Source organism: Neolamprologus brichardi, chromosome 9 (genome assembly GCF_056152115.1).
Source record: "Neolamprologus brichardi isolate AB-2024 chromosome 9, ASM5615211v1, whole genome shotgun sequence".
Lineage (NCBI taxonomy): Eukaryota > Metazoa > Chordata > Actinopteri > Cichliformes > Cichlidae > Neolamprologus > Neolamprologus brichardi.
The window spans coordinates 34,111,875-34,239,783 of record NC_142112.1 but is presented as its reverse complement, the minus strand read 5'-3'; the positions used below and the strand labels follow the sequence as shown (position 1 = coordinate 34,239,783).

The 127,909-nt window shown below is 40.7% G+C and overlaps 4 protein-coding genes, 1 long non-coding RNA gene and 2 pseudogenes across 8 annotated transcripts; 1 reads left to right on the top strand and 6 right to left on the bottom strand.

Moving 5' to 3' along the window:
• Positions 1–765: 765 nt before the first annotated feature.
• LOC148101525 (uncharacterized) lies at positions 766–8,955 on the bottom strand (annotated as a pseudogene). Its single transcript, XR_015719653.1, has 4 exons — positions 8,848–8,955; positions 8,053–8,155; positions 2,047–2,643; positions 766–1,726 (listed from the first exon to the last, which is right to left on the bottom strand). The product of XR_015719653.1 is annotated as an uncharacterized LOC148101525 (transcript).
• A 1,142-nt stretch (positions 8,956–10,097) lies between these two features.
• LOC148101524 (uncharacterized) lies at positions 10,098–22,054 on the bottom strand. The gene is made up of 4 exons (XM_087846350.1): positions 21,963–22,054; positions 18,124–18,229; positions 14,689–15,285; positions 10,098–13,603 (listed from the first exon to the last, which is right to left on the bottom strand). Exons 2-4 carry the CDS (start codon positions 18,139–18,141, stop codon positions 12,911–12,913), a joined length of 1,308 nt encoding a protein of 435 aa, XP_087702476.1. The 5' UTR covers positions 18,142–18,229; positions 21,963–22,054; the 3' UTR covers positions 10,098–12,910.
• Positions 22,055–34,187: 12,133 nt separating this feature from the next.
• On the bottom strand, positions 34,188–44,940 carry LOC148101523 (uncharacterized). The gene is made up of 3 exons (XM_087846328.1): positions 44,893–44,940; positions 41,315–41,420; positions 34,188–39,181 (listed from the first exon to the last, which is right to left on the bottom strand). The coding sequence occupies exons 2-3, from the start codon at positions 41,330–41,332 to the stop codon at positions 37,271–37,273; spliced, it is 1,929 nt and encodes a 642-aa protein (XP_087702454.1). The 5' UTR covers positions 41,333–41,420; positions 44,893–44,940; the 3' UTR covers positions 34,188–37,270.
• Positions 44,941–55,274: 10,334 nt separating this feature from the next.
• Positions 55,275–68,969, bottom strand: LOC148101522 (uncharacterized). Its single transcript, XM_087846346.1, has 4 exons — positions 68,898–68,969; positions 61,336–61,441; positions 58,109–58,960; positions 55,275–57,063 (listed from the first exon to the last, which is right to left on the bottom strand). Exons 2-4 carry the CDS (start codon positions 61,351–61,353, stop codon positions 56,371–56,373), a joined length of 1,563 nt encoding a protein of 520 aa, XP_087702472.1. The 5' UTR covers positions 61,354–61,441; positions 68,898–68,969; the 3' UTR covers positions 55,275–56,370.
• Positions 68,970–83,895: 14,926 nt separating this feature from the next.
• Positions 83,896–90,724, bottom strand: LOC148101521 (uncharacterized; annotated as a pseudogene). Its single transcript, XR_015719655.1, has 2 exons — positions 90,508–90,724; positions 83,896–84,743 (listed from the first exon to the last, which is right to left on the bottom strand). The product of XR_015719655.1 is annotated as an uncharacterized LOC148101521 (transcript).
• A 4,860-nt stretch (positions 90,725–95,584) lies between these two features.
• On the top strand, positions 95,585–96,643 carry LOC148101520 (uncharacterized). The gene is made up of 3 exons (XR_015719662.1): positions 95,585–95,687; positions 95,822–95,995; positions 96,422–96,643. It is a non-coding gene; the product is annotated as an uncharacterized LOC148101520 (long non-coding RNA).
• A 14,095-nt stretch (positions 96,644–110,738) lies between these two features.
• On the bottom strand, positions 110,739–123,892 carry LOC148101519 (uncharacterized). Of its 2 annotated transcripts, XM_087846341.1 has the most exons (4): positions 123,816–123,877; positions 122,653–122,781; positions 116,994–117,099; positions 110,739–113,517 (listed from the first exon to the last, which is right to left on the bottom strand). In XM_087846341.1, exons 3-4 carry the CDS (start codon positions 117,009–117,011, stop codon positions 111,856–111,858), a joined length of 1,680 nt encoding a protein of 559 aa, XP_087702467.1. In that variant the 5' UTR covers positions 117,012–117,099; positions 122,653–122,781; positions 123,816–123,877; the 3' UTR covers positions 110,739–111,855. The 2 variants fall into 2 exon arrangements, with proteins under 2 accessions (XP_087702467.1, XP_087702468.1); XM_087846342.1 differs by lacking the exon at positions 122,653–122,781 and having other exon boundaries at positions 123,816–123,892.
• Positions 123,893–127,909: the final 4,017 nt, after the last annotated feature.

The window sequence follows — 127,909 nt, the reverse complement described above, 5'->3', positions numbered from 1 at the left end:
TTCTCTCGCTCTCGTGCGCTCTCTCTCATTCTGTCTCTCTCTTGCCGGGGTGGAACTCATTGCGGGTTCACGCCCTCGGCCCACGCCACTCAGAGGAACAAACGTCTGAGACTCATTAGTGTGCCAGCATTTAAGCCAGGGAGTGACTGCTGTTCTTTGTTGGATCGTTATGTATGATTCATGTTAGTGCCGTCAAGTTACCTGCAAGTTTTCCCTTGTGTTCCTGAGCTTTGAACTAACAAATGTTTCCCTGTGGTGAGTGTCAGAGAGAGAGAGCCTGACCTTGTGCATGGATTGTTTGATGAGGAGCAAGTGTCTTTTCCCTGGATTTCCCTGGAGCTCTGTACCCCCACTTTTGTACATAGCACTATCTCTGCACCTTTTTATATAAACCCAATGAACTGTGTAAATATATTCCTTGTGAGCTTCCTTAAACACTTCAAGCTGTAAGCTAATAATAGTTAAATAAGAGCAGATGCATGCTGGTGCAATAAACTATACGTTTTACGTCGAATGGCTGCATGATCTGATTAGTCGATTAATTGCAAAAATAATCCGTGACTAATCGACTATCAAAATAATCCTTTGTGGCAGTCCTTCTTACAAACCATCCCACTGTGTAAACCTGACATCTGTGGAACAGCTGAGCTGTATGATGTGTACAAGGACACAAAACATTATTTACCATCAGATCCCAAGCCCTCCATGTGTTAATCAAGAAACTGCTGCTGTGCTACATCCATAAATAACGAATAAATTAAGAGCTAAAGCTAAAAGGACAGTTTATTTGTACCATCTTCATGTGAACACATTCAAGAACCTCACAGATGAAAGAAACATTAAAAACTTCCACACTACATAAAGCAAGAAAAATAGTTTTTCTTTCAGAAAAAACAAAAACATCAAACATCAAATTATTTACAGACGAGCAAAACCAGGACAGAGAAAAAAGGACAAAACTGACTCAGTAAAACAACAGAAAATAAGATCCCATGTAAATCTGTATTATGTAGAAGTTCAGCCCAGCAACCAGTTCAGTTCAACACAAGTTTAAATGATTCTATCTGAACTCTGTGGAGCCTGATCTCAAGCTTTTTGAGTCTGACACTGAAACCAGAGGATCTTTCTGTCTCTTCAGATTCACTGTGATTCAGTGATGGGAGTGATTTCAGCCTGAGTGATCACGCTGATGTTTGCACAGAGCAGACAATGAAGTGAATGTTTTGGCACATTGGTAACAGTGAAACAGTTTATTAGTAACGTGGGATCGTTTGTGATCAGAGTATGAACTGAGATTCCTGAAGCTCTTGTCACACTGGTCACAGCTGTAGTTTCCTTTCATGTGTGTACCTTGATGCTTGTTACGATTACCTGAATGTGAGAAGCTTTTGTCACAGTGTCTGCACTTGTATGGTTTCTCTCCTGTGTGGACTCGTTTGTGTGATTTAAGCTTACTTGCAGAGGTGAAGGATGACCCACACTGATCACAGAGGTGCTTTTTAACCCCACTGTGAATCAGTTCATGTCGTTTTAACTCAGTTGATGTGGTGAAGCTTCTCCCACATTCTTTGCAGTATTGCAGTTTGTCTTCAGTGTGTCTACGTTGATGTCTTTTTAGGGTCTTTTGCTGACTGAAAGTTTTTCCACAGAGGTCACAACGAAAGTTTTTTCCACCACCACGGTGATGACAGGGTTGAGAACTGGATCCATCTGTGTCGCTCTGCTTCTAAACAAAGACACAAAGACAGTGTAAGTCAGTCCTTCAACATTTTTATTCTGAACGTTGCCTGAAATAAAGAGCATCTCTGCAGACATCCAATTACATTTTACTGTTTAACACACTCAGTTTACTGGGCTGCAATAACTACAATACTACCACCATAATACTACAGTAATACTAAAATTATAACTGAAATGAAAATTTGAATAATCACTCAGAGCTGCTTTTCCATGCAGTAGAATTGCTAACATGCTAACACAGTTTAATGAGCAGAGTTGTTTCAAACAGTCAGGCTAAAATGACAAGATAAAAATATAAATACATACCTCACAGTAACTGCACTTGTAGAGTCTCTTTCTGGTGTGGATCTGTTGGTGTCGTCTCTGGTAATCTGGAACTTTAAAAGACTTCTCACTCAGGTCACATTTATAAGGTCTCTCCTCAGTGTGGGTAAACATGTGTTGTTGTAACTGTGTGTCTGTAGCAAAGTATTTGCCACACTGTTCACAGCTGTACACATTATGTCTGGTGTGAATGCGTAGGTGTTTATTTCTGTGCTCTAGCCGGCTGAAAGCTTTTCCACAAATGTCACAGGTGTATGCCTTAATTCCAGAGTGGGTAACTAGATGATTCTGTAAGCTGCTTCTTTGAGTAAAGGCTCTGCCACACTGATCACAGCTGTACGCTTTAACTCCACTGTGGATGAGTTGGTGTTGTTTTAGGGAACCCTTTGTGGAAAAAGTCTTTCCACACAAGTTACAGCTGAACGGTCTCTCTCCAGTGTGGATGACCTGATGCTGTTTTAGTGAACCCTTCAAAGTAAAATCCTTCCCACACTCGTCACAGGTGTATGTCTTCTCTCTCTTTCTTCTGTGAGGTTTGTCGGCCTCCTGAGAGCGCTGACTTCTTGCTCCATGTTGGTCCTGCAGTGACAGAGATACAAACAGAGCCAGTGAGTGAAATGCAGTCGTGGAACAAACTGAACCTTCAAACTCCCTCCATTAACACTAGTTTTAAACCTGAAGGTGGAGTGTGGCACCAAACACCTTAAAGGTCTCTTATCACCACCTACTGGGCGATCGTGGCTCAAGAGTTGGGAGTTCGCCTTGTAATCGGAAGGTTGCCGGTTCGAGGCTTGGACAGTCTCGGCTGTTGTGTCTTTGGGCAAGACACTTCACCTACCGCCTACTGGTGTTGGCCAGAAGGGCCGGTGGCGCAATATGGCAGCCTCGCTTCTGTCAGTCTGCCCCAGGGCAGCTGTGGCTACAACTGTAGCCTCCACCAGTGTGTGAATGTGTGTGTGGATGACTGGGTGTGTAAAGCGCTTTGGGGTCCCTAGAGGGACTAGTAAAATCGCTATACAAATACAGGCCATTTACCATTTTTACCATTTACTGGTAGTTCTAACACATTACATCCAACCCAGTGTTTAAAATAATTTTATGACTGTTCAAACACTAAAATCATGCCCATCCCTCCTGATTGTACACAGATATATAAAAATGTATACATATATAATATATAAATATTTACCAGGTCTATACTTTTTTATATTTCCTATTGTTGTTCCCTGATATATATTTCTGTAATTTTCTAATTTATTCAATGATAATAAATCAAAAGTAACAGTTACCAGCCTGGTTCAGTAAAGGAAAATGTCAGAGTCTGATTGTAGCCTCAGGGTTTCTTTTAAACTTTTACTCCCTACACCAGGGGTCAGCAACATTTAACACCCAAAGAGCCACTTGGACCCGGTTTCCACGCAAAAAAACAACAACACTGGGAGCCGCAAATACTTTTTGACATCTAAAATGAAGATAGCACTGTGTATGTTGTTGTTTTTTTTACCTTTATGCTTTGTGTGAACAACTAAAGTAAGTAAGTAAAGTTTATATATTAAGCCTTTTTCACAGACAGGCAGTCACAAAATAAATGTAAATAATGTAAATAATATCAAATACATAGATCAACAAAAGGCTTGTTTGAACAGAAAAGTTTTTAACTGCTTTTTAAAAGAATCCACAGAGCAACTAAAGTGTGTTGCTTATGAAATCCATGAAGTGCTACAGAGAAAATTTAATTGTATTTATGTAATTAACACATTTTGAACTTTTAAAGACATATAACAAAAGGAAAGACACCCAGCTTAAGTAAACCATGTGAGCCATCCATCCATTCGCTTCTTCTTATCCTTTTGTGGGGTCGCAGGGCCAACACACAGGGACAGACAACCATTCGCACTCACATTCCCTCGCATATTCACTATGGGCAATTTGGATTAACCTATCCCCACAAGCTGCATGGGGGAAGCCGGAGTACCTGGAGGAACCCCCCCACGGGGAGAACATGCAAATTCCACACAGAAAGACCCCGGCCTGATGGTGGAATTGAACTCAGGACCTTCTTGCAGTGCGGCAACAGTGGTAAATGGTAAATGGACTGTTTTTTATATAGCGCTTTTCTACTCTCCCAGAGTACTCAAAGCACTGTATACAACATGCCTCATTCACCCATTCGCACCCACTCATACAAGCACTTCTAAACACAAGTGCAAACTAAACTACATTCACACCCACTCATACTCCGATGCACGCATCGGAGGGCAACTTGGGGTTAGTATCTTGCCCAAGGATGTTTGGCATGCAGACTGGAGGAAGCCATGAATCGAACCACCAACCTTCTGATCAGTAGCTGATCTGCTCTCCCACCTGAGCCACAGCCACCCCAACAGTGCTAACCACCGTGCCACTGTGCTGCCAATACGGTTGTGAGCCGCCAACCTTATATCGCCTTTGGGCTTTTAGAGCCTTGACCTGACTTTTAAAAAGTAATTGGGAAAAAAAGCACTATGCTGCTAAAATAAATAAATAAATAAAAAATAGATATTTGCAAAATTCTGTCTAAATATGTATTTTACCTGGTTAATGTGTGTGGCGGGGCGTGGTCTGCAGTGACGCTGCATGGGAGTTGGACGCACCTGAGCGGCACCTGCAATCACGCCTCGCCGCCTTAACGTCTGTGCTCTGTCTGCTGTTGTGTTGGTGTGTGTCGGGCTGTGAGCTGAACAGCTACAGCCGGCTGTATGTGTACAGCAACCGTGTGTGAAAAGTGGTCAATAAAGAGATGCTGAAGAGCATGTTAATAGAAAGATTGTCGGGTCTGCCGTGGTATGTTTACAGTGGGACTTCTGCTCCTGAACCTCTGCGCACAGCACCTGCAAATCGGGGCTGTACGAAGTGACTTTCATCTTTACGCAGTTCTGTAACTTGTCATCTGTCAGGCGTGAACAGTGTTTGTTTTTAACATAGTTCACGGTGGAGAATAGCTGCCAACATAATGTGGATCCGAAGATCCATAACTGGCCTACCTGGAGTTGAAAGTCTCGATAGATAAATGCACGGCGTTTCGACAGGTTTACCGGCCTCCTGCGAGTGCGATGCTTATTTTGAGCGATGAAAAATAATAAAATACAATTCTATTTAATATTTCAATATCACAATAATCTTCCAATTTAGAACTACAAGTTTAAAAAAAAAAAAGAAAAAAAAAAAAGAACTAAACACAAATAAATTATGCTTCAGCCAAATACTTCTAATTTATTCTCCCAAACCACCCAGAGCCGCGGTATAAGGACAAAAGAGCCGCATGCGGCTCCGGAGCCACAGGTTGCCGACCCCTGATCTAACCAAACACAACGCTGAAATAGCCAAAAAAAAAAGCGCGACACCTTAAGAAGCTGGGAAAAATTCAAAGCACTTGGACGACGAACTGAAAAATATTCATTAAACTAAACGGATCACCAGATGAAGCCAAAGTTCTGACCATTAAAAACATGGCAGATGTCGAAAAATATCAGTGAGCAACACGATCTGGACGACAAACAAGGTAACAGACAACCACACACTCACTTATGACACACACTGGAAGGAAGAACTCAAACATCTGGAAGAAACAGCTGCATCAGTCAGACAGTTGCAGAATATGATCAATTGAAACTGAAAACATTTAACTATATGGATCACAATACACAGGACTTGGAATATAAAATAGATCCAGACAACAACTTCTTGTCATCTAACAATAACAATGCTGCTACTATACAAATAAAGACTACAATCTGAGGATTAAAACTAAGAATAAATTCTCAATTATCCACTTTAACTGTAGAAGTCTCTATGCTAATTTTAATCATATCAAAGAATATCTTAACCAGTTTTCACATCCATTTACTGTCATTGCCTTATCAGAAACTTGGATCAATATGGAAAAGGAACAGACTTTGAACTGGAGGGTTATGATGTCACATTTATAACTAGGCGAAACAAAGGAGGAGGAGGAGCGGCCTTGTATGTGGACAAATCCTTGAAATTTAATGTGGTGGAAAAGATGACGATGGTGATTGATAATGTACTAGAATGTATTACAGTTGAAGTTTGTAGTCCCATTGTAAACATATCACGGCAGAGCCGACGATGTTTGCATTAGCATGCTCTTCAGCATCTCTTTATTGACCACTTTTCACACAAACACACAGCCGGCTGTAGCTTTCCAGCTCACAGCCCGATACATACAAACAACAGACTTAAGTCGGCGAGGCGTGATTGTGGATGCCGCTCAGGTGCGTGTGCCTCTCCTGCAGGCCACACCCTGCGACACACATTAACCAGGTAAAATAAATATTATGCAGATATTTTGCAAATATTTATTTTGAATTTTTTAGGAGCATAGTGCTGTTTTCCAATTATTTTCTAAATTCAGGTCAAGGCTCCCCTATGCTCCGAAAGCCCAAAGGCGATATAAGGATGACAGCTGACAACAGTTTTTGTTTGCGACATGATTAAGTTTAGCTTTTTAATTCATTTAAAAGAGACCTTCAACTGGTTGTCTTTCTTTTTTGTTATTATTTTTTAAGAGTTGAAAATGTATTCATTACATAAATAAAATTACATTTTCTCTTTAGCACTTCATGGATTTCATAAGCAACACACTATAGTTGTTTATACAAAGCATAAAGGTTAAAAAAAACAATATACACAGTGTTATCTTCATTTTAGATGTTAAAAAGTATTTACGGCTCCCAGTGTTTTCTTTTCCTTAGAAACTGGGTCCAAATGGCTCTTTGGGTGTTAAAGGTTGTTGACGCTTGTGCTAGATGACAAATCTTCAGTATGTTACGCTTTCCGCCACCCAACACGTCACTATATTACGAGTTCAGAAAAATTACGAAACATGAGAACCGTTTGGAATGAATCTACACATGTACGTTTATACGTTTACTGTAATCGTTTTGGAAAACACTATCTAACATGATTAAGGTGGTGCTTGTGTTAGGGATCAGGTTATGGTCAGAGCTGGAATACACATTGGTACGTGTATTACTGCCGGCAGCGCCAATCTATTGCTTTCCATCCACAACCCGGTGCATATCATAGGAATGCAGAAGGTTAACTTTCGCGTGCCTGAGGAACGCCTCGGGATGTGACAAATCGTCGGTATGTTACGCTGTCGAATGAGAACAAGGTCGACACACAGGACAGGAGAGGAAGAGGAGAGGTTAGATTTAAAGGTAAGGACTGCTTAGTGGGATTTGATTAATATACATGTCTGTACATGTGACATTGTGTTTTTTCAGGTTGTAAAACAATCTGAGGCAGATTAACTGTGTTATTTAAAGACTGCATGAAGATCCTCTGCAGGTTAGTGCAAGATAAACAGGTTCGTTTGCTGAACTGTGATGGATTTAAAGTAAAGAACAGTGTGTGACTGGTGCACAGTGACTGTGGTGCTCATGTAACAGTTAGATTACATCAAGTGTAGCAGAGATTCATTTAAACTGAAGCTCATGATGCTGACATTCATTCACTGAGTTCCACCTTCATACCGACAGTATAGTGTCTAATATAAAGACAGTGTACTGTCAGTGTAGAGGATGGAAATCAGCCAGGACAGCTCATGAAACATCTGCTGACATCTGGTTGAATTCAGTTGTGTACATCCACAGAGAGCAGCAGGTCAGCTGATCACAGCCTGTACTTTAAGAAAATCTACTGGAGCTCTCAATAGAAATTATTGTGAGCTGTGATTCTTTTCCCCACGCTGAGCCACTACAGCTGATTTTAGGGTTCCCACCTGCTCAATCCCACTTTAACCTCTTCCCTGCTCATGTTCCTGTTTAGAGGCAAAGTCACCCTCTACAATGTAGCCATTGTATTATTACATTATTAAAACATTACATTACATTAATATAGCACATGGATCAATAAGTTTTGCGTAAAATATATATCAGTACTTCAGCTTTTAATGGAGTATTAGTTATCACTAGTATCTGTCACCTGTGTTGAGCTCATTGTTTCCTCTGTAGTGCCTCAGCTGAGTCCAGATGGCTGAAAATGTTCCTCTGCTGCTCCGTCAGACTCTTCTCCTCCTGCTGATCAGCTGGGACACAAAACAGATCTTTGTTAGGCTCCACACTGCACTGAAGAGTCAAAGTGTCTCATATGTTCATCTGACAGCACAAAGAACAAATTTTAGCTTCCCCAAGTGGGCAACTTGTTTGAAACAAACACAAAAGGTTTCAGCACCGATACCAAATTTAGCAGTATGGCACAGCAGTACCAGGTGAGACTGAGGCCTGTTATTAGAATCAGATGCCCAGTGGGCAGCCACAACTTTGCGCCAATAAGATAAAGGCAGCTGTGTTTTAATATAAATAAATGTATTTCATTATAGGACTTTTCCGCCAACATACGGTGTTTTCCTCTTTCTGGGGCAAAGTGGGCGATAAACAAATAAATGCTCGGTATGTCCGATGGCCAGTCCAGCTGAATTGTATAATACTGATACTTGAGAGTGCGCGTGTGTGATGCAAGCACGTGTAGAGTGTGTGTTGAGCGCGTGATCAGTAGTGACAAAAACAATTCACAAAACGTGACCATACTATACTCCTGGCTCACTTCCACTTCTAATCTATTGTTTTGCACACTTATACACATACCCGGCTGTTTTGCTACACTCTAGAGAGCCTCGCCTTTAACGGTCTTCTCCCACCCGCTCTCACAGAGAGCAACAGAAAACTTCATTAGACTCAAGATTGACTAAACTCAGATCAAACTTACATTGGCACTTACTTTTAGATGGGAAAGGGAAAAACAAACAAACAGCAATGAAACGGGAACTCTGTGGCTTCTTCTTCGTCGTTGTCCCGTTCGTCGTCTTCTTCTTCTTTTTGGATTCTTCTTCTTTGTATTTAACGGCGGTTGGCAACCAACGTAAAGGAGCATTACCGCCTCCTACTGTTCCGGAGTATGGGTTCTTTTTGGATTTTTGGGCGGTTAACGCTTTAAGGTACATTACCACCACCTGCTGGACTGGATGGTCATCCATTGTCCACAGACCCTTGGAAGTTTCTGTTCAGATTAAAAATGGAATTCAAGGATCTCGTGATTTGGGTTTGTGGCAAGTGTAGCATACCCCACAGCTCAAATCAATGAAGAATTTAGTATTTTTAAGATGTTCTTTGCAGCATTGCTGCAAACAACATACATAGCTGCAACCAGCAGCTATGTAGGCCTAAAATTTGGTCCAAACATGTGAAACAGGTTTACCACCAGAAGAAACAGACTGTAAATAAAAGACTGCGAAACTGGAAAAAATCTTAGTCTGACTTTGGATTGCAACCACATTCCCATTTGTCTCTTTAGTCTTTTATTTATGGCTCCAATTATTTGGAACAATGTAACATGTAACAGTCCTGAACTCTGTAATTAACAAATGTGGCATTTTATCTTGAACGACTAAAATGGCTCCTTCAACTTGTAGCTTGAGATTTTTCACAAGCCTCCTTCTGATCAGAAAGTTTGTGTGGTCAGTTGTTTTTGTGTGTGGATCATACTGTAGGCATTTGTCACTCTTTTGAGACAGATTTCTCTCCACATAAGTTCCCTGAATGCCTCACATACAGCTGCAGGACATTTAGCTAGCATCGGCTTTCAAGATATTCTTTCGTACATTCTTCTGTCGTGTTTCATGTATTTGCTCCAACATTGCTAAAACTGCATTGTTTCTGTGGCTTGTTGGTCTGGGTAATGATTAGGTGTGCAAGCTCCCGGGTTCAGCTCCTGGACAAGCCCATGTGGTGTTATATGAACTCTATAAAGACATTTGGTAGAGATATGATAACAACTTTCCAAAAATTTCAGCCAATTAATTCTCTCTATGAATATAATTAACTAATAAATTCTGCTGATGTGTTAATCCACAGAAGCTGGATAATAAAGTTTACTGTGTGTGTCACTTCATGATGAAGATGTCACTTCATCTTAATTCCACCTTACAGGAAGCGTCTGCAACTGTTTTTTTAATGCACCTATTTATTTTATTTTATTATGAAAATTAAAACTCATCAGATTAAAAAACCTCAAGCAAAACAATCAATAAAGCTGCATAAACTGGTAACATATACACAAACAAACAAATATATACATTAAGTACATTAAATACAGGCCAAAAAATTAGAAACTAAAACGACCAAAACTTCAGAATCTATTAAGAATGAAAACTTGAACATTATGAAAAGTGATGAAAAGTGTCTAATGACAGAAAAAAAACATAATAATATTCAGGTCAAACATTTGCAGGCTGAAGTAGCTGCATCCAAGTCAGTCAAGTTGAAAAATCTCCTTAAAATCTATTAAGTGAGATCAGCTCATTACGTTTTTGTTGATTTCCGCTGATTTCAAGAGGAAGGAGCTGCAAATCTGAACACTCTTTTTTCCCAACATAACTCTTTCGACACTGAGTTGGTAGTGGGGTATGTTCCTACACCTTTCATGGCAACTATCCTCAGCCACATATTCCTGGATATATATAATGACACCATCAGCTTCCCATTTCACCATCATTGGCTTCTTTGATGTGACTCAGTGCCTCTGTGTACCTGTAAAACTCCATGACATTGGGTAAGAGGGGTTTTTCATGTTATATGTGAGAGAATTTGGAGTAACAGTAGTCGAACATGCCAAATCAATCCACAACATACTGCCATCCCCTGGCTGTAACCTGCATATGCATCACATTAAACCTAAATCCTGTACCATAGCCACATGATGGGCATGAAGATGAGGTTCAAAGGGCTGTGTCATGTTACCAGATAGCTTCATCGCCACAAACATAAACATTCTTCAAAAATCAAAGGTTGTAAATATTTGCTGTATTTACAAGCATGTGCAAACAAACAAGACAATAATAAAAGAAAAAAAATGTCAACATTTTACAAATGATACACTGAATATAAAAACCAAATATGAGCACAACTCCACATGTACAATTGTCACTGCATATAAACAAGACAGATGACATATTAAAAGAAGTAGAAACATATAATATACAATATGATCTGAAGCTGGTATTGGTGTATTTAAATTCCTTTTCTTTAGGCTCACATACACATTACTGCTTACCCTAATCATCTCATACAAGATGCTACTTACTTTACGTGCAGTATTTACCTTAACGTGCATTATGGTATAATAGCCCACTCACTTCTATAGTGGTGGAGATGTAGACAATAATGTCAGTTGATATGTAAAACTATGAGAAGTAGACCACAAATGGGAGATATCGAGTGCTGGGAACACATTCTGTCAGATATTATTAATCTATCAGATTCTTGAATGTTTTATGTACTTAAGCCACAGTTAGAGAGTGAAACAGAGACTGACACTGGCTGAAATGTGTAGTAAATATTTTATCTTGAACTTTTATGATGAAATACAAACTGTGAACTTTGAACTCTGGACTGGTTTACTGTGTGTAAAATTGCAAAGCACATTTTCCCTTTGTCAGGAAAGCAAAACAACAACAACAACAACAACAACAACAACAACCACCACACACACACACACACACACAAACTCACAAACGTATAAAAAAGGACACACAAAGAGGGACACACAGGAAGGAGACACAAGAGGAACCTAATGGACAAGGACCCAGAAAGGGAAAATCTACCACCATTCGCAAACGTCGGTGTCGATTATTATACAGCAATAAAAAAGTTAATCCAGATACAGACTTCAAATGTGAATTTGCGTTTCATCTCGTTTTTCCATTTACAACACTAGTGCTGTAATATCAATTCAAATTAGAATAAAAAATAAATAAAATAAAGAGACGTACGAAACACTGTGAATGTGCTTTAATGTACTAGAAATACTACTCACCATCAGTTACAAATTAAAGAAATGAAGAAAGCTCGTTTTTGTCACGGGCTGGTATTTTGAGTTTTATGCCCGTTTGTATTATGTTCCAGTTTGTATAGTAGAGACTTTAACCTTCAGTTAGTTCTATGGTTGTGTTCTCAGAGGACTAGAGAGGCACGGCTTCACTTGCGACACGTGGAAGGTGTTATGGATTTTCATATTCCGGGGCAGTTTAAGACGGACAGAGACGGGTTAATCACAGAGTCGACTTCAAAGGGACCAATGAAAGTGGGAGACAGTTTCTTGGATTCAGACCTGAGTGGGACGAATCTGGTAGACAGCCAAACCTTTTGTCCAGGTGTGTAGGTGGGAGCAGGAGTCCGGTGGTGATCCGCCACCGGACTCCAGAATTCTGGACCTTGGCCGAAGAAACTGCCAAGGAAGAAAGAAAAAAAATCTGATTATTTACCATCAGATCCCGAGCCCTCCATGTGTTAATCAACAAACTGCTGCTGTGCTACATCCATAAATAATGAATAAATAAGGAGCTAAAGCTAAAAGGACAGTTTATTTGTACCATCTTCATGTGAACACATTCAAGAACATCACAGATGAAAGAAACATTAAAAACTTCCACACTACATGAAGCAAGAAAAATAGTTTTGCTTTCAGGTGGTTTCAGAAAAAACAAAAACATCAAACACCTCCAAGCCTCTTTGAAAGAACTAAAAACCTTTATTCTCATGGTCCAATCACGAGTGAACTCCCCGATGAAGCCTTGTGTGCTAAAACATGTCAGAATTTTAAAGGTTAAACATGAGTTTCCAAAACGTTTTGCTGGAGAACAATGAACTATTTGACTGAGTTTCAATTATTTACAGACGAGCAAAACCAGGACAGAGAAAAAAGGACAAAACTGACTCAGTAAAACGACAGAAAATAAGATCCCATGTAAATCTGTATTATGTAGAAGTTCAGCCCAGCAACCAGTTCAGTTCAACACAAGTTTAAATGATTCTATCTGAACTCTGTGGAGCCTGATCTCAAGCTTTTTGAGTCTGACACAGAAACCAGAGGATCTTTCTGTCTCTTCAGATTCACTGTGATCCAGTGATGGGAGAGATTTCAGCCCTGAGTGATCACGCTGATGTTTGCACAGAGCAGACAATGAGGTGAATGTTTGGGCACATTGGTAACAGTGAAACAGTTTATTAGTAACGTGGGATTGTTTGTGTTTGGAGTATGAACTGAGATTCCTGAAGCTCTTGCCACACTGGTCACAGCTGTAGTTTCCTTCCATGTGTGTACGTTCATGATAGTTACGACCATTTGAGTGTGAGAAGCTTTTGTCACAGTGTCTGCACTTGTAAGGTTTCTCTCCTGTGTGGACTCGTTTGTGTGTTTTAAGCCCCCATGCAGAGGTGAAGGATGACCCACACTGATCACAGGCGTGCTTTTCAACCCCACTGTGAATCAGTTCATGTCGTTTTAAGTTATGTGATGTGGTGAAGCTTCTCCCACATTCTTTGCAGTATTTCAGTTTGTTTCCAGTGTGTCTACTTTGATGTATTTTTAGGGAGGCTTGCCAACTGAAAGTTTTTCCACAGAGGTCACAACAAAAGTCTTTCCCACCACCACAGTGATGACAGGGTTGAGAACTGGATCCATCTGTGTCGCTCTGCTTCTAAACAAAGACACAAAGACAGTGTAAGTCAGTCCTTCAACATTTTTATCCTGAACGCCGCCTGAAATAAAGAGCATCTCTGCAGACGTCCAATTACATTTTACTGTTTCAGTTAACACACTCAGTTTACTGGGCTGCAATAACTACAATACTACCACCATAATACTACAGTAATACTAAAATCATAACTGACATGAAAATCTGAATGATCACTAAGGCTACGTTCACAATGCAGGCGAAAGCGCATCAAATCAATCAATCAAATTTTTGACCCTATGCGACCCATATCTGATCATTGTATGACAGTGTGAACGGCACAAATCCGATATTTTCAAATCCGATCTGGGTCACTTTTATATGTGGTACTGAATCCGATACATATCCGATGTTTTAGAAAGCGTCTGCTGTTTGAATGGTCATGCTGCATTAAATCCGTCTTTTACGTAACTGATACAAGACAGACGGCAATTATCAGCGCCGGAGAAGCGCCCGAGAAGACATCGCGAACGCTTCCTGGCCATCCAGTGTAGATGTCAGTGAAACTGTTGGGAAGACAACGTTGGAGAAACGTGAACATTTTATTTGTACTGTATAATCTGCACATTCTGACAGAAATCTGCAACTATCCTTTGAAACACCGCTCCTCTCTAAAACAGCAATAAGGATCATTATTAGGTTATTTACATTATTATGTAAATAACAAAGTAACTTAAAGCAAAAATTGGGAAACGTAAAGTCCGAAGTCTTTATATTAAGGGCCATCAGTCAAACAATACTGTTTGGTCTGGGTCTAAACAGAGCGTGTTGTGTGTGACGTCTTCTTTTGCGCATGCGGGCCGCTTTGAGCGTTCACACTAGAGCGCGTTTGCTGTCACATGTTATTTGTAGTGTGAACAAGCAGACAAAAAAAAAAAATCGGATTTGATCAAAAAAATCGGAATTGAGCATTAAGACCTGCAGTGTGAACGTAGCCAAAGAGCTGCTTTTCCATGCAGTAGAATTGCTAACATGCTAACACAGTTTAATGAGCAGAGTTGTTCCAAACAGTCAGGATAAAATGACAAGATAAAAATATAAATACATACCTCACAGTAGCTGCACTTGTAGAGTCTCTTTCTGGTGTGGATCTGTTGGTGTTGTCTCAGGTAATGTGGAGATTTAAAAGTCTTCTCACACAGGTCACATTTATAAGGTCTCTCCTCAGTGTGGGTAAACATGTGTTGTTGTAATTGTGCGTCTGTAGCAAAGTATTTGCCACACTGTTCACAGCAGTACACATCATGTCTGGTGTGAATGCGTAGGTGTATATTTCGGTGCCTTCTCCGGCTGAAAGTTTTTCCACAGATGTCACAGCTGTATGCCTTAATTCCAGAGTGGGTAACTAGATGACTCTGTAAGTGGCTACTGCGAGTAAAAGCTCTGCCACACTCATCACAGCTGTACGCTTTAACTCCACTGTGGATGAGTTGGTGTTGTTTTAGGGAGACCTTCAAGGAAAAAGACTTTCCACACAAGTCACAGCTGAACGGTCTCTCTCCAGTGTGGATGACCTGATGAAGTTTTAGTGAAGCCCTCACTGTAAAATCCTTCCCACACTCATCACAGGTGTATGTTTTCTCTCTCTTTCTTCTGTGAGGTTTGTCGGCCTCCTGAGAGCGCTGACTTCTCGCTCCGTGTTGGTCCTGCAGTGACAGAGATACAAACAGAGGCAGTGAGTGAAATGCAGTCGTGGAACAAACTGAACCTTCAAACTCCCTCCATTAACACTAGTTTTAAACCTGAAGGTGGAGTGTGGCACCAAACACCTCAAACACTAAAATCATGCCCATCCCTCCTGATTGTGTACACACACACACACACACACACACAATTATTTTATAATTTATATTATAGTGTTGTTTCCTATTACATATTTCTATAATTTTTATAGATTTATACATAATTATTCAGTGATATTAAATCCAATGTTTGTTTATTTGTTTATTCAAAAGGAACCCCATTAGCTTCACATAAAATATTATACAATAAAGTGGATGCAAAATATCCACATAATTTGGCTCTTACATCCACAGTGAGGTTTCACAATTCTTAAAATATAAGCAATCAACAATAATAATATCAATAACATTGAGGCACATTACACAAATTTCAAAAACAAATCCTCTCTTACAATATTTACAACAACTAAAAGCTCTGTAAATTGGCTTCTAAGTGTTCATTGAAGTTTTGAATAGTTGCTAATTCTCTAATTTTATAAGGCAATTTATTCCACTTAAAAGATGCTCTAAATATAACAGTTTTACAAAAAGTTACTTTTAACTCGAGCATTTACTAAATTGCAGTTTGTTGAAAACTGTAATATCATTATGTATTTCATCGGGATACTGCAGCTGAGCAGAAATAAATGTGGTGTGTTTAACAGAATTGCTTTCTTTATAACTACAAGTAAGCTATAGAATATTTTAGCCTGTACAGGAAGCCAAGAAAGTTGATTATGCATTTTATCAATATTAGTATCGTATGAACATCTTAACACTAATCTGGACGCCTTATTCTGGACTAACTGAAGTCTGCTAAGATCTGTCTTATTAGCTGCTGACCAAGTGATTGAACAATACTCCAGATGAGACATTACTAGTGCATTAATGACATCTTTCATAATTGAAGAAGTGATACACAAAGAGCATTTCATAGCCATAGCTATGCCTGGTCCCATTTTCCTAATAACAGAGTCGATGTGCTGAGACCATGAAAGGTGGTGATTTATGGTAACTACTTATGAGCACCTGCAATCATTCTGGTGCTGTGTATTAAACCTCGACAGAACAGAGAAAACCGACTCATAGTGTGTTAAAACATTTATATTTCTTTTTATTCTATCATCTTCCGGAAGAGAGAGTCCTGCACAACCCAAACGCCAGTTCTGCCGGAGGTTTCTTCCTGTTAAAAGGGAGTTTTTCCTTCCCACTGTCGCCAAAGTGCTTGCTCATAGGGGGTCATATGATTGTTGGGCTTTTCTCTGTATCTATGAAGCGCCTTGAGGCGACATTTGTTGTGATTTGGCGCTATGTAAATAAAATTGAATTGAATTGAATTGAATTAACATTTTATATGGTGTCTGTATATGGCGGCCTCATGTCTTATATGGTGTTATTTCTGTACTTTGTACGTCACACAGTTTCAAACATTGCTTATATGGCAAAGTTCCTCTTTTCTGTGTCTTATCTATTAATACATATATTAGTACACTTGCTTTTTACACATATATATAAGCATTGAGCCAAATTTAGTAATGCCAACATACTGAAAGAACAATATTTGTCTCATATATATAATACATCTATATATACACTGTCAAAGATACTTGAGTGTTTTTGAGTGAAGATTTGAGGTGATAGGAAATATAAATAGCTGCAACTTGTATCTTTTACTGAAGCTCAGTATTTGACACAGAGTTCACTCACATGTGCTGTAATAACTAATAATGATTAATATAATAACTATAATATTGGCCATATTATATTTACATTACCAAAGTGAGATGACTTTAGTCTCATGAACAACATTAGCTAATTGTTATTTACTAACTAATCTTAAATGACTGTTCAGTACAGAAATGAAGCCAAACAATCATGTTTTACAGTCCTGTGGTCTCAGCCTCAGATACTTATTAAATCACACAGAGCTCATGTAGAAACAAATGAACAAAATATGTTCTCCTTCATTTCTGTCAAACAAAGCTGTATGAAACGTTTCCAGCTGTTAGTATCATGGTTGCTAGGCAACCTGGGCAGCGTGATGGAGGCTAGACCGTCCCATTTCACAAGCCTACAAGCCGGCCTTAGCGGTCTTTGAGTACGCGGCCCTTGAGGACCGTTGAGGCTGAGTACTTTAAAGCTGCAGAACCTGAATTGGGATACAGCCATGATGATCTCCAGCCTTGTGCTCGTCAACATTCTCACCTGAGTTAAGAAGACGATTACTGAAATGGTCTCAGCAGGTCCTTTGATGACAGCAATGAAATCCAGTGGTAATGGTTTTTTGGGATTAAGTTCATTTTTATGGCAAAGAAGGACGATGTAATTCCTCTGATCACTCTTCATAACATTCTGGAGTGTATGCAAAATGCTATTATAAAAACTTAGGCAGCAACTTTCCCAATATTTATGCAATTCGCAAAACTTTTGGCCACGACTGTATAACCTCTTTTTAAGTTTCTGGATATTATACATGGTTATGCTCAGGATATGTCAGCCAATTTCCACTGGAAATGCCTTTTGGTTAAACTGTCAGCAAGGATTTTGCATTTGCACTGTTAACTTTTTATATAACTTTAATGCACATAAAAATCAGCTTCTTGTTTAAGTGAAAATACATTGATGGGTTTTTTAATAAAGTTGCGAGGTTGTAAAGTATTTTGTCTGGTGTCAATTATATCGTCAGCTATATCGTTATCGCAAATTTTCAAATATATATCATGATAAATATTTTTGGTCATATCGCCCTGCTCTGTCTGTCACCTTCTGTGTTGAGCTCATCGTTTTCTCTGTAGTGGCTGAGCTGAGTCCAAGTAGCTGAAAATGTTCCTCTGCTGCTCCGTCAGACTCTTCTCCTCCTGCTGATCAGCTGGGACACAAAACAGATCTTTGTTAGGCTCCACACTGCACTGAAGAGTCAAAGTGTCTCATATGTTCATCTGACAAGTAAAAGAACACATTTTTGCTTCCTGAGGTGGGCAACTTATTGGAAACAAACACAAAAGGTTTGAGCACCGATACCTGGCATTGCTGGCATTGAAAGATGCAATGCCAGCAATGTGGATTGTCAAGACTAAAACCAATCATTAAGCAAAGACAAGAGGGATCATTTGTTTCTGTTTATTTAGCATTCACAACATTTGTAGTTGCCTTCTGTACAGGGGAAGTCCACGCACACTGTGTGGTACCGCCATCCGCAGAAGGTGCATTCAATCTCTGTAAGAAAAACTAGATTGTCTGGGACTGAAATGATATTAACAAAAGGAGAGGCGATTTGTAAAACTTCAAGTGTATGATAAGGTGAAAACAAATACACAATTGAATGTCATGTAGTTGAAGGTTTTTTTTTTCTTTTGGAAGACCGGAAAACACTGAAAGTTACAAATGTATTGTGCTTGAAACAAATTCAAAATAGGTGATAAAGCCAGCTGCACATGTGTGTCACAAGTTAGTGGTGGGCGGATCTATCCAAATATCGATAGTATCGATCCCAAGTCAGCATCGGTATCGGATCGATACTAGCCTGGTGAGAGCGATTCTTTACTTTGAGTTCTGCTTGTTTGCTATGCTGGTTGTTGCCACAAAAACGAAACAACCAGGTCGCTGGACTCACCGCTCCTGTGTCAGCGGAGAGCACTTTGCTCCCTCTCCCCCACTTTTATGTTTCGGTGTTGCACTGACACGTCACGTGACTTAGACACTTTGGGGGTTGTTAAGTTGTTTACATATTAATTATATTTTTTTTGTTGTTTTTGTTGTTGAGAATTTTAATTGTAACTTTTGTATTATAGTTTATCAACAGTATTTGTTTTAATTTGTTTACTGGTTTGCGTGCACTTAAGACTGCCCCAGCCCAGCAACGGGGAAGTGTCCACTCTGGCGGTCGCCCGCGCCTCCAGCGGAAGCCCCGGAGCTGGCCTGATGGCCACCCATATGGCAAACAGCAACAGCGCAGCAGGCGTGGAAGTGAGCTGGGGATCACAGGCAGCTGGGCAGACGGCCGGCATGCAGGAACATGCAGCCTGCGTGCCGAAGTGGACAGCATGCCGCCCTCAGGCGTGGCAGGACCCCCGCGCACCATGACCTCCATCTCCAGCATGGCAGGTCCCGCTGGCGCACAAGCCTCCGGCTCACCCCGAGCCGTGCGCTGTCCACCCTTACAGTGATCACACAGTTGCTGTAACAGTAGCCTACATTCAACGGCTGCAGCCCTCCTGCTGCCAGCTGTACACATTAACACCAAAAACAACAACAGCACAAGCAGCGCACAGGTTTTAAGCCGGGAGGCATCATTGTAGATGCAGTGAAGGTGAGTCCATCTCACCTGCAGCGGCATCGCAGACCACGAGCCGCCACAATAATAAAATTGTTTTATTTAATTATAAATAAATTATTTCTCCTAATTATGTTCTGGGTTTTTAACTAATTAATAATACCAAAGGAAACATCACAAAAAACACTTAAGTTCATGAAAATTAATTGCCATTTAGCAATTCAATGAGGCATCCCCCTTATTTATTGAAAAGTATCGTATCGGTATTGGTATCGGCGATACTGGCCTGAATTTACTTGGTATCGGATTGATACCAAAATATGCAGTATCGCACACCACTATCACAAGTAAATCTGGCTGTATAATAAGCAGAAACAAGTGACCCCTGCAGTCTTTGCTTAATGATTGGTTTTAGTCTTGACAATCCACATGGCTAGCATTGCATCTTTCAATATGTTTGTGGGTAGATTTGAATGCACCAGTGTAAGTGCAGCCACTCGTGCTGTGTCCCAATTCAGGGTCTGCACGCCTGAAGTACGCATTTCAAGTGCGATTACGTCACCGCCACGCGACGACGGCTGTCTCAATTCGAAGTGTACTTCAAATGCATACTTCAAATGCATACTCCAAATGCGCCGTCGATTTCCCCAAATATCAAGCGTGGTCCGGTGCGCGCTTCGTGGTCCCATATATCCCACAATTCATAGCGCGGCGGTGGGTGTGGATAATTTTGCCGCAAAATACGGCAGAAGGGAGCGGCCAAGAGTGAACTGTCACAAGTAAGTACTGAACATGACGTCACTTAATTATGTGCGAATGTTTAATAACGAAGAACATTAAAACATTGCTGTTGGCCACATTTTGGCAAAGTTGTGTGACATTAGTGATGTTTGTACTTACAGCGTTAACTTGGTTTTAAAGCATATATATATATATATATATCATAATAATCTGACAATAATATAATATTGGCCATATTATATTTACATTACCACAGTGAGATGATTTTAGTCTCATGAACAACATTAGCTAATTGTTATTTACTAACTAATCTTAAATGACTGTTCAGTACAGAAATGAAGCTCAACAATCATGTTTTACAGTCCCGTGGCCTCAGCCTACTCAACTAATCAAAGTGATGTCATGACAAAACATTTTTCTCCTTCATTTCTGTCAAACAAAGCTGTATGTAACGTTTCTCGCGGTTAGTATCATGGTTGCTAGGCAACCTGAACAGCGCAACGAAGGGCTAGACCGTCCCATTTCACAAGCCTCTCACTTCCGCACTTCTGGTACTTATAGTGCGCGCCGTACGTAGTACGCGTAGTGCGCGTACTTCAAGCGTGCAGACCCTAATTTGGGACACAGCCTCAGACTCTACTCAATGTGGTCATAGAAACAGGTGCAGATGTGTCACAAGTTAATCTTGTAGTAGGCTATGGCACATGGCCACAGGTGGCGCTGGTTGGCTCGACTCCATTTGAGTGCACACAAAGTAAATGCACACTTTAGTTGTGAAGCATAAACGCTGAAATCGGAGTAATAACACGTACGAGGGGAACGATGACGAAGACAAGATTCTCCCGATCGTTTACTCTTGCTTTCCTGTGAACAGCATCGGCATGAGTATATCACCAGGTAAACCCGCGACATTTTTAAACATTTTGTTGTTTTAGAGGAACAAGACTGACGGAGTGAATTTGAGGTAACCTCACAAATGTCACAGATGACATATTTGGTGTTTATTTGCTGTTTTGTCGGTAGCGGCTCCTGAAAAGAAAGTCTGCCATACATCTGTTCAACCAACTCCAGTTGATCAGCCCACGTGTACACACACACATACAGAGAGCCCTTTTGAACGTTGGCAAGTATGTGTATGTGGTGTTAAATAGGCCTATACTACTGTGCTTTGATGTTGCTTGTAAGGGTGAAACTCATTGTGAAACGTTTGAGAACCACTGCTACAGAACAATGGAGATTTCCCTTATATGGTAACAACCTCAACTCACGTGACGCCCAGAATTGTACAATACTGATGCTTGAGAGCGCGCGTGTGATGCAAGTATGTGTAGAGTGTTGAGCGCGTGATCAATGGTGAGAAAAACAACTCACGAAACCTGACCTTTCTATACTCGTGGCTCACTTCCACTTCTAATCTATTCGTTTGCACACTTACACACACCCAGCTGCTGTTTCCTGTTTTGCTACACTCTGGAGAGCCTCGCCTTTAACGGTCTTCTCTCACAGAGAGCAACAGAAAACTTCACTCAGAAAACTTCGAAAAACTCAAGATTGACTGAACTCAGTTCAAAGTTACCTTGACACTTACCTTTAGATGTGAGAGGTAGTGATGGTCCGCTTGAAGCTGACGCTTCAGTGCGTGTGTCAAAAAGATCAACTGCTTCAGAAGCACTGTGTCTAGGCTTGATTCGTTTGGCCGGAGTCACGTGGCTAGTGACGTCTGAAGCTTAGAACGTACTTTTTTTTGAATTGAACTTTATTGAAACACAATGAGTATACAACATACAAACAGATGAAGTTTACTAAAGAACAGAACATGAACATACAGAACCAGGGGTAAAAAAAAAATAATTATGAGTACGCGAAAAAAATCAACATATAAATATTGTTCTGAGAGCCTTTTTGTTGGTTGAGTCTGAAATTGATTGTATGTACAATTCCATATCCTTATAAAAAGGCAGAAATATGGTGTTTTATTAATAAACTTACATTTATGGATAAAAATTTTAGCTAAAAGTATTAACAAATTTATTATTAAAAAAACATTTATCATTCTTCCTGGGGAACTTAAAGAAACAGAATAAAACATTTTCCCATCATTAAGAAAACTCCCTTAAAATATGGACAATAACAAAACTGCTAAATTCCTTCCAGAATCTCTGTGTAGAGGAACAGTACCAAAAAAGATGTGCCACAGTTTCTGGATGATCCCCACAGAAAGTTCAATTAGTATTTATGTCTCTTTTAAATGTTACCATATAGTGACTGGCAGGGTAACATTTATGAAGAATTTTATATGAGATTTCCTTCACCTTGTTTGCAATTAGATATTTATGGGATCATCCAGACTGTCTTCCAGGTGATATCTGGAACATGTCGGTTCCAGTAAGATATTATATATATGGGAGAGACACGATAGCTTCTTGGAATAAACTACGTATTCTCTTATTGCTGTTACCAAGTTCCTGTGAAAAGCAGATTTTTCCCACTGCTGACTCAGCTGGATCAGGGAGAGTGACTGAGGCAGATATTGAACTGTCAGTGTTTTTATATAACATTAAAGTACCTGAGGGTATGGCACCAAGCACCTTTGAGAATTCCCAAACACTGATGGGAAAATTATATAGTGTAAGGAATTTATTGTAAATAAGTAGTACTCCCTCTTTATTAACCAGCTGAGCCAAGGTCAAGGTCAAGGTAACTTTATTTATACCCATAGGCAAGGTAAATTTGCTTTACAGAAAAAATGACAGCATTTGGCATCCCTTTAAAAACACACATACCTAGTAAAGATATAAACCTCACTGTGGCACATATATGGTCATTTTAATATTTCGAATCAAAAACAGTTCTTATTTAATTCAGTGACAGCAACGGGGACAAAGCTATTTTTATAACGCTTTGTCCTGCATCTCGGAAATAGAAACCTCCGTCCTGAGGGAAGAAGCTGGAGGATGGGAACCATTTTTAAAGATTGATAAAGCCATCCTCTGTACCTGCGTAGAGCACAGGGAGGCTAAACAAGACTGTGGCTCACCTATCAGACGACTGGACCATCTCACTATCTGATTTAGAGAGTTTTTCTCTGTGACAGAGGTCTGACCAAACCATGCCACCAAACAAAAGGATAAAACAGACTCAATAAAAGAATGATAAAACAAAGTTAAACATTTTTGGTCAATGTGGAAATGAGCAAGTTTCCTAAGACAATAAAGGTGCTGGTGACCCTTTTTACAAACTGATTTGCAATTTTGATCAAAGTTCAGTTTTTCATTGATTATGGTCCCAAGATATTTATATGATTGTACTTGCTCTATTTTCTGACCTTTAATTAAAGTGTCTGCGTGCCCATTTTGTTGTTTCCTAAAATCAATCACCATATCTTTTGTTTTAGATATGTTCAGCTGGATATAAGACTCCTCACACCACTGAACAAAGTCATCAATGAATGGACCGTGGTTAGTTTCACCCTCTTTCAGTAAGCTGACAATAACAGAGTCATCTGCATATTTAATGATGGCCCTGTTTTCATATCTGCTCTGACACATGTTTGTATAGAGAATGAATAATAAGGGAGATAAGACGCACCCTTGAGGAGAACCTGTGGAGGAGAACACTGGGTCAGACAGAATCCCATTTATTCTCACTCTTTGTGACCTGTTAGTTAAAAAATCTAAAATCCAGCCCACCAGGTTTTTCCTGATTTCAAACTGTTCTAAAAGTCTTTTAATTAAAATATGGGGCTGTATTGTATTAAAAGCCGAAGAAAAATCAATGAAAAGAAGTCTTGCAAGTCCCTTTACTCTCTACATGTTTAAGAATCAGATTTAACAAAGTCAAAAGTGCGTCCTCCACTCCTCTATTGGCCTGAAGTCATTTAGAATTTTTGGACGACTAGATTTAGGGACAGGAACCACGACTGCTTCTTTCCAAAGAGAGGGCACATGTTGTGTTTGCAAGGATTGATTAAAAATAACCTGAAATATAGGACTGAGTTCATCAGCACAAGATTTAATTAGGCGGCCACTAATATTATCAGGACCCTGGCTCTTGTTCACTGTATGACTGTATGAAAGGCCTTTTTGACGTCACTGAGTTCAATGATAAAGTGCTGAGTATCTCTCAGTTTCTGTTTCAGTTCCAAAATGTCCTCGCTAAAATCAGAAGAACTAAAACGAGCATAAAACATATTTAAAGCATTTGGAAAATCTCTGTCTGAATTAAAACCATCTAAAATGATCTGACTGCTGCTCTGGGAATTTTGAAACCCTGCTATGGTTTTCATACAAGTCCAGGCAGACCCAAAAATTTTTGCAGCAAATTTGCTTTCAAGAAGGTTTTTGTAGCTCTGTTTTGCCTTCAAGATCTCGATTTTCAGTTCCTTGGTGGCTGTCTGAAAATCAGTAACAACTCCCTCTTTAAAGGCCTGTCTCTTTCTCCTTAAACAGGATTTGACGCTTTTAGTGACCCATGGCTTATTGTTAGCGTAGACTTTAACGCGCTTACGGGGTATAATCATATCTTTACAAAATACTGCATAAGAGGTAGTAACATCCACCAAAGCGTCAAGATCATCTCCACAAGACTGAATAAAAACCTCCCAATCTGTACACTTAAAACATTCCTGCAAGGTAAGCACAGATTCTTCTGACCATATGTCAACATCATTTTGGACCCAAGTTTCCAGGAAAAGTGATTTATTTTTAAATAAAATATCTCTGTTGTTCCAGATGAGGTGGACGTCACAACAATGTGATTGGTCACTGGCAATGTTGAACCTGGAAAAACATTTATTATAATGATGTGAGAACAACACGGACACTCGTGCTGTGTCCCAATTCAGGGTCTGCACGCTTGAAGTATGCATTTTAAGTGCGATTCATCACCGCCACGCGACGACAGCTGTCCCAATTCGAAGTGTACTTCAAATGCATACTTCAAATGTATACTCCAAATGCGCCGTCGATTTCCCCAAATATCAAGCGTGGTCCGGTGCACGCTTCGTGGTCCCATATATCCCACAATTCATAGCGCGGCAGTGGGTGTGGATAATTTTGCCGCAAAATACGGCAGAAGGGAGCGGCAAAGAATGAACTGTCAAAAGTAAGTACTGAATATGACGTCACTTATTTAAGTGCGAATGTTTAATAACGAAGAACATTAAAACATTACTATTGGCCACATGTCGGCAAAGTTATGTGACATTAGTGATGTTCGTACTTTCAGCGTTAACTTGGTTGTATATATATGTATATATATATATATATATATATATATATAGAAGATAAAATTATTTGGGTCATCTGACTCCTTCTTGATGTGCGTACAACAAGGCCATTTTCTTTTAGGGTTTCTGTCTATTTTCTGTCAATGGGAAAACCTGTTGTAAAAGTAGCTATAAAAATGAAGAAAAACTCTTTACTTTGGTATGAGTGGCTGCACCAAGCCAAAATACCTCATTGGGGTGTTTTAATAAAATTATTTAGTTCTGAGTTCTGAATATGTGCGCGGTGCTTTTTTTTTCACTAAGGGTTATTTTACACGTACTAGGAGTTGAGGCCTGCATGAAATTCTTTGCTAGGTTACAAGCATTAAGAAATACTAATATCGATCGGTTGTTGACGCCTTCTTGGCCCGCGGTGTGTGCAAAATAAGACCGTTTTCTTTTAAGGATTCTATTTTCTGTTAATGAGAAAACCCGTTGTAAAAGTAGCTCAAAAAATGAAGAAAAACTCTTTACTTTTGGTCTGATAAGGAGTGGCTGCACCAAACCAAAATACCTCATCGAGGTGTTTTAATAAAATTATTTGGGATAGAGTTCTGAATATGTGAGCGGTGCTTTTTTCACTAAGGGATTTTTTTTACACATATGAGGAGACGAGTGGGCGGCCTGTAGGTTAATATAAGAAAGTAAAATACATCCGCTATTGTAAAAAGAAATGGCTCTCTACAAACAATAGAAAGTCCTTCTTTTCATTACAAGCCTTGGTGTAGCATGCCTCCACCCGGCTCTATAAATATAAATGCAATCCGTTACTAGTCAGATAATCTTAAAGGTTTTTATTTTATTGCGCCTGTAATAAGATTAACATAAGAAAGAAAAATAAAGCCGCTATTGAAAAAAGAAATAGCTCTTTACCTAGAAAAAGGTTATCAAGATCATTGTCATAATACTGAAACATTTAAACAGAATTCAAACTATGAGTTTGTCTGTGAAAAACTAACTGCCTTGATCATTCTGTCTGTCCCTATGCAGCATGCGCTCCGTTCTCCGCTGACTCATCAGAAATCTGCTGCGTCACCCCCCTAAACCTTTCCTCCCCCCAGGAACCACCCCTCCTTTTTTTTATAAATACTATTGTCACTGCTTAAGTCAGATTGATCATTTAATTTAGCACTTTAATAGAAAGCAGTATTTAAGAATACTCAAGTAAATATTGTACTACAAAGCTTTATGCACTGCATTGATGTGTTAAAAATGTTTGGGATTGTTCACAGTATTTGCAGATGTGTGATAACAAACAATTTGTATTTTGGTTTTTGGTTTGTATTTAAAGGTTTTTCACCTGTGGCTGACTGTGACCAAAAAGAAGATTAAAGAAAAAGGAAAACAAAAGAACTGCCTGGTCATTGAGTGATATCCAGTTAAACACCTGTGGTAGATGCATCAATCCTTTTCAAGCGGGGAAGCTGCACAAACTTAAAGAGCTTGACAGTTTCAAAGATATTTAGTTTATATATTTTATGTATTTTATATGAGACAGTACTTGTGTAAGAATGACCGATGTTGCGCCAAAAACTGATTGTCTGCTAAAAATTGACTTCCGGTTTTTGCCCTAAACTGATTGCTCGTATTTAACCTGAGAGAGTGATATTAGGCCCCTCATGTCAAACTGAGTGATTTGTGGCCCCAATAAATTATTCATGAGCTCAGGAAGTAAAGGAAGTAATAAAAATATGATATTAATAAAATTATGATATTCATCAAAAAATATGATATTTATCCAGATATGGATACTTTTTATGCTTAAAAAACACCATCTGGTGGTGGGTCAGTGCATGTGTGCGCACGTACGTTGCATGCCTCGGGGGAAGACTTTATTTCAATTTATTTGCATTTGTATAATCCGAACAAGGAGATTTAGAATCAAAGTCAGAGTCGCAAAAAACTCTCCGTCTTTCTCCAAAACACGCGCAACAACAACAACAACAACAAAAAAAACCCTAGAATAACTTAGGGAACCCTCTATTTCCCAAAACCTTATATTCAAAAACAGGGGAAAACTCCTGAAAACATCCTTAGTCTTTTTTCTTCAAACGATCCCTCTTCCTCAAATTCTCAAGTTCTCCCTTCGCTCTTACTCGAACCCGCAGCCGCAGCCAGCGCAGAAGGAAAAAGCGTTTGTCCTACTCCCCGGCTTGCACGTACGCACTCACGAACACATCCTCCAACCACACACACCTGTATTTTGCTCCATTGCGGTTTATTTCACACCTCAAACATTTAGTAAACAATTAGGCAAATACAAGTAATCTCCAATAAATTACAGGTAGTAAGAAAGTAAACTAATAACTCTTATGCTACGTCCACACCTACACGGGTATTTTTGAAAACGCAGCTGTTTCTATGGGTTTGGACCTTTCGTCCACACATGTTTCGAATCACCGAAAACTGAGATTTTATAGAAGTCCTTTTTTGCGTTTACGTGTGGACGAGGAATACAGAGTTCATCACGCAACGTCAAAGGTATGTGCCTTTTTTCACGTCAGACTGTGCGCCACGTTATTGTTTACATGAGATGAATTGCAGAATGGCAGATAGTCAGATTAACAGTATTTTGTCTCTATCTTCAGTTTTTACACGCAGTTACTGTCCCTCCCTTTACAAAGGCAGAGGCATCACGGTGTGATTATTTTATGTGTAGTTGTTTTTTTCCTGTGTAATAATATTCAACATTGCTGTCAATACATTTTTCAAAAAATGCCTCTCTGTGCAAAATGGGTTTAAAAAAATAAACAACTGTGGAATACTGTTTGTCGTGATTTGAACCGAGGGAACAAATCGTAGCAGGATCACGCTGATATCATTTGTATCCCACTGTAACTTTACTGTATAAAGAGCTAACATCTCCAAAATGTCAGGAGTAGTTAGTCATTACAACAAGTGTTTGTGAACTAAAAATCAATTATGTGGGATACTGTTTGTCCATGATTTGAAGAGCCCAGCGCGTGCTCCCAACGCAGGGAAAACCAATTACGCAGGAGAGACCTACCTTGGCACTTGTGCAGGTGAAACCAAAGGGAAGATATGCTTCACCATATTTTCTAGTCTTTGGCTTTGAATGAAGTTGGTTTGGAAACATATTCAGCTATGCTTCATCTCCTGCTTTGCGTTTGTGTGGGCACCCTGTGCTAGCCAAGCGTTTGGGTTTTTTTCCCCCCTTTTCATACCGGGCCCCCCCTCGCAATTTCTCTGCGCCCCCCCCCCCCCCCAGGGGGCGGGCCCCACACTTTGGGAAGCTCTGCGCTAACCCAATGTAGGACAGAATCCGTCTCAGCTCCGGCGGATTTTGGGGCTATGCCTTCAGCCTCAGAGAGAGCGAAATCTATTTCTATCAACTAAAAGCAGGTGAACGTTTTGGCCTGCTAACACCGCGGATTGCTTTTACTTTGTCTGACTGGGGTGTTTTGAGCCTCATCGCGACGCCCGAAGTGCAGAAGAGCCTGCGGGAAATGAGCTCGCAACAACCGCAAAACAGGGATCATCAACATCGGCCGTGGCTTTCCCTATGTGCATATCAATCGCTAAGTGTTAATCTTCCTGTCTAACTATATTTTTACATTTTCCTTTTGACCATTCTCTCAATCCTTTCATTTAAAAAAATATATCACAAGGGTTTGTAACACGTACAATACACCATCCATTCATTGCCTGAAATACCGTGAGGCTTGTTTGAAAGATTGCGCCCGAGACCAACTCCGCCTCCAAGGCATGCCTACCTTTAGCTGCCACCAGTGAGATATCAGAGCCGGGCTCCACATATCTAATCAGGAGCACGAGCAAGACAGCTTTTGCAGACTCTCCAGAAATATGCAAGTCCTTACCAGCTGCTCTGCAACCCAGTGTTTCCTGTCCCCTCACCAACATCGCTTTTTGAGATATTTTTTATGAACCACCAAAAGAGCCATCGTACCCCCCAGTACAGGAGACTGGATCTGAGGGCAGCAGCGGGGACAAATGATTGTAATGAAGCGACGGACATTCCATGGCTGGTCTTAGATAATCGTGAGTTATTATGTCTTATGGTGAAAAGTACATAGTTTTGCAAGAGGCATACAAGCACTGTGGAAAAAGTAATCATAAAACTGTTTTTGTGAACACTTGCTCCCTACGTTATGCTTTAAAAAATGTGATACACGTAATGTGATCATTAACATCAACATGGCATTTAATCTGTTGTTAGACTCAATTGGTTTCTCTCAAAATGTAAAAGAACCCACCCACCACTTTAATCACACTCTAGATCTTGTTTTAATATATGGCATAGAAACTGAACATTTAACAGTGTTTCCTGAAAACCCTCTCCTGTCTGATCATTTCTTGATAACATTTACATTTACAATAATTGATTACGCAGCAGTGGAGAGTGGACTTTATCAAAGTAGATGTCTTTCTGAAAGCGCTGTAACTAAGTTTAAGAATATAATCCAGCCACTGTTATCATCGTCAATGCCCTGTACCAACACAGAGCAGAGCAGCTTTCTGAACGCTACCCCAACAGAGGTCGATTATCTTGTTAATAATTTCACCTCCTCACTACGTACGACTCTGGATACTGTAGCTCCAGTGAAAACTAAGGTCTCTAATCAGAAGTACCTGACCCCGTGGTATAATTCTCAAACACGTACCCTAAAGCAGATGACTCGTAATCTGGAGAGGAAATGGCGTGTCACAAATTTAGAGGATCATCATTTAGCCTGGAGAAATAGTTTGTTGCTTTATAAGAAAGCCCTCCGCAAAGCCAGAACAGCTTACTACTCATCACTGATTGAAGAAAATAAGAACAACCCCAGGTTTCTCTTCAGCACTGTAGCCAGGCTGACAAAAAGTCAGAGCTCTTTTGAGCCAACCATCCCTTTAACGTTAACTAGTGATGACTTCATGAACTTCTTCACAAATAAAATTTTTATCATTAGAGAAAAAATTACCAATAATCATCCCACAGATGTAATATTATCTACAGCTACTCTTAGTTCCATTGATGTTAAGTTAGACTCTTTTTTTCCAATCGATCTTTCTGAGTTAACTTCAATAATTACTTCCTCCAAACCATCAACGTGTCTTTTAGACCCCATTCCTACAAAACTGCTCAAAGAAGTCCTGCCATTAATTAATTCTTCGATCTTAAATATGATCAACCTATCTCTAATAATCGGCTATGTACCACAGGCCTTCAAGGTGGCTGCAGTTAAACCTTTACTCAAAAAGCCATCTCTAGACCCAGCAGTCTTAGCTAATTATAGGCCAATCTCCAACCTTCCTTTCATATCAAAAATCCTTGAAAGAGTAGTTGTCAAACAGCTAACAGATCATCTGCAGAGGAATGGTTTATTTGAAGAGTTTCAGTCAGGTTTCAGAGTTCATCACAGCACAGAAACAGCTTTAGTGAAGGTTACAAATGATCTTCTTATGGCCTCTGACAGTGGACTCATCTCTGTGCTTGTCCTTCTTGACCTTAGTGCAGCATTCGATACTGTTGACCATAATATCCTGTTAGAGCGATTAGAACATGCTGTAGGTATTACAGGTATTGCACTGCAGTGGTTTGTATCATATCTATCTAATAGACTCCAATTTGTGCATGTAAATGGAGAGTCCTCTTCACACACTGAGGTTAATTATGGAGTTCCACAGGGTTCAGTGCTAGGACCAATTCTGTTTACATTATACATGCTTCCCCTAGGCAGCATCATTAGAAGACATAGCATACATTTTCACTGCTATGCAGATGACACCCAGCTCTATCTGTCCATGAAGCCAGATAACACACACCAATTAGTTAAACTTCAGGAATGTCTTAAAGACATAAAGACTTGGATGGCCACTAACTTTCTGCTTCTTAACTCAGATAAAACTGAGGTCATTGTACTCGGCGCTGAAAAGCTTAGAAATATGGTATCTAACCAGATTCTTACTCTGGATGGCATTACCTTGGCCTCCAGTAACACTGTGAGGAACCTTGGAGTCATTTTTGACCAGGATATGTCCTTCAACGCACATATTAAACAAATATGTAAGACTGCGTTCTTCCATTTGCGCAACATCTCTAAAATTAGAAATATCCTGTCTCAGAGTGACGCTGAAAAACTAGTTCATGCATTTATTACTTCCAGGCTGCACTACTGCAATTCATTATTATCAGGATGTCCAAAAAACTCACTGAAAAGCCTTCAGTTAATCCAAAATGCTGCAGCAAGAGTACTGACAGGGACTAGAAAGAGAGAGCATATTTCTCCTGTTTTGGCTTCCCTTCATTGGCTTCCTGTTAAATCCAGAATTGAATTCAAAATCCTGCTCCTCACATACAAGGTCTTAAATAATCAGGCCCCATCTTATCTTAATGACCTTGTAGTACCATATCACCCTATTAGAGCACTTCGCTCCCGCTCTGCAGGCCTACTTGTTGTTCCTAGAGTATTTAAAAGTAGAATGGGAGGGAGAGCCTTCAGTTTTCAGGCCCCTCTTCTGTGGAACCAGCTTCCAGTTTGGATTCGGGAGACAGACACTATCTCTACTTTTAAGATTAGGCTTAAAACTTTCCTTTTTGCTAAGGCATATAGTTAGGGCTGGACCAGGTGACCCTGAATCCTCCCTTAGTTATGCTGCAATAGATGTAGGCTGCCGGGGGATTCCCATGATGCATTGAGTTTTTCCTTTCCAGTCACCTTTCTCACTCACTATGTGTTAATAGACCTCTCTGTATTGAATCGTATCTGTTATTAATCTCTGTCTCTCTTCCACAGCATGTCTTTCATCCTGTCTTCCTTCTCTCACCCCAACCGGTCGCAGCAGATGGCCGCCCCTCCCTGAGCCTGGTTCTGCCGGAGGTTTCTTCCTGTTAAAAGGGAGTTTTTCCTTCCCACTGTCGCCAAAGTGCTTGCTCATAGGGGGTCATATGATTGTTGGGTTTTTCTCTGTATCTATGAAGCGCCTTGAGGCGACTTTTGTTGTGATTTGGCGCTATATAAATAAAATTGAATTGAATTGAATTGAATTGAATGATTTTTTTAAAACTTTTATTCTTATGCTTTTAAAACTATGTCAGATTATCATAAAACACTTATTTGTATGTTATAATGTTTTTCTTACACCATGTGTAATTTTTATAGACACCTTGTTCATTGTATCAATGTGTAATTATGTATCTTTGATAAATAAATAAAATATTTAATCTTGTATTTGTGTACTTTCTGGTGATTCAATAAAAAATTAGTCACATATCGCTCTGATAAACACAGATGTCTGCATGTCTGTAAAACATGAAAAACTCCATATCAGTGCTATCTACAAAGGTGTAGTCATTTCTTTGTTATGGTACTTTACTGTTCCAATGAAACAATAGAAAATCTCATTTTAAAGTACATTTTCGGCCATCCTGACCTATTTTCAGGGGCAAGAATGTTGATGTTAGACTGTGTTTTAAGTCAGGTTTTGATCTTAAACTAACTATCACAGCACTGATTTTACTGATTACAGTTGTAATCTCAATTAGAATCCCAAACTGTTTACCTGACAAGTTTACCTGAAACCAACACATTAGACTTAAATCTGTGAAATTCCTGAACAATATGCTTTGTGCAGTAGCAGTAGTACTAGAACTAGTAGTCCTACAATTGTGCATCAACCAGGCTTCAAGAGTGATCACTCTTCTGGCTTGCAAATGGTGATAACATGTCACAGTCTTAGCTGCAAATCAGAAATGTTGGTAAATTTAAAAAAGGAGTTTAAACTTCAGGTTTGGCATAGACACAGACTTTATTAATGCCACACTCGGGAGATTCACATGTTACACGAGCACAACGGTCAGTAAGAAAAAGTGAATCAGAGATACATTACAAAATACAAAAATTAAAAATAAATAGTGGACAAATTTAAAACAAGCAAAACACCTATGCAAGAGTAACTACTAATGATTTACAATACTTGTCATATACAGCCAATACACTCAGAGAATTTTAGCATATCAGTATAAAGCTCTCTGTAATTCCTGGACAGTTCATGAAATAATTTAAAATTAAATCTGCACTTCAGTTAACTTTTTTTTAAATAACAGGTTTATGTCTTAGATCTACGGATACAGCTAAAGCACTCTGCTTGTATAATGCGGTATTCTCTCCCAGCTTATCCTTTTCTCACAACAAGGTGATTCCCAAAGTACGAGTCAATAAAACAATGACTCTAAAACCAGAACAGAAAGATAAAGTTGCAAGTTCAAAGATTAAGGATTGTGTTTTTATAGCACGTAGTAAACTATCCCCTTTTTCTCCTTGGCCTTGTGTACATCACAAGTCAAATTATACATTGTGATGGAGCAGTCACAATACACACTCACGAGACACAGTTTGATTTTTCAAACACAAAGTTTGTATGAAGTTCACCTTATCAGCTGAAAATATTAAAGCCAGAACAGCTGAGCTGTATGATGTGTACAAGGACACAAAACATTATTTACCATCAGATCCCGAGCCCTCCATGTGTTTATCAAGAAACTGCTGCTGTGCTACATCCATAAATAATGAATAAATTAAGAGCTAAAGCTAAAAGGACAGTTTATTTATACCATCTTCATGTGAACACATTCAAGAACATCACAGATGAAAGAAACATTAAAAACTTCCACACTACATAAAGCAAGAAAAATAGTTTTTCCTTTCAGGTGGTTCAAAAACAAACAAACAAAAAAACATCAAACACCTCCAAGACTCTCTTTGAAAGAACTAAAAACCTTTATTCTCATGGTCCAATCATGAGTGAACTCCCCAATGAAGCCTTGTGTGCTAAAACATGTCAGAGTTTTAAAGGTTAAACATGAGTTTCCAAAACGTTTTGCTGGAGAACAATGAACTATTTGACTGAGTTTCAATTATTAACAGACGAGCAAAACCAGGACAGAGAAAAAAGGACAAAACAGACTCAGTAAAACGACAGAAAATAAGATCCCATGTAAATCTGTATTATGTAGAAGTTCAGCCCAGCAACCAGTTCAGTTCAACACAAGTTTACATGATTCTATCTGAACTCTGTGGAGCCTGATCTCAATAATTATTTCCTCCAAACCATCAATGTGTCTTTTAGACCCCATTCCTACAAAACTGCTCAAAGAAGTCCTGCCATTAATTAATTCTTCGATCTTAAATATGATCAACCTGTCTCTAATAATAGGCTATGTACCACAGGCCTTCAAGCTGGCTGTAGTTAAACCTTTACTCAAAAAGCCATCTCTAGACCCAGTAGTCTTAGCTAATTATAGGCCAATCTCCAACCTTCCTTTCATATCAAAAATCCTTGAAAGAGAAGTTGTCAAACAGCTAACAGATCATCTGCAGAGGAATGGCTTATTTGAAGAGTTTCAGTCAGGTTTCAGAGCTCATTACAGCACAGAAACAGCTTTAGTGAAGGTTACAAATGATCTTCTTATGGCCTCTGACAGTGGACTCATCTCTGTGCTTGTCCTACTAGACCTTAGTGCAGCGTTCGATACTGTTGACCATAATATCCTATTAGAGCGATTAAAACATGCTGTAGGTATTACAGGTACTGCACTGCAGTGGTTTGTATCATATCTATCTAATAGACTCCAATTTGTGCATCTAAATGGAGAGTTCTCTTCACACACTGAGGTTAATTATGGAGTTCTGTTCAATTCTGTTTACATTATACACGCTTCCCTTAGGCAGTATCATTAGAAGACATAGCATACATTTTCACTGCTATGCAGATGACACCCAGCTCTATCTGTCCGTGAAGCCAGATAACAGACACCAATTATTTAAACTGCAGGAATGTCTTAAAGACATAAAGACTTGGATGGCTGCTAACTTTCTGCTTCTTAATTCAGATAAAACTGAGGTTATTGTACTCAGCCCTGAAAATCTTAGAAATATGGTATCTAACCAGATTCTTACTCTGGAAGGCATTACCTCGGCCTCCACTAACGCTGTGAGGAACCTTGGAGTCATTTTTGACCAGGATATGTCCTTCAACGCACATATCAAACAAATATGTAAGTTTTTATGTTTTTTCCATTTGCGCAACAAGTTAGAAATATCCTGTCTAAGAGTGACGCTGAAAAACTAGTTCATGCATTTATTACTTCCAGGCTGGACAACTGTAATTCATTATTATCAGGATGTCCAAAAAACTCACTGAAAAGCCTTCAGCTAATCCAAAATGCTGCAGCAAGAGTACTGACAGGGACTAGAAAGAGAAAGCATATTTCTCCTGTTTTGGCTTTCCTTCATTGGCTTCCTGTTAAATCCAGAATTGAATTCAAAATCCTGCTCCTCACATACAAGGTCTTAAATAATCAGGCCCCATCTTATCTTAATGACCTTGTAGTACCATGTTACCCTATTAGAGCACTTCGCTCTCGCTCTGCAGGCCTACTTGTTGTTCCTAGAGTATTTAAAAGTAGAATGGAAGGGAGAGCATTCAGTTTTCAGGCCCCTCTTCCTGTTAAAAGGGAGTTTTTCCTTCCCAGTGTCGCCAAAGTGCTTGCTCATAGGGGGTCATATGATTGTTGGGTTTTTCTCTGTATCTATGAAGCGCCTTGAGGCGACTTTTGTTGTGATTTGGCACTATATAAATAAAATTGAATTGAGTTGATCTCAAGCTTTTTGAGTCTGACACTGAAACCAGAGGATCTTTCTGTCTCTTCAGATTCACTGTGATCCAGTGATGGGAGTGATTTCAGCCCTGAGTGATCACGCTGACGTTTGCACAGAGCAGACAATGAGGTGAATGTTTTGGCACATTGATAACAGTGAAACAGTTTATCAGTAACGTGGGATCGTTTGTGTTCGAAGTATGAATTGAGATTCCTGAAGCTCTTGTCACACTGGTCACAGCTGTAGTTTCCTTCCATGTGTGTACGTTCATGATAGTTACAATGAGCTGATTGTGAGAAGTTTTTGTCACAGTCTCTGCACTTGTATGGTTTCTCTCCTGTGTGGACTCATTTATGTGATTTAAGGTCCCATGCAGAGGTGAAGGATGATCCACACTGATCACAGATATACTTTTTAACCCCACTGTGAATCAGTTCATGTCATTTTAAGTCACCTGATGTGGTGAAGCTTCTCCCGCATTCTTTGCAGAATTTAAGTTTGTCTCCAATGTGTCTACATTGATGTCTTTTTAGGTCAGCTTTCCAACTGACAGTTTTTCCACAGAGGTCACATTGATAAGGTCTCTCCTCAGTGTGGGTAAACATGTGTTGTTGTAACTTGGCGTCTGTTGTAGACTCTTTGCCACACTGTTCACAGCAGTACACATCATGTCCGGTGTGAATGCGTAGGTGTATTTTTCAGTGCCCCCTCCGGCTGAAAGTTTTTCCACAGATGTCACAGCTGTATGCCTTAATTTCAGAGTGGGTAACTAGATGATTCTGTAAGTAGCTACTGCGAGTAAAAGCTCTGCCACACTGATCACAGCTGTACGCATTAACTCCACTGTGGATGAGTTGGTGTTGTTTTAGGGATACCTTCCAGGAAAAAAGACTTTCCACACAAGTCACAGCTGAACGGTCTCTCTCCAGTGTGGATGACCTGATGCTTTTTTAGTTTATCCTTCTCAGTAAAATCCTTCCCACACTCGTCACAGCTGTACACTTTAACTCAACTGTGGATCAGTATGTGTCTTTTTAGGGAACACATCCTGGGAAAAGACTTTACACAAAAGTCACAGCTGAACGGTCTCTCTCCAGTGTGGATGACCTGATGCTTTTTTAGTTTATCCTTCTCAGTAAAACCCTTCCCACACTTGTCACAGCTGTACGCTTTAACTTCACTGTGGATGAGTTGGTGACTTCTTAGGGAACGCATCCTGGAAAAAGACTTTCCACAAAAGTCACAGCTGAACGGTCTCTCTCCAGTGTGGATGACCTGATGCTTTTTTAGTGAAGCCTTCTCAGCAAAATCCTTCCCACACTCGTCACAGCTGTACGCTTTAACTCCGCTGTGGATGAGTTGGTGACTTCTTAGGGAACGCATCCTGGAAAAAGACTTTCCACACAAGTCACAGCTGAACGGTCTCTCTCCAGTGTGGATGAGCTGATGCTCTTTTAGTGAAGCCTTCTCAACAAAATGCTTCCCACACTCGCCACAGCCGTACATTTTAACTCCACTGTGGTTCAGTATGTGTCTTTTTAGGGAACACATCCTGGGAAAAGACTTTCCACAAAAGTCACAGCTGAACGGTCTCTCTCCAGTGTGGATGACCTGATGCTCTTTTAGTGAAGCCCTCACAGTAAAATGCTTCCCACACTCGCCACAGCTGTACATTTTAACTCCACTGTGGATCAGTATGTGTCTTTTTAGGGAAGGCATCCTGGAAAAAGACTTTCCACAAAAGTCACAGCTGAACGGTCTCTCTCCAGTGTGGATGACCTGATGGTTTTTTAGTGAAGCCTTCTCAGTAAAATGCTTCCCACACTGGTCACAGCTGTATGCTTTAGCTTCACTGTGGATGAGTTGGTGACTTCTTAGGGAAGGCATCCTGGAAAAAGACTTTCCACAAAAGTCACAGCTGAACGGTCTCTCTCCAGTGTGGATGACCTGATGCCTTTTTAGTGAAGCCTTCTCAGCAAAATCCTTCCCACACTCGTCACAGCTGTACGCTTTAACTTCATTGTGGATGAGTTGGTGACTTCTTAGGGAACGCATCCTGGAAAAAGACTTTCCACAAAAGTCACAGCTGAACGGTCTCTCTCCAGTGTGGATGACCTGATGCCTTTTTAGTGAATCCTTCTCAGTAAAATCCTTCCCACACTCGTCACAGCTGTACGCTTTAACTCCACTGTGGATGAGTTGGTGTTTTCTTAGGGAACTTTCAAAGGAAAAAGACTGTCCACAAAAGTCACAGCTGAACGGTCTCTCTCCAGTGTGGATGACCTGATGCTGTTTTAGATTACTCTTCTGATTAAACTCTTTCCCACACTCGTCACAGCTGTACGCTTTAACTCCACTGTGGATGAGTTGGTGTTTTTTAAGACCTGAATTGTGCCTAAAGCCTTTCCCACACTTGTCACAGGTGTACGCTTTAACTTCACTGTGGATGAGTTGGTGACTTCTTAGGGAACGCATCCTGGAAAAAGACTTTCCACACAAGTCACAGCTGAACGTTCTCTCTCCAGTGTGGATGAGCTGATGCTCTTTTAGTGAAGACCTCGCAGTAAAATGCTTCCCACACTCGTCACAGCTGTACGCTTTAACTCCACTGTGGATGAGTTGGTGTTTTTTAAGATCTCCATTGTGCCTAAAGCCTTTCCCACACTCGTCACAGGTGTACGCTTTAACTTCACTGTGGATGAGCTGGTGACTTCTTAGGGAAAACATCCTGGAAAAAGACTTTCCACACAAGTCACAGCTGAACGGTCTCTCTCCAGTGTGGATGACCTGATGAAGTTTTAGTGAAGCCCTCCATGTAAAATGCTTCCCACACTCGTCACAGGTGTATGTTTTCTCTCTCTTTCTTCTGTCAGGTTTGTCGGCCTCCTGAGAGCGCTGACTTCTCGCTCCATGTTGGTCCTGCAGTGACAGAGATACAAACAGAGCCAGTGAGTGAAATGCAGTCGTGGAACAAACTCAACCTTCAAACTCCCTCCATTAACACTAGTTTTAAACCTGAAGGTGGAGTGTGGCACCAAACACCTTAAAGGTCTCCTATCCCCACCTGCTGGTAGTTCTAACACATTACATCCAACCTGGTGTTAAAAATAATTCATGACTGTTCAAACACTAAAATCATGCCCATCCCTCCTGATTGTACACACACACACACACACACACACACACACACACACACACACTTTTATATTATTTTATAATTTATATTATAGTGTTGTTTCCTATTACATATTTCTTTAATTTTTATAGATTTATACATAATTATTCAGTGATAATAAATCCTATGTTTGTTTATTCAAAAAGAACCCCATTAGCTTCCACAAACAGATGTTGCTCATCTTCCGTCAAATACAATCACATAAAATATTATACAATAAAGTGGATTCAAGATATCCACATAAGTTGGCTCTTACATTCACAGTGAGTGGTTTCACAATTGTTAAAATATAAGCAATCAATAACAATAATAATAATAATAATAATATCAATAACATTGAGACACATTACACAAATTTCAAAAACAAACCATCTCTTACAATATTTACAACAACTAAAAGCTCTGTAAATCGGCTTTTAAGTGTTCATTGAAGTTTTGAATAGTTGCTAATTCTCTAATTTTATAAGGCAATTTATTCCACTTAAAAGATGCTCTAAATATAACAGTTTTACAAAAAGTTACTTTTAACTCGAGCATTTACTAAATTGCAGTTTGTTGAAAACTGTGTAATATCATTATGTATTTCATCTGGATACTATCGTGATATATATCGTTATTGCCTGAAATGAAAAACATATCGTGATATGAAAAAATCTTATATCGCCCAGCTCTAGCTGAGACCATGAAAGGTGGTGATTTATGGTAATGCCGAGTAGTTTAATCTGGGTGACGTGTTCTAACACTGGCTATGGAAAGACTCAGTTGCAGGCTGTTGACTAATCTGCTTCTAATTAACATAGATTTGGATTTAGATACATTTAAAATCATGTTGTTTTTACTTATCCAGTCAAACAGGTTCAGCAAATTTTGTTGTGACATGCTGATCAATTCAGAGTTGTCACTGGCTGAATAAAACATGGTGGAATCATTGGCATACCCAAGATTAAGCCAAGGCATATTGCTGATTGTTAGTGAAAACTGAATAGAGAAGTGGAGCGAGGCAGCTGCCTTGGGGTAAACCGCAGTTCATAACTGAGAAATAACCATTACAATAAACCTTCTGCTATCTTCTGTCCAAATAACTTTTCATCCAGCACAAAGCAGCTGGTGAAAATCCATAACATTTTAGTTTATCAATCAAAAGATCATCATTTATCATCATCAAACGCAGCACTAAAGTCCAAGAATACCACTTTCACATCATCTAGATGTTTATACCATACCATATATTATCTGTCATATGAATTAGAGCTGAGCTGGTAAAATGACCAGCTTGGTTCAGTGAAGAAAAATGTCTGATTGTAACCCGAGGGTTTTTTTACATCAAGAAAAAGGCACCAAACATCAAACACATTTAAGCCTAAACAGTAACACATGAAAGTAGAGCAGGGCGATATAACCAAAAATATTTATCACGATATACATTTGAAAATTTGTGATAACGATATAATTGAGGCGAGACAAAATACTTTACAACTCCACAACTTTATTAGTGCAAAAAACCCATCAATGTATTTTCACTTAAAGAAGCTGTTTTTATGTGCATTAAAGTTATATAAAAATTTAACAGTGCAAATGAAAATTGCTTGCTGACAGTTTAACCAAAAGGATTTTCCAGAGGAAATTGGCTGACATTTGCTCCAAGGCATTTGCATTTGCACTGTTAAATTTTTATATAACTTTAATGCACATAAAAAACAGCTGCTTGTTTAAGTGAAAATACATTGATGAGGGTTTTCTTTGCACTAATAAAGTTGCGGAGTTGTAAAGTATTTTGTCTAGTGTCAATTATATCGTCAGCTATATTGTTATCGCAAATTTTCAAATGTATATTGTGATAAATATTTTTGGTCATATCGCCCTGCTCTGTCTGTCACCTTCTGTGTTGAGCTCATTGTTTTCTCTGTAGTGGCTGAGCTGAGTCCAAGTAGCTGAAAATGTTCTTCTGCTGCTCCGTCAGACTCTTCTCCTCCTGCTGGTCAGCTGGGACACAAAACAGATCTTTGTTAGGCTCCACACTGCACTGACGAGTCAAAATGTCTCATATGTTCATCTGACAACAAAAAACAACAAATTTTTGATTCCCGAGGTGGGCAAACAGACACAAAAGATTTGAGCACGGATACCAAATTTAGAAGTATGGCAGACCAGTAGCAGGAGAGACTGAGGCCTGTTATTAGAATCAAATGCCCAGTGGGCCTACACAATTTGCACCGATAAGACAAAGACAGCTATGTTTTATCCTGGAATACTTTTTTTATTTTTACACTTCCTTGAAATGTTTTTCATTGTAGCACTTTTACTTCCAACTAGGGGTGAAACGATACACAAAATTCACAGTTCAGTTCGGTTCAATACTTTGGTATTACGGTTCAATATTTTTTAGATACAAAAAAAATGTTCATGCCTTTTTAATTTGTCATTTATTAAAATTATAAATATATATTTTAACTCAAAAGTACAGTCTTTAAATTTAATGTTGATGAAACAACAACAACAACAAAAAAAATCTATCTGATAGAAAACTCAATCATCTTTGGAAGAGGGAGTTTATTACAGAGAAATGTCTCTTTCCAAAATAAAAGCTATACGCTTCTTCTGGGCTATATTCTCAGCAGCATATTAAACATATCAGGTCCCCATAAGGAGAATCATGTGCTAACGCCTGTCTAAATGACTCTGGTTAAGTTTGTGGCATGCGTGCTTGTTGTTTTTGTCTGCTTCCACTTGTCTTTGCACTAGGATGATGTCGGCGTAAATGTGCAGTCATATTCGTTGTGTTCCCACTAGTGCTGTCAGTGTTAATCTTGTTAAAATGACGTTAACGCCATAACGCCGCAAATCTCCGTCAACGAGTTACCGTGGATCGCCCCGTGCGTGGGGCTGGACGGCATCAACACGTTAACAAGCTAACGCACTAGTTCTCACCAATTGAGCATTGTGTGGCACATCCGACATACTGTTTTACTTTAGTCCATGACGTGCATACTATCAGGGTCATGCTTCACATGAACATCAAGATAGTTTCAAACGCCAGATCTGAATGAAGGTGGGGGAGGTTCAATTTCGGGTAGCGTTGAGGCAGTTGCCATGTTGCAACGAGCTTAGCTTCTGTCTTGCTAGCTTGCGCTGCGCTCAGTGGATCTGCACTCAACAGTGCAGCCTAGGCGGGGTAGTCGAACGCAGATCCACTGAGCGCTCAACACAGACAGCATCGTCGGAAGAAAAGTTGATAAAACAAATAAAAGATTTTGTATTGTTCGATACATATGCCTACCGAACCGAAAGCACTGTATCGAACGTATTTTCTTTGTTTTGTTTTTTTTAAAACACACACTCCCTTCACCTCTTCTACATTCCTATGTTTCTCTCAGAGCAGATCTAAAGGGGCAGCCCCTCAGTCATACACATATACTTTTAATCTCACCCTTAAGGGGTGGTCCCCAGGAGTTTCACAGCATGGTTTAGAACAGTGGTTCTCAAACTGTGGTACACATACCACTAGTAGTACTTAGTCTGTCTCTGGTGGTACATGGAAAATCTAATTTTTTTTTAAAGACTAAACAATATGTAATTGTGGAGGTATGCAAAGACGACACAAGCGTTCCCTGATTTTGGTGGACTTTTGAGTATGTTATGTATTGAGGACTCCCAGCCATTTAGCATTGTGGAGGACAAGGATTTAAAAGATTTGTTAAATAATTAAATCCGAGCTATGTGCTCCCCACTAAAAAGGTCATAAAAGCAGTGAAAATTTAGTTTTTACAGAATAAAATGTGAACAGGCAGGACTGAGGCTAATGTGTAGCTGTCCATACCTTAACGTTACAAAAGCACAACTATTGTCCATACCCCAACCACACCTCACCTCACAGTAAATGATCATTTCCATTTTAAGCATTTCCAAATAATCATTTTCCATACTGCCATTATAAATATACACAGTATACTGCCATCACTACAATATAGATGTTTTACACACTCGTTTTGTTGTTGACATTTACAGGCTGTGTGAAAAATGCCACACTCTTCAAATTCATGCCATCTAATATTTTTACGTCCAGTAGGTGTCCTACTAGAGCAAATGAAGCTTCAAGAAGCTTTGCGCTGGGGTGAACCAATTGGATGAAAAGCTTCAGTGCTTCATGAAGCTTCATCTGCCCATCACTAATCATTATATACCAGCTAGCCAAACTTCAGTAACCCTACAAACGTCATTTTAGTTTTCTGTCTTCATTTATGTTGGAAGTGATAACAGAGCTGTACGTTTTAATTTGTTTCCAAAAACCCCGCAGTCAGGACATGCTATATTGTATTTAGATAGAAGCTAGCGAGCTAACTTCCTGCTAACTTCTAACTCCGTTAAATGTCATAAATTCCGTTTTCATGGATGCCTGGATGTTAAACTCAATTGTTACACCTGGTAGAGCAGAACGCTGATCATTTTATTAAAGATGAAAGACTTTAGACAGACACATCTGCTTACCTGTATCTTTTGCTCGTTTCTCCTTGTAGGAGTCATAATTAAATGTACTGAATTTTAATGATCACTGGGTTTTCATTTGTTTGGTTGCTATGGTGATGTGTAATGGGAGTCACCCGGGTGCTAGCGGCGACATTAGGAGGGCGTTGTCAGTCGGTCGTAGTGTAGAGCCTGTGATGTTTTAAGAGTTTGAATCGCGAGCCGATCACATTGCTCTGTAAACTTTTCAAGCACTTTAATAAACAAGCAAGCAATTCCACCTCTCGCATTATTGCGTAAAGTTGACAGGCAAATAGGCAGGCTCAGTCCCCGGCCTCTACTCCTCCTCTTCTTTTCTCTTTTTTTAGAGTTTAAAAACGGGTTGTGTGTGAGACTTTAAATCAACAAAATATAAAATATACATTTTAAATTGTTATTGATCCCTTTACTCCTGGTCCTAAAGTGTATATTTATTTTCTTACTCTTCTTATATATATTGTTTGTTTACTTGCACTGCTGTAAATGGAGCCTCGTCGCCTCGTCTCTCTATATACTGGACTGTATGTAGCGGAGATGACAATAAAATTTACTTTGACTTCAGCAGCGAGCAAGTGCACCGAGGGCTCTCGCGCTCACTTTTCGCGTATAGAATTTTGAAAAAACATCGGTGCAAATTATAAGTCTGTATTATAATGTCTGGTGTTTTCGTGTTTGTTGGTTTGTTTGTAATTTATTTTGCGAGTTGGTAATTTTTGCCGCTCCAGCCAGCCAGAGCATCCCCCGCCGCCCCGCTCTCTCCTCCCTGTGCCGCAAGCAGCAGGTGCACCTCGAAAACGGAGGGCGCCCTTACTCCCAGCAAATGGGCGATAGAAAACCAATGCCATTCTCAATATGCGCTGGGATGATGTCAGGGCAGCATGAGAACAAGCCGTGATGCCGCCCCGGGCAACCGCCCGTGTCGCCCGTATCTAAGACCGCTACTGTTGACACTAACCTTTAGATGTGAGAGGTAGTGATGGTCCGCTTGAAGCTGACGCTCCGGCGCGTGTGTCAAAAACATCAATGCGCTGCTTCAGAAGCACCGTGTCGAGGCTTGATTCGTTTGGCCAGAGTCACGTGATTAGTGACGTCTGAAGCTTGATTTAGAACGTATTTTTTTTTAACTGAACTTTATTGAACACACAATAAGTATACAACATACAAACAGATGAAGTTTACGAAAGAACAGAACATGAACATACAAAAACAGGGGTAAAAAAAAAGTATGAGTACGCGAAAAAAATCAACATATAAATATTGTTCTGAGAGCCTTTTTGTTGGTTGAGTCTGATATTGATTGTATGTACAATTCAATATCCTTATAAAAAGGCAAAATTATGGTGTTTTATTAATAAACTGACATTTACATCTGGAAATTTTTCTCTCCAAATATCCATAATATAAAAATTTCCCATGAATAACTGCATTATCTAAAGAGATGTTAAAGTCTTCACTAGTTAAGAGGATTGAATTTGGGTATTTGGAGAGACAGAAATTAATTCTTTCTTCTAAGGAGTCAAGTAATTTATCATTTTCAGTTTTATCATTGTAACCATATATATTTACTGTAAAGAAAGTACTGTTATTGTATCTGTTACGACCCGTCTAGGGCCAGGCAATAACATGAGTGAGGCACTCGCTTCCCCCCCTCGCTTCTTCATAATGTCATAATCCAGGCTATCTTCAATTGATAAACTGGTACACACCTCCTGGGCTTTGCCGACCAGTTTGCATTGCAATAGCAGTGGTCAAAACTCCTTCGGCCAGCTTAACGCGGCCGCTAGCGCGTAAGCGTTAAAATAGGAGTGCTGTCCACTTCGGCCTCACGAAATGGGGGAACCAGTTTAACGTGCTTAGTGATGTCGAAACCTGTTGAGACAGCGGTGGATGTACTAGGATGACTAGAGGCAGATGTGGAGGGCTTTCGCTCCAGCTCCAAAGCTCTGACACGGAGGTGCATTGCTTGTACCTCAAGCTCTTTAGCATGGGTTTCCACCTCCCTTATACGGAGGGTCAAACGGAGATCCTCCGTAGACCGCCCCGCCAGGGGTTCCCCGGCCGTACCAGACTCAGCTGCTTCAGACTCCGCCTCGGCAGCATCAGACTCCACCTCAGCCGGGAGCACGTTAACAGGCCCTTTGGCATCCGGCTCCGGCTCAGCCTCCAGAGCCACCTTCACACCTCCGCCGCCAGGCTGCTCAACCGCTGCCTTCGGGGCAGGAAGGATGCCTCGCTCCACCAGCCCTGCACACAAAGCGTCCCTAACTTCCGCTTTACGGGCACTATAGGACAGTTGAACATCATAAAAACTAGCAATAATGAGCAAATCCGCTTTCCTGCACTTCACTATTTTACCCCATGAAGGCGAGGTAACAAACTCATCCAAAGAAAACTCCATAATCCCACACACCTACCACCCCCACACCAAGAAAACTGCCAAACAGACCAAAACACACGAAAACCACAGAAGGCAGAGGACAAGCCCCCAATTCATGTTACGACCCGTCTAGGGCCAGGCAATAACATGAGTGAGGCACTCGCTTCCTCCCCAAGACCCAAGCAGCCACAAGAAACAAATCCTTTAGTTTCAATGTGATTTATTTACAATGTGAAAAAAAGGAACCAAAACGGGAGTGTCAACACTTCAGGGTGAGCCAAGGCCAAAACAATAAACAAAACAAATCTACACAAATCCCGCACCCCTGACCTTACTATAACAAAGTCAAAAATAAAGACAGAGTCTAACCTCCTTAACTAACTCAAAACAGGAGAAAAACGGGTGATCAAAAGAAACGGCAGCTCACCCCTACCCACTCCACTTCCACAACTTTCAAACGCACTGCAGCCAGCGGCTGCCACAGGAAGACTGCTGGTTGAGGAGAAAAGCGAAGACCTCTCCCGCTGTAGCGCTCCAGCCTCCTTTTTAATGGGCGCGTCCTCCAGCTGGAACCAGTCACGTCGTTGCAGTGTATCCATGCACCAATCGGAGCAGGGCCCTGGCACAGCCAAATTAACATAAAAAGACATAACACCTGCACAAAACAAACACATGAACATGCCAGTTCGTAACAGTATCTAATTATTGAAAAAAGGTAGTGTCCTAAGTGTCTGTGAAGGTTCTCAGTCATCCAGGTCATCGTAGTCAAAGGAGCTTGCAAAGAAAAGCGTCTGGACTTCTTTAAGTTACTTGAAGACGTTTCACCTCTCATCCGAGAGGCTTCTTCAGTTCTAAGGTCAAATGGTGGAGAGTCCCAGATATAAACCTGGTGGGAGTGTCCCCCCACAGAGGGACAAAAGGACCCCCTGATGATCCTCTAATCGCCTGAGCCAAGGTGTGGAACTGGGTGTGGGTCCCAATCAGCCAGAGTTTCGGGTGAGTTCATTGTGAAACCTGGCCCCACCTTATCATGCGAATTCCTGAGGTCAGATGGCCCAGGGTGTGAGTGGGGCTTAAGGCCCCAGTAGTGTCCTAAGGTGTCTCCAGCAGATCGCTCAGAGCCATGGAACAACCAGACTTCATTACCCCATTGTGATTTCCAAAAATTTGTATGAGCTGGTGTGGAATGACTCTCTTGGAAAAAACAAAAGTCAGTTCTAAATTGTTTGGCAAACAAAACAAAGCTTTGTGTTTACAGGTTTGTCTTAACCCCCTGGTATTATTAGAACTTAATATTAGAAAAAGAAACTAATTACAAACTTATTAGAAAAAGATAAAGAGAAAAAGTAAGATCTAAACTTCCACAGCTATAGGATAAGGGGACCAGGTGCTGCACAATTAAGGTAATAGAACAGTAAAAGCGCTGAGTAACTAAGCTTAGAAAAAAGTATAGTATTTAACTATCTGCTTTGGTTTGAACACTGCTATTTATAAGTAGGTAGGTAGGTAGGTAGATAAATACACTCTTCAACAAAAAATAATACTTTAACCTGAAGGTGAATATACACACACACACATATATACATATATATATACACACACGTGTATGTATGTATATATATGTATGTATGTATATGTATGTGTATATATATATATATATATATATATATATATATATATATATATATATATATATATATATAAATACATATATATATATATATATATATATATATATGCCACCGTGCCACCGTGGGGGTGGTTAGCACTGTTGCCGCACAGCAAGAAGGTCTTGAGTTCAATTCCAACATCAGGCCGGGGTCTTTCTGTGTGGAGTTTGCATGTTCTCCCCGTGTTTGCGTGGGTTCCCTCCGGGTACTCCGGCTTCCTCCCACCGCCCAAAGACATGCAGCTTGTGGGGATAGGTTAATTGGATAATCCAAATTGCCACTAGGCGTAAATGTGCGAATGAATGTGAGTGCGAATGGTTGTCTGTCCCTGTGTGTTGGCCCTGTGACAGACTGGCGAGCTGTCCAGGGTGTACCCCGCCTCTCGCCCTATGACAGCTGGGATAGGCTCCAGTGCCCCCCGCGACCCTGAAAAGGATAAGCTGAAGCGAATGGATGGATGGATATATCAGATCTTCAGCAAACCTCAAATGATTGTCCTGCAGGTAGGGGGATGTTTTGGCCGCTTTCCATACAGCATCTCTGTAGACTCGGGAGGTCAACTGCACAATGATGCCTCTGGGTCTGGTGCTATTTTGTTGCTTGTCTGCGAGTCGGTGTACGGTGTGGATGGCGTCAGGCAGCCTGTGATTTTGTTCTGCCAGAACAGATCAGCATATCTCTATCACCTTTCCCCTTACGTCTTCTTTCTCAGTCTCCTTGACTCCATGTAGTCTGAGATTCCACCTCCTGGAATATCTTTCCAACTCAGATATTCTCTGAATTGTTAGTGTTAGCAGCATAAATTTGAGGTTTTACCATTGCTCATGAACATTCTGTGCAGAAATCGGTAGAGAGCGTCTGTTCACTCCGCCATCTTTTCACGGCCCCCCATTTAGAACATACCTGATTCAGTGGTTTATAAGCAGCTAACGGCATTACATTTCTTCAGTAAAGAGTAATCTAACTAATTGCTATTTCTATCGTTACAACGCCGTTACCGTTACTAACAAGAAAATGCGGTGCGGTCACGTTACTATTTTTCAACAAACAGACAGTTGAAGCTGTGTTCAGCTTACCACATCTGATATCAGTTGCACGGAAGCAGCTGTAAGTAATCTGGACGCTACAGCTTTAAGCAACTGCGCGCTCCTGCAGGAGCCTGGAGCTAAGGGGGCAAAACAATCGCATTAGTGCTGCTGTTTGACTGAGGAAGAATAAAGTAGCCATGGTAAGCCAACCACATGACCACTTCAAGATGACGAAGCAACAAGGTGATATATACCAATTTTTAAATTGTGTTGATAGGCCACGTAAGACCAGAGTCATGATAAACATTATATACGCTGCGTTTTTTCCTCAATAGTTTCGTCACGTTTACTGTGGACAGCGCTAGCAAGCACTCTCTGCTTATGACCAAACAAAAAACAGCCCGTTCATGTTGGTAGAAAAATGCACCACGTCGACCAATCAAAAAAGGATATGGCAACATGACATTTGGTTGTTTAGGAAGAGGGGGAAGTTTTAGGAGTGATGGCGAGAGAGAGATGTATTTTTAAATTATTACTATCTACCAACATTAAGAAGTCGCAAACAAAGAGAGACCACACCGTAAAACCATCGCCCTTTCCTCTCTTCCTCTCATTGCTTTTGCCACCTTTCCTTCATTTTGTGCCGTATTATACTCTTGATCTCTGTCCTACTAACAACAACAACAACAATAAACTTTATATTTATATTTATATAGCACATTTAAAAACCAGTGGTATACCAAAGTGCTGAACATGTGAGAGGGTCAGATGTAAGTAAAAGAGAAAGATGAAGGCCATGGCAAAGTACCAAACATGTTAGCAGGTTAATGGCATTAAAAACACAGAAACACATAAAAAAGCATATTAGAACATTGTGTGTAAAATATAAAAGAGTCAAGAAAAATGTAAAATAATTAAAAGAGGTTAAGAATAGAATGAAGGTAGCAACAAGCATTAAACTAAGTAACAAACAAGCATTAACTGGTAGAAAAGGCGAGGTTAAATAAATAGGTTTTTAACCGCGATTTGAAAGATTGAATGGAATCGGACTCAAAGATGGCAATGGGGAGGTTATTCCACAGATCAGGTGCAGCCAAGGCAAACGTGCGGTCACCTCTAGTCTTCAGTCAGGTCTCGGCTGTACCAAAAGTGACTGGGAAGATGATCTTAGTGCTCTAGCAGGGCTGTATAGTCTAGTTTTGCCCTCATAAGAAATGTTCTTAACCCAAGCCGCTCTCGATATTTTGTCTTTAATGTCATACCTCTGAACATTAACCTGACTTTGCAATAACTGTGTCTTGCGGCTTTGGTCCCAGTGATCACGCAGTGAGCACGCTGAATCTGCAAATCCTCATTTTCCAGAAGGGCAAGTTCTTTCTTTAAGCTGTACTGAATGCCATCATATAATTCCCCTCAGCACCTTCTTTAATTCCATATATACGGAGATTGTTGTGGCGCAATCTTCCTTCCAGGTCCGTGACTTTGGTCTGGAGAGTTTTCTGCTGGTCCAGACAGCAAATTAGCGTATCTCTCAGGTCCACAGTTACTGTCTCAAGTTTGCTCACACTTTGTTCTACTTCAGTTAACCTAGTGCCGTGATTAGGGATATCCACAATGACATCTCTTCAATTCAATTCAATTTTATTTATATAGCGCCAAATCGCAACAGTTGGATTCAGGAGACAGACAGCCTCAGTAGATCCTATAATAATAGATACAGAGAAAAACCCAACAATCATATGACCCCCTATGAGCAAGCACTTTGGCGACAGTGGGAAGGAAAAACTCCCTTTTAACAGGAAGAAACATCCGGCAGAACCACAATCAGGGAGGGGAGGGGCCATCTGCTGAGACCGGTTGGGGTGAGAGAAGGAAACCAGGATAAAGACATGCTGTGGAAGAGAGACAGAGATTAATAACAGATATGATTCAATGCAGAGAGGTCTATTAACACAAAGCGAGTGAGAAAGGTGACTGGAAAGGAAAAACTCAATGCATCATGGGAATCCCCCGGCAGCCTACGTCTATTGCAGCATAACTAAGGGAGGATTCAGGGTCACCTGGTCCAGCCCTAACTATATGCTTTACCAAAGAGGAAAGTTTTAAGCCTAATCTTAAAAGTAGAGATAGTGTCTGTCTCCCGAATCCAAACTGGAAGCTGGTTCCACAGAAGAGGGGCCTGAAAAATGAAGGCTCTCCCTCCCATTCTACTTTTAAATACTTTAGGAACAACAAGTAAGCCTGCAGAGTGAGAGCGAAGTACTCTAATAGGGTGATATGGTACTACAAGGTCATTAAGATAAGATGGGGCCTGATTATTTAAGACCTTGTATGTGAGGAGCAGGATTTTGAATTCAATTCTGGATTTAACAGGAAGCCAATGAAGGAAAACCAATACAGGAGAAATATGCTTTCTCTTTCTAGTCCCTGTCAGTACTCTTGCTGCAGCATTTTGGATTAGCTGAAGGCTTTTCAGTGAGTTTTTTGGACATCCTGATAATAATGAATTACAGTAGTCCAGCCTGGAAGTAATAAATCCATGAACTAGTTTTTCAGCATCACTCTGAGACAGGATATTTCTAATTTTAGAGATGTTGTGCAAATGGAAGAAAGCAGTCTTACATATTTGTTTAATATGTGCATTGAAGGACATGTCTTGGTCAAAAATGACTTCAAGGTTGCTCACAATGTTACTGGAGGCCGAGGTAATGCCATCCAGACTAAGAATCTGGTTAGATACCATATTTCAGGAATCAGAAAATATTTCAAGATTTTCAGGGCCGAGTACAATAACTTCCGTTTTATCTGAATTAAGAAGCAGAAAGTTAGCGGCCATCCAGGTCTTTATGTCTTTAAGACATTCCTGCAGTTTAACTAATTGGTGTCTGTTATCTGGCTTCATGGAGAGATAGAGCTGCGTGTCATCTGCATAGCAGTGAAAATGTATACTATGTCTTCTAATGATGCTGCCTAAGGGAAGCATGTATACTGTAAGCAGAATTGGTCCTAGCACTGAACCCTGTGGAACACCAGGATTGACCTTAGTGTGTGAAGAGGACTCTCCATTTACATGCACAAATTGGAGTCTATTAGATAGATATGATTCAAACCACTGCAGCGCAGCACCTGTATAATTAAATCAATTTGTGGCCACATTCAAAAGGACTTCTTCCTGTGACTTTGTCTTTAATAGCGTTTAATGAGTGGTCTTCACAAAAACTGCTTCTTCACTTAGTAGTTGACAACAGAATTTAATCTAGAGGTTTAAGATTACCATTAAGATTACCATTTCGTAATCTTAAACTAGCCAGCTGCATAAATTTGGGCACCCTAACAGAAAATTTACATCAATATTTAATAGATCCACCTTTTGCAGAAATAACAGCCTCTAATTGCTTCCTATCGCTTCCAATGACAGTCTGGATTCTGGTTGAAGGTATTTTGGACCATCTCCAAAACATCTCCAGTTTAGCCAGTTTTCGTGGCTTTTGAGCGTGAGCAGCCCACTTTAAGTCACACCATAGAATTTCAATAATATTCAGGTCTGGGGACTGACATGGCCATACCAGAACATTGTACTTGTTTCTCTGCATGAATGCCTTACTAGATTTTGAGCACTTTTTAGGATTGTTGTCTTGTTGAAATATCAGCCCGGCACAACTTCAACTTTGTCACTGATTCTTGAACATTGTTCTCAAGAATCTGCTCATACTGACTGGAATCATGTGATGTTTGTGTAATGTATGTATGGTTGGGAGAGTAAGATGGCGCTGGCAAGGCTGGCAGCCTTAACCCGCTCGAGGCAGGCGTTGCCGATTTGCAACAGTTAAAAACTAACAACCTGATTCCCCCACATACATATTTTATGAGTTGTTTTTTTTTTTTACTCAGAAGTATCACTGCAGGACTTGGTTGTGCATTAGCAACAAAAACTTAATTTGATCCTGAGAGGGTTACCCAATTTCCCTTGGGATGGATAAAGTATTATCAATCAATCAATCAATCAACACCCGGTTACGCCAATCGGAGGCCAATAAAATCAATATTGAATCAGTGTGTAATTTTGCCAAAACAATGTTGGACTTTTAGTTTTCTCTGGTCCCCTCCCCCATCAGACCAGAGCTGTATCCCAATTCAGGGTCTGCAGCCTTAATGGTCCTCAAGGGCCGCGTACTCAAAGACCGCTAAGGCTGGAAGTGCGAGGCTTGTAGGCTTGTGAAATGGGACGTCTAGCCTCCGTTGCGCTGCCCAGGTTGCCTAGCAACCATTATACTAACATCTGGAAACGTTTCATACAGCTTTGTTTGACAGAAATTAAGGAGAACATATTTTGTTCATTTGTTTCTACATGAGCTCTGTGTGATTTAATAAGTATCTGAGGCTGAGACCACAGGACTGTAAAACATGATTTTTGAGCTTCATTTCTGTACTGAACAGTCATTTTAAGATTAGCTGGTAAATAACAATTAGCTAATGTTGTTCATGAGACTAAAGTCATCTCACTTTGGTAATGTAAATATAATATGGCCGATATTATAGTTATTATATTAATCATTATTAGTCATTACAGCAGTGAGTTTGAACTCCGTGTCAAATACTGAGCTTCAGTAAAGATTCAAGTTGCAGTTATTTATATTTCCTATCACCTTAAATCTTTACTTAAAGACAAGTATCTTTGACAGTGTATATATAGATGTATTATATATAAGAGACAAATATTGTTCATTTAATGTGTTGGCATTATTACATTTGGCTCAATGCTTACATATATGTGTAAAAAGCAAATGTACAAGCTGTGATAACTGTGTCTGATAGAATGAAGAGTAGACTGATATATTAAATATTCCTTTATTGGGTGAGAAAATCAGACTATGTCATAACTGCTTTAAGTCATACAGAATAGATATCAGAGCCTTAAACAGGCTGACTTCTGCTAAATGGGTCAAACTGGGCAGAAAGTATACAAACACATAGCATCCTTATAGAAAAAAAAAACATAACCCTACAACATGTGCCATCAATTTGATTGATGGCCCTAGCCTTGACCTTTTGACCTTACCGGAAGTACTCCAGAAGTGTCTAATCGATTCCATATGTGTGACTAATCGCATCCGGTGGGAAAAAAGGAGGGGTGGTTCCTGGGGGGAGGAAAAGTTCAGGGGGGTGATGCAGCAGATTTCTGATGAGTCAGTGGAGATCGGAGCGCATGCTGCATAGAGACAGACAGAATGATCAAGGCAGTTCGTTTTTCACAGACAAACTCATAGTTTGAATTCTGTTTAAATGTTTCAGTATTATGACAATGATCTTGATAACCTTTTTCTCGGTAAAGAGCTATTTCTTTTTTCAATAGTGGCTTTATTTTTCTTTCTTATGTTAATCTTATTACAGCCACAATAAAATAAAAACCTTTAAGATTATCTGACTAGTAACGGATTGCATTTATATTTATAGAGCCAGGTGGCGCTACACCAGCGCTTGTAATGAAAAGAAGGACTTTCTATTGCTTGTAGAGAGCCATTTCTTTTTACAATAGCGGATGTATTTTACTTTCTTATATTAACCTACAGGCCGCCCACTCGTCTCCTCGTATGTGTAAAAAAATATCCCTTAGTGAAAAAAGCGCAGCTCACATATTCCGAACTCTATCCCAAATAATTTATTAAAACACCTCGATGAGGTATTTTGGTTTGGTGCAGCCACTCCTTATCAGACCAAAAGTAAAGAGTTTTTCTTCATCTTTTGAGCTACTTTTACAACAGGTTTTCTCATTAACAGAAAATAGAATCCTTAAAAGAAAACGGTCTTATTTTGCACACACCGCGGGCCAAGAAGGCGTCAACAACCGATCGATATTAGTATTTCTTAATGCTTGTAACCTAGCAAAGAATTTCATGCAGGCAGTAAAATAACCCTTAGTGAAAAAAAAGCGCCGCTCACATATTCAGAACTCAGAACTAAATAATTTTATTTAAACACCCTGATGAGGTATTTTGGTTTTGTGCAGCCACTCAAACCAAAGTAAAGAGTTTTTCTTCATTTTTATAGCTACTTTTACACCGGGTTTTCCCATTGACAGAAAATAGACAGAAACCCTAAAAGAAAATGGCCTTGTTGTACGCACATCAAGAAGGAGTCAGATGACCGTCGGTTCATCCCGGTCAATGCTTCCTCCGTTGGGTACCATAAACATATGAGAAAAAACCCCAGAGAATTTATTATTTTGTAGTGTGTGTGAGAGAGAGAGAGAGCGAATTGATCAGACTTTTCTACAAAACGTTATACCACTCTGGGTCAAGAGGGGCGATATAGCACGGACCGGTCAGATGACTACGCCGGATGGAAGCATAACCGGAAGCGTCCCAGGGACTTTCCCTTTGACATTCATCCTGCTCCATGATCAGCCGTTAAATGTTTCCTCAATGTTGCTGTAATGTAACAACAAAGTTAGTTTTTTTTTAAGATCAGACAGGGGTACAGTCCCAAAACATTCCTTACACGTTCCTGCAGTCACCGAATTAGCATCTGTGAGACAAATAAGCTTCAGGGACTGACTTGTTTTTAGAACCGACCTTTGACACTTGGATGTTGGCTTAATTTTTACCCAAAGAGTATCACGGTTCTGGGTCAGTTTGACACAGTATTTTGAGTTTTCATGTCTTGGTTTGATTTTGTATTTTTGGTTATCTTCTTGGTCTAGATTAGGGGTGGGCAATCTCAGTCCACGAGGGCCGGTGTCCCTGCAGAAAACCTCGGGACTTGCACCAGAAAATAAAATAAAAAAAAACAGTAATTCTAGGAGGTGTTGGGTTTAGGGAAGTTACGCAAATTTGCGCAGGTTTAGTAAATCTAGTGTTAATCAAGAAACTGCTGCTGTGCTACATCCATAAATACTGAATAAATTAGGAGCTAAAGCTAAAAGGACAGTTTATTTGTACCATCTTCATGTGAACACATTCAAGAACATCACAGATGAAAGAAACATTAAAAACTTCCACACTACATGAAGCAAGAAAAATAGTTTTTTTTTTTTCCAGGTAGTTTCAGAAAAAACAGAAACATCAAACACCTCCAAGACTCTCTTTGAAAGAACTAAAAACCTTTATTCTCATGGTCCAATCATGAGTGAACTCCCCGATGAAGCCTTGTGTGCTAAAACATGTCAGAGTTTTAAAGGTTCAACATGAGTTTCCAAAACGTTTTGCTGGAGAACAATGAACTATTTGACTGAGTTTCAATTATTTACAGACGAGCAAAACCAGGACAGAGAAAAAAGGACAAAACTGACTCAGTAAAACGACAGAAAATAAGATCCCATGTAAATCTGTATTATGTAGAAGTTCAGCCCAGCAACCAGTTCAGTTCAACACAAGTTTAAATGATTCTATCTGAACTCTGTGGAGCCTGATCTCAAGCTTTTTGAGTCTGACACTGAAACCAGAGGATCTTTCTGTCTCTTCAGATTCACTGTGATCCAGTGATGGGAGTGATTTCAGCCCTGAGTGATCACGCTGATGTTTGCACAGAGCAGACAATGAGGTGAATGTTTGGGCACATTGGTAACAGTGAAACAGTTTATTAGTAACGTGGGATCGTTTGTGTCCGGAATATGATCTGAGATTCCTGAAGCTCTTGCCACACTGGTCACAGCTGTAGTTTCCTTCCATGTGTGTACGTTCATGATAGATACGACTACCTGATTGTGAGAAGCTTTTGTCACAGTGTCTGCACTTGTATGGTTTCTCTCCTGTGTGGACTCGTTTGTGTGTTTTAAGCTTACTTGCAGTGGTGAAGGATGACCCACACTGATCACAGAGGTACTTTTTAACCCCACTGTGAATCAGTTCATGTTGTTTTAAGTCACTTGAAGTGGTGAAGCTTCTCCCACATTCTTTGCAGTTTTTCACTTTGTCTCCAGTGTGTCTACTTTGATGTATTTTTAGGTTGGCTTTCCAACTGAAGGTTTTTCCACAGAGGTCACAATGAAAGTCTTTCCCACCACCACAGTGATGACAGGGTTGAGAACTGGATCCATCTGTGTCGCTCTGTTTCTAAACAAAGACACAAAGACAGTGTAAGTCAGTCCTTCAACACTTTTATCCTGAACGTCGCCTGAAATAAAGAGCATCTCTGCAGACGTCCAATTACATTTTACTGTTTCAGTTAACATACTCAGTTTACTGGGCTGCAATGACTACAATACTACCACCATAATACTACAATAATACTAAAATCATAACTGACATGAAAATCTGAATAATCACTCAGAGCTACGTTCACACTGCAGGCGAAAGCGCATCAAATCCAATTTTTTTGACCCTATGCGACCCATATCTGATCATGGTATGACCGTGTGAACGAAATCCGATATTTTCAAATCCAATCTGGGTCACTTTCGTATGTGGGACAGAATCCGATACATATCCGATGTTTTAGAAAGCGACTGCTGTTTGAACGGTCATGCTGCATTAAATCCGTCTTTTACGTCACTGACACAAGACAGATGGCAATTATCAGCGCCGGAGAAGCGCCGGAGAAGCGCCCGAGAAGACATTGTGAACGCTTCCTGGCCATCCAGTGTAGATGTCAGTGAAACTGTTGGGAAGACAACGTTGGAGAAACGTGAACATTTTATTTGTACTGTATAATCTGCAGATTCTGACAGAAATCTGCAACTATCCTTTGAAGCACCGCTCCTCTAAAAAATAATAAATAACCTAATAACTTAAAGCAAAAATTGGGAAACATAAAGTCCGAAGTCTTTATATTAAGGGCCATCAGTCAAACAATATTGTTTGGTCTGGGTCTAAACAGAGCGTGTTGTGTGTGACACCTTCTTTTGCGCATGCGGGACGCTTTGAGCATTCACACTAGAGCGCGTTTGCTGTCACATTTTATTTGTAGTGTGAACAAGCAGACAAAAAAAATCGGATTTGATCAAAAAATCGGAATTGAGCATTAAGACCTGCAGTGTGAACGTAGCCAAAGAGCTGCTTTTCCATGCAGTAGAATTGCTAACATGTTAAAACAGTTTAATGAGCAGAGTTGTTCCAAACAGTCAGGATAAAATGACAAGATAAAAATATAAACACATACCTCACAGTAACTGCACTTGTAGAGTCTCTTTCTGGTGTGGATCTGTTGGTGTTTTCTCAGGTAATGTGGAGATTTAAAAGTCTTCTCACACAGGTCACATTTATAAGGTCTCTCCTCAGTGTGGGTAAACATGTGTAGTTTTAGCCGTTTGTCTGTAGCAAAGTATTTGCCACACTGTTCACAGCAGTACACATCATGTCTGGTGTGAATGCGCAGGTGTGTATTTCGGTGCCCTCTCTGGCTGAAAGTTTTTCCACAGATGTCACAGCTGTATGCCTTAATTCCAGAGTGGCTAACTAGATGCTTCTGTAAGCTGCTACTTTGAGTAAAAGCTCTGCCACACTGATCACAGCTGTACGCTTTAACTCCACTGTGGATGAGTTTGTGTGTTTTTAGGGAGACCTTCAAGGAAAAAGACTTTCCACACAAGTCACAGCTGAACGGTCTCTCTCCAGTGTGGATGACCTGATGCTGTTTTAGTGAATTCTTCCTAGTAAAATCCTTCCCACACTCGTCACAGCTGTATGCCTTAATTCCAGAGTGGGTAACTAGATGACTGTGTAAGTTGCTACTGTGAGTAAAAGCTCTGCCACACTGATCACAGCTGTACGCTTTAACTCCACTGTGGATGAGTTGGTGTGTTTTTAGGGAATCCTTCCAGGAAAAAGACTTTCCACACAAGTCACAGCTGAACGATTTCTCTCCAGTGTGGATGACCTGATGAAGTTTTAGTGAATTCTTCCTAGTAAAATCCTTCCCACACTCGTCACAGGTGTATTGTGTTTTCTCTCTCTTTCTTCTGTGAGGTTTGTCGGCCTCCTGAGAGCGCTGACTTCTCGCTCCATGTTGGTCCTGCAGTGACAGAGATACAAACAGAGGCAGTGAGTGAAATGCAGTCGTGGAACAAACTGAACCTTCAAACTCCCTCCATTTTAAACCTGAAGGTGGAGAGTGGCACCAAACACCTTAAAGGTCTCTTATCCCCACCTGCTGGTAGTTCTAACACATTACATCCAACCTATAAACAAATAAACAAACATAGGATTTCTTATCAGTAAATGATTATATATAAATCTATACAAATTATAGAAATATGTAATAGGAAACAAGAAAATAATATAAATTATAAAATAATATAAGTGTGTGTGTGTGTACAATCAGGAGGGATGGGCATGATTTTAGTGTTTAAACAGTCATGAATTATTTTTGTTTATTTCTTTATTCAAAAGGAACCTCAATAGCTTCCACAACCGAGGTTGCTCGTCTTCAGTCAAATACAAATCACATAAAATATTACACAATAAAGTGGATTTAAGATACCCACATAATTTGGCTCTTACATGCACAGTTTCACAATTGTTAAAATATAAGCAATCAATAATAATAATATCAATAACATTGAGGCACATTACACAAATTTCAAAAACAAATCCTCTCTTACAATATTACAACAACTAAAAGCTCTGTAAATCGGCTTTTAAGTGTTCATTGAAGTTTTAAATAGATTGAATAATTCTCTAATTTTATAAGGCAATTTATTCCACTTAAAAGATGCTCTAAATATAACAGTTTTACAAAAAGTTACTTTTAACTTGAGGATTAACTAAATTGCAGTTTGTTGAAAATTGTGTAATATCATTATGTATTTCATCTGGATACTGCAGCTGAGCAGAAATAAATGTGGTGTGTTTAACAGAATTGCTTTCTTTATAACTACAAGTAAGCTATAGAATATTTTAGCCTGTACAGGAAGCCAAGAAAGTTTATTATGCATTTTATCGATATTAGTATAGTATGAACATCTTAACACTAATCTGGACGCTTATTCTGAACTAACTGAAGTCTGTTAAGATCTGTCTTATTAGCTGCTGACCAAATGATTGAACAATACTCCAGATGAAACATTACTAGTGCATTAATGACATCTTTCATAATTGAAGAAGTGATACAGAAAGAGCATTTCATAGCCATAGCTATGCCTTGTCCCATTTTCTTAAAAACAGAGTTGATGTGCTGAGACCATGAAAGGTGGTGATTTATGGTAACGCCGAGTACTTTAATCTGGGTGACGTGTTCTAACACTGGATATGGAAAAATTCAGTTGTGGGCTGTTGACTAATCTGCTTCTAATTAACATAGATTTGGATTTAGATACATTCAAAATCATGTTGTTTTTACTTATCCAGTCAAACAGGTTCAGCAAATTTTGTTGTGACACGCTGATCAATTCAGAGTTGTCACTGGCTGAATAAAACATGGTGGAATCATTGGCATACCCAAGATTAACCCAAGATATATTGCTGATCGTTAGTGAAAACTGAATAGAGAAGTGAGGCAGCTGCCTTGGGGTAAACCGCAGTTCATATCGCAGCCCTCGGAGAAATAACCAGTATAATAAACCCTTTGCTATCTTCTGTCCAAATAATTTTTTATCCAGCACAGAGCAGCTGGTGAAAATCAATAACATTTTAGCTTATCAATCAAAAGATCAAAATTTATTGAATCAAATGCAGCACTAAAGTCCAAGAATACCACTTTCCCATCATCTAGATGTTTATACCATACCATATATTATCTGTCATATGAATTAGAGCTGAGCTGGTAAAATGACCAGCTTGGTCCAGTGAAAAAAAAAATGTCTGATTATAACCTAAGGGTTTTTTTACATTAAGAAAAAGGCACCAAACATCAAACCAATTTAAGCCTAAACAGTAACACATGAAAGTAGAGCAGGGCGATATAACCAAAAATATTTATCACGATATACATTTGAAAATTTGTGATAACGATATAACTGACGATATAATTGAGGCGAGACAAAATACTTTACAACTCCACCACTTTATTAGTGCAAAAAACCCATCAATGTATTTTCACTTAAAGAAGCTGTTTTTATGTGCATTAAAGTTATATAAAAATTTAACAGTGCAAATGCAAACTGCTTGCTGACAGTTTAACCAAAAGGATTTTCCAGAGAAAATTGTCTGACATTTGCACAAAGGCATTTGCATTGTTAAATTTTTATATAACTTTAATACACATAAAAAACAGCTGCTTGTTTAAGTGAAAATACATTGATGGGGTTTTTTTTTGCACTAATAAAGTTGCGGAGTTGTAAAGTATTTTGTCTAGTGTCAATTATATCGTCAGTTACATTGTTATCGCAAATTTTCAAATGTATATTGTGATAAATATTTTTGGTCATATCGCCCTGCTCTGTCTGTCACCTTCTGTGTTGAGCTCATTGTCTTCTCTGTAGTGGCTGAGCTGAGTCCAAGTAGCTGAAAATGTTCCTCTGCTGCTCCGTCAGACTCTTCTCCTCCTGCTGGTCAGCTGGGACACAAAACAGATCTTTGTTAGGCTCCACACTGCACTGAAGAGTCAAAGTGTCTCAAATGTTCACCTGACAACAAAAAACAACAAATTTTTGCTTCCCGAGGTGGGCAAACAGACACAAAAGGTTTGAGCACAGATACCAAATTTAGCAGTATGGCAGACCAGTAGCAGGAGAGACTGAGGCCTGTTATTAGAATCAAATACCCAGTGGGCCGACACAAGGATTTGTACCGATAAGACAAAGACAGCTGTGTTTTATCCTGGAATACATTTCTTTTACATTTTCTTGAAATGTTTTTCATTGTAGAACTTTTACCTCCAACTAGGGGTGCAACAATACACAAAATTCACAGTTCAGTTCGGTTCAATATTTTTTAGATACAAAAAATAAATAAAAATGTTCATGCCTTTTTAATTTGTCATTTATTAAAAATTATAAATATATATTTTAACTCAAAAGTACAGTTTTTAAATTTAATGTTGATGAAACAACAAAAATAAATAAATAAATCTATCTGATCGAGAAATCACTCATCTTTGGAAAAGAGAGTTTATTACAGAGAAATGGCTCTTTCCAAAATAAAAGCTATACGCTTCTTCTGGGCTATATTCTCAGCAGCATATTAAACATATCAGGTCCCCATAAGGAGAATCATGTGCTAACGGCTGTCTAAATGACTCGGGTAAAGTTTGTAGCATGTATGCTTGTTGTTTTTGTCTGCTTCCACTTGTCTTTGCACTAGGATGATGTCGGCGTAAATGTGCAGTCATATTCGTTGTGTTCCCACTAGTGCCGTCAGCGTTAATCTCGTTAAAATGACGTTAACGCCATAACGCTGCAAATCTCCGTTAACGAGTTACCGTGGATCGCCCCGTGCGTGGGGCTGGACGGCGTCAACACGTTAACAAGCTAACTGCGATAACGCACTAGTTCCCACCAATTGAGCATTGCGTGGCACATCCGACATACTGTTTTACTTTTGTCCATGACGCGCTTACCATCAGGGTCATGCTTCACATGAACATCAAGATAGTTTCAAACGCCAGATCTGAATGAAGGTGGGAGAGGTTCAATTTCGGGTAGCGTTGAGGCAGTTGCCATGTTGCAACGAGCTTGGCTTCTGTCTTGCTAGCTTGCGCTGTGCTCAGTGGATTTGCACTCAACAGTGCAGCCTAGGCGGGGTAGTCGAACGCAGATCCACTGAGCGCTCAACACAGAGAGCATCGTCGGAAGAAAAGCTGATAAAACAAATAAAAGATTTTGTCGATACATATGCCTACCGAACTGAAAGCACTGTATCGAACGTATTTGTTTGTTTTGTTTTTTTAAAAACACACACTCCCTTCACCTCTTCTACATTCCTATGTTTCTCTCAGAGCAGATCTAAGGGGCAGTCCCTCAGTCATACACATATACTTTTAATCTCACCCTTAAGGGGTGGTCCCCAGGAGTTTCACAGCATGGTTTAGAACAGTGGTTCTCAAACTGTGGTACACATACCACTAGTAGTACTTAGTCTCTCTCTGGTGGTACATGGAAAATCTAAAAAAATTTTAAAGACTAAACAATATGTAATTGTGGAGGTATGCAAAGACGACATATATTTAGTCTTTGAATGGCTACAATCCAGGCCATCCGTGGCTTTTTGTTACTTCGGAAACATGGCTTGAACAATTTCTCTTCAACGACAACTGATCTCTTTACTAGGGGTGCAACGATACTCGTATCGATATCGAACCGTTCGATACAGTGTTTTCGGTTCGGTACGCATACGTATCGAACAATACAACATTTTTAATTTATTTTATCAACTTTCCTTCTGACGGTGCTGTCTGTGTTGAGCGCTCAGTGGATCTGCGCTCGACAGTGCAGCCTAGGCGGAGTAGTCGAACACAGATTCACTGAGCGCAGGGCAAGCTAGCTAGACAGAAGTTAAGCTCGTTGCAACATGGCAAATTGAACCTCCCCCACCCTCATTCAGATGTGGCGTTTGGAACTATTTTGGTTTTCATGTGACGTATGACCCTGAAGGTAAGCGTGTCATGGACAAAAGTAAAACAGTATGTTGGATGTGCCAGCAATGCTCAATTGGTGGGAACTAGTGTGTTAGCGCAGTTAGCTCGTTAATGTGTTGACGTCTTCCAGCCCCACTCATGAGGCGATCCGCGGTAGCTCGTTAACGGAGATTTGCCGTGTTGTGACCTTAACGTCATTTCAGATTAACGCTGACAGCACTAGTGGGAACACAACCAATATGACTGCACATTTACTCCGACATCATCCTAGTGCAAAGACAAGTGGAAGCAGACAAAAACAAGCACGCATGCTACAAACTTTACCCGAGTCATTTAGACAGCCGTTAGCACATGATTCTCCTTATGGGGACCTGATATGTTTAATATGCTGCTGAGAATATAGCCCAGAAGAAGCGTATAGTATAGCTTTTATTTTGGAAAGAGACATTTCTCCATAATAAACTCTTTTCCAAAGATGAGTGATTCCTCAATCAGATACAGGGCTCGCAAAATCGCTAGCCCGACGTCCTGGGGCTTTTTTCCAGTCGGGCTACCAAAATCTATCTCTGCCCTGCCCGTCGGCCTATAGTAGGAAGGAAAAATATATGTCAATGCTTTTGCATTCTTTCGGAAATGTAGCTGGGTAATTATGTCATTGGCATCGGCCACTGTCAATATGTGACATACTGAAATCGCGTTTGAATTTGCGCTTGTTTTTTGCTTTCACTTTTCAATCGCGTGAACTGTGTATAGAAAGCGACAGTACTGATTGGTGAGTGATGATAATTTGCGCACCAATTCCTCTGACATCGTCTTATCAATCGTTAGCTTACTATGCAAACATGACAAGTGAAATCTCCTGCAGCTTAAACATGTGAGAGGTTGATCGCGCAGAGAATCGCTGAGCGTTATGTTAGTGCGTGTGTAAAAGCAGCAGGATATATATTTTAGTTCTGGTGAGCCAAATAAGACAGGTCAGGGTGAAGAAGTGACAAAACGGAAAAGTTATGACAAATCAGACTATAAGGCAAAAAGAAAGTGCAGCTTTATGGTTTCATGGACAAAAGAATTTCTGCGGCTGCAATATGACGAGCTAAATAACCAGGGCAGCACATAAGTGGTCCGCAGGTGCGCATTCGCTGTCAAAATAAAAAACACGCACAAGATAAGAAGTTGCAACGCGTGTTTGCGTACATAAGATTTTCTGGAGGAGGACAGACATTTGTTTAGAACTCTTAAAGATGTCGAAGAAGCTCCTTTAAGCAATTACTGTGATGTTCCTCCACCTCCAAAGAAATGTCAGAGTCCGAACCACAAAAGAAGCACGTATTCTCGGAAAAGTGGTTGCAGGAGGTGAGCTGGCTTCAAACAAATGATGAACGCACAGAGATGTGGTGCAGAATGTGCCGTGAAAATTTAATAAATGACAAATTAATAAAAAGGCATGAACATTTTTTTTGTATCGAAAAAATATCGAACCGTGACACCAAAGTATCGAACCGAACCGAACCGTGAATTTTGTTGTATCGTTGCACCCCTACTCTTTACCCGTCAGCTTCCCATAGCTGTCATGTGATCGGCTATTGCAGTTAATAATACAACAGCTTCTTGCCATTTTTGTTTCTTTTTATCGCTGTGTAACTGATTTCAATCCGGTCGTTAAGTGATGATGTGACGAATCCTACTTCCGGGCCTAAAGTAGTCTGCATTTAACATGGCTTTTGTGTTGTTAACATGTTTAATGTTTTGTATTTTCTTCTATTTAATCCTGCCATGCGATTACATTTGTTCCTGACCACCGAGAACACTCACGTTAACTTTTATCGAGTGGAAAAAAAGTTAGCTTGTTTATATTATGCTAACATAGCTGTGTCGCTAGCGGTCACGTAGCACATCATTATATACCAGCTAGCCAAACTTCAGTAACCCTACAAACGTCATTTTAGTTTTCTGTCTTCATTTATGTTGGAAGTGATAACAGAGCTGTACGTTTTAATTTGTTTCCAAAACCCCGCAGTCAGGACATGCTATATTGTATTTAGATACAAGCTAGCGAGCTAACTTCCTGCTAACTTCTAACTCCGTTAAATGTCATAAATTCCGTTTTCATGGATGCCTGGATGTTAAACTCAATTGTTACACCTGGTAGAGCAGAACGCTGATCATTTTATTAACGATGAAAGACTTTAGACAGTTTTTCAACTCTCAGTAATGCCATAGTGATCGTTTGATATATGGACCTGGAGCGGAGTTTAGGCCCACACACGGCTAGTGACGTCAGACTTAACGACCGGTGTTCCAGATCTACTGGCGTTTAGATCTACTGGCGTTTAGATCAACTGGCGTTGGTCGAACAGATGTGTGGCAGTCTTGCGTTTCAGGAGCTGCTACCGACAAATCAGCAAAAACAGCCAAATGTGTCATCTGTGACACTTGTGAGGTTAACTCAAACACACTCCGTCAGTCTTGATGCTGTTGAACAACAAAATGTTTAAAAATGTGGCGAGTTTACCTGGTGATATCCTCATGCGCGACGCGATCGCGAAAACAGCAAACAATTAACACCACGCCGATGTTGTTCACAGGACAGCAACAGTAAACGATCGGGAGACTCTTGTCGTCGTTATCGTTCCCCTCGCACGTTTGATTTCTCCGGTTTCAGCGTTTTTGCTTCACAACTAAAGCGAGCAGTTTACTTTGTTTGCACTAACATGGACTCGAGTCAACCAGCGCCACCTCTGGCCAAGTGCCACAACCTACAGCCAGATCAACCTGTGACACACATATTCAGCACGTTTGAATTTGTTTCATGCACAACACATTTGTACCTTTTAATTGTGTCTGTTTGTGCGTCATGCAAATAAACCTTTGACAAGAATGAAATGACACTAATATTTCACTAGTGTTGTAACATCACATGTCGTTAGCGTAGTCTGTCTGTGTCTTTTCTCTGCGAACAAACATTTTAGAGTTGGTGGTTATATACAGTCTGTATAAGTATGGTTAATCTAATAAACATTTGTAAGGAGATGGCAGTAACTGTGAATGTACAGCAGGTGATTAGTAATAAACAGTCAGACAATGACCCTGACAATATCATTCAATCTTGCAGATTGAATGCACCTTCTGTGGGAAGTGGTACCACACAGTGTGTGTGGACTTCCCCTCTGCAGAAGGCGACTACAAATGTTGTGGGTGCTAAATAAACAGAGAAAATTGATCCCTGTGGTCTTTGCTTATTGATTGTTTTTAGTGTTGATAATCCACATTGCTGGCATTCCATCTTTCAACATGTTTGTAGGTAGATTTAGATGTACCAGGGGTAAGTGCAGCCACTCAGCTTTTACTCAATATGATCATAGCAGCAGGTGCAGATGTGTCACAAGTTAATCTAGTAGTAGGCTGTGGTATTTGGCCACAGGTGGCAGCAGTGGACTGACCTCCATTGGAGACTGCTCCAGCTGCTATGTGATAGTGGATCTGCTACAAATTGAAGATCATATGCAAGTGTTGGAAATTAACCCTTGTATTATGTTGAAAAACAAAAAAATGACATTGATTTTGTTGCGGGTCATTTTGACCCGTACTGTGTATATCCACTCAGAACTGTCAAAAAACTGCAATAAAACAATAGCAACTTTATTTCCCATGTGATAAACACGTAGAACACAGACATACAACAGTTAGACTTTCCATAACTATTTTAGGAACAATTTGGTTTTTCGTTCTTACAAACACATTTCTTTTGAACTTGCCCGACGTTCTCAGTTTTTCAATGTTCAACATTTTCAGTTTTGTCCACATGATGGACAGAATGTAACTATGTGCTTTCTGTAGATGTACTTCTTGCATTTCTCACAAAAAGTGCTTGTTTTAAAACAGGAATCTTCCTAACTAAGATTTAAAACAAAAGATTTCTACGTCTCCTCCAGACTCAAAAACAGATGACAAACCAATCGACACACCTGAGTCACTGACTTTCTTAAATCCACTCACTCTCACTGGCTGTTCATTACTAATCACTGTGTAACTGCTGTGGATTCACAGCCATCTCCTTACAAATCTTCATTAGATTGACCACACTTATACAGACTGTATATAACTACCAACTCTCCAGCCACGTTGATGGATTGCCTATATTGGCTGGAAATATTCATTTCCAGAGAAAAGACAGACAGACTCTGCTTACAGGATGCGATGTGACAACACTAATGGAATACTGATGTGTCATATTTGTCCAAGGCGTATTTCGTTGTTATGGAAAAAGAGAATATTAAAATCATGATGAACAGGGGTGGTGATTTCTATGACTTTGTGTATATAATTTGGAATTTTGTACAAATGTAGGCCAATAATAAATATATCATTTCATTCTTGTCAAAGGTTTATTTGCATGACACACAAACAGACACAATTGAAAGGTACAAATGTGTTGTGCATGAAACAAATTCAAACGTGGTGCAGATGTGTGCCACAAGTTGATCTGGCTGTAGGCTGTGGCACTTGGCCAGAGGTGGCACTGGTTGATTCGAGTCCATGTTAGTGACACAAAGTAAACTGCTCGCTTTAGTTGTGAAGCAAAAACGCTGAAACCGGAGAAATAAAACGTGCGAGGGGAACGATAACGACGACAAGAGTCTCCCGATCGTTTACTGTTGCTGTCCTGTGAACAACATCGGCGTGGTGTTAATTGTTTGCTGTTTTCGCGATCGCGTCGCGCATGAGGATATCACCAGGTAAACTCGCCACATCTTTAAACATTTTGTTGTTCAACAGCATCAAGACTGACGGAGTGTGTTTGAGTTAACCTCACAAGTGTCACAGATGACACATTTGGCGTGTTTTTGCTGATTTGTCGGTAGCAGCTCCTGAAATGCAAGACTGCCACACATCTGTTCGTCCAACGCCAGTTGATCTAAACGCCAGTTGATCAGCCCACGTGTATACACACACACACACATACAGAGAGCCCTTTTGAATGTTGGCAAGTATGTGTATGTGGTGTTAAATAGGCCTATACTACTGTGCTTTGATGTTGCTCGTAAGGGTGAAACTCATTGTGAAACGTTTGAGAACCACTGCTACAGAAAAATGGAGATTTCCCTTATATGGTAACAACCTCAACTCACGTGACGCCCAGAATTGTACAATACTGATGCTTGAGAGCGCGCGTGTGATGCAAGTATGTGTAGAGTGTTGAGCGCGCGATCAGTGGTGAGAAAAACAAATCACGAAACCTGACCTTTCTATACTTGTGGCTCACTTCCACTTCTAATCTATTCGTTTTCACATTTACACACATCCACCTGTGGTTTCCTGTTTTGCTGCACTCTGGAGAGCCTCGCCTTTAACGGTCTTCTCTCACAGAGAGCAACAGAAAACTTCACTCAAAAAACTTCGAAAAACTCAAGATTGACTGAACTCAGTTCAAAGTTACCTTGGCACTTCCCTTTAGATGTGAGAGGTAGTGATGGTCCGCTTGAAGCTGACGCTCCGGTGCGTGTGTCAGAAAAATCAACAAGCTACTTCAGAAGCACTATGTCGAGGCTTGATTCGTTTGGCCAGGGTCACGTGATTAGTGACGTCTGAAGATTCATTTAGAGTACTTTTTTTTTTTACTGAACTTTATTGAACACACAATAAGTATACAACATACAAACAGTTGAAGTTTACGAAAAAACAGAACATGAACATACAAAACCAGGGGTAAAAAGAAATAATTATATGAGTACGCGAAAAAATCAACATATATATATTGTTCTGAGAGCCTTTTTGTTGTTTGAGTCTGATATTGATGTATGTACAATTCCATATCCTTATAAAAAGGCTAAAATATCGTGTTTTATTAATAAACTTACATTTATGGATAGAACATTTAGCTAAACGTATTAAGAAATGTATAATAAAAAAGACATTTATCATTCTTCCTGGGGAACTTAAAGAAACAGAATAAAACATTTTCCCATCATTAAGAAAACTCCCTTAAAATATGGACAATAACAAAGCTGCTAAATTCCTTCCAGAATCTCTGTGTAGAGGAACAGTACCAAAAAAGATGTGCCACAGTTTCTGGATGATCCCCACAGAAAGTTCAACTAGTATTTATGCCTCTTTTAAATGTTACCATATAGTGACTGGCTGGGTAACATTTATGAAGAATTTTATATGAGATTTCCTTCACCTTGTTTACAATTAGATATTTATGGGATCATCCAGACTGTCTTCCAGGTGATATCTGGAACATGTCGGTTCCAGTAAGATATTATATATATGGGAGAGACATGATATCTTCTTGGAATAAACTACGTATTCTGTTATTGCTGTTACCAAGTTCCTGTGAAAAGCAGATTTTTCCCACTGCTGACTCAGCTGGATCAGGGAGAGTGACTGAGGTAGATATTGAACTGTCAGTGTTTTTATATAACATTAAAGTTCCTGAGGGTATGGCACCAAGCATCATTGAGAATTCCCAAGCACTGACTGGAAAATTATATAGTATAAGGGATTCATTTTAAGCAAGTGGTGCTCCCTCTTTATTAACCAGCTGAGCCACCAATAGGATCCCATTTTGGACCCAAGTTTCCAGGAAAAGTGATAATAAAAGTTTGTTGTTCCAGATGAGGTATTTGTGTAGTGAGAAGTTGTGTTTATAAATGAGGGTCCATGCTAAGAGGACCTGCTTATGGAAGGATGAAAGATTTACAGGGAGTTTTCCAACACTGTAATTACAATTTAAAATAAAATTAAAGCCACCAAAATGGGAGAAAATATGATATGGTATAAAATTCCAGATAGAGGTAGGGTTTTAAGAAAATGTTTAGCCCAAATAATTTTGAAAGTGTTATTTAAAGTAGAAAAGTCTAAAATGTTAAGCCCACCTGATTCATAGTTATTAATCACAACAGATTTTCTAATATAATGTGTACGGTTTTTCCATATAAAATTAAAGAGCATGCGGTCAATGTCTTTACTAATTTTCTTATCCAGATGTAAGGAGAGAGCAGCATATCCCGGGCGGTATATCCCTTCAGCTTTAGTAATTAACACTCTACCTTTCAGAGATAAATCCCTTTGCAGCCACTGGTTGAACTTTTTTCAGATTTTTTTTGTATAATCGGATTGAAGTTTGACGAGCATCTTGACTTTTGGTCTTTGGATATTAACAGTCCTGGGTATGTGACTTCTTATTTAACATAAATGATACAGATAGCATTTGCAGTGCATCCTTTTATTGCTAGCAATAGCTAGTGTTATTCTCTATACTTTCTATGAAAACCTGCAGTAAGAACGGAGCCAGGAGATTAGAAAACGATTTATAAAACTCTGCAGTTAAACCATCTGTGCCAGGAGATTTGTTGGCCTTAAGTGCAGAAATAGAATTACAAACTTCCTCCACAGTCAGAGGGCTGTCACAGTGACTTCTATCTTCCACAACAATAGTTTTTAGGTTTTCAATATTATTGAGAAACAGTGTTGAGACATCCTCATTATATTTTGAGTTGTACAGTTTAGTATAGAATTTGGCACAGAAATTTGAAATTTCTCTAGGATTGTCACAGACAATGCCATTAATATTTAGTTGATTTTGGATCTGTATTTTTCAAGTCTGAAAAAGCAGAATTTTGTTCTCCCTCCTCCAGCTACCTCTTCCTGGATCTTACAAAAGCATCCTCAGCCTTGTGTCGATATAAACCGTCCAATTTATTTTGAAGGTCTAGTAAAGTTAATTTATCTTCCTCTGAGATTTCTTCTTGATATTTCTCGTAATAAGAGGCAATTTTCCTTATCACTTCTTCCTCTTCAGCTTTCCTCGATTTAGTAATTTGACTGCCATATCTTTTCAAGAATTTGCATGCTTCAAATTTAAAAAGTTCCCAATTGGTACAAAAGGACTTCTCTGTGTTCGCTTTATTTCAATAATGAGCCATTAATTTATTAATCTGCGTGTTAACAATTTTATCTTTTAGTAAGGAGTTATTTAACTTCCAGTAAGAGAATTTATAAGGTATATTATCCAGTGTGAGCATTTGGATGTTAATGTAAATTGCTCTATGATCAGTGAGGGGGTGGCAAGTATATTAACAGTAATATTATCTTTATCAATACAGTCAGAAACAAACTGTCTTATTGCTCCAGGTAAAAAGTCTATCATCTGGAAATTTTTCTCTCCAAATATCCATAATATAAAAATTTCCCATGAATAACTGCATTATCTAAAGAGATGTTAAAGTCTCCACTAATTAAGAGGATTGAATTTGGGTATTTGGAGAGACAGAAATTAATTCTTTCTTCTAAGGAGTCAAGTAATTTATCATTTTCAGTTTTATCATTGTAACCATATATATTTACTGTAAAGAAAGTACTGTTATTGTATCTAATTATTGAACAAAGGTTCAATAATTAGACTGTATATTAGTTATATACAGTCTGTATAAGTGTGGTTAATCTAATGAAGATTTGTAAGGAGATGGCTGTGAATCCACAGCAGTTACACAGTGATTAGTAATGAACAGCCAGTGAGAGTGAGTGGATTTAAGTTCTAAACTTCCACAGCTATAGGATAAGGGGACCAGGTGCTGCACAATTAAGGTAATAGAACAGTAAAAGCGCTGAGTACCTAAGCTTAGAAAAAAGTATAGTATTTAACTATCTGCTTTGGTTTGAACATTGCTATTTATAGGTAGGTAGGTAGGTAGGTAGGTAGGTAGATAAATACACTCTTCAACAAAAAATAATACTTTAACCTGAAGGTGAATACACACACACACACACATATATACACATACACACATACATACACATACACACATATATACATATATACACACATATATATATATATATATATACACACACACGTGTATGTATGTATATATATGTATGTATGTATATGTATGTATGTATGTATGTGTATATATATATATGCCACCGTGCCACCGTGGGGGTGGTTAGCACTGTTGCCGCACAGCAAGAAGGTCCTGAGTTCAATTCCAACATCAGGCCGGGGTCTTTCTGTGTGGAGTTTGCATGTTCTCCCCGTGTTTGCGTGGGTTCCCTCCGGGTACTCCGGCTTCCTCCCACCGCCCAAAGACATGCAGCTTGTGGGGATAGGTTAATTGGATAATCCAAATTGCCACTAGGCGTAAATGTGCGAGTGAATGTGAGTGCGAATGGTTGTCTGTCCCTGTGTGTTGGCCCTGTGACAGACTGGCGAGCTGTCCAGGGTGTACCCCGCCTCTCGCCCTATGACAGTTGGGATAGGCTCCAGTGCCCCCCGCGACCCTGAAAAGGATAAGCTGAAGCGAATGGATGGATGGATATATCAGATCTTCAGCAAACCTCAAATGATTGTCCTGCAGGTAGGGGGATGTTTTGGCCGCTTTCCATACAGCATCTCTGTAAACCCGGGAGGTCAACTGCACAATGATGCCTCTGGGTCTGGTGCTATTTTGTTGCTTGTCTCCGAGTCGGTGTACGGTGTGGATGGCGTCAGGCAGCCTGTGATTTTGTTCTGCCAGAACAGATCAGCATATCTCTATCACCTTTCCCCTTACGTCTTCTTTCTCAGTCTCCTTGACTCCATGTAGTCTGAGATTCCACCTCCTGGAATATCTTTCCAACTCAGATATTCTCTGAATTGTTAGTGTTAGCAGCATAAATTTGAGGTTTTACCATTGCTCATGAACATTCTGTGCAGAAATCGGTAGAGAGCGTCTGTTCACTCCGCCATCTTTTCACGGCCCCCCAAAGGGACCTGATTCAGTGGTTTATAAGCAGCTAACGGCATTACATTTCTTCAGTAAAGAGTAATCTAACTAATTACTATTTCTATCGTTACAACACCGTTGCCGTTACTAACAAGAAAATGTGGTGCGGTCACGTTACTATTTTTCAACAAACAGACAGTTGAAGCTGTGTTCAGCTTACCGCATCTGATATCAGTTGCACGGAAGTAGGTGTAAGTAATCTGAACGCTACAGCTTTAAGCAGCTGCGCGCTCCCGCGGACGGCAATCACTTTCTGTCTGACGACTTATCAGTTTTTGGCACAACACCTGGAGCTAAGGGGACAAAACAATCGCATTAGTGCTGCTGTTTGACTGAGGAAGAATAAAGTAGCCATGGTAAGCCAACCACATGACCACTTCAAGATGACGAAGCAACAAGGTGATATATACCAATTTTTAAATTGTGTTGATAGGCCACGTAAGACCAGAGTCATGATAAACATTATATACGCGGCGTTTTTTCCTCAATAGTTTCATCACGTTTACTGTGGACAGCGCTAGCAAGCACTCTCTGCTTATGACCAAACAAAAAACAGCCCGTTCATGTTGGTAGAAAAATGCACCACGTCGACCAATCAAAAAATGATATGGCAACATGACATTTAGTTGTTTAGGAAGAGGGGGAAGTTTTAGGAGTGATGGCGAGAGAGAGAGAGAGTGAGTTGTGAGCGATTTGTGATGTTTAACGTGTTTGGAGTGTGTAGTTAGTGTGTTGTCTTGTGTAGTTAGTGTGTAGTGTTGTGGATAGTTTTATGTTGTGTGTCAGAACAATGAGGCGACTGCTGTCTCCAGGTAGAAACAGGAGAAACAGGTAGAAACCTGTAGTGTGCACAGAAATATTTGGAGTGGCACAAATAATTTGTGTAGGATCTTATTGAATGCAGAACACCTGATTGTTCTGTCAATAGTTTGAAATGGTTATTAAAAAAGGGGGTAAAAGGTAAATGGCAGCAAATAACATTGTTGTTTGCAAAACTTGTGCATATAATTTTAAAATTGTCAATTTATATTTGCATTTAAAGTTATGAAATATGATTCAGTAAACATGTTTGTGGTTGTTACAGTAAAAAAATATAACTTTTTCTACTCGGTAAAATATAGAGGTAAAATCAAAAGTAGTTAAAAATGGCCAATTATCCCCTGGAGCCCAGGGGGTTAAACTTTTTTTTTTTTAAAGTAAGGCAATAGTTACTTTTCAAGTTATAATTACTTTTAGAATCTTGTAACTCAGTTACTAAGTCATTTAAATTAACTTGCCAACACTGTTTATAAGGAAGTGAATCATTCGTGGGATTTGTGGAGCGTTTTGTTGGTGAGAGACAGCAAACCACAGATTGTTCTATTGAGAGATATGGAGCCAGAGAGGCAGAGGAGAGGTTCTGTCGTGTGGGAGTATTTTCGGTAGATTTTGATCAATTTTGGTTGGGTTTGCCAGCTTTGTGTTCTTGTTGTTTGTTTTTTGCGTGTTTATTTTGTAAAAAACTTAAATTGTCAAAAATCTGCTTTTCATAATATAAATATCATGAAATAACTTTAAAAATACTTCCATTTGGCTCTTTACATTTAATGTAATAAAAAATATATTTTATTTTTAAAGTAATCTTAAATGTTATTCTACAAATGTGCAGCAATTTAATGTGTTTATTCTTTTTAGCTGATAGTCTGTGGAACCCAGGACGACCAGATACCTGCATCTCTACCAGTTTCTGTGCACTCCAGCCTCTTCTGAGAGGGTTTTTTTTTAAGGCAGGAGAAATTACTCCATGAAAACAAGCAGACTCGGCCATCACACAGTGGAACAAATTCTCTTCTTAAATAAAAATGAAAAAGGGTTACCTTAAATGCATCATGTTTTTAATTTGCAAGTTCATAAGCATTTTCCCTTTCCAGTTCACAATCAATTCTGCCCCAGGTCAAAAATATGTATAAGAATATTGGCCTAATATAATATTATTAATAAACATACCTGTTCAGCTGTCCAGTGATTAATTGTATTAGTACATGGAGGCAGAGCCTCACAGCAGAAGCATACTCCATAATGTGTTGTACATTATAATGTGTATATTATATGTATTTTTAAATTATTACTATCTACCAACATCAAGAAGTCGCAAACAAAGAGAGACCACACCGTAAAACCATCGCCCTTTCCTCTCTTCCTCTCATTGCTTTTGCCACCTTTCCTTCATTTTGTGCCGTATTATACTCTTGATCTCTGTCCTACTAACAACAACAACAACAATAAACTTTATATTTATATTTATATATTTATATAGCACATTTAAAAACCAGTGGTATACCAAAGTGCTGAACATGTGAGAGGGTCAGATGTAAGTAAAAGAGAAAGATGAAGGCCATGGCAAAGTACCAAACATGTTAGCAGGTTAATGGCATTAAAAACACAGAAACACATAAAAAAGCATATTAGAACATTGTGTGTAAAATATAAAAGAGTCAAGAAAAATGTAAAATAATTAAAAGAGGTTAAGAATAGAATGAAGGTAGCAACAAGCATTAAACTAAGTAACAAACAAGCATTAACTGGTAGAAAAGGCGAGGTTAAATAAATAGGTTTTTAACCGCGATTTGAAAGATGGAAGAGGAATCGGACTCAAAGATGGCAATGGGGAGGTTATTCCACAGATCAGGTGCAGCCAAGGCAAACGTGTGGTCACCTCTAGTCTTCAGTCAGGTCTCGGCTGTACCAAAAGTGACTGGGAAGATGATCTTAGTGCTCTAGCAGGGCTGTATAGTCTAGTTTTGCCCTCATAAGAAATGTTCTTAGCCCAAGCCGCTCTCGATATTTTGTCTTTAATGTCATACCTCTGAACATTAACCTGACTTTGCAATCACTGTGTCTTGCGGCTTTGGTCCCAGTGATCACGCAGTGAGCACGCTGAATCTGCAAATCCTCATTTTCCAGAAGGGCAAGTTCTTTCTTTAAGCTGTACTGAATGCCATCATATAATTCCCCTCAGCACCTTCTTTAATTCCATATATATGGAGATTGTTGTGACGCAATCTTCCTTCCAGGTCCATGACTTTGGTCTGGAGAGTTTTCTGCTGGTCCAGACAGCAAATTAGCGTATCTCTCAGGTCCACAGTTACTGTCTCAAGTTTGCTCACACTTTGTTCTACTTCAGTTAACCTAGTGCCGTGATTAGGGATATCCACAATGACATCTCTTCAATTCAATTCAATTTTATTTATATAGCGCCAAATCGCAACAGTTGGATTCAGGAGACAGACAGCCTCAGTAGATCCTATAATAATAGATACAGAGAAAAACCCAACAATCATATGACCCCCTATGAGCAAGCACTTTGGCGACAGTGGGAAGGAAAAACTCCCTTTTAACAGGAAGAAACATCTGGCAGAACCACAATCAGGGAGGGGAGGGGCCATCTGCTGAGACCGGTTGGGGTGAGAGAAGGAAACCAGGATAAAGACATGCTGTGGAAGAGAGACAGAGATTAATAACAGATATGATTCAATGCAGAGAGGTCTATTAACACAAAGCGAGTGAGAAAGGTGACTGGAAAGGAAAAACTCAATGCATCATGGGAATCCCCCGGCAGCCTATGTCTATTGCAGCATAACTAAGGGAGGATTCAGGGTCACCTGGTCCAGCCCTAACTATATGCTTTACCAAAGAGGAAAGTTTTAAGCCTAATCTTAAAAGTAGAGATAGTGTCTGTCTCCCGAATCCAAACTGGAAGCTGGTTCCACAGAAGAGGGGCCTGAAAAATGAAGGCTCTCCCTCCCATTCTACTTTTAAATACTTTAGGAACAACAAGTAAGCCTGCAGAGTGAGAGCGAAGTACTCTAATAGGGTGATATGGTACTACAAGGTCATTAAGATAAGATGGGGCCTGATTGTTTAAGACCTTGTATGTGAGGAGCAGGATTTTGAATTCAATTCTGGATTTAACAGGAAGCCAATGAAGGAAAACCAATACAGGAGAAATATGCTTTCTCTTTCTAGTCCCTGTCAGTACTCTTGCTGCAGCATTTTGGATTAGCTGAAGGCTTTTCAGTGAGTTTTTTGGACATCCTGATAATAACGAATTACAGTAGTCCAGCCTGGAAGTAATAAATCCATGAACTAGTTTTTCAGCATCACTCTGAGACAGGATATTTCTAATTTTAGAGATGTTGTGCAAATGGAAGAAAGCAGTCTTACATATTTGTTTAATATGTGCATTGAAGGACATGTCTTGGTCAAAAATGACTTCAAGGTTGCTCACAATGTTACTGGAGGCCGAGGTAATGCCATCCAGAGTAAGAATCTGGTTAGATACCATATTTCAGGAATCAGAAAATATTTCAAGATTTTCAGGGCCGAGTACAATAACTTCCGTTTTATCTGAATTAAGAAGCAGAAAGTTAGCGGCCATCCAGGTCTTTATGTCTTTAAGACATTCCTGCAGTTTAACTAATTGGTGTCTGTTATCTGGCTTCATGGAGAGATAGAGCTGCGTGTCATCTGCATAGCAGTGAAAATGTATACTATGTCTTCTAATGATGCTGCCTAAGGGAAGCATGTATACTGTAAGCAGAATTGGTCCTAGCACTGAACCCTGTGGAACACCAGGATTGACCTTAGTGTGTGAAGAGGACTCTCCATTTACATGCACAAATTGGAGTCTATTAGATAGATATGATTCAAACCACTGCAGCGCAGCACCTGTATAATTAAATTAATTTGTGGCCACATTCAAAAGGACTTCTCCCTGTGACTTTGTCTTTAATAGCGTTTAATGAGTGGTCTTCACAAAAACTGCTTCTTCACTTAGTAGTTGACAACAGAATTTAATCTAGAGGTTTAAGATTACCATTAAGATTACCATTTCGTAATCTTAAACTAGCCAGCTGCATAAATTTGGGCACCCTAACAGAAAATTTACATCAGTATTTAATAGATCCACCTTTTGCAGAAATAACAGCCTCTAATTGCTTCCTATCGCTTCCAATGACAGTCTGGATTCTGGTTGAAGGTATTTTGGACCATCTCCAAAACATCTCCAGTTTAGCCAGTTTTCGTGGTTTTTGAGCATGAGCAGCCCACTTTAAGTCACACCATAGAATTTCAATAATATTCAGGTCTGGGGACTGACATGGCCATACCAGAACATTGTACTTGTTTCTCTGCATGAATGCCTTACTAGATTTTGAGCACTTTTTAGGATTGTTGTCTTGTGAAAATATCAGCCCCGGCACAACTTCAACTTTGTCACTGATTCTTGAACATTGTTCTCAAGAATCTGCTCATACTGACTGGAATCATGTGATGTTTGTGTAATGTATGTATGGTTGGGAGAGTAAGATGGCGCTGGCAAGGCTGGCAGCCTTAACCCGCTTGAGGCAGGCGTTGCCGATTTGCAACAGTTAAAAACTAACAACCTGATTCCCCCACATACATATTTTATGAGTTGTTTTTTTTTACTCAGAAGTATCACTGCAGGACTTGGTTGTGCATTAGCAACAAAAACTTAATTTGATCCTGAGAGGGTTACCCAATTTCCCTTGGGATGGATAAAGTATTATCAATCAATCAATCAATCAATCAACACCTGGTTACGCCAATCGGAAGTCACTAAAATCAATATTGAATCAGTGTGTAATTTTGCCAAAACAATGTCGGACTTTTAGTTTTCTCTGGTCCCCTCCCCAATCAGACCAGAGCTGCATCCCAATTCAGGGTCTGCAGCCTTAATGGTCCTCAAGGGCCGCGTACTCAAAGACCACTAAGGCTGGAAGTGCGAGGCTTGTAGGCTTGTGAAATGGGACGTCTAGCCTCCGTCGCGCTGCCCAGGTTGCCTAGCAACCATTATACTAACATCTGGAAACGTTTCATACAGCTTTGTTTGACAGAAATTAAGGAGAACATATTTTGTTCATTTGTTTCTACATGAGCTCTGTGTGATTTAATAAGTATCTGAGGCTGAGACCACAGGACTGTAAAACATGATTTTTGAGCTTCATTTCTGTACTGAACAGTCATTTTAATATTAGCTGGTAAATAACAATTAGCTAATGTTGTTCATGAGACTAAAGTCATCTCACTTTGGTAATGTAAATATAATATGGCCGATATTATAGTTATTATATTAATCATTATTAGTCATTACAGCAGTGAGTTTGAACTCCGTGTCAAATACTGAGCTTCAGTAAAGATTCAAGTTGCAGTTATTTATATTTCCTATCACCTTAAATCTTCACTTAAAGACAAGTATCTTTGACAGTGTATATATAGATGTATTATATATAAGAGACAAATATTGTTCATTTAATGTGTTGGCATTATTACATTTGGCTCAATGCTTACATATATGTGTAAAAAGCAAATGTACAAGCTGTGATAACTGTGTCTGATAGAATGAAGAGTAGACTGATATATTAAATATTCCTTTATTGGGTGAGAAAATCAGACCATGTCATAACTGCTTTAAGTCATACAGAATAGATATCAGAGCCTTAAACAGGCTGACTTCTGGTAAATGGGTCAAACTGGGCAGAAAGTCTACAAACACATAACATCCTTATAGAAAAAAAAAACATAACCCTACAACATGTGTCATCAATTTGATTGATGGCCCTAGCCTTGACCTTTTGACCTTACCGGAAGTACTCCAGAAGTGTCTAATCGATTCCATATGTGTGACTAATCGCATCCGGTGGGAAAAAAGGAGGGGTGGTTCCTGGGGGGAGGAAAAGTTCAGGGGGGTGACGCAGCAGATTTCTGATGAGTCAGTGGAGATCGGAGCGCATGCTGCATAGAGACAGACAGAATGATCGAGGCAGTTAGTTTTTTACAGACAAACTCATAATTTGAATTCTGTTTAAATGTTTCAGTATTATGACAATGATCTTGATAACCTTTTTCTCGGTAAAGAGCTATTTCTTTTTTCAATAGTGGCTTTATTTTTTTTCTTATGTTAATCTTATTACAGCCACAATAAAATAAAAACCTTTAAGATTATCTGACTAGTAACGGATTGCATTTATATTTATAGAGCCAGGTGGCGCTACACCAGCGCTTGTAATGAAAAGAAGGACTTTCTATTGCTTGTAGAGAGCCATTTCTTTTTACAATAGCGGATGTATTTTACTTTCTTATATTAACCTACAGGCCGCCCACTCGTCTCCTCGTATGTGTAAAAAAATATCCCTTAGTGAAAAAAGCGCAGCTCACATATTCCGAACTCTATCCCAAATAATTTATTAAAACACCTCGATGAGGTATTTTGGTTTGGTGCAGCCACTCCTTATCAGACCAAAAGTAAAGAGTTTTTCTTCATCTTTTGAGCTACTTTTACAACGGGTTTTCTCATTAACAGAAAATAGAATCCTTAAAAGAAAACGAACTTATTTTGCACACACCGCGGGCCAAGAAGGCGTCAACAACCGATCGATATTAGTATTTCTTAATGCTTGTAACCTAGCAAAGAATTTCATGCAGGCCTCAACTCCTAGTACATGTAAAATAACCCTTAGTGAAAAAAAAAGCGCCGCTCACATATTCAGAACTCAGAACTAAATAATTTTATTTAAACACCCCAATGAGGTATTTTGGTTTTGTGCAGCCACTCAAACCAAAGTAAAGAGTTTTTCTTCATTTTTATAGCTACTTTTACAACGGGTTTTCCCATTGACAGTAAATAGACAGAAACCTTAAAAGAAAATGGCCTTGTTTTACGCACATCAAGAAAGAGTCAGATGACCGTCGGTTCATCCCGGTCAATGCTTCCTCCGTCGGGTACCATAAACATATGAGAAAAACCCCCAGAGAATTTATTATTTTGTAGTGTGAGAGAGAGAGAGCGAGCGAACTGATCAGACTTTTCTACAAAACGTTATACCACTCTGGGTCAAGAGGGGCGATATAGCACGGACCGGTCAGATGACTACGCCGGATGGAAGCATAACCGGAAGCGTCCCAGGGACTTTCCCTTTGACATTCATCCTGCTTCATGATCAGCCGTTAAATGTTTCCTCAATGTTGCTGTAATGTAACAACAAAGTTAGTTTTTTTTTAAGATCAGACAGGGGTACAGTCCCAAAACATTCCTTACACGTTCCTGCAGTCACCGAATTAGCATCTGTGAGACAAATAAGCTTCAGGGACTGACTTGTTTTTAGAACCGACCTTTGACACTTGGATGTTGGCTTAATTTTTACCCAAAGAGTATCACGGTTCTGGGTCAGTTTGACACAGTATTTTGAGTTTTCATGTCTTGGTTTGATTTTGTATTTTTGGTTATCTTCTTGGTCTAGATTAGGGGTGGGCAATCTCAGTCCACGAGGGCCGGTGTCCCTGCAGAAAACCTCGGGACTTGCACCAGAAAATTAAAAAAAAAAACAGTAATTCTAGGAGGTGTTGGGTTTAGGGAAGTTACGCAAATTTGCGCAGGTTTAGTAAATCTAGTGTTAATCAAGAAACTGCTGCTGTGCTACATCCATAAATAATGAATAAATTAGGAGCTAAAGCTAAAAGGACAGTTTATTTGTACCATCTTCATGTGAACACATTCAAGAACATCACAGATGAAAGAAACATTAAAAACTTCCACACTACATGAAGCAAGAAAAATAGTTTTTTTTTCCAGGTAGTTTCAGAAAAAACAAAAACATCAAACACCTCCAAGACTCTCTTTGAAAGAACTAAAAACTTTCATTCTCATGGTCCAATCACGAGTGAACTCCCCGATGAAGCCTTGTGTGCTAAAACATGTCAGAGTTTTAAAGGTTCAACATGAGTTTCCAAAACGTTTTGCTGGAGAACAATGAACTATTTGACTGAGTTTCAATTATTTACAGACGAGCAAAACCAGGACAGAGAAAAAAGGACAAAACTGACTCAGTAAAACGACAGAAAATAAGATCCCATGTAAATGTATTATGTAGAAGTTCAGCCCAGCAACCAGTTCAGTTCAACACAAGTTTAAATGATTCTATCTGAACTCTGTGGAGCCTGATCTCAAGCTTTTTGAGTCTGACACTGAAACCAGAGGATCTTTCTGTCTCTTCAGATTCACTGTGATCCAGTGATGGGAGTGATTTCAGCCCTGAGTGATCACGCTGATGTTTGCACAGAGCAGACAATGAGGTGAATGTTTTGGCACATTGGTAACAGTGAAACAGTTTATTAGTAACGTGGGATCGTTTGTGTTCGGAGTATGATCTGAGATTCCTGAAGCTCTTGCCACACTGGTCACAGCTGTAGTTTCCTTCCATGTGTGCACGTTCATGAATGTTACAACTACTTGATTGTGAGAAGCTTTTGTCACAGTGTCTGCACTTGTATGGTTTCTCTCTTGTGTGGACTCGTTTGTGTGATTTAAGCTGACTTGCAGTGGTGAAGGATGACCCACACTGATCACAGAGGTGCTGTTTAACCCCACTGTGAATCAGTTCATGTTGTTTTAAGTCACTTGAAGTGGTGAAGCTTCTCCCACATTCTTTGCAGTATTTCAGTTTGTCTCCAGTGTGTCTACGTTGATGTATTTTTAGGGCGGCTTGCCAACTGAAAGTTTTTCCACAGAGGTCACAACGAAAGTCTTTCCCACCACCACAGTGATGACAGGGTTGAGAACTGGATCCATCTGTGTCGCTCTGCTTCTAAACAAAGACACAAAGACAGTGTAAGTCAGTCCTTCAACACTTTTATCCTGAACGTCGCCTGAAATAAAGAGCATCTCTGCAGACGTCCAATTACATTTTACTGTTTCAGTTAACACACTCAGTTTACTGGGCTGCAATAACTACAATACTACCACCATAATACTAGAGTAATACTAAAATCATAACTGAAATGAAAATCTGAATAATCACTCAGAGCTACGTTCACACTGCAGGCGAAAGCGCATCAAATCCAATTTTTTTGACCCTATGCGACCCATATCTGATCATTGTATGACAGTGTGAACGAAATCCGATATTTTCAAATCCAATCTGGGTCACTTTTGTATGTGGGACAGAATCCGATACATGTCCGATGTTTTAGAAAGCGACTGCTGTTTGAACGGTCATGCTGCATTAAATCCGTCTTTTATGTCACTGATACAAGACAGACGGCAATTATCAGCGCCGGAGAAGCACCCGAGACGACATTGTGAACGCTTCCTGGCCATCCAGTGTAGATGTCAGTGAAACTGTTGGGAAGACAACGTTGGAGAAACGTGAACATTTTATTTGTACTGTATAATCTGCACATTCTGACAGAAATCTGCAACTATCCTTTGAAGCACCGCTCCTCTAAAAAATAATAAATAAACTAATAACTTAAAGCAAAAATTGGGAAACGTAAAGTCCGAAGTCTTTATATTAAGGGCCATCAGTCAAACAATATTGTTTGGTCTGGGTCTAAACAGAGCGTGTTGTGTGTGACACCTTCTTTTGCGCATGCGGGACGCTTTGAGCGTTCACACAAGAGCGCGTTTGCTGTCACATTTTATTTGTAGTGTGAACAAGCAGACAAAAAAAATCGGATTTGATCAAAAAATCAGAATTGAGCATTAAGACCTGCAGTGTGAACGTAGCCAAAGAGCTGCTTTTCCATGCAGTAGAATTGCTAACATAGTTTAATGAGCAGAGTTGTTCCAAACAGTCAGGCTAAAATGACAAGATAAAAATATAAACACATACCTCACAGTAACTGCACTTGTAAAGTCTCTTTCTGGTGTGGATCTGTTGGTGTTTTCTCAGGTCATATGGAGATTTAAAAGTCTTCTCACACAGGTCACATTTATAAGGTCTCTCCTCAGTGTGGGTAAACATGTGTAGTTTTAGCCGTTTGTCTGTAGCAAAGTATTTGCCACACTGTTCACAGCAGTACACATCATGTCTGGTGTGAATGCGCAGGTGTGTATTTCGGGTTCCTCTCCGGCTGAAAGTTTTTCCACAGATGTCACAGCTGTATGCCTTAATTCCAGAATGGGTAACAAGATGATTCTGTAAGTAGCTACTGCGAGTAAAAGCTCTGCCACACTGATCACAGCTGTACGCTTTAACTCCACTGTGGATGAGTTGGTGTGTTTTTAGGGAACCCTTCAAGGAAAAAGACTTTCCACACAAGTCACAGCTGAACGGTCTCTCTCCAGTGTGGATGACCTGATGATGTTTTAGTGAATCCTTCCTAGTAAAATCCTTCCCACACTCGTCACAGCTGTATGCCTTAATTCCAGAGTGGGTAACTAGATGATTCTGTAAGTTGCTACTGTGAGTAAAAGCTCTGCCACACTGATCACAGCTGTACGCTTTAACTCCACTGTGGATGAGTTGGTGTGTTTTTAGGTTACCCTTCAAGGAAAAAGACTTTCCACACAAGTCACAGCTGAACGGTTTCTCTCCAGTGTGGATGACCTGATGAAGTTTTAGTGAATTCTTCCTAGTAAAATCCTTCCCACACTCGTCACAGGTGTGTTTTTTCTCTCTCTTTCTTCTGTGAGGTTTGTCGGACACCTGAGAGCGCTGACTTCTCGCTCCATGTTGGTCCTGCAGTGACAGAGATACAAACAGAGGCAGTGAGTGAAATGCAGTCGTGGAACAAACTGAACCTTCAAACTCCCTCCATTTTAAACCTGAAGGTGGAGTGTGGCACCAAACACCTTAAAGGTCTCTTATCCCCACCTGCTGGTAGTTCTAACACATTACATCCAACCTATAAACAAATAAACAAACATAGGATTTCTTATCAGTAAATGATTATATATAAATCTATACAAATTATAGAAATATGTAATAGGAAACAAGAAAATAATATAAATTATAAAATAATATAAGTGTGTGTGTGTGTACAATCAGGAGGGATGGGCATGATTTTAGTGTTTAAACAGTCATGAATTATTTTTGTTTATTTCTTTATTCAAAAGGAACCTCAATAGCTTCCACAACCGAGGTTGCTCGTCTTCCGTCAAATACAAATCACATAAAATATTACACAATAAAGTGGATTTAAGATACCCACATAATTTGGCTCTTACATCCACAGTTTCACAATTGTTAAAATATAAGCAATCAATAATAATAATATCAATAACATTGAGGCACATTACACAAATTTCAAAAACAAATCCTCTCTTACAATATTACAACAACTAAAAGCTCTGTAAATCGGCTTTTAAGTGTTCATTGAAGTTTTAAATAGTTTGAATAATTCTCTAATTTTATAAGGCAATTTATTCCACTTAAAAGATGCTCTAAATATAACAGTTTTACAAAAAGTTACTTTTAACTCGAGGATTTACTAAATTGCAGTTTGTTGAAAATTGTGTAATATCATTATGTATTTCATCTGGATACTGCAGCTGAGCAGAAAAACATGTGGTGTGTTTAACAGAATTGCTTTCTTTATAACTACAAGTAAGCCATAGAATATTTTAGCCTGTACAGGAAGCCAAGAAAGTTTATTATGCATTTTATCCATATTAGTATAGTATGAACATCTTAACACTAATCTGGACGCCTTATTCTGGACTAACTGAAGTCTGTTAAGATCTGTCTTATTAGCTGCTGACCAAATGATTGAACAATACTCCAGATGAGACATTACTAGTGCATTAATGACATCTTTCATAATTGAAGAAGTGATACAGAAAGAGCATTTCATAGCCATAGCTATGCCTTGTCCCATTTTCTTAATAACAGAGTCGATGTGCTGAGACCATGAAAGGTGGTGATTTATGGTAACGCCGAGTACTTTAATCTGGGTGACGTGTTCTAACACTGGATATGGAAAGATTCAGTTGTGGGCTGTTGACTAATCTGCTTCTAATTAACATAGATTTGGATTTAGATACATTTAAAATCATGTTATTTTTACTTATCCAGTCAAACACATTCAGCAAATTTTGTTGTGACACGCTGATCAATTCAGAGTTGTCACTGGCTGAATAAAACATGGTGGAATCATTGGCATACCCAAGATTAACCCAAGATATATTGCTGATCATTTGTGAAAACTGAATAGAGAAGTGAGGCAGCTGCCTTGGGGTAAACCGCAGTTCATATCGCAGCCCTCGGAGAAATAACCAGTATAATAAACCCTTTGCTATCTTCTGTCCAAATAGTATTTTATCCAGCACAGAGCAGCTGGTGAAAATCAATAACATTTTAGCTTATCAATCAAAAGATCAAAATTTATTGAATCAAATGCAGCACTAAAGTCCAAGAATACCACTTTCCCATCATCTAGATGTTTATACCATACCATATATTATCTGTCATATGAATTAGAGCTGAGCTGGTAAAATGACCAGCTTGGTCCAGTGAAGAAAAATGTCTGATTGTAACCTAAGGGTTTTTTTACATTAAGAAAAAGGCACCAAACATCAAACCAATTTAAGCCTAAACAGTAACACATGAAAGTAGAGCAGGGCAATATAAACAAAAATATTTATCACGATATACATTTGAAAATTTGTGATAACGATATAACTGACGATATAATTGAGGCGAGACAAAATAATTTACAACTCCACCACTTTATTAGTGCAAAAAAAAAAAAAAAATCAATGTATTTTCACTTAAACAAGTAGCTGTTTTTATGTGCATTAAAGTTATATAAAAATTTAACAGTGCAAATGCAAATTGCTTGCTGACAGTTTAACCAAAAGGCATTTCCAGTGGAAATTGGCTGACATTTGCTCCGAGGAATTTGCTTTTGCACTGTTAATATTTTTATATAACTTTAATACACCTCCTCCGTGAATCGCAACCTTATCGTGGTGGAGGGGTTTGTGTGTCCCAGGGATCCCAGGGGCTATGTTGTCTGGGGGCTTTTGCCCCCTGGTAGGGTCTCCCATGGCAAATTGGTCCTGGGTGAGGGACCAGACAAAGAGCGATTCAGAAGACCCCAATGAAAAAAACACCGAGGGAACAGTTTACCCTGCCCGGGATAGGGTTACCGGGGCCCCGCCCTGGAGCCAGGCCCGGGGAGGGTGCCCGAGGTCTGGTGGCCGGGCCTTAGTCCATGGGGCCCGGCCGGGCACAGCCCGAAGAGGCGACATGGGCCCATCCTCCCGCAGGCCCACCACCCGCAGGAGGCGCCATAGGGGTCGGGTGCATTGTGTGCCGGGTGGCGGCCAGGAGCGGAGGCCCTGGCGGACTGACCCCCGGCTGCCAAGACTGGCAATAGGGACATGGAATGTCACCTCTCTGGTGGGGAAGGAGCCTGAGTTAGTGCGTGAGGTTGAGAGGTACCGGCTAGATATAGTCGGGCTCACCTCTACGCACGGCTTGGGCTCTGGAACCAGTCTCCTGGAGAGGGGCTGGACTCTGTCTCAGTCTGGAGTTGCCCCTGGTGAGAGGCGGCGGGCTGGGGTGGGTATTCTAATATCCCCTCGGCTTGCTGCCGGTACGTTGGGGTTTTTCCCGGTGGACGAGAGGGTTTGTTCCCTGCGCCTTAGGGTTGGGGAACGGGTCCTGACTGTCATCTGCGCTTATGCGCCGAGTGGCAGTTCGGAGTACCCAGCCTTCTTAGAGTCCCTGGGGGGGGGTGCTGGAAGGTGCTCCACCTGGAGACTCTGTTGTCCTGCTGGGAGACTTCAATGCTCACGTGGGTAACGACAGCGAGACCTGGAGGGGCGTGATTGGGAGGAACGGCCTCCCTGATCTGAACCCGAGCGGTGCTTTGTTATTGGACTTCTGTGCTAATCACAGTTTGGCCATAACGAACACCTTGTTCGAACATAAGAGTGTCCATAAGTGCACGTGGCACCAGGACGCTCTAGGCCGTAGGTCGATGATCGATTTTGTAATCGTATCACCAGACCTGCGACCATATGTTCTGGACACTCGGGTAAAGAGAGGAGCTGAGCTGTCAACTGATCACCACCTGGTGGTGAGTTGGATCAGGTGGCGGGGGAGGACGCTGGACAGACCTGGTGCACCTAAACGCGTAGTGAGGGTGTGCTGGGAACGACTAGCAGAGGCCCCAGTCCGCGAGATCTTCAACTCACACCTCCGGCAGAGCTTCAACAGCATTCCGAGGGAGGCGGGGGACATCGAGTCCGAATGGACCATGTTCAGCGCCTCCATTGCCGAAGCTGCTGCATTGAGCTGCGGCCGCAAGGTGGTTGGTGCCTGCCGTGGTGGTAATCCCCGAACCAAATGGTGGACACCAGAGGTGAAGGGAGCCACCAGGCTGAAGAAGGAGTCCTATCGGGCTTGGTTAGCCTGTGGGACTCCGGAGGCAGCCGACAGGTATCGACAGGCCAAGCGGAATGCGGCTCGGGCAGTGGCTGAAGCAAAAACTCGGGTGTGGGAGGAGTTCGGAGAGGCCATGGAAAAAGACTTTCGGACTGCCTCGAAGAGGTTCTGGCAAACCGTCAGGCGTCTCAGGAGGGGAAAGCGGTGCTCTACCTGCACTGTGTATAGTGCTGGCGGAGCGCTGCTGACGTCGACTGAGAAAATTGTCAGGCGGTGGAAGGAATACTTCGAGGACCTCCTTAATCCCACTGACGCGTCTTCCGAGGAGGAAGCAGAGTCTGGGGATGAGGGGAATGACCCGCCAATTTCTGGGGGCGAGGTCACTGAGGTAGTTAAACAACTCCTTGGTGGCAGAGCCCCTGGTGTTGATGAGGTCCGCCCCGAGTTCCTGAAGGCTCTGGACGTTGTAGGGCTGTCCTGGCTGACACGCCTCTGCAATGTTGCGTGGAGATCAGGGGCAGTACCCGTGGATTGGCAGACCGGGGTGGTGGTCCCCATCTTTAAGAAGGGGGACCGGAGGGTGTGTTCCAACTACAGGGGGATCACACTCCTCAGCCTCCCCGGGAAAGTCTATGCCAGGGTGCTGGAAAGGAGAGTTCGTCCGCTAGTCGAACCTCTGATGCAGGAGGAACAATGCGGTTTTCGTCCTGGTCGCGGAACACTGGACCAGCTCTTCATCCTCTCGAGGATACTTGAGGGTGCATGGGAGTTTGCCCAACCAGTCTACATGTGTTTTGTGGACTTGGAGAAGGCATTCGACCGTGTCCCTCGGGGTGTCCTGTGGGAGGTGTTGCGGGAGTATGGGGTGTCTGGCCCATTGCTACGGGCCATTCGATCCCTATACAACCGTTGCAAGAGCTTGGTTCGCATTGCCGGCAATAAGTCGAACTCGTTCCCGGTGGGTGATGGGCTCCGCCAGGGCTGCCCTTTGTCACCGGTTCTGTTTATAATTTTTATGGACAGGATTTCTAGGCGCAGCCAAGTGGCGGAGGGCTTTCGCTTTGGTGGCCTCAGGATCTCATCTCTGATCTTTGCGGATGATGTGGTTCTGTTGGCTTCATCGGGTGAGGGCCTCCAGCTCGCACTGGAGCGGTTCGCAGCCGAGTGTGAAGCAGCGGGAATGAGGATCAGCACCTCCAAATCTGAGGCCATGGTTCTCAGCCGGAAAAGGGTGGAGTGCCCACTCCGGGTCGGGGATGAGGTCCTGCCCCAAGTGGAGGAGTTCAAGTATCTCGGGGTCTTGTTCGCGAGTGATGGGAGAAGGGAGCCGGAGATCGACAGACGGATTGGGGCTGCGGCTGCAGTAATGCAGACGCTGCACCGGTCCGTCGTGGTGAAGAGGGAGCTGAGTGTAAAAGCGAAGCTCTCAATTTACCGGTCGATCTACGTCCCTACCCTCACCTATGGCCACGAGCTGTGGGTAGTGACCGAAAGGACGAGATCGCGGATACAAGCGGCGGAAATGAGCTTCCTCCGAAGGGTGGCTGGCCTCTCCCTTAGAGATAGGGTGAGAAGTTCGGCTATCCGGGAGGGGCTCAGAGTAGAGCCGCTGCTCCTCCACATCGAAAGGAGCCAGCTGAGGTGGTTTGGGCATCTGACAAGGATGCCCCCTGGGCGCCTCCTGGGTGAGGTGTTCCAGGCATGTCCCACCGGGAGGAGGCCCCGGGGCAGACCCAGGACACGCTGGAGAGATTATATCTCTCGGCTGGCCTGGGAACGCCTTGGTGTTCCCCCGGATGAGCTGGAGGAGGTGGCTGGGGAGAGGGAGGTCTGGGCCTCTTTGCTTAGGCTGCTGCCCCCGCGACCCGGCCCCGGATAAAGCGGATGAAGATGGATGGATGGATGGATGGAACTTTAATACACATAAAAAACAGCTGCTTGTTTAAGTGAAAATACATTGTTTTGGGGTTTTTTTGCACTAATAAAGTTGTGGAGTTGTAAAGTATTTTGTCTAGTGTCAATTATATCGTCAGCTATATCGTTATCGCAAATTTTCAAATGTATATTGTGATAAATATTTTTGGTCATATCGCCCTGCTCTGTCTGTCACCTTCTGTGTTGAGCTCATTGTTTTCTCTGTAGTGGCTGAGCTGAGTCCAAGTAGCTGAAAATGTTCCTCTGCTGCTCCGTCAGACTCTTCTCCTCCTGCTGATCAGCTGGGACACAAAACAGATCTTTGTTAGGCTCCACACTGCACTGAAGAGTCAAAGTGTCTCATATGTTCATCTGACAACAAAAAACAACAAATTTTTGATTCCCGAGGTGGGCAAACAGACACAAAAGATTTGAGCACGGATACCAAATTTAGCAGTATGGCAGACCAGTAGCAGGAGAGACTGAGGCCTGTTATTAGAATCAAATGCCCAGTGGGCCGACACAACGATTTGTACCGATAAGACAACAACAGCTGTGTTTTATCCTGGAATACATTTCTTTTACATTTTCTTGAAATGTTTTTCATTGCAGCACTTTTACCTCCAACTAGGAGTGCAACGATAAACAATATTCACAGTTCAGTTCAGTTCGATACGGTTCAATATTTTTTTAGAGACAAAAATGTTCATGCCTTTTTAATTTGTCATTTATTAAAATTATAAATATATATTTTAACTCAAAAGTACAGTTTAAATTTAATGTTGCTGAAACAACAAAAAAATAAATAAATCTATCTGATCGAGAAATCACTCATCTTTGGAAAAGAGAGTTTATTACAGAGAAATGTCTCTTTCCAAAATAAAAGCTATACTATACGCTTCTTCTGGGCTATATTCTCAGCAGCATATTAAACATATCAGGTCCCCATAAGGAGAATCATGTGCTAACGGCTGTCTAAATGACTTTGTAAAGTTTGTAGCATGCGTGCTTGTTGTTTTTGTCTGCTTCCACTTGTCTTTGCACGAGGATGATGTCGGAGTAAATGTGCAGTCATATTTGTTGTGTTCCCACTAGTGCTGTCAGCATTAATCTCGTTAAAATGGTACGTTAACGCCATAACGCCGCAAATCTCCCTTAACGAGTTACTGCGGATCGCCCCGTGCGTGGGGCTTTTACTTTTGTCCATGACGCACTTACCATCAGGGTCATGCTTCACATGAAAATCAAGACAGTTCCAAACACCAGATCTGAATGAGGGTGGGGGAGCTTCAATTTCGGGTAGCATTGAGGCAGTTGCCATGTTGCAACGAGCTTAGCTTCTGTCTCGCTAACTTGCACTGCGCTCAGTGGATCTGCACTTGACAGTGCAGCCTAGGCGTAGTAGTCGAACGCAGATCCACTGAGCGCTCAACACTAGGGATGGGTAATAGTTTAGGTTTTATCCGATACCGGTGCCAAACCGGTACTTTGAAACGGTGCCGGTGCTTAAACGGTGCTCAAACCGGTGCTTAAAGAATGGAGAACACAAAATTGGTCCAAAAACCTCTCATGTTCAGCTGTTTTTTGTAAAAAGATAACAATGTTAGCCTTTTCTGCAGCTATGGGGCATATATGGTATCACTCTTGACTGGAAGCAGTGCTTAAACAATGGAAAAAAAACACAAACTTTGTCCAAAAACCTCTCATGGTTAACTGATTTCCACTTTTTCTTTGGTCATTTTAGCCTTTTTGGCCAGTGTGAAGGGAGTATCTGCCATCAAACAAGAAGACAGCCGCATGTAACTATGATGATGTTTGCTAGTTCACCTTACATGCATTAATGTAATAACGTGGTTAGCCTACTCAACGTGAATTACACACGAACAACATTAAGCTACTCACGCAGAGAAGAGCGGCTGCTGCTGCCATCATCATCCTCATCATTTCTGCTACACTGGCAGGGCTAGGGGCCAGGACTCTCCTCTTCGGGTTTTTGGGGGATGTTGCAAACCCTGGGTCCGATAACAGGCACCACACCCGCAGTAGATGTGCACGGTGTGAGGTCTCGCAGCAAGCTATCAAATACGGCGCATTTCTCGGCTTTTTAAAAAAAGGCTATGCGTCACCAGGTCATCAGATTTGAGGTGTTACCTCCTTTGACAGTATCACAGTATCAGCTTTTGCTGTGATGTACAGCGAGATTTTTGACCGCTTTGCCTTGGGCATTTTTAATCGTACCTGGACCCGCCTACTATCCTCGGAAACGTAAAATGATTGGCTAGAATCTAAAGTGTATCACAGCTCAGGAAAAAAAAGCACCGAAATGTGCGCTGCTTTTCGGTCTGGTTACTACCGTTTATGTCAGAACCGGTGCCATCATGGCACCGGATACCGGTACCCATCCCTACTCAACACAGACAGCATCGTCCGAAGAAAACTTGATAAAACAAATAAGAAATTTTGTATTGTTCGATACATATGCGTACCGAACCAAAAGCACTGTATCAAACGGTTCAATATCAATATGAGTATTGTTGCACCCCTAACGCCGACATGCTGTTTGTTTGTTTTTTGTTTGTTTTGTTTTTTAAAAACACACACTTCCTTCACCTCTTCTACATTCCTATGTTTCTCCCAGAGCAGATCTGAGGGGCAGTCCCTCAGTCATACACATATACTTTTAATCTCACCCTTAAGGGGTGGTCCCCAGGAGTTTCACAGCATGGTTTAGAACAATGGTTCTCAAACTGTGGTACACATACCACTAGTGGTACTTAATGTCTCTCTGGTGGTATACAGAAAATCTAAAAAATTTTTTAAAGATAAACAATATGTAATTGTGGAGGTATGCAAAGACGACACAAGTGTTCCTGGGGCTCTTCTGGGAGAGAGGGTGGACCAGAAAACGTCTCCCCGAGCATGAGTCCTCTATAAAGAGCAGCCTTTCCTTATTGCCAGTGGTCGCGGCCACTTCTTCTAAGTGAGTACCCAGATAGGAAGACGACATTGAATTGATGTTGATTTTTCATCCGATCTGTCGTTATGGTCAGGGTTGAAATGCCAACGTTGTAACAACATTAAAATATTGTGGTAAACCGACGGTCTTACTATAGGGACGTTGTAATGATGTTGATTTACCGTTGTTTTTTTGTCATTGATAGTTGATCTATTTGTAGTCGACCAGGTGACAACAACAACATCGAGAAAACGACTATTTATAGTTGACCATCATTCGGCGCTGGCCACCATCAAAAAGTCATCAATCTGTAGTTGAGCGTTAAATTGCATTGCAACTGAGCTGGTATAAAGTACCGGAGAAAGTAGATTTATTGTTCTTTTGTTATCAATGACTTTCGGTCTAGTGCACCAGCTTTAAAAAATCGTGTCGACGTGCAATTTATGTATAGTTGACCGGGAAATTAAAGCAGCGATCACTTGGACTATTCCGCAGCACCCCTATCACATTGGTACATCCCTCCAGGTAACCATTGTCTTGTACAGTAGAGCAGGACATTAGATTTACTCTCAGCGGAATTGACCGGAGAAGGCATCAGTTCTCATGCACTGCACTGGCCTGCACCATGATTAGTATAAGGTAAGAATGAATGAATTTTTTTCTATTCGTTATTTCCACGGTTGCATTTGAATAACAGTAAAAAAAAATAAAAATAAAAACTCGTTAATGTACAGTTTCGGACAAAATGTGGGAGCCTGAAATTGTGTCTACTTTCATCTTACAATCTGGCAACAAATAAATTGCACTGCGAACAAAGTCTATCAACAAAAAAAACATTTTCGTTTCATACTTTGCTGTTATAATCCCTTACAAAGCTAGCTTTAACACGTTGAGGGTTCCTTTGTTCTTGCCATCGCCTCGGCGCTTGACCCAGACTTTCGCTCTGTAGTTGCTTTTTAGCATAGTACTACAAAAAATTTAAATCTGTGATATATGATTGATAAACGTAAAGGTAACTGTATAAATGTGTTCAATGACTTTGTTACTTTTAATGATTCGAGAGCACCCGCTTCGATTCGCACTCGATTCAAACTTTACGTTGCACGCTCACCTAACTTGCGTTTGCACCTTTTGTCCACACGTAAACTGCGTTTTCGTTAACTGAAAACTGAGATTTTTAAAGAAGCCTGCCAGGGTGGATATTTTCGAAAACTCAGTTTCAGCATTTACGTGTGGACGAGGAAAACGGAGAAAACGCAGCATCAAAGGTGTGCGCCTATTTTGACGTCACACTGTGCGCCACGTTTTTGTCCCGGTGCCATGAATTCCTACAATGGCAGACTTGGACAAAATACTGTTAATTTTACTATCTTCAGTGTTTAAATGCTTACATATACACACGCAGTTACTGTCCCTTCACACATAGGACTCGGTTCAGCTTCTATGAGCCGTCTTTGTATCTAGTTTTCCCTCTTTATTGACATTGTGCCCTATTTTTCCTCTTTTTTTCAGATCGGATTTGGTAACTACCATCCACTTTAAAAAAATTAACTTTTTCTAAACAGCCCTCACCATTCTGCAGTCTTCCCCCCAGCCCACTGACAGCGAGCATCATAATGCCCTGCCCAGCTTCCGGCACCTTTCGCCACTCTGGCAGAACACACAAAACAACACAGCTTTGCGATCTCCCCAGCATGCAGAGTCTGATGTCGAGGACTTCCCTATAGATGGTATGCTTTTAAAATTGTTTTAATGCTGAATCACAATGTCATTGTGCTCTTATCTTCAAAACACAAATTTATACTCCTGAATGTCATCTTGTTGTGATTTTTTTCTGTAGATTCCAGAGACTCTGTGAGGCCACTATTACAAGGCAAGTTCGAAAATCTTGGAATTTCAGATTTTACATGGTATAAATGGTAAATGGTAAATGGCCTGTATTCGTACAGCGCTTTAACTAGTCCCTAAGGACTCCAAAGCGCTTTACACATTCAGTCATCCACCCATTCACACACAATTCACACACTGGTGATGGCAGCTACATATATAAATATCAAATATATGTGACAGGCAAAAACTAGCAAACACTTTTAGCAGTTAGAACAACTTATACTTGAATGCAGAATGTTACACCATCACTTATGGATATATTAGTTTTTCGCCTCTCACTGCATAAGCCATTAATCTTTCTAGAATTGTTCTCTGAAACAGATGCGACCTCACAAAAGATGTTAACTATGCTGTCAGACTGGACCAGAGCAGTTAACGAACTCCGTGAGGAGGTCAGAGCCATCCGCCATCCCTGCTGCAATGAATCGGTAGATGCTGGGGTACTGCCTCTGGATTTGCCCTTGCACAACATTGAGGAGCTAAACAATGCAGAGGCAGCTCTTCAATCACAAGAGGCAAATAAGGCAATGGTAAGTATATAAAGGTTATGTACACTTTGTAACTATAAAGTGTAATAGCTGTCAGATGTGATTTAAATACATAACGACGGCATGTTGATTAAACACACAAGCACTTGCATACAAAATATAAAATGTGTCTATAGGTGAGACGCTTTGCCTTGATTGGAGGGACCACACTGGAGGTGCAAGTCCGCCGTATAATGGCTTATGCCATTACAAAAGAGCCTCGGTACTCAACTGGGCAGGGAAAAAAACCAAGGACCAGACAAAGCAAAAAAGGGCATTTAAAGATACAGCGCTGTGCAGATGCATGTTTGGTAAGTTTTACAATAAAGGGATCAATTGATCTGCTGGGTGTGTTTCACATTTCCTATGTCCAGTTTTTTGCTATATTACTTTGTCTTTCTTAATAACAAGACTTTCATGTCCAGTTAATCTGGAGATGGAGTCTTTGGTCTTCAGCTTGTTTAGTCTTCGGGTTGTAGTTTGTACAGCCCGAAGACCCCATGTTAATTTGTTTTAAAGGATACACGACACACCATGCTAAGACTTATCACTTTTTCCGCTCATAGCTCTTTGGGAATCAAATGCAGCAGTTTGCAGATTTACGCCTGGTAACTTTCATGTTTATCAGCCTAGGAGTTTACATACTTTCTCCCCGCTGAAGACAGTTAACAAGAGCTTATTCATGTGCTCTAATTCACTTTTTTGTTTGTGTGTGTGTGTGTGTATTTTTGTCCTAGATGGCCTGACGCAGCAGTTAGGGGCAAACTCTATGTCCGAGTTTGTCTTTGCACAAGCAGTCCAGAAATGGCTCCGATACGCCCCAGATTGTATGGGTGGCGCAGGACGCACATCATCCATCCCCATCCTGGAGTAAAAATTACAAACTTATGTGAAACTACTGAAGCTACTGAAAACAAGAAAAAAGCCGGTCCTGCTATGGGCTGAACCATTTGTTACTGATGGAGGGGGGGGAGGGGGGGACACTATGCAATATATTCAGTTTTAACATTTATATTCACTGCTGACTGTAACTACGCTCAAACTGTTAATGCTATCTTATTTTAATAAACAACACTTTCATATGCAAAACTGGGGTGGCACTTGGGGTGGCAAGGGATCATTTTAGGGTGGCACTTGCCACCCCATGCCACCCTTCTAGATCCGCCCCTGACCTTAGTTCATAGATTCACTTTGTCTAAGGTTTATTTCTGGGATTTTGCACAACCCAGTGTTCAGATCGTGAATACATAATGGGCTTGGATTTACAACATTATGAATGAAATGTGCTCTATTTGGAAGCAGCATGTCCCCCTCCCCTTTCCAGGGTTGTGTGTGAGACTTTAAATCATCAAACTGTACATTATAAACTTTTAATTGTTATTGATCCCTTTACCACTAGTCCTAAAGTGTATATTTATTTTCTTACTCTTCTTATATTTATTGTTTGTTTACTTGCACTGCTGTAACTGGAGCCTCGTCGTCTCGTCTCTCTATATACTGGACTGTATGTAGCGGAGATGACAATAAAGTTTACTTTGACTTCAGCAGCGAGCAGGCGCACCAAGGGCTCTCGCGCTCACTTTTGGCTTATAGAATTTCTAAAAAACATCGGTGCAAATTATAAGTCTGTATCACAATATCTGTTTGTTGTTTTGTTTTTATTTTGTTTTATTTTGAGAGTTGATTATTAGATGGCGCTCCAGCCAGCCAGAGACTCCCCCGCCGCCCCGCCCTCTCCTCCCTGCGCAGCAAGCAGCAGGCGCACCTCGCAAACGGAGGGCGCCCTTACTCCCAGCAAATGGGAGAAAACCGATCGGTGCCTACGACATTCCCAATATGCGCTGGCATGATGTCGGGGCAGCATGAATACGAGCATTTTTTTATTTTATTTTATTTTTTCTTGCCAATGCCCGTGATGCCCCCCACCCCACCACGATGCCGCTCCGGGCAACCGCTCGTGTCACCCGTATCAAAAACCGCTACTGCCTATACTACTGTGCTGTGATGTCACTCGTAAGGGTGAAACTCATTGTGAAACGTTTGAGAACCCCTGCTACAGAACAATGGAGATTTCCGTTATATGGTAACACCTGCAACTCACGTGACGCCCAGAATTGTACAATACTGATGCTTGAGAGCGCCCGTGTGATGCAAGTATGTGTAGAGTGTTGAGCGCGTGATCAGTGGTGAGAAAAACAACTAACGAAACCTGACCTTTCTATACTCGTGTCTCACTTACACTTCTAAACTATTGAAACAGGAAGCTGTGTTTTCCTGTTTTGCTACACTCTGGAGAGCCTCGCCTTTAACGGTCTTCTCTCACAGAGAGCAACAGAAAACTTCATTCAGAAAACTTCGAAAAACTCAAGATTGACTAAACTCAGTTCAAAGTTGCCTTGGCACTTACCTTTAGATGTGAGAGGTAGTGATGGTCCGCTTGAAGCTGACGCTCCGGTGCGTGTGTCAAAAAGATCAATGCGCTGCTTCAGAAGCACTGTGTCGAGGCTTGATTCGTTTGGCCAGAGTCACATGATTAGTGACGTCTGAAGCTTAATTTAGAACGTACTTTTTTTTTTACTGAACTTTATTGAACACACAATGAGTATACAACATACAAACAGATGCAGTTTACAAAAGAACAGAACATGAACATACAAAATCAGGGGTAAAAAAATTATTATATGAGTAGGCGAAAAAATCAACATATAAATATTGTTCTGAGAGGCTTTTTGTTGGTTGAGTCTGATATTGATTGTATGTACAAATCCATATCCTTATAAAAAGGCAGAAATATGGTGTTTTATTAATAAACTTACATTTAGCTAAAAGTATTAACTAATTTATTATAAAAAAAACATTTATTATTCTTCCTGGAAAACTTAAAGAAACAGAATAAAACATTTTCCCATCATTAAGAAAACTCCCTTAAAATATGGTGTTACGGATTCAAATATTGGGGATGGATACAAGAGGAAAAACCAAAATAACAACACTGGTCCGGCCGGGTTGAGTCAAACGATGATTTAATGAACACACGCGTGGGAGATGGACACCATACAGCAGACAGCATCAGATCTCAAAATGGTGGAGCATTGATCAAACTCTTATAGCCTCTAGTGGCCCCCACCTAATCATAAAAGCCTAAACATTCACATTCTTTCTCACACAGTGCCTAGGCTACGACCTTGGCTCCCTGTTTATCTGCTCCTGCTGAGATGGGGCAGTATGCTCTGTTCTCTTCTAACCAAACAAATAAGGCGATGACTTTCTGCAAACAGTATTTCTTATAACTCAGCAGTATAATGCATCATAAAACAATATCATTCATTCACAATAAATCAACAGTCTAATGTAATGCAAATCAGTTTACCAAATGTAATAGTTATCACCTTCTTCTAATTCAGGAGCATAATGCAAACTAAAACTACATAATAATTCACAATCTTTAATTAGGGGTCTAACATGGCATAAAATAATATTATAATCCGACAATGGACAATAACAAAACTGCTAAAGTCCTTCCAGAATCTCTGTGTAGAGGAACAGTACCAAAAAAGATGTGCCACAGTTTCTGGATGATCCCCACAGAAAGTTTAATTAGTATTTATGTCTCTTTTAAATGTTACCATACAGTGACTGGCTGGGTAACATTTATGAAGAATTTTATATGAGATTTCCTTCACCTTGTTTACAATTAGATATTTATGGGATCATCCAGACTGTCTTCCAGGTGATATCTGGAACATGTCGGTTCCAGTAAGATATTATATATATGGGAGAGACACGATAGCTTCTTGGAATAAACTACGTATTCTGTTATTGCTGTTACCAAGTTCCTGTGAAAAGCAGATTATTCCCACTGCTGACTCAGCTGGATCAGGGAGAGTGACTGAGGCAGATATTGAACTGTCAGTGTTTTTATATAACATTAAAGTACCTGAGGGTATGGCACCAAGCACCTTTGAGAATTCCCAAACACTGATGGGAAAATTATATAGTGTAAGGAATTCATTGTAAGTAAGTAGTACTCCCTCTTTATTAACCAGCTGAGCCAAGGTCAAGGTCAAGGTAACTTTATTTATACCCATAGGCAAGGTAAATTTGCTTTACAGAAAAAATGACAGCATTTGGCATCCCTTTAAAAACACACATACCTAGTAAAGATATAAACCTCACTGTGGCACATATATGGTCATTTTAATATTTCGAATCAAAAACAGTTCTTATTTAATTCAGTGACAGCAACGGGGACAAAGCTATTTTTATAACGCTTTGTCCTGCATCTCGGAAATAGAAACCTCCGTCCTGAGGGAAGAATCTGGAGGATGGGAACCATTTTTAAGGATTGATAAAGCCATCCTCTGTACCTGCTTAGAGCACAGGGAGGCTAAACAAGACTGTGGCTCACCTATCAGACGACTGGACCATCTCACTATCTGATTTAGAGAGTTTTTCTCTGTGACAGAGGTCTGACCAAACCATGCCACCAAACAAAAGGATAAAACAGACTCAATAAAAGAATGATAAAACAAAGTTAAAAATTTTTGGTCAATGTGGAAATGAGCAAGTTTCCTAAGACAATAAAGGTGCTGGTGACCCTTTTTACAAACTGATTTGCAATTTTGATCAAAGTTCAGTTTTTCATTGATTATGGTCCCAAGATATTTATATGATTGTACTTGCTCTATTTTCTGACCTTTAATTAAAGTGTCTGCGTGCCCATTTTGTTGTTTCCTAAAATCAATCACCATATCTTTTGTTTTAGATATGTTCAGCTGGATATAAGACTCCTCACACCACTGAACAAAGTCATCAATGACTGGACCGTGGTTAGTTTCACCCTCTTTCAGTAAGCTGACAATAACAGAGTCATCTGCATATTTAATGATGGCCCTGTTTTCATATCTGCTCTGACACATGTTTGTATAGAGAATGAATAATAAGGGAGATAAGACGCACCCTTGAGGAGAACCTGTGGAGGAGAACACTGGGTCAGACAGAATCCCATTTATTCTCACTCTTTGTGACCTGTTAGTTAAAAAATCTAAAATCCAGCCCACCAGGTTTTTCCTGATTTCAAACTGTTCTAAAAGTCTTTTAATTAAAATATGGGGCTGTATTGTATTAAAAGCCGAAGAAAAACCAATAAAAAGAAGTCTTGCAAAAGTCCCTTTACTCTCTACATGTTTAAGAATCAGATTTAACAAAGTCAAAAGTGCGTCCTCCACTCCTCTATTGGCCTGAAGTCATTTAGAATTTTTGGACGACTAGATTTAGGGACAGGAACCACGACTGCTTCTTTCCAAAGAGAGGGCACATGTTGTGTTTGCAAGGATTGATTAAAAATAACCTGAAATATAGGACTGAGTTCGTCAGCACAAGATTTAATTAGGCGGCCACTAATATTATCAGGACCCTGGTTCTTGTTCACATTGACTTTATGAAAGGCCTTTTTGACGTCACTGAGTTCAATGATAAAGTGCTGAGTATCTCTCAGTTTCTGTTTCAGTTCCAAAATATCCTCGCTAAAATCAGAAGAACTAAAACGAGCATAAAACATATTTAAAGCATTTGCAAAATCTCTGTCTGAATTAAAACCATCTAAAATGATCTGACTGCTGCTCTGGGGATTTTGAAACCCTGCTATGGTTTTCATACAAGTCCAGGCAGACCCAAAATTTTTTGCAGCAAATTTGCTTTCAAGAAGGTTTTTGTAGCTCTGTTTTGCCTTCAAGATCTCGATTTTCAGTTCCTTGGTGGCTGTCTGAAAATCAGTAACAACTCCCTCTTTAAAGGCCTGTCTCTTTTTCCTTAAACAGGATTTGACGCTTTTAGTGACCCATGGCTTATTGTTAGCGTAGACTTTAACGCGCTTACGGGGTATAATCATATCTTTACAAAATACTGCATAAAAGCTAGTAACATCCACCAAAGCGCCAAGATCATCTCCACAAGACTGAATAAAAACTTCCCAATCTGTACACTTAAAACATTCCTGCAAGGTAAGCACAGATTCTTCTGACCATATGTCAACATCCTTAGTCTTTGTCTTCTCTCGTTCACGAAAGTTTTATAGATGGGCAGAAGATGCACACAGTTATGGTCAGAAGATCCCAGAGGAGGAAGCGGGAGGGATTTATAAGCATTCTTCACCGATCCGTAACAAAGGTCCAAAATTTTATCCCGTCTGGTAGGACAGGATACATATTGATACAGATTGCCCAAAGTTGATTTAAGAGAGACATGGTTAAAATCCCCCATTATAAAGTTTGGTGCGTCAGGAGAGAGCGCCTGCAGCTTCTGCACTACGTCTGAAATGATGCTGCAAGTGGAGGCGGGGTGTGCCCTCGGGTGAATGTAAACTACTGTAATAAAAAGTTGTGGAAACTCACGAGGGAGATAAAAAGGGCGCAGTGACACGGATAAAAGTTCAACATCTGGTGTACAAATACACTCTCTAACACTCACAGCGCAACAGTAACGTTTGTTCACATACAAGCATACTCCCCCGCCTATAGAATTTCAGAAAACTCTTTGAGTTGGGATTTCGCCTTGTAATCGGAAGGTTGCCGGTTCGAGCCCCGGCTCGGACAGTCTCGGTCGTTGTGTCCTTGGGCAAGACACTTCACCTACCGCCTACTGGTGTTGGCCAGAAGGGCCGATGGCGCGATATGGCAGCCTCGCTTCTGTCAGTCTGCCCCAGGGCAGCTGTGGCTACAACTGTAGCTTGCCTCCACCAGTGTGTGAATGTGAGAGTGAATGGGTGGATGACTGGACATGTAAAGCGCTTTGGGGTCCCTAGGCGGGACTAGTAAAAGCGCTATACAAATACAGGCCATTTACCATTTACCATTTACCCTCCTTGAGATTTCCCTGTTACCCGTGCATCCCGATCCCGGCGAAAGGGAGCTCCAAAACCGTCAATTGAAAAATCGGCGTCCTGATCCAGCTCCGTCAGCCATGTCTCAGAAAAAGCCATTACACAGCTGTCCCGGAAGTCTTTCTCGAACCTGACGTTTCCCTGGAGTTCATCCAGCTTGTTCCTAAGAGACTGAACATTTCCAAGGATAACAGACGGCAGGGGAAACCGACTGACCTGTTGTCTCCTCAGACGCAATTTAACACCTCCACGTCTCCCTCTTTTCCTCTTCCTCTTCTCACTCGTTCTGTTAGAGTCTTTATGTATAAAATCCGGCATACATGAGGTGAGGTCCTTACCATCATACGGTAAGTTAAGTTGTAATAGTTCGTTGCGGGAGTAAACAATCCTCAGCTGACTCACGGCCTCGCCCACATCATTGGAAGCAAGCCAGCACAGTAGAAATCCAACCACAATGAAGAAAAAAAATCCATGACGTTCTCACTGTTGTGGAGCGTCACTTTGTAAGAAAACTGTCACTTCCTTCAACCAAAACACATGCCAGCGATAGAAACGAAAATAAACGATAAGAACTTAAAAACGTAGGATGCCAAGCTCTCACTCACTGCCAGTCGCTGCGTGCACATGCCACCAATAGGATCCCATTTTGGACCCAAGTTTCTAGGAAAAGTGATTTATTTTTAAATAAAATATCTCTGTTGTTCCAGATGAGGTGGACGTCACAACAATGTGATTGGTCACTGGCAATGTTGAACCTGGAACAACATTTATTATAATGATGTGGGAACAACACCGACACGAGGAGATCATTCCAGGATGAATGTCAAAGGGAAAGTCCCTGGGACGCTTCCGGTTATGTTTGCATCCTGCGTAGTCATCTGGCCGGTCCGTGCTATATCGCCCCTCCTGACCCGGAGTGGTATAACGTTTTGTAGAAAAGTTTGATCGATTCGCTCTCTCCCTCTCTCTCTCTCTCTCTCTCACTACAAAATAAAAAATTCTCAGGGGTTTTTTCTCATAAGTTTATGGTACCCGATGGAGGAAGCATTGACCGGGACGGTCGTCTGACTCCTTCTTGATGTGCGTAAAACAAGGCCATTTTCTTTTAGGGTTTCTGTCTATTTTCTGTCAATGGGAAAACCCGTTGTAAAAGTAGCTATAAAAATGAAGAAAAACTCTTTACTTTGGTTTGAGTGGCTGCACAAAACCAAAATACCTCATTGGGGTGTTTTAATAAAATTATTTAGTTATGAATTTAGTTCTGAGTTCTGAATATGTGCGCGGTGCTTTTTCTTTTCCACTAAGGGTTATTTTACACGTACTAGGAGTTGAGCCCTGCATGAAATTCTTTGCTAGGTTACAAGCATTAAGAAATACTAATATCGATTAGAGGGTTTTTTGACGCCTTCTTGACCTGCGGTGTGTGCAAAATTAGACCGTTTTCTTTTAAGGATTCTATTTCCTGTTAATGAGAAAACCCGTTGTAAAAGTAGCTCAAAAAATGAAGAAAAACTCTTTACTTTTGGTCTGATAAGGAGTGGCTGCACCAAACCAAAATACCTCATCGAGGTGTTTTAATAAAATTATTTGGGATAGAGTTCTGAATTGGATGCAGGTCCAATTTACCTTCACAGCGATAGGTTTATTCTCTCGCTCGCATTCAGGAGAAATAATTTAACATTTAGGCCTAAATTGAACTGGTTTTTTTTCCCTCAGAAAAAAAAAGACTTTTCTCTTTTTTCGCAAACAACATGGACGCCAGACCTGCCAACCTCACTGTGGTCTCTCACACCCCAGTAACTAGCTACAGAGCCTCCACGACTCCAACGCAACCCACACGAATGCATCTTTGTAGGGTTCAGCGAGCACCCGCTAACCCAGTGGTTCCCAAACTTTTTTCGTGAGTGCGCACGCACGCACGCACTCACGAACACATCCTCCAACCACACACACCTGTATTTTGCTCCATTGCGGTTTATTTCACACCTCAAACATTTAGTAAACAATTAGGCAAATACAAGTAATCTCCAATAAATTACAGGTAGTAAGAAAGTAAACGAATAACTCTTATGCTACGTCCACACCTACACGGGTATTTTTGAAAACGCAGCTGTTTCTATGGGTTTGGACCTTTCGTCCACACATGTTTTGAATCACCGAAAACTGAGATTTTATAGAAGTCCTTTTTTGCGTTTACGTGTGGACGAGGAATACAGAGTTCATCACGCAACGTCAAAGGTATGTGCCTTTTTTCACGTCAGACTGTGCGCCACGTTATTGTTTACATGAGATGAATTGCAGAATGGCAGATAGAGACAAAATACTGTTAATCTGACTATCTTCAGTTTTTACACGATTACATATACACACGCAGTTACTGTCCCTCCCTTTAGAAAGGCAGAGGCATCACGGTGTGATTATTTTATGTGTAGTTGTTTTTTTCCTGTGTAATAATATTCAACATTGCTGTCAATACATTTTTCAAAAAATGCCTCTCTGTGCAAAATGGGTTTAAAAAAATAAACTGTGGAATACTGTTTGTCGTGATTTGAACTGAGGGAACAAATCGTAGCAGGATCACGCTGATATCATTTGTATCCCACTGTAACTTTACTGTATAAAGAGCTAACATCTCCAAAATGTCAGGAGTAGTTAGTCATTACAACAAGTGTTTGTGAACTAAAAATCAATTATGTGGGATACTGTTTGTCCATGATTTGAAGAGCCCAGCGCGCGCTCCCAACGCAGGGAAAACCAATTACGCAGGAGAGACCTACCTTGGCACTTGTGCAGGTGAAACCAAAGGGAAGATATGCTTCACCATATTTTCTAGTCCAGTGGTTCCCAAACTTTTTTTGCTGGGCCCCCTTTGTTTTACAAGAAAAATGCTCGCGCCCCCCCTCGCGCGCGCTCGCACGCACGCACGCACGAACACATCCTCCAACCACACACACCCATATTTTGCTCCATTGCGGTTTATTTCACACCTCAAACATTTAGTAAACAATTAACCAAATACAAGTAATCTGCAATAAATTACAAGTAGTAAGAAAATAAACTACTAAGTCTTTTACGCTACGTCCACACCTACACGGGTATTTTTGAAAACACAGCTGTTTCGTCCACACGTAAACGGCGTTTCGAATCACCGAGAACGGAGATTTTTTAAAACTTCTATTTTGCGTTTAAGTGTGGACGAGGAATACAGAGTTCTTCACACAACATCAAAGGTATGTGCCTTTTTTCACGTCACGCTGTGTGCACGTTATTGTTTACATGAGATGAATTGCAGAATGGCAGATAGAGATGAAATACTGTTAATCTGACTATCTGCAGGTTTTACAGGCAGTTACTGTCCCTCCATTTAGAAAGGCAGAGGCGTCACGGTGTCATTATTTTACATGTAGTTGTTTTTTTTCCTGTGTAATAATATTCAACATTGCTATCAATACATTTTTCAAAAAATCCCTCTCTGTGCAAAATGGGTTCAAAAACATAAACAACTGTTGGATGCTGTTTGTCCGTGATTTGAACCGGGGAACAAATCGTGGCAGGATCAGCCTGATGTTATTTGTATCCCGCTGTAACTTTACTGTATAAAGAGCTAACATTTCCAAAATGTCAGGAGTAGTTAGTCATTACAACAAGTGTTTGTGAAATACAAATCAAGAATGTGGGATACTGTTTGTCCGTAATTTAAACAGCCCAGCGCTGCTCCCAACGAAGGGAAAACCAATTCTGCAGGGAGACCTACCTTGGCACTTGTGCAGGTGAAACCAAAGGGAAGATAAGCTTCACCATATTTTCTAGTCTTTGGCTTAGAATGAAGTTGGTTTGGAAACATATTCAGCGATGCTTCATCTCCTGCTTTGCCTTTGTGTGGGCGCCCGTGCTAGCAGTGTCCAAGCGTTGTTTTGTTTCCCCCCCCCCCCCCCCCCCCTTTTCATGCCGTGCCCCCCCTGCAATGGCTCTGCGCCCCCCCTAGGGGGCGGGCCCCACACTTTGGGAACGTCTGTTCTAGTCTTTGGCTTTGAATGAAGTTGGTTTGGAAACATATTCAGCTATGCTTCATCTCCTGCTTGGCGTTTGTGTGGGCACCCTGTGCTAGCCAAGCGTTTGGGTTTTTTTCCCCCCTTTTCATACCGCGCCCCCCCTCGCAATTTCTCTGCGCCTCCCCCCCCCCCCCCCCCCCCCAGGGGGCGGGCCCCACACTTTGGGAAGCTCTGCGCTAACCCAATGTAGGACAGAATCCGTCTCAGCTCCGGCGGATTTTGGTGCTATGCCTTCAGCCTCAGAGAGAGCGAAATCTATTTCTATCAACTAAAAGCAGGTGAACGTTTTGGCCCGCTAACACCGCGGATTGCTTTTACTTTGTCTGACTGGGGTGTTTTGAGCCTCATCGCGACGCCCGAAGTGCAGAAGAGCCTGCGGGAAATGAGCTCGCAACAACCGCAAAACAGGGATCATCAACATCGGCCGTGGCTTTCCCTATGTGCATATCAATCGCTAAGTGTTAATCTTCTTGTCTAACTATATTTTTGCATTTTCCTTTTGACCATTCTCTCAATCCTTTCATTTAAAAAAATATATCACAAGGGTTTGTAACACGTACAATACACCATCCATTCATTGCCTGAAATACCGTGAGGCTTGTTTGAAAGATTGCGCCCGAGACCAACTCCGCCTCCAAGGCATGCCTACCTTTAGCTGCCACCAGTGAGATATCAGAGCCGGGCTCCACATATCCAATCAGGAGCACGAGCAAGACAGCTTTTGCAGACTCTCCAGAAATATGGATGTCCTTACCAGCTGCTCTGCAACCCAGTGTTTCCGGTCCCCTCACCAACATCGCTTTTTGAGATATTTTTTATGAACCACCAAAAGAGCCATCGTACCCCCCAGTACAGGATACTGGATCTGAGGGCAGCAGCGGGGACAAATGATTGTAATGAAGCGACGGACATTTCATGGCTGGTCTTAGATAATCGTGAGTTATTATGTCTTATGGTGAAAAGTACATAGTTTTGCAAGAGGCATACAAGCACTGTGGAAAAAGTAATCATAAAACTGTTTTTGTGAACACTCTGCTCCCTACGTTATGGTTTAAAAAATGTGATACACGTAATGTGATCATCAAAGAACATGATTTTTTTAAAACTTTTATTCTTATGCTTTTAAAACTATGTCAGATTATCATAAAACACTTATTTGTATGTTATAATGTTTTTCTTACACCATGTGTAATTTTTATAGACACCTTGTTCATTGTATCAATGTGTAATTATGTATCTTTGATAAATAAATAAAATATTTAATCTTGTATTTGTGTACTTTCTGGTGATTCAATAAAAAATTAGTCACATATCGCTCTGATAAACACAGATGTCTGCATGTCTGTAAAACATGAAAAACTCCATATCAGTGCTATCTTCAAAGGTGTAGTCATTTCTTTGTTATGGTACTTTACTGTTCCAATGAAACAATAGAAAATCTCATTTTAAAATACATTTTCGGCCATCCTGACCTATTTTCAGGGGCAAGAATGTTGATGTTAGACTGTGTTTTAAGTCAGGTTTTGATCTTAAACTAACTACCACAGCACTGATTTTACTGATTACAGTTGCAATCTCAATTAGAATCCCAAACTGTTTACCTGACAAGTTTACCTGAAACCAACACATTAGACTTAAATCTGTGAAATTCCTGAACAATATGCTTTGTGCAGTAGCAGTAGTACTAGAACTAGTAGTCCTACAATTGTGCATCAACCAGGCTTCAAGAGTGATCACTCTTCTGGCTTGCAAATGGTGATAACATGTCACAGTCTTAGCTGCAAATCAGAAATGTTGGTAAATTTAAAAAAGGAGTTTAAACTTCAGGTTTGGCATAGACACAGACTTTATTAATGCCACACTCGGGAGATTCACATGTTACACGAGCACAACGGTCAGTAAGAAAAAGTGAATCAGAGATACATTACAAAATACAAAAATTAAAAATAAATAGTGGACAAATTTAAAACAAGCAAAACACCTATGCAAGAGTAACTACTAATGATTTACAATACTTGTCATATACAGCCAATACACTCAGAGAATTTTAGCATATCAGTATAAAGCTCTCTGTAATTCCTGGACAGTTCATGAAATAATTTAAAATTAAATCTGCACTTCAGTTAACTTTTTTTTAAAATAACAGGTTTATGTCTTAGATCTACGGATACAGCTAAAGCACTCTGCTTGTATAATGCTGTATTCTCTCCCAGCTTATCCTTTTCTCACAACAAGGTGATTCCCAAAGTACGAGTCAATAAAACAATGACTCTAAAACCAGAACAGAAAGATAAAGTTGCAAGACCAAAGATTAAGGATTGTGTTTTTATAGCAAGTAGTAAACTATCCCCTTTTTCTCCTTGGCCTTGTGTACATCACAAGTCAAATTATACATTGTGATGGAGCAGTCACAATACACACTCACGAGACACAGTTTGATTTTTCAAACACAAAGTTTGTATGAAGTTCACCTTATCAGCTGAAAATATTAAAGCCAGAACAGCTGAGCTGTATGATGTGTACAAGGACACAAAACATTATTTACCATCAGATCCCGAGCCCTCCATGTGTTTATCAAGAAACTGCTGCTGTGCTACATCCATAAATAATGAATAAATTAAGAGCTAAAGCTAAAAGGACAGTTTATTTATACCATCTTCATGTGAACACATTCAAGAACATCACAGATGAAAGAAACATTAAAAACTTCCACACTACATAAAGCAAGAAAAATAGTTTTTCCTTTCAGGTGGTTCAAAAACAAACAAACAAAAAAACATCAAACACCTCCAAGACTCTCTTTGAAAGAACTAAAAACCTTTATTCTCATGGTCCAATCATGAGTGAACTCCCCGATGAAGCCTTGTGTGCTAAAACATGTCAGAGTTTTAAAGGTTAAACATGAGTTTCCAAAACGTTTTGCTGGAGAACAATGAACTATTTGACTGAGTTTCAATTATTTACAGACGAGCAAAACCAGGACAGAGAAAAAAGGACAAAACAGACTCAGTAAAACGACAGAAAATAAGATCCCATGTAAATCTGTATTATGTAGAAGTTCAGCCCAGCAACCAGTTCAGTTCAACACAAGTTTAAATGATTCTATCTGAACTCTGTGGAGCCTGATCTCAATAATTATTTCCTCCAAACCATCAATGTGTCTTTTAGACCCCATTCCTACAAAACTGCTCAAAGAAGTCCTGCCATTAATTAATTCTTCGATCTTAAATATGATCAACCTATCTCTAATAATCGGCTATGTACCACAGGCCTTCAAGGTGGCTGCAGTTAAACCTTTACTCAAAAAGCCATCTCTAGACCCAGCAGTCTTAGCTAATTATAGGCCAATCTCCAACCTTCCTTTCATATCAAAAATCCTTGAAAGAGTAGTTGTCAAACAGCTAACAGATCATCTGCAGAGGAATGGTTTATTTGAAGAGTTTCAGTCAGGTTTCAGAGTTCATCACAGCACAGAAACAGCTTTAGTGAAGGTTACAAATGATCTTCTTATGGCCTCTGACAGTGGACTCATCTCTGTGCTTGTCCTTCTTGACCTTAGTGCAGCATTCGATACTGTTGACCATAATATCCTATTAGAGCGATTAGAACATGCTGTAGGTATTACAGGTATTGCACTGCAGTGGTTTGTATCATATCTATCTAATAGACTCCAATTTGTGCATGTAAATGGAGAGTCCTCTTCACACACTGAGGTTAATTATGGAGTTCCACAGGGTTCAGTGCTAGGACCAATTCTGTTTACATTATACATGCTTCCCCTAGGCAGCATCATTAGAAGACATAGCATACATTTTCACTGCTATGCAGATGACACCCAGCTCTATCTGTCCATGAAGCCAGATAACACACACCAATTAGTTAAACTGCAGGAATGTCTTAAAGACATAAAGACTTGGATGGCCACTAACTTTCTGCTTCTTAACTCAGATAAAACTGAGGTCATTGTACTCGGCGCTGAAAAGCTTAGAAATATGGTATCTAACCAGATTCTTACTCTGGATGGCATTACCTTGGCCTCCAGTAACAATGTGAGGAACCTTGGAGTCATTTTTGACCAGGATATGTCCTTCAACGCACATATTAAACAAATATGTAAGACTGCGTTCTTCCATTTGCGCAACATCTCTAAAATTAGAAATATCCTGTCTCAGAGTGACGCTGAAAAACTAGTTCATGCATTTATTACTTCCAGGCTGGACTACTGCAATTCATTATTATCAGGATGTCCAAAAAACTCACTGAAAAGCCTTCAGTTAATCCAAAATGCTGCAGCAAGAGTACTGACAGGGACTAGAAAGAGAGAGCATATTTCTCCTGTTTTGGCTTCCCTTCATTGGCTTCCTGTTAAATCCAGAATTGAATTCAAAATCCTGCTCCTCACATACAAGGTCTTAAATAATCAGGCCCCATCTTATCTTAATGACCTTGTAGTACCATATCACCCTATTAGAGCACTTCGCTCCCACTCTGCAGGCCTACTTGTTGTTCCTAGAGTATTTAAAAGTAGAATGGGAGGGAGAGCCTTCAGTTTTCAGGCCCCTCTTCTGTGGAACCAGCTTCCAGTTTGGATCCGGGAGACAGACACTATCTCTACTTTTAAGATTAGGCTTAAAACTTTCCTTTTTGCTAAAGCATATAGTTAGGGCTGGACCAGGTGACCCTGAATCCTCCCTTAGTTATGCTGCAATAGATGTAGGCTGCCGGGGGATTCCCATGATGCATTGAGTTTTTCCTTTCCAGTCACCTTTCTCACTCACTATGTGTTAACAGACCTCTCTGTATTGAATCGTATCTGTTATTAATCTCTGTCTCTCTTCCACAGCATGTCTTTTATCCTGTCTTCCTTCTCTCACCCCAACCGGTCGCAGCAGATGGCCGCCCCTCCCTGAGCCTGGTTCTGCCGGAGGTTTCTTCCTGTTAAAAGGGAGTTTTTCCTTCCCACTGTCGCCAAAGTGCTTGCTCATAGGGGGTCATATGATTGTTGGGCTTTTCTCTGTATCTATGAAGCGCCTTGAGGCGACATTTGTTGTGATTTGGCGCTATATAAATAAAATTGAATTGAATTGAAGGTTTATATCTGGGACTCTCCACCATTTGACCTTAGAACTGAAGAAGCCTCTCGGATGAGAGGTGAAACGTCTTCAAGTAACTTAAAGAAGTCCAGACGCTTTTCTTTGCAAGCTCCTTTGACTACGATGACCTGGATGACTGAGAACCTTCACAGACTGTGGATGACCTGATGCTTTTTTAGTGAAGCCTTCTCAGCAAAATCCTTCCCACACTCGTCACAGCTGTACGCTTTAACTTCACTGTGGATTAGTTGGTGACTTCTTAGGGAACGCATCCTGGAAAAAGACTTTCCACAAAAGTCACAGCTGAACGGTCTCTCTCCAGTGTGGATGAGCTGATGCTCTTTTAGTGAAGCCTTCTCAGCAAAATGCTTCCCACACTCGCCACAGCTGTACGCTTTAACTCCACTGTGGTTCAGTATGTGTCTTTTTAGGGAAGGCATCCTGGAAAAAGACTTTCCACAAAAGTCACAGCTGAACGGTCTCTCTCCAGTGTGGATGAGCTGATGCTCTTTTAGTGAAGCCCTCACAGTAAAATGCTTCCCACACTCGCCACAGCTGTACATTTTAACTCCACTGTGGATCAGTATGTGTCTTTTTAGGGAAGGCATCCTGGAAAAAGACTTTCCACAAAAGTCACAGCTGTATGCTTTAACTTCACTGTGGATGAGTTGGTGACTTCTTAGGGAACACATCCTGGAAAAAGACTTTCCACTAAAGTCACAGCTGAACGGTCTCTCTCCAGTGTGGATGACCTGATGCTTTTTTAGTGAATCCTTCTCAGTAAAATGCTTCCCACACTCGTCACAGCTGTATGCTTTAACTTCACTGTGGATGCGTTGGTGTTTTTTAAGACCTGAATTGTGCCTAAAGCCTTTCCCACACTTGTCACAGGTGTACGCTTTAACTTCACTGTGGATGAGTTGGTGACTTCTTAGGGAAGGCATCCTGGAAAAAGACTTTCCACAAAAGTCACAGCTGAACGGTCTCTCTCCAGTGTGGATGACCTGATGCGTTTTTAGATTACTCTTCTGATTAAACTCTTTCCCACACTCGTCACAGCTGTACGCTTTAACTCCACTGTGGATGAGTTGGTGCTTTTTAAGACCTGAATTGTGCCTAAAGCCTTTCCCACACTTGTCACAGGTGTACGCTTTAACTTCACTGTGGATGAGTTGGTGACTTCTTAGGGAACGCATAGTGGAAAAAGACTTTCCACACAAGTCACAGCTGAACGTTCTCTCTCCAGTGTGGATGAGCTGATGCTCTTTTAGTGAAGACCTCGCAGTAAAATGCTTCCCAAACTCGTCACAGCTGTACACTTTAACTCCACTGTGGATGAGTTGGTGATGTTTTAGGGAGACCTTCAAGGAAAAAGACTTTCCACAAAAGTCACAGCTGAACGGTCTCTCTCCAGTGTGGATGACCTGATGCGTTTTTAGATTACTCTTCTGATTAAACTCTTTCCCACACTCGTCACAGCTGTACGCTTTAACTCCACTGTGGATGAGTTGGTGAATTTTAAGACTTGAATTGTGCCTAAAGCCTTTCCCACACTTGTCACAGGTGTACGCTTTAACTTCACTATGGATGAGTTGGTGACTTCTTAGGGAAAACATCCTGGAAAAAGACTTTCCACACAAGTCACAGCTGAACGGTCTCTCTCCAGTGTGGATAACCTGATGCTGTTTTAGTTTAGCCTTCAGAGCAAAATCCTTCCCACACTCGTCACAGCTGTATGTTTTCTCTCTCTTTTTTCTGTGGGGTTTGTCGGCCTCCTGAGAGCGCTGACTTCTCGCTCCATGTTGGTCCTGCAGTGACAGAGATACAAACAGAGCCAGTGAGTGAAATGCAGTCGTGGAACAAACTCAACCTTCAAACTCCCTCCATTAACACTAGTTTTAAACCTGAAGGTGGAGTGTGGCACCAAACACCTTAAATGTCTCTTATCCCCACCTGCTGGTAGTTCTAACACATTACATCCAATCTGGTGTTAAAAATAATTCATGACTGTTCAAACACTAAAATCATGCCCATCCCTCCTGATTGTATACACACACACACACACACACACACACACACACACACACACACACTTTTATATTATTTTATAATTTATATTATAGTGTTGTTTCCTATTACATATTTCTTTAATTTTTATAGATTTATACATAATTATTCAGTGATAATAAATCCTATGTTTGTTTATTCAAAAAGAACCCCATTAGCTTCCACAACAGATGTTGCTCATCTTCCGTCAAATACAATCACCTAAAATATTATACAATAAAGTGGATTCAAGATATCCACATAATTTGGCTCTTACATTCACTGTGAGTGGTTTCACAATTGTTAAAATGTAAGCAATCAATAATAATAATAATGATAATAATAATAATAATAATATCAATAACATTCAGGCACATTACACAAATTTCAAAAACAAATAATTTCTTACAGTATTTACAACAACTAAAAGCTCTGTAAATCGGCTTTTAAGTGTTCATTGAAGTTTTAAATAGTTTGAATAATTCTCTAATTTTATAGGGCAATTTATTCCACTTAAAAGATGCTCTAAATATAACAGTTTTACAAAAAGTTACTTTTAACTTGAGGATTAACTAAATTGCAGTTTGTTGAAAATTGTGTAATATCATTATGTATTTCATCTGGATACTGCAGCTGAGCAGAAAAACATGTGGTGTGTTTAACAGAATTGCTTTCTGTATAACTACAAGTAAGCCATAGAATATTTTAGCCTGTACAGGAAGCCAAGAAAGTTGATTATGCATTTTATCAATATTAGTATAGTATGAACATCTTAACACTAATCTGGACGCCTTATTCTGGACTAACTGAAGTCTGTTAAGATCTGTCTTATTAGCTGCTGACCAAATGATTGAACAATACTCCAGATGAGACATTACTAGTGCATTAATGACATCTTTCATAATTGAAGAAGTGATACACAAAGAGCTTTTCATAGCCATAGCTATGCCTTGTCCCGTTTTCTTAATAACAGAGTCGATGGGCTGAGACTAGAGCTGGGCGATAGAACGATAACGATATGTATTGCAAAATAACTTTTTCTCGATAGAAAAATTAAACCATTGCGACAGGCCTCACCGCCGTTGTCCTCTTTTAAAAAAAAAAGAAAAAGAAAAACAGCCAATCCAAATTAAGTAGCGCAGAGCCGAACCAATCACAGTCGCAGCGTCACGTCACGTGACTTGTTACGTGCCAAGCCGCACATGTGTATTTGTTTTGAAGCAGCCAGAGCCAGCCGCCGTGTCGCCCGGGTAATGGAGGAAATGAGTGTGCCGACTAGAGAAAAATCAACCGAGAGCGTGACCAAAGGTTACCGAAGAGAAAACAGATGATGGTTCCAATGCCGGAGAGATTGTCGAACGGAAGAGCCATAGAAGTTCCGTAGTGTGAAGGTATTTCGGCTATTTCAAGTCTGACAAAAAACAGAGTAGCGTGCACTGTAAATTGTGCCAAAAGCAAGTCTGGAAATACAATAAACCGGTGCATGCTCAATTTCTGACTGGAAGCGCTAATTCGTCATCCGGCTTTTGTCAGACTAAAGTAACTGTTAAAACTGTTTGAAAAGCTAAGCTATACAACAAGGAGAGATTGAGAATTTCCCTTTAGTTCTCAGTTTATTTGATATTGACAAAAGTTAGTCAATTTTGTCTGTTCTTCTTTAAAACGAACTAAGATTTACTTTTAGAATTAATATTTTGTTTCTAAGTGGAATTGACAACTTAGTAGCCTGTTTTGTTTGTTCTGTTTTGAAACTTAAACGCTTTAGCGGCTGCCTTTTGTGTAGTTTGAATATTTGCCTTTATTTATCTGAAAAAGTCTCATGTTCCTTAAGTACATCTACCCTGTTGAACTTATTATTGGAAATAAATATTTAAATCAAAACAAGCTGCTGATTATTTCACATTTTACTTGTGAGCAACGGCACATTTAAATCTTACAAATATAGTTATTTGGCTTATATCGTGATATATATCGTTATTGCCTGAAATGAAAAACATATCGTGATATGAAAAAATCTTATATCGCCCAGCTCTAGCTGAGACCATGAAAGGTGGTGATTTATGGTAATGCCGAGTAGTTTAATCTGGGTGACGTGTTCTAACACTGGCTATGGAAAGACTCAGTTGCAGGCTGTTGACTAATCTGCTTCTAATTAACATAGATTTGGATTTAGATACATTTAAAATCATGTTGTTTTTACTTATCCAGTCAAACAGGTTCAGCAAATTTTGTTGTGACACGCTGATCAATTCAGAGTTGTCACTGGCTGAATAAAACATGGTGGAATCATTGGCATACCCAAGATTAAGCCAAGACATATTGCTGATTGTTAGTGAAAACTGAATAGAGAAGTGGAGCGAGGCAGCTGCCTTGGGGTAAACCGCAGTTCATAACTGAGAAATAACCATTACAATAAACCTTCTGCTATCTTCTGTCCAAATAACTTTTCATCCAGCACAAAGCAACTGGTGAAAATCCATAACATTTTAGTTTATCAATCAAAAGATCATCATTTATCATCATCAAATGCAGCACTAAAGTCCAAGAATACCACTTTCACATCATCTAGATGTTTATACCATACCATATATTATCTGTCATATGAATTAGAGCTGAGCTGGTAAAATGACCAGCTTGGTCCAGTGAAAAAAAATGTCTGATTATAACCTAAGGGTTTTTTTTACATTAAGAAAAAGGCACCAAACATCAAACACATTTAAGCCTAAACAGTAACACATGAAAGTAGAGCAGGGCGATATAACCAAAAATATTTATCACGATATGCATTTGAAAATTTGTGATAACGATATAATTGAGGCGAGACAAAATACTTTACAACTCCACAACTTTATTAGTGCAAAAAACTCATCAATGTATTTTCACTTAAAGAAGCTGTTTTTATGTGCATTAAAGTTATATAAAAATTTAACAGTGCAAATGCAAATTGCTTGCTGATAGTTTAACCAAAAGGATTTTCCAGAGGAAATTGGCTGACATTTGCTCCAAGGCATTTGCATTTGCACTGTTAAATTTTTATATAACTTTAATACACATAAAAAACAGCTGCTTGTTTAAGTGAAAATACATTGATGAGGGGTTTTTTGCACTAATAAAGTTGCGGAGTTGTAAAGTATTTTGTCTAGTGTCAATTATATCGTCAGCTATATCGTTATCGCAAATTTTCAAATTTATATTGTGATAAATATTTTTGGTCATATCGCCCTGCTCTGTCTGTCACCTTCTGTGTTGAGCTCATTGTTTTCTCTGTAGTGGCTGAGCTGAGTCCAAGTAGCTGAAAATGTTCCTCTGCTTCTCCGTCAGACTCTTCTCCTCCTGCTGGTCAGCTGGGACACAAAACAGATCTTTGTTAGGCTCCACACTGCACTGAAGAGTCAAAGTGTCTCATATGTTCATCTGACAACAAAAAACAACAAATTTTTGATTCCCGAGGTGGGCAAACAGACACAAAAGGTTTGAGCACGGATACCAAATTTAGCAGTATGGCAGACCAGTAGCAGGAGAGACTGAGGCCTGTTATTAGAATCAAATGCCCAGTGGGCCGACACAATTTGCACCGATAAGACAAAGACAGCTATGTTTTATCCTGGAATACTTTTTTTTTACACTTCCTTGAAATGTTTTTCATTGTAGCACTTTTACCTCCAACTAGGGGTGAAACGATACACAAAATTCACAGTTCAGTTCGGTTCAATACTTTGGTGTCACGGTTCAATATTTTTTAGATACAAAAAAAATGTTCATGCCTTTTTATTTTGTCATTTATTAAAATTATAAATATATATTTTAACTCAAAAGTACAGTCTTTAAATTTAATGTTGATGAAACAACAACAACAACAAAAAAAAAATCTATCTGATAGAAAACTCAATCATCTTTGGAAAAGAGAGTTTATTACAGAGAAATGTCTCTTTCCAAAATAAAAGCTATGCGATGTGCCACGCAATGCTCACCAATTGAGCATTGCGTGGCACATCCGACATACTGTTTTACTTTAGTCCATGACGTGCATACCATCAGGGTCATGCTTCACATGAACATCAAGATAGTTTCAAACGCCAGATCTGAATGAAGGTGGGGGAGGTTCAATTTCGGGTAGCGTTGAGGCAGTTGCCATGTTGCAACGAGCTTAGCTTCTGTCTTGCTAGCTTGCGCTGCGCTCAGTGGATCTGCACTCAACAGTGCAGCCTAGGCGGGGTAGTCGAACGCAGATCCACTGAGCGCTCAACACAGACAGCATCGTCGGAAGAAAAGTTGATAAAACAAATAAAAGATTTTGTATTGTTCGATACATATGCATACCAAACCGAAAGCACTGTATCGAACGTATTTGTTTGTTTTGTTTTTTTAAAAACACACACTCCCTTCACCTCTTCTACATTCCTATGTTTCTCCCAGAGCAGATCTAAGGGGCAGCCCCTCAGTCATACACATATACTTTTAATCTCACCCTTAAGGGGTGGTCCCCAGGAGTTTCACAGCATGGTTTAGAACAGTGGTTCTCAAACTGTGGTACACATACCACATACCACTAGTGGTACTTAGTCTCTCTCTGGTGGTACATGTAAGATCAAAATTTTTTTTAAAGACTAAACAATATGTAATTGTGGAGGTATGCAAAGACGACACAAGTGTTCCCAGGGCTCTTCTGGGAGAGAGGGTGGACCAGAAAACGTCTCACCGAGCATGAGTCCTCTATAAAGAGCAGCTTATTGCCAGTGGTCACAGCCACTTCTGCAAGTGAGTAGTAATCCTTTGCAGCCAGCAACAGTGAATTGGCGAAGCCAGCTGTTGGAGGAAGACTTGAGTGAAGAGGATTCCGCCGTCAAACGTCCCTAGCAAGGACAGTGTGCTCTACATGAGCTCAAGAGCAATACCGTCACCCAGGCCCGAGAGAGGAGTTTCTCGGTCCAAGGGAGTAGCGCCGTAGACGTGGGCAAAATTGTTGGTACCCTTCAGTCATGAAAGAAGAACTCACAATTGTCACAGAAAAAACTTTAATCTGACAAAAGTAATAAATAAAATTCTATAAATCTTAACCAATGAAAATCAGACATTGCTTTTCAACCATGCTTCAACTGAATTATTTAAATAATAAATGGATGAAACAGGGCTGGACTAAAATGATGGTACCCCTAGAAAAGAATGAAAATAATGTTCAATGACACGACAAAGAACGAGTAGAAAGAGTAGGAGTCCAAAACAGAAACAGTTCAGGTGGGTGGCCGAGACGAGACAGTTCAGGTGGGCGGCCGCGAGGAAGGCGGCCGAGACAAGACAGTTCAGGTGGGCGGCCGCGAGGCCGGCGGCGGCGAGGAGACAGTTCAGGTGGGCGGCCGCGAGGAGACAGTTCAGGTGGGCGGCCGCGAGGAGACAGTTTAGGTGGGCGGCCGCGAGGAAGACGGCAGTGGGCGCTGAGCTGGTCCGGTGGGCGGCCGCGAGGAAGGCGGTGGCGGCCGCTGAGCTGGTCCGGTGGGCGGCCGCGAGGAAGGCGGCGGCGGCCGCTGAGCTGGTCCGGTGGGCGACCGCGAGGAAGGCGGTGGCGGCCGCTGAGCTGGTCCGGTGGGCGGCCGCGAGGAAGGCGGTGGCGGCCGCTGAGCAGGTCCGGTGGGCGGCCGCGCCGGCGATGACGTCCAGAACGTGGCTGGGGCGACGGTGCGGCAGCCGCAGGACCAGGCGAAGCAGAGGCTGACGCCGAGGCTGAGGCCGGCCCAGGCGAAGCGGAAGCGGAGGCCGGACCAGGCAAAGCTGAAGCTGAAGCAGAGGCTGAGTCTGGACCAGCGAAGCTGAAGCTGAAGCAGAGGCTGAGTCTGGACCAGGCGAAGCTGAAGCTGAAGCTGAGTCTGACCCAGGCGAAGCAGAAGCTGAAGCTGAAGCTGAGTCTGACCCAGGCGAAGCAGAAGCTGAAGCTGAGTCTGAGGCTGGCCCAGGCGAAGCAGAAGCTGAAGCTGAGTCTGAGGCTGGCCCAGGCGAAGCAGAAGCTGAAGCTGAGTCTGAGGCGGGACCAGGCGACGGCACGGGAGCCGGGGGTGACGGAGCCACAGCTTTAGGGCCAGCGGGCGCGGAGGCCACTGGCTGGAGACAGGCCGGGGGGCCAGCGGGCGCGGAGGCCCCTGGCTGGAGAGCGGCCGGGGGGCCAGCGGGCGCGGAGGCCCCTGGCTGGAGAGCGGCCGGGGGGCCAGCGGGCGCGGAGGCCCCTGGCTGGAGAGCAGGAGGGCTCACAGCTGGCTCTGGGTGCTGTGGCTGCAGGTCTGGGAACTGAACAGGGTGGTGGATGAGAGACTGGACTGACTGGACGGGAGGCGACTGGACTGACTGGACGGGAGGCGACTGGACTGACTGGACGGGAGGCGACTGGACTGACTGGACGGGAGGCGACTGGACTGACTGGACGGGAGGCGACTAGAGAACAGGACACTGAGCTACAGGGGACGACTGGACTGACTGGACTACAGACTGGAGGACGGGCGACCGGGAGGCAGGAGGAGACTGGACTACAGGGGACTGGAGGGCAGGAGGAGACTGGACTACAGGGGACTGGAGAGCAGGAGGAGACTGAACTACAGGAGCAGACTGGAGAGCAGGCGAGTGAACTGACTGGAGTGGAAGCTGAACAGCAGGTGAGGGAACTGACTGGACTGAGGAGGCTAATGGATGAGCTACAGACTGAGCTACAGACTGAGCTAGCGAAGGAGACAGCTACAGCCTGGGCTAGTAAAGCTGGTGCTTGAGCAGGGGACAGGTCAGCTAATCTAATTAGGGATAATGCAAGGGCGTGAAAAGCTGGATCAGGAGGTGGATGAAGAGGTGAAGTAGCAGGTGGACCGGTTAGCTCTTCCAAGCCTCTAGGGAGGCCAGGCTGGATTGAGGCTGCCCTCCGCCTGGGCGCTGGGACAGGCACGGGAGGTGGCTGGACACCAGTCACCCCCACCTGGGAAACAAGAGCGGATGTGGAGGTAGGCTGTGTCGCAGCTGCCCTCCTCCTGGGAGCTGGTACTGGTGTGGGTGTAGGCCGGGCCCTAGTCCTCTGAGGTGATGAAATGGCTGAGGAGGAAGGCCGAGTCTGGGCTGCCGTGCTGGTGGGAAATGGCTGAGTGACGGGTGTGGAAATAGTGACCGGGTGTGTGATACAGGCAGGTTTATCTGGGATTAGTCTGTTTTTTCTGCCACCACGATTTACAGTCTTTGCGGGAGCAGAGCAGAAAAAATCTTCCCAGTCTACATCGTCCTCTAGGAGGGAAACTCCCCATGAATCAGAAGTGAGTGTACTGTGCGTTTTAAGGGAGTAATCAGATGAAGGGTGTGGGAAACGGTCACTGGGACTCACCACCGGGAGTTGCTGAAAATGGTCCATATTATGGCGGCGTGTGCGCCGCTTTCTCCGGGAAGAAGAAGCGGCCGGGGTAAACAGCTGAGCCTCTGGCGCGGTAGCCTCCATTGAGCCGAGGTGGGAGGCGTAGCCGCGGTGCCGTGGCGAAGGTGGAGGTCCGGCATATGAGGCGGCGGGTGTGTGAGCGAGGAGCGGAGCGGCGAGAGAGGGAGCGGCCGAAGCGCGGCATGAAACGTCCACTCTCCGCGGCAAATGCTCCGGGGCAGGTGAGGCAGCAGGTGGGTGAATGCGGCGTCTCCGAGGCCCGCCCAGAGCCAAGCGAGTGCCCTCGAAGACGTGCTCTCGCTCCGCGAAGAGCCGCTGTCTCTCCTTGAGCTTTTCCGCCCACAAGGAGAGCGCTGCCTCCTGCCGCTCAAAAAGGTCCGAGTCTGCTGGGTTCCAGTCGTGTCTTCGTGGCACGGGTCGTGTCATTCTGTCAGGGGTTGCTGAGGCGAGGAAGAAGGAACCCAAACGCAGGACTCACAGGTAGGTGAAGACTGGTGTTTATTGTGATGGCGTGAGCAAACAGAACAGAGGTAGGAAATGGCTGGCTGGCTGGACGACTGACTGACTGAAGGAAGGACGAACGGACTGAGTGGCTGGCTGGCGGAAACGACGACATAACATCAATGACACGACAAAGAACGAGTAGAAACAGAAGACTTAAATACACAGACTGATGAGGATGATAATGAGAGACCGGTGAGTACACAGCTGAACATAATCTGGCTAATGGCACGAGACGAGCTGACACAGGAACAAACAGGAAGTGAAACAGGCAGTGGCAAAATAAACTGAACATGAACAAAACGGAAAGCACTGGGTCGATGACCCAGGAACCCTGACACGTACAAAGACAGACTTGATGAAAAGTCAAAGAAAAGATATGAGGGAAAAAACAAAGTGGACAAAATACATTAGCGTGCTGCCAAACTTTCACCACGCACATATTTATAATTATACGGTTCTTGGAGTGAGTGCATACACTCATGACGTTTTTAGTAACTTCAGGTCACTGCAACAAGCCCAGGTACAGTTTACCGACGGATGGGTACAGGACCTTGAAATGCACAGTGTAGAACGAAAGACCATCATACGAACAAAGGTAATTTTACCAGTCTCACAAATAGTCTTCATAAATACACATTCGTTAACAGTTTATTAATAGGACCTTTGAGCTCAACAGTAATTAATTAGTAGTGGAAATAATTTCTGGTACGCATTACAGAAATGTAGCAGTGACAATAATATTGTATGCTGTAATCGTACTGGGCAATTAGTGATACAAAAAAAAATGTTTTATCCTGTGAATAAAAGTATATGTTTTTGTCGATGTACCATGGTAATAACAGAAGCGAAACGCAATATTCTGTCAGGACAATTCACTATTTATGCACAATAAACAAAGGAGCATAGCGCAACAATTTCTGTTCAGCGCCAGACTTGCTTGTAACTTACATCACCAATTATGTTGTGAAAAATTACGTATTAACTACTACAAAACACTTACCTTTGTGGAAATGCTTGGAGCAGACTAACATGTGAGCTGGAGTGTTCTGGGACTTTATATTTAGTCTTCGAATGGCTGCAATCCAGGCCATCGGTGGCTTTTTGTTACTTCGGAACTCAATTGTTACACCTGGTAGAGCAGAACGCTGATCATTTTATTAAAGATGAAAGACTTTAGACAGACACATCTGCTTACCTGTATCTTTTGCTCGTTTCTCCTTGTAGGAGTCATAATTAAATGTACTGAATTTTAATGATCACTGGGTTTTCATTTGTTTGGTTGCTATGGTGATGTGTAATGGGAGTCACGTGGGTGCTAGCGGCGACATTAGGAGGGCGTTGTCAGTCGGTCGTAGCCTGTGATGTTTTAAGAGTTTGAATCGCGAGCCGATCACATTGCTCTGTAAACTTTTCAAGCACTTTAATAAACAAGCAAGCAATTCCACCTCTCGCATTATTGCGTAAAGTTGACAGGCAAATAGGCAGGCTCAGTCCCCGGCCTCTACTCCTCCTCTTCTTTTCTCTTTTTTTAGAGTTTAAAAACGGATTGTGTGTGAGACTTTAAATCAACAAAATATAAAATATACATTTTAAATTGTTATTGATCCCTTTACTCCTGGTCCTAAAGTGTATATTTATTTTCTTACTCTTCTTATATATATTGTTTGTTTACTTGCACTGCTGTAACTGGAGCCTCGTCGTCTCGTCTCTCTATATACTGGACTGTATGTAGCGGAGATGACAATAAAATTTACTTTGACTTCAGCAGCGAGCAGGCGCACCGAGGGCTCTCGCGCTCACTTTTCGCGTATAGAATTTTGAAAAAACATCGGTGCAAATTATAAGTCTGTATTATAATGTCTGGTGTTTTCGTGTTTGTTGGTTTGTTTGTAATTTATTTTATTTTGCGAGTTGGTAATTTTTGCCGCTCCAGCCAGCCAGAGCATCCCCCGCCGCCCCGCCCTCTCCTCCCTGTGCCGCAAGCAGCAGGCGCACCTCGCAAACGGAGGGCGCCCTTACTCCCGGCGAATGGGCGATAGAAAACCAATGCCATTCTCAATATGCGCTGGGATGATGTCAGGGCAGCATGAGAACAAGCCGTGATGCCGCCCCGGGCAACCGCCCGTGTCGCCCGTATCTAAGACCGCTACTGTTGACACTTACCTTTAGATGTGAGAGGTAGTGATGGTCCGCTTGAAGCTGACGCTCCGGTGCGTGTGTCAAAAACATCAATGCGCTGCTTCAGAAGCACTGTGTCGAGGCTTGATTCGTTTGGCCAGAAACACGTGATTAGTGACGTCTGAAGCTTAATTTAGAACGTAATTTTTTTTACTGAACTTTATTGAACACACAATAAGTATACAACATACAAACAGTTGAAGTTTACGAAAGAACAGAACATGAACTTACAAAAACAGGGGTAAAAAAAAATATTATATACGCGAAAAAAATCAACATATAAATATTGTTCTGAGAGCCTTTTTGTTGGTTGAGTCTGATATTGATTGTATGTACAATTCAATATCCTTATAAAAAGGCAAAAATATGGTGTTTTATTAATAAACTTACATTTATAGATAGAACATTTAGCTAAACGTATTAAGAAATGTACAGTAAAAAAATTTTAGCATTCTTCCTGGGGAACTTAAAGAAACAGAATAAAACATTTTCCCATTATTAAGAAAACTCCCTTTAAATATGGACAATAACAAAACTGCTAAATTCCTTCCAGAATCTCTGTGTAGAGGAACAGTACCAAAAAAGATGTGCCACAGTTTCTGGATGATCCCCACAGAAAGTTCAATTAGTATTTATGTGTCTTTTAAATGTTACCATATAGTGACTGGCAGGGTAACATTTATGAAGAATTTTATATGAGATTTCCTTCACCTTGTTTACAATTAGATATTTATGGGATCATCCAGACTGTCTTCCAGGTGATATCTGGAACATGTCGGTTCCAGTAAGATATTATATATATGGGAGAGACATGATATCTTCTTGGAATAAACTACGTATTCTCTTATTGCTGTTACCAAGTTCCTGTGAAAAGCAGATTTCTCCCACTGCTGACTCAGCTGGATCAGGGAGAGTGACTGAGGTAGATATTGAACTGTCAGTGTTTTTATATAACATTAAAGTACCTGAGGGTATGGCACCAAGCATCATTGAGAATTCCCAAGCACTGACTGGAAAATTATATAGTATAAGGGATTCATTTTAAGCAAGTGGTGCTCCCTCTTTATTAACCAGCTGAGCCACCAATAGGATCCCATTTTGGACCCAAATTTCCAGGAAAAGTGATAATAAAAGAAATAAAAAAAATCTCTCTTTTTTTTTCCAGATGAGGTATTTGTGTAGTGAGAAGTTGTGTTTATACATGAGGGTCCACGCTAAGAGCACTTGCTTATGGAAGGATGAAAGATTTACAGGGAGTTTTCCAACACTGTAATTACAATTTAAAATAAAATTAAAGCCACCAAAATGGGAGAAAATATGATATGGTATAAAATTCCAGATAGAGGTAGGGTTTTAAGAAAATGTTTAGCCCAAATAATTTTGAAAGTGTTATTTAAAGTAGAAAAGTCTAAAATGTTAAGCCCACCTGATTCATAGTTATTAATCACAACAGATTTTCTAATATAATGTGTACGGTTTTTCCATATAAAATTAAAGAGCATGCGGTCAATGTCTTTACTAATTTTCTTATCCAGATGTAAGGAGAGAGCAGGATATGCCAGTCGGGATATCCCTTCAGCTTTAGTAATTAACACTCTACCTGTCAGAGATAAATCCCTTTGCAGCCACTGGTTGAACTTTTTTCAGATTTTTTTTGTATAATCGGATTGAAGTTTGACGAGCATCTTGACTTTTGGTCTTTGGATATTAACAGTCCTGGATATGTGACTTGTTGTTTAACAGAAATGTTACAGATTGCATTTGCAGTGCATCCTTTAATTGCTAGCAATAGCTAGTGTTATTCTCTATACTTTCTATGAAAACCTGCAGTAAGAACGGAGCCAGGAGATTAGAAAACGATTTATAAAACTCTGCAGTTAAACCATCTGTGCCAGGAGATTTGTTGGCCTTAAGTGCAGAAATAGAATTACAAACTTCCTCCACAGTCAGAGGGCTGTCACAGTGACTTCTATCTTCCACAACAATAGTTTTTAGGTTTTTAATATTATTGAGAATCAGTGTTGAGACATCCTCATTATATTTTGAGTTGTACAGTTTAGTACAGAATTTGGCACAGAAATTTGAAATTTCTCTAGGATTGTCAGAGACAATGCCATTAATATTTAGTTGATTTTGGATCTGTATTTTTCAAGTCTGAAAAAGCAGAATTTTGTTCTCCCTCCTCCAGCTACCTCTTCCTGGATCTTGCAAAAGCATCCTCAGCTTTGTGTCGATATAAACCGTCCAATTTATTTTGAAGGTCTAGTAAAGTTAATTTATCTTCCTCTGAGATTTCTTCTTGATATTTCTGGTAATAAGAGGCAATTTTCCTTATCACTTCTTCCTCTTCAGCTTTTCTCGATTTAGGAATTTGACTCCCATATCTTCTCAAGAATTTGCATGCTTAAAATTTAAAAAGTTCCCAATTGGTACAAAAGGACTTCTCTGTGTTCGCTTTATTCCAATAATGAGCCATTAATTTATTAATCTGCGTGTTAACAATTTTATCTTTTAGTAAGGAGTTATTTAACTTCCAATAAGAGAATTTATAAGGTATATTATCCAGTGTGAGCATTTGGATGTTAATGTAAATTGCTCTATGATCAGTGAGGGGGTGGCAAGTATATTAACAGTAATATTATCTTTATCAATATAGTCAGAAACAAACTGTCTTATTGCTCCAGGTAAAAAGTCTATCATCTGGAAATTTTTCTCTCCAAATATCCATAATATAAAAATTTCCCATGAATAACTGCATTATCTAAAGAGATGTTAAAGTCTCCACTAATTAAGAGGATTGAATTTGGGTATTTGGAGAGACAGAAATTAATTCTTTCTTCTAAGGAGTCAAGTAATTTATCATTTTCAGTTTTATCATTGTAACCATATATATTTACTGTAATGAAAGTACTGTTATTGTATCTAATTATTGAACAAAGGTAGTGTCCTAAGGTGTCTCCAGCAGAACGCTCAGAGCCATGGAACAACCAGACTTCATTACCCCATTGTGATTTCCAAAAATTTGTATCAGCAGGTGTGGAATGACTCTCTTGGAAAAAACAAAAGTCAGTTCTAAATTGTTTGGCAAACAAAACAAAGCTTTGTGTTTACAGGTTTGTCTTAACCCCCTGGTATTATTAGAACTTCATATTAGAAAAAGAAACTCATTACAAACTTATTAGAAAAAGAGAAAGAGAAAAAGTAAGTTCTAAACTTCACACACACATATATACACACACACACACACATATATACATAAATATATATATATATATATATATAATATATATATAAAATATAAAAACACCCAGCACGCCCCTGCGGGCGGTTTATCCTTCAAGCTCGGGTCCTCTACCAGAGGCCTGGGAGCTTGAGGGTCCTGCGCAGTATCTTAGCTGTTCCCAGGACTGCGCTCTTCTGGACAGAGATCTCCAATGTTATTCCCGGGATCTGCTGGAGCCACTCGCCTAGCTTGGGAGTCACCGCACCTAGTGCTCCGATTACCACTGGGACCACCGATACCTTCACCCTCCACATCCTCTCGAGCTCTTCTCTGAGCCCTTGGTATTTCTCCAGCTTCTCGTGTTCCTTCTTCCTTATATTGCTGTCATTCGGAACCGCTACATCGATCACTACGGTCGTCTTCTTCTGTTTGTCTACTACCACTATGTCCGGTTGGTTAGCCACCAACATTTTGTCCGTCTGTATCTGGAAGTCCCACAGGATCTTAGCTCGGTCATTCTCCATTTGGGCATTTCCCATTTTGACCTCCGGACTTCCAGGTTATACTCGGCACAGATGTTCCTGTACACTATGCCGGCCACTTGGTTATGGCGTTCCATGTATGCCTTGCCTGCTAGCATCTTGCACCCTGCTGTTATGTGCTGGATTGTCTCTGGGGCATCTTTACACAGCCTGCACCTGGGGTCTTGCCTGACAGGTTATTGGTCGGTAGTTGGAGGGGACTGGTCCCTTCTTGGGGTCCTTGGGGATCAGGACCATCCGACCTTCGGTTAGCCATTCCGGGTGTCTCTCATCAACTAGCAGCTGGTTCATTTGTGCTGCCAGACGCTCGTGGA

Excerpts from the sequence above, each read along its gene's own strand:
- LOC148101524 (XM_087846350.1), bottom strand. Across the intron at positions 13,604-14,688 it reads ACAAGTGCAGCTACTGTGAG|AAGCAGAGCGACACAGATGG; the intron begins GTATGTATTTAT and ends GTCTTTGTTTAG.
- LOC148101522 (XM_087846346.1), bottom strand. Across the intron at positions 57,064-58,108 it reads ACAAGTGCAGTTACTGTGAG|AAACAGAGCGACACAGATGG; the intron begins GTATGTGTTTAT and ends GTCTTTGTTTAG.